The sequence below is a fragment of the Bactrocera oleae genome, chromosome 5 (genome assembly GCF_042242935.1).
Source record: "Bactrocera oleae isolate idBacOlea1 chromosome 5, idBacOlea1, whole genome shotgun sequence".
NCBI lineage: Eukaryota > Metazoa > Arthropoda > Insecta > Diptera > Tephritidae > Bactrocera > Bactrocera oleae.
Window position 1 is genome coordinate 23,446,438 of NC_091539.1, and position 144,179 is coordinate 23,590,616.

The window sequence follows — 144,179 nt, forward strand, 5'->3', positions numbered from 1 at the left end:
AGACTTACCTTAGCATCCCATCGAAAATGCGCTAAGGCGAAAAGTAAAAATTGTTTTTGAACCGACTCTAACTTGTCAGAATGGATTTGGAAGCTAGGGTTCCATACCACAGAGCCATATTCCAATATAGGTCTAACCAAAGTTGTATAAAGTGTTTTAGTAATATACGGATCTCTAAATTCTTTAGACCAACGTTTAACAAAACCGAGGACAGCTTTTGCTTTCAAGACCATGGTATCAATATGAAGACTGAAATTAAGCTTAGGGTCCATATTAACTCCCAAATCTACATAGTTTAAAACTTGCTCTAGAATATGGTGTTTTATTACATAAGAAGAGGGGTGCACAGATCTATGGGAAAAGCATGAGTGCGTTGTGTTCTATTATAACGATAGGAAGATAATAATAGAACTATTAAAGATATTCAAACAAATAATTAGAATTATTTAAAGAATAATCCCGTTAATAATTTTGAAAATTAGGATATATTGAAACAACCAATGAATTATTAAAATTAGAAAATATCAAATATATATATTATACATTAGCAAAACAGAATAAAGACATCAAAATTCATTCAATTTTTATTGTACATAATTTTAACTTTGGGATTGTTTTTATAATGTATATTATATTTAAATTTAAACAATCCCTAACCAAACAAATATATAAAAATGAAAGAAGTTACTTGAAACAATTAAATAAATTAGTTCAAAATAATAGTGAATCCCGATGTTCGGGTTTAAAATTTAATTTTTTCCCGTATTCGGGAAGTTCCTAAGCCAAATCCCGTATTTGGGATTACAAAAAAAATTTAGTTCAAATGTTAATTCAATTCTTTTTTAAATGCATTATTTGCAACCCTGAAGGTAATAGACTTTTTTAATGAAAATTTCGAAACAATTATTGGCCAAAATTATTTGCAACAGCTACAAGCCCGAATAGATAATGAACAACAATATGTAGAAGTGCTGGGGAATAGGATATTTTTTAATAAACTTATTTGTCGTACGCAATCGAAAATATAACCATTATCGAGCGAATTGTAGAGACAAATACTATTAAAATGTTTATCTTCAAGTCTTTAAATCAGAAGAAAAGATAGCTGCAACTAATATTATATTAGAATTTACAGAACTTTTTTATAAGGAAGGTGATAACCTTTCTCCTACAAACGTAGTCAAACAAAATATTTACACCACAGCTGATAAATCCCTATTCTCAGAAACGTATGGATATCCATATATTCACTAGAAGAAATTCAAGCCCAAAAAGGAGAAACGCTGAAAAAAAAATTATTCGGGAAAGTAACTCGAATACAACTTTAGTACACCTTTTAGCCATTATTAACCATTTCAAAGGTTAATGAATTCGGTTCATGGCAATTTTATAACTAATGGTTGTTTCGTTCACATAGATGACATCTTAGTTCAACTATAAATATGTAAAAGGTAAATAATATTCGGCCTTATTCCCGTTTACGCTATAATTTAATTGTCATTTCCAAGTTGTTGTCGTTGTTATCGTCGTTTTTTTTCTAAATTCGTATTTTTTAAATTCGTATTCTGAAGTTGTTATTTGTTGTTTTGCAGAAAATATTTGAACCATTTAGTGAATTTAAGTACAAAAAGACGACAATAATAATAACTCCTACTCGTCTCCGTCGCGACATGGAGGTGCAAATGAATTTTCGAAATGAGTTTTTTCGAAATATTACCTCACAAAATATCGAAATTCAATGGTTTTATCAACTTTCTTAACCCTTTGGCATACGCAGGAAATTTTTCCATTTCGCACACTAAAATTCACTTCAAGTAATCGCGTTCGTTTTTATTTGGCTCTCAATTACTACAACGACAAGGAACGAATGTTCCCATGTCGTTACCATATTCGTTTCAAAATGGGGAATTCAAAATTATTTTCGATAAATGTCGATAACGTCAATAGGAATGCCAAATAGTCATTCTTATTTCGTTTTAAAACAACAACAACAACAACGGGAATATGACCGATTGTTTCAAATAATGCAAAAGTAATGTTTTTTCACAAACAACATAATTGGTTAAAGAGTCCCTAAAAACCCGTCATAAATCCGCCAGCATGCAAGAAAAACGAATTTAAAAAATATCTTATTTTTCATTTTATTTATTAGTTTTGTTGAGTCATTTTGACAATTGTGTAAAAGCCTTTATCTAACTTGTTTATCGCTGTGTTTCCTAAAATATTCCAATGAAATATGATAGAATTGCTTTGTTCTCATGGTAAAGTGCTGGTATCTGGTGACACACATCTGGTATTCGTGCGTAGTAATGTATTGTTACTAAATATCTGTCACAGGTATAACAGAACATATTCAAAATATAAAATATATATTTAAACCTCTTAGGAAATCATAATTAAAACTACAAACTAACAAATGGGACTTTCTTTAGAACCGCAATTTTTAGGGCTTGTTCTGACCACAGATGGTGTTAAGCCTGATCCCAACAAAATTTCAATTCAGGGCTTAGGATACCTAGTTTCCAAAAACGAATCAAATCCTTTCTGGGCATTATTGACTTTTATAGGAAATTTAGATAATTTGTTTTAGAATGCGATCATCAACCATTCAACTGGCTACTAACTAAATATTCGGGAAGAGACAATAGTCCTAGACTCTTAAGATATTTAATTGGATTTAGGAGAGTACAATTTTAAAATTTAATTCATGAAAGGGAAATCTAATTTCAGACAAGTATACCTATTGCTGATTTTTTAAATAGAAGTATTCGGAAAACAAGTAAGAAAGTAATGAATTAGATTTTAATGAAAATAGGGAAATATCTACAGCAAGTGAATTGCGTTGCGAAGGACAATCGGTATTCTGTAACACATGCGCATTGTAACCAGTGAAACGAAGAAAAATTAAAACTAAATCAACAATACAAGTTTGACATTCGCTTACGCAATACAGAGGCCGACATTGCGAATTTCCAATGCGCTTATCGTCTTACATAACAGCATGGGTAAAAAGGTGGGGCACCCTCTACAGGAATGTTGCTAATACTTTATAAATTTTATTAACAAAGCGATTCAAATATTTTTGAAGTCTTCCTAATTTAGGAAAATTGATGATAAGTTATTTGGAGTAAAACGGGTCTCAAAATTTGTATCGTAAACGTGTCTGTAAAATTGCATAACCGAAATTACAAGAATTTATTGCAAATTAAGTAAAAAAAGTACATGCATGTCAGAAATTTTAAATACCAAATAAAGCAAATGTAACAAAATAAAAGAGAAAAAAAAACGATGGATTGATACTCTGTCTTGTCGACTTTCTTACACGTCTTTTACTGCATTGAGTGATGAAACCCGCATCCAATGGTGTTGCGGTATCTCTGCAACCGGACATGCCGTATTCTTTATGTATTGTAACTTTAGAATATACTGCTCCTGCACAAATATCGTTCTATCTCCACAAGGAAAAGCGTTAGTTGATCAGTTGATCACCAGCAACCACTCGGAACTTCTTTGAAATTTTCGCTTTGATTTGTAATAGTTCGGACTTACATGACTGGTAATAATAATAATAAACCCAACGATTACCCTCCTCCCGCCCAACCGTCGCGAGGGGCGCAATCCGCATACGTGCGGAATTAGCCGAATCAGAAACGGCAAGAGAGTTTTTTAAGTGTTGAGATCTAAAACTGCTCAGCTACAGAAACAAAAATTTCAACAGCTAAGATCTAAAGTTACAATATAATAAATTGTTACATTTTCATTTATTAAGAGAAAACAATAAAGTCTTTTTAATTTTGAAAAGTGAGTCAGATAATTCAAATGTGCTGGAATGAGAATTAAAATCATGATATATACGGCGGAATGGCTCGTTTAGTTCAAAATTTGATCTACAGGACTTTAGCAGTAAAGGTCTAAACTGCCTCGAAAGGCGAACCGGGATATTAAATTTAATTTCAGACAGGAGAAAAGAACTGCAAACAGTTCCATTCAAAAGTTTCACTAAGAATATTATGCCAAGCATTTCCCTACGACTAGAAAGTGTAGGTAGATTAATAAGTTTTAAACGACTAGTGTATGGAGGTAGACTTACCTTAGCATCCCATCGAAAATGCGCTAAGGCGAAAAGTAAAAATTGTTTTTGAACCGACTCTAACTTGTCAGAATGGATTTGGAAGCTAGGGTTCCATACCACAGAGCCATATTCCAATATAGGTCTAACCAAAGTTGTATAAAGTGTTTTAGTAATATACGGATCTCTAAATTCTTTAGACCAACGTTTAACAAAACCGAGGACAGCTTTTGCTTTCAAGACCATGGTATCAATATGAAGACTGAAATTAAGCTTAGGGTCCATATTAACTCCCAAATCTACATAGTTTAAAACTTGCTCTAGAATATGGTGTTTTATTACATAAGAAGAGGGGTGCACAGATCTATGGGAAAAGCATGAGTGCGTTGTGTTCTATTATAACGATAGGAAGATACCCATTGAAGGAATCTTGGCTGAAAGCCCAGCAGATCAAGTTTATGTATGAGAATCGAGATATTTACTTTATCGAAAGCTTTGCTAAAGTCTGTGTATATAACATCCGTATGCTTATGTTCCTTAAAACCCAATGATACATGGTTAACAAATTCAAGTAAGTTTGATATAGTCGAGTTCCCTTTACGAAATCCATGCTGAGATGAGGAAATTAACGCAGAAATCGAAAAGGTTATATGGTCAGTGATGATAGCTTCAAAAAGTTTAGGTATAACTGATAGTTTTGCGATACCTCTATAGTTTTCAATGTTGGATCTAAATCCACTTTTATGCAAAGGGATTATAAATGACTGTTTCCATATTGAAGGAAATATACCGTGTTTAAGAGAGGAATTAAATATCCTTGTCAAAGGCAAGTAAATATATTTGGCACTATTTTTTAGGAAGCATAAGGGTATCATGTCTGGGCCATAACTAAAAGATAGTTTTAACTTATTTAAATTAAAAAGGACGTCTTCTTCAGAAAAATTGGAGCGTTAATTAAAGTATTCGAACGTACCTAACTGCAGAAGAGAACGTTTCGTATTCATTGACACCAATACGTTGGATACACCCCTTAGCTACTAAACGGGACTTAAAACGTTGTACGCTGCCGTCTTTGTTACGCTTTACTTTCGGCGCATGTTTCACCCACAAAATCGGGTACTATTTTGCCGAATTTCGAACCTAATACTGTTTTTTTGATTGACATATATTTTCAACAATTGAAGTTAATGTGCCCAAAACGATTGTGCCATTTAATTGCATTATTTAAGGCATCTTTTGAAACTGTTGCGTTATTTCATTTATTTTGCACGCTTTTGTATAAAAATAAACCTTTATTGTTGAACGCTTTCAAATCCGGTACGTACAGTGCATTTTTTAGAGTAATCGCTGTACCTAAAATATTAACGTCACCACGCCGACCGCAGTTGAAGCACTTCAAATTCTTATTGAACTTGATATTGTTGTTACGCGAACCGTAAGTGGGGTCGCGCTGTTTTTGTCTACTCGTTGAGCGTTTGAATTTGCACATGATCGTGCTTACATTAACACTTCGATAGCACTTTCATGACTTTCTTCTACAGGGCGAAAGGCCTCTTCTAGTAATTTAATTTTTAAAATGGCGAGTGAACTTGTTTGGCAAACTCGACAGCAAAATAATAACTAAAAGCTCATTAGTTATTACAACTTCTACATCTGTGGGTTCTTCCACTAATTTAAGAAACTTACTTATGTGGCTAGCCGCACGTAAGTGCTTTTTCATTTTTATTGTCAAATGCCGTTTTTTGTTTTGGCGTCATCTCCTCCGATTTCACTTCCCGACCACATACACCTTCCCACAAGTCGGAGTGTATTAGCATGCTTTTCATTTGCACCGGCCATGACGCGTAATTGGACCCGCTCAATTTTGCTGTTCAAAATTAGTTTTTTTCTTTCCATTGATATCTGCACCGACATACAGCACACTGATAATTCTGCACCAACGCACCAAATTCAGAAACGATAATATTTTATGCGCACACCGACACGCAGTTTTTGCAACTAAGGAAAACGACAACCTATTGATTTTAAGCCGTCTTTATAAAAATTTTAAATCGGACTGAATAATAAAGTATAAAGACACAAATATGAGAGGTAACAAAACCAATCTCAATACTGAAAAAAAGTGTTTAACACAATTAGTAATTCATATTTCTGACAGTAATAAATAATAGAACTATTAAAAATATTCAAACAAATAATTGGAATTATTTAAAGAATAATCCCGTTAATAATTTTGAAATTTTAGAATATATTGAAACAACCAATGAATTATTAAAATTAGAAAATATCAAATATATTATATATATATTAGCAAAACAGAATAAAGACATCAAAATTCATTCAATTTTTATTGTACATAATTTTAACTTTGGGATTGTTTTTATAATGTATATTATATTTAAATTTAAACAATCCCTAACCAAACAAAAATATAAAAATTAAAGAAGTTACTTAAAACAATTAAATAAATTAGTTCAAAATAATAGTGAATCCCGATGTTGGGGTTAAAAATTTAATTTTTTCCCGTATTCGGGAAGTTCCTAAGCCAAATCCCGTATTTGGGATTACAAAAAAAATTTAGTTCAAATGTTAATTCAATTCTTTTTTAAATGCATTATTTGCAAGCCTGAAGGTAATAGACTTTTTTAATGAAAATTTCGAAACAATTATTGGCCAAAATTATTTGCAACAGCTACAAGCCCGAATAGATAATGAACAACAATATGTAGAAGTGCTGGGGAATAGGATATTTTTTAATAAACTTATTTGTCGTACGCAATCGAAAATATAACCATTATCGAGCGAATTGTAGAGACAAATACTATTAAAATGTTTATCTTCAAGTCTTTAAATCAGAAGAAAAGATAGCTGCAACTAATATTATATTAGAATTTAGAGAACTTTTTTATAAGGAAGGATAACCTTTCTCCTACAAACGTAGTCAAACAAAATATTAACACCACAGGTGATAAATCCCTATTCTCAGAAACGTATGGATATCCATATATTCACTAGAAGAAATTCAAGACCAAACAGGAGAAACGCTGAAAAAAAATTATTCGGGATAGTAACTCGAGTACAAGTTTAGTACACCTTTTAGCCATTATGAGTTTGTTCACATGCCTTTTGGGAGCTAAACCTTTCAAGAAGCTAAACATTTCAAAGGTTAATGAATTCGGTTCATGGCAATTTTATAACTAATGGTTGTTTCGTTCACATAGATGACATCTTAGTACAACTATATATAATATATGTAAAAGGTAAATAATATTCGGCCTTATTCCCGTTTACGCTATCATTTAATTGTCATTTCCAAGTTGTTGTCGTTGTTATCGTCGTTTCGATTCTAAATTCGTATTTTTTGAAGTTTTAAATTAAAATTAAGAAGGTATGATAACGCCATTGTATCTGAAGTTGTTATTTGTTGTTTTGCAGAAAATATTTGAACCATGTAGTGAATTTAAGTACAAAAAGACGACAATAATAATAACTCCTACTCGTCTCCGTCGCGACATGGAGGTGCAAATGAATTTTCGAAATGAGTTTTTTCGAAATATTACCTCACAAAGTATCGAAATTCAATGGTTTTATCACCTTTCTTAACCCTTTGGCATACGCAGGAAATTTTTTCATTTCGCACACTAAAATTCACGTCAAGTAATCGCGTTCGTTTTTATTTGGCTCTCAATTACTACAACGACAAGGAACGAATGTTCCCATGTCGTTACCATATTCGTTTCAAAATGGGGAATTCAAAATTATTTTCGATAAATGTCGATAAGTCAATAGGAATGCCAAATAGTCATTCTTATTTCGTTTTAAAACAACCACAACAACAACGGGAATATGACCGATTGTTTCAAATAATGCAAAAGTAATGTTTTTTCACAAACAACATAATTGGTTAAAGAGTCCCTAAAAACCGTCATAAAATAAGGCAGCACAGCATGCAAGAAAAACGAATTTAAAAAATATCTTATTTTTCATTTTATTTATTAGTTTTGTTGAGTCATTTTGACAATTGTGTAAAAGCCTTTATCTAACTTGTTTATCGCTGTGTTTCCTAAAATATTCCAATGAAATATGATAGAATTGCTTTGTTCTGATGGTAAAGTGCTGGTATCTGGTGACACACATCTGGTATTCGTGCGTAGTAATGTATTGTTACTAAATATCTGTCACAGGTATAACAGAACATATTCAAAATATAAAATATATATTTAAACCTCTTAGGAAATCATAATTAAAACTACAAACTAACAAATGCGACTTTCTTTAGAACCGCAATTTTTAGGGCTTGTTCTGACCACAGATGGTGTTAAGCCTGATCCCAACAAAATTTCAATTCAGGGCTTAGGATACCTAGTTTCCAAAAACGAATCAAATCCTTTCTGGGCATTATTGAATTTTATAGGAAATTTAGATAATTTGTTTTAGAATGCGATGATCAACCATTCAACTGGCTACTAACTTAATATTCGGGAAGAGACAATAGTCCTAGACTCTTAAGATATTTAATTGGATTTAGGAGAGTACAATTTTAAAATTTAATTCATGAAAGGGAAATCTAATTTCAGACAAGTATACCTATTGCTGATTTTTTAAATAGAAGTATTCGGAAAACAAGTAAGAAAGTAATGAATTAGATTTTAATGAAAATAGGGAAATATCTACAGCAAGTGAATTGCGTTGCGAAGGACAATCGGTATTCTGTAACACATGCGCATTGTAACCAGTGAAACGAAGAAAAATTAAAACTAAATCAACAATACAGAAGTGTAAATAATAAACGAACGTACATTATTCAAATTAGAAATTTGTTGCGTTAGCTACTTTGAATTAGTTAAAGGCACAAGTTTGACATTTGCTTACGCAATACAGAGGCCGACATTGCGAATTTCCAATGCGGTCACAGCATCACTTCAGGTCAACCGGTGCCTCCGATCAAAAACGCGCCATATATAGTTGATGAACTATCGATAAATCAATGATTATAAATATTTGTCAATTTTTATTAACTATTATATTATATTTTATAATTTTTTCCTAACCTATCCACTTTTTATTTAGTATTAATTTATTTAACAACACTTACCTGCCCATGAAATTGCAGAATTGTTAATGAAAATATAGGAATTATATTTGAATTTAAAACTTATTAATATTAATAACTTCTTACATGATAAAAAAAAATTTATTAAAAAATATCATTCAATACATTTATTTTTATTAAAAGTAAAAAAATGGAATAAAGGGTACAAAAACTACAATTTATAATTTTAATCATCTTCTTCCTCTTCATCGTCGTCTTCCGGCTGCTGGTAAATTTCAAACTGGTCTTCATTATCGTCTTCAACGACATTTGTTTCAAGTTCTTCCATGATTTCGGGGTCAAAAGTTCCATCTTTGTTAATGTCGCTCTGATATGGTAAAGCATTGAAACAAGCTTGCCCATTACATTGGCCACAAGCTAAAGAGCATTGCAAGCCCGCTTTCCTGCATCCGCATCGCAAACCACAACCACTCTTGCAGTTGCAGAAAATTGTATTTAGCAAATGTTCTGGAGCAGGTGGTAAAATTGTCATGATAGGCTCCAGAAAATCGTTTCGCATTGTCCAACCCCATACCTGGGGTTCCAAATCATGCCCTAACCAAGTTTGAACTTGATAATATACACGTTCGAAATGTTGATGAGCAGCTGCACTTGTTGGTGGAATATTTGAAAGCTGCACAGGTTTATTAAGTTTTGTAGCCTTGACGTAATGCATATAACGAAGATGATCGAGACTTTTCACAGATTTCGGAGCATTATAGACTGCCAATAAGGTTTGAGTTCCACTCTCTAATAATCTCTGGGCCGAACAATTTTCTTCCTCAAATGCTGCAGCTAGTTCATCCAAATTAGTCAGTTTCTCAAAAACTTTTAAAAATGTTTTTTTTTCTTTTTAAAAAGCGCAGAAGTTGTGTCACATCCACTTAATGCGTGGAGAAATAAAATATGTGTTTTGGAATGAGGATAATTATCAAAACTTTTAGTCGAGTATATCTCCGTTTTTACATTGCCTTTCCCAACTTTTTTAAAGAAAATTTCTTGTTCGTAAGACAGTGTACGCCCAATTAAAATGATGAGTAAATCAATATCCTTTTATTTACAAATTTACAGATTTTAAAGAAGATGCACTTAATTATTTTCTAATTAAAATGTCATTAGTGTTAATGGGAATATAATTATAGTAAGATTTAAGTTTTTCCCTTCATTATTTTTTAATTTTAGGAAACGGTGATCACTATTATTGAATAGATAAAAATTTAAGGCATGAAGAAAATGATAAAATATAATATAATAGTTAATAAAAATTGACAAATATTTATAATCATGGATTTATCGATAGTTCATCAACTATATATGGCGCGTTTTTGATCGGAGGCACCGGTTGACCCGAAGTGATGCTGTGACCGCGCGCTCTAAGCCCTCTATTTTGAAAACGGTTCACCGTATGAAAAAAATTTTTAAACAAAATTTTTAGAGAATTTTGTATTCTACAATATTGATAATAAATACCAATAGCAAAAAACCCATAGGAAATGAGATATTTACAAAAAAAGCGCAAAAAAACCGATTTTTGTGACCTTTGACCTTGAAATTTAACATTTGCGTACACCCTACCATATGTAGGTTTTGAGACAACTTTTAGGGTGTCAATATACAAGTATTTACAGACTAACAGCTGGGTATCTGAATTCCGAGATTCTTACCTAGTTTAAGCTTAAATGACTGGACTAAAAGGTGTTTTACACAATTAGTAATTCATATTTCTGACAGTAATAAATAATAGAACTATTAAAAATATTCAAACAAATAATTGGAATTATTTAAAGAATAATCCCGTTAATAATTTTGAAATTTTAGAATATATTGAAACAACCAATGAATTATTAAAATTAAAAAATATCAAATATATATATATTAGCAAAACAGAATAAAGACATCAAAATTCATTCAATTATTTTTGTACATAATTTTAACTTTGGGATTGTTTTTATAATGTATATTATATTTAAATTTAAACAATCCCTAACCAAACAAAAATATAAAAATGAAAGAAGTTACTTAAAACCATTAAATAAATTAATTCAAAATAATAGTGAAAGTGAGGTGCAAATGAGTTTTTTCGAAATATTACCTCACAAAGTATCGAAATTCAATGGTTTTATCACCTTTCTTAACCCTTTGGCATACGCAGGAAATTTTTCCATTTTGCACACTAAAATTCACTTCAAGTAATCGCGTTCGTTTTTATTTGGCACTCAATTACTACAACGACAAGGAACGAATGTTCCCATGTCGTTACCATATTCGTTTCAAAATGGGGAATTCAAAATTATTTTCGATAAATGTCGATAACGTCAATAGGAATGCCAAATAGTCATTCTTATTTCGTTTTAAAACAACAACAACAACAACGGGAATATGACCGATTGTTTCAAATAATGCAAAAGTAATGTTTTTTCACAAACAACATAATTGGTTAAAGAGTCCCTAAAAACCCGTCATAAATCCGCCAGCATGCAAATAAAACGAATTTAAAAAATATCTTATTTTTCATTTTATTTATTAGTTTTGTTGAGTCATTTTGACAATTGTCTAAAAGCCTTTATCTAACTTGTTTATCGCTGTGTTTCCTGAAATATTCCAATGAAATATGATAGAATTGCTTTGTTCTGATGGTAAAGTGCTGGTATCTGGTGACACACATCTGGTATTCGTGCGTAGTAATGTATTGTTACTAAATATCTGTCACAGGTATAACAGAACATATTCAAAATATAAAATATATATTTAAACCTCTTAGGAAATCATAATTAAAACTACAAACTAACAAATGCGACTTTCTTTAGAACCGCAATTTTTAGGGCTTGTTCTGACCACAGATGGTGTTAAGCCAGATCCCAACAAAATTTCAATTCAGGGCTTAGGATACCTAGTTTCCAAAAACGAATCAAATCCTTTCTGGGCATTATTGAATTTTATAGGAAATTTAGATAATTTGTTTTAGAATGCGATCATCAACCATTCAACTGGCTACTAACTAAATATTCGGGAAGAGACAATAGTCCTAGACTCTTAAGATATTTAATTGGATTTAGGAGAGTACAATTTTAAAATTTAATTCATGAAAGGGAAATCTAATTTCAGACAAGTATACCTATTGCTGATTTTTTAAATAGAAGTATTCGGAAAACAAGTAAGAAAGTAATGAATTAGATTTTAATGAAAATAGGGAAATATCTACAGCAAGTGAATTGCGTTGCGAAGGACAATCGGTATTCTGTAACACATGCGCATTGTAACCAGTGAAACGAAGAAAAATTAAAACTAAATCAACAATACAGAAGTGTTAATAATAAACGAACGTACATTATTAAAATTAGAAATTTGTTGCGTTTGCTACTTTGAATTAGTTAAACGCACAAGTTTGACATTTGCTTACGCAATACAGAGGCCGACATTGCGAATTTCCAATGCGCTTATCGTCTTACATAGCAGCATGGGTAAAAAGGTGGGGCACCCTCTACAGGAATGTTGCTAATACTTTATAAATTTTATTAACAAAGCGATTCAAATATTTTGGAAGTCTTCCTAATTTTGGAAAATTGATGATAAGTTATATGGAGTAAAACGGGTCTCAAAATTTGTATCGTAAACGTGTCTGTAAAATTGCAAAACCGAAATTACAAGAATTTATTGCAAATTAAGTAAAAAAAGTACATGCTTGTCAGAAATTTTAAATACCAAATAAAGCAAATGTAACAAAATAATAGAGAAAAAAAACGATGGATTGATACTATGTCTTGTCGACTTTCTTACACGTCTTTTACTGCATTGAGTGATGAAACCCGCATCCAATGGTGTTGCGGTATCTCTGCAACCGGACATGCCGTATTCTTTATGTATTGTAACTTTAGAAGTTGTTAGTTGATCAGTTGATCACCAGCAACCACTCGGAACTTCTTTGAAATTTTCGCTTTGATTTGTAATAGTTCGGACTTACATGACTGGTAATGGTGAAATCATTTACATATACTGCTATTATATTGCGTACCGTGCTATGAATATTGATGTAAAAGCACGGTTCACTAGGGCGTGGTGAAAAACCAATGTCTCGAAGAACTACGACTAGCTTTGAGTTCCATTCTCGACCACTTTGTTTTAATCCGTACAAGGATTTCTTCAGCTTTAAAACTCTATCCGGATAACTGCTGTCTACAAAACACTCTGGTTGCTTCATATAAACCTCATCACGTAACTCACTGTTGAGATATGCCGTTTATACGTCCATTTGATGTTTATGGAGACGATGCTCCACTGCCAATGCCATTACCATCCGAATAGTAGCGTACCTAACTGCAGAAGAGAACGTTTCGTATTCATTGACACCAATACGTAGGATACACCCCTTAGCTACTAAACGGGACTTAAAACGTTGTACGCTGCCGTCTTTGTTACGCTTTACTTTCGGCGCATGTTTCACCCACAAAATCGGGTACTATTTTGCCGAATTTCGAACCTAATACTGTTTTTTTGATTGACATATATTTTCAACAATTGAAGTTAACGTGCCCAAAACGATTGTGCCATTTAATTGCATTATTTAAGGCATCTTTTGAAACTGTTGCGTTATTGCATTTAGTTTGCACGCTTTTGTATAAAAATAAACCTTTATTGTTGGTTCAAATCCGGTACGTACAGTGCATTTTTTTGAAGTAATCGCTGTACCTAAAATATTAACGTCACCACGCCGACCGCAGTTGAAGCACTTCAAATTCTTATTGCACTTGATATTGTTGTTACGCGAACCGTAAGTGGGGTCGCGCTGTTTTTGTCTACTCGCTGAGCGTTTGAATTTGCACATGATCGTGCTTATATTAACACTTCGATAGCACTTTCATGACTTTCTTCTATAGGGTGAAAGGCCTCTTCTAGTAATTTAATTTTTAAAATGGCGAGTGAACTTTTTTGGCAAACTCGACAGCAAAATAATAACTAAAAGCTCATTAGTTATTACAACTTCTACATCTGTGGGTTCTTCCACTAATTTAAAAAACTTACTTATGTGGCTAGCAGTAGCCCGCTTGTTCATTTTGAGGTGTCAAATTTTCTTAAATAAGATAGATTGGCAACACTTCAAGCTCTTAAGCTGTAATTTTTTGGCTGTGTACATTTGTGTTTTTATTTTAAAAAATTCTTGAAGTTTAATTGATTTTGTTACCGTGTTAATAAAATTTTTAGTGATTAAACTCTCAGTTTCATGATAAGTATTAAATGTTCTTAAGTTTTGTGCGTATTAAAAACTTTTTCTTTCCAATTTTTGGTGCCGAGTCAGCTTTTTGTTTCATTTTGTTTTATTTTATTCTATTTTCTCTCTTTGTTTATCTTATTTACTTCTTTATTCACAGCTGTGTTGCGTTTAGCTTTTTATTTGTTACAGTGCTTCTAAAACTGCTCGCTATATTGCTTTTTCAAATTGTCTTGGTTTTAAACTTTCATAAAAAAAATTGTTCTTAATTGAATTTATTATTATTAATATTTTATTAACACACTAATTTATTATTTATCTATTAAATTTTGTTCTACTTACTCTTTTATTTGATCTTCATTCTTGTGGTTTATTATGTCTTGTAACTTCCCCAATTGTAACATTAAAGGCGAGTCAGATCGCTACGTTTCATGCTGGCTTTGTGATGAGCTTACCCATATTAAATGTGCTGGACTGACTGGTAGAATCTTAGATTCTATTCTCGACTGTAAGGGATTGCGTTGGTCCTGTTTAAATTGTAGATCTATTGAAATCGATCTATTTAAAGTTTATAGGAAGACACGCAATGGCTTTAACGAAATCGGTCGAGATCTTGTAACCCTCACTGGAAAATTTAGGCACTACGAAAAATTGTTCAAATCTTTTAAGTGTCTGAATGATTCTCACGAATCCTCTAAACCTGCTCCTAAGCGTAAACGTCCTTCCGATGAAGTAACACTTAGTTCTTCTGTTCAGAAAAGAACGTCTCCTCCCAATGACCTAATAAATCTCTCTTCTCCTTGCCCTCAAGGTGATAAGCCGTCAACTTCCAAAGAGCTCAATTCCCCAAAAGCTCTATCTAATAGTAATAAGTGTCTCATAATTCCAGAGGCTCCCCCTATTAACTTAGTAGCATCAGTTAATAATTTGATAGTTATTCCACCTAAAAAGTCTATATTTATTTCGAGACTTGCCAAAGATACCTTAATGGAGGACATTAAATCTTACATTTCGTCACGTTTAAAAATCGATGATATCAATATACGTAAATTTAACTTCAATTCTGATAGAAGTATATCATCGTTTAAAATAGACGTATCTCTTGAAACATTCAAAAAGGTCTTAGATAGTTCATTCTGGCCACCTGGGGCTTTTGTACGCGAATTTAAACCTGAACTTAGAAGTCAAACTGAGGAAAACATTGTTAAATTACCAAAAGCAACCACCGATATAAAAAACTGATTGGTAGAAATTCGCTAAGCATTTATTATCAAAATGTTAGAGGTCTTAATACAAAATTAATGACTTGTATTTGAACAGTTCCAATTTTAATTTATATATAATTGGATTTACAGAAACTTGGTTAAAACCTCACATTTTTGATAATGAGATTTTAAACAGCGAATTTCAAATTTTTAGATGTGATCGACTGAACAGAATCGGTGGAGGTGTTATATTTGCCGTGCATTCCTCTATCCCATCTGAAAATATTCTTGTTCCAGGGACCGACTCATTTGAATTTAAATGTATTAGAGTATACGTTAATAGTTGCTTTATTTATTTAACCCTATCTTATATACCACCCCATTCGGACTTATCTGTATACATGCAGCATGCTTATTTATTAAATAGTGCTACCTCGATGGCAAATAATGCAGATTTAATAATTGTATTAGGTGATTTCAATTTACCATGTGCTTCGTGGAAACCTTTCGATGACTATATCGTGCCGATTTGCAATCGGTCATGTTTTAATGAGTTTTTCGAAAAAATGTCCGAGTTGGGTCTGAACCAAATTAATTTGATTCCGAATAAATTTGGTAAATGCTTAGACTTAGTATACGTTGATACCTCTGCAAAGTGTTCCGTTATTCAGAGTAATCCTCTTGTTCTACCAGAGGACTCATATCATCCTGCTTTAGAAATATCTGTCGAAATCTCAGGCATTGTACGGGATAATAATCATCAAACTTCGTGCCTCTGTACTCGGTTTAACTTTGCAAAAGCCAATTTTAAAAAGTTAAATACAGAACTTTCTACAATAACATGGCCTAATTATAATGGTGACATTGAATTGAGTGTCTCTCATTTTAATAACATTATTATGAAATTATTTGAAAAGTATGTTCCAATAGTAATTGTTAATAAAAGCAAAAGTATAAGTCCGTGGTTTTCGAAAGAGTTATATAAATTAATAAACAGAAAAACTCAAGCCTTTAAACATTTAAAAAAAAACCGGTTCACTTGTCGACTATTCTAAATATTCTCTATTGCGTCGACAATATTGAGTTTTTCGCGATTTTCAGCAAGTTGGTGAGCTTTTTCGCAAAATTACCCCAGACCCAAATTGTAGATCATAAAATTCTCTACAAAAAACATATAAATAATTTTTTTCCGAAGAGCCACCATTTTGGAGATATAACGGATTAAAAGTTTAAATAATTCGTAGTCGTCATAATTTGCATAAGTATGTTACGTATATACATGTCAGAGTGCCTAATAAATGAAATAGATACCGTTAGTCTTGTGCGCAACTCCGTTGTGAAAACATGTGCTTATCCTAACCTATTTCGTGCTGTTTTGAGTTTTATAACAAAAATGTCAAATTATTGTTTTATTTGTACTCATCTTTTAACTGAAGGTCAAACTGTAACTGTTAATCGTGCTATGAAGACACTGATTAATGCGAGTATTGAAAGAGATGATGGATTTTCGAAATATCTTATAAAACAAAAAAGTGTAACAATGCATGAGGAGTGTCGTAAAAATTATACACGAAAGTGTTCTATTGCTGCACTCACCAAAAGAAAACACGAAGAACAAGAAGCCAGTACATTTACAAGGTCATCAGTAAGTCCTCCTCGTACTAGATCACGTTTAAGTGATTCCGCTTTTTCTTTTAAAAAACAATGCTTATTTTGCGGCAATGAATTGAATGAAAATTTTGAGAAAAAAAAATCCCTACATCGTCGCAGTAGAATTTATGAGGTAAGTACACTTCAATTCAAAAATTCAATTTTGGAAATTGCTTGGCCTCGTTCCGATGCTATATCAAAAGCTACTGTAGCTCGAATCGAATTTGAACATGATTTAGTTGTTGCTGAAGCTAAGTATCATCAAGATTATATACCTCCTTTTTAAAACCGACCACTGGGGGTAAAGTCGGACGTCCCAAAAATGAAAGTACGAATCTGGCAATGGAGGAAATATTCACATATATTGAAAGTAGCAATGACTGTCAGTTCACTTTAAATGAATTAAGTAATGTTTCCAAAATATCTCTTTCGATAAAGTAAATATCTCGATTCTCATACATAAACTTGATCTGCTGGGCTTTCAGCCAAGATTCCTTCAATGGGTATCTTCCTATCTTTATAATAGAACACAATGAGTGATATTTGAGGATACACCTTGAGATACAATTAATTTTTCTTCAGGTGTTCCGCAAGGTAGTCATCTTGGCCCGATTCTGTTCTTGTTGTTTATTAACGATATCTCTTCAGTAATAGAATTCTCAAAAATTTTATTATACGCTGACGATGTAAAGCTTTTTAAATCATACACTTCAACTGAGGAAAGGTGTCTGTTGCAAACAGACTTAAACAATCTCAATAAACGTAAGACGATGTGCTTTTCCCGTAGATCTGTGCACCCCTCTTCTTATGTAATAAAACACCATATTCTAGAGCAAGTTTTTAACTACGTTGATTTGGCAGTTAATATGGACCCTAAGCTTAATTTCAGTCTTCATATTGATACCATGGTCTTGAAAGCAAAAGCTGTCCTCAGTTTTGTTAAACGTATATTACTAAAACACTTTATACAACTTTGGTTAGACCTATATTGGAATATGGCTCTGTGGTATGGAACCCTAGCTACCAAATCCATTCTGACAAGTTAGAGTCGGTTCAAAAACAATTTTTACTTTTCGCCTTAGCGCATTTCCGATGGGATGCTAGGGTAAGTCTACCTCCATACACTAGTCGTTTAAAACTTATTAATCTACCTACACTTTCTAGTCGTAAGGAAATGATTGGCATAATATTCTTAGTGATACTTTTGAATGGAACTGTTTGCAGTTCTTTTCTCCTGTCTGAAATTAAATTTAATATCCCGGTTCGCCTTTCGAGGCAGGTTAGACCTTTACTGCTAAAATCTTGTAGATCAAATTTTGAACTAAACCAGCCATTCCGCCGTATATGTCATGATTTTAATTCTCATTCCAGCACATTTGACTTATCTGACTCACTTTTCAAAATTAAAAAGACTTTATTGTTTTCTCTTAATAAATGAAAATGTAAGAATTTATTATATTGTAACTTTAGATCTTAGCTGTTGAAATTTTTGTTTCTGTAGCTGAGCAGTTTTAGATCTCACTCTCTTGCCTTTTCTGACTCGGCTAATTCCGCACGTATGCGGATTGCGCCCCTCGCGTCGGTTGGGCGGGAGGAGGGTAATCGTTGGGTTATTATAAGAAAAATAACACTTTTCGCGCTGGTCTTTTTGGCTGATGTATTTCAAGCAATTTATTCCATGCAATAACAGCGCAATCATAATGCTTCACATTATTAATTTGTGAAGGCTTCACGGATAACATTATAAACGCGAGTGCTTTTTCATTTTTATTGTCAAACGCCGTTTTTTGTTTTGGCGTCATCTCCTCCGATTTCACTTCCCGACCACATACACCTTTCCACAAGTCGGAGTGTATTAGCATGCTTTTCATTTGCACCGGCCATGACGCGTAATTGGACCCGCTCAATTTTGCTGTTCAAAATTAGTTTTTTTTTCTTTCGATTGATATCTGCATCGACATACAGCACACTGATAATTCTGCACCAACGCACCAAATTCAGAAACGATAATATTTTATGCGCACACCGACACGCAGTTTTTGCAACTAAGGAAAACGACAACCTATTGGTTTTAAGCCGTCTTTATTGAAATTTGAAATCGGACTGAATAATAAAGTATAAAGACACAAAAGAGGAGAGGTAACAAAACCAATCTCAGTACTGAAAAAATAGTCCAGTCATTATAGTAAGTTCACCTCTGAATTCAGATACCCAGCTGTGAGTCTGTAAATACTTGTATATTGACACCCTAAAAGTTGTCTCAAAACCTACATATGGTAGGGTGTACGCAACTATTAAATTTCAAGGTCAAAGGTCACAAAAATAGGTTTTTTGCGCTTTTTTTGTAAATATCTCATTTCCTATGGGTTTTTTGCTATTGGTATTTATTATCAATATTGTAGAATACAAAATTCTCTACAAATTTTGTTAAAAAATTTTTTTCATACGGTGAACCGTTTTCGAGATAGAGAGCTTAGAGCGCGCGGTCACAGCATCACTTCAGGTCAACCGGTGCCTCCGATCAAAAACGCGCCATATATAGTTGATGAACTATCGATAAATCAATGATTATAAATATTTGTCAATTTTTATTAACTATTATATTATATTTTATAATTTTTTCCTAACCTATCCACTTTTTATTCAGTATTAATTTATTTAACATCACTTACCTGCCCATGAAATTGCAGAATTGTTAATAAAAATATAGGAATTATATTTGAATTTAAACCTTATTAATATTAATAACTTCTTACATGATAAAAAAAATTTATTAAAAAATATCATTCAATACATTTATTTTTATTAAAAGTAAAAAAATGGAATAAAGGGTACAAAAACTACAATTTATAATTTTAATCATCTTCTTCCTCTTCATCGTCGTCTTGAGACTTTTCACAGATTTCGGAGCATTATAGACTGCCAATAAGGTTTGAGTTCCACTCTCTAATAATCTCTGGGCCGAACAATTTTCTTCCTCAAATGCTGCAGCTAGTTAATCCAAATTGGTCAGTTTCTCAAAAACTTTTAAAAATGTTTTTTTTTCCTTTTTAAAAAGGAAAAATATTCCAATGAAATATGATAGAATTGCTTTGTTCTCATGGTAAAGTGCTGGTATCTGGTGACACACATCTGGTATTCGTGCGTAGTAATGTATTGTTACTAAATATCTGTCACAGGTATAACAGAACATATTCAAAATATAAAATATATATTTAAACCTCTTAGGAAATCATAATTAAAACTACAAACTAACATATGCGACTTTCTTTAGAACCGCAATTTTTAGGGCTTGTTCTGACCACAGATGGTGTTAAGCCTGATCCCAACAAAATTTCAATTCAGGGCTTAGGATACCTAGTTTCCAAAAACGAATCAAATCCTTTCTGGGCATTATTGAATTTTATAGGAAATTTAGATAATTTGTTTTAGAATGCGATCATCAACCATTCAACTGGCTACTAACTAAATATTCGGGAAGAGACAATAGTCCTAGACTCTTAAGATATTTAATTGGATTTAGGAGAGTACAATTTTAAAATTTACTTCATGAAAGGGAAATCTAATTTCAGACAAGTATACCGATTGCTGATTTTTTAAATAGAAGTATTCGGAAAACAAGTAAGAAAGTAATGAATTAGATTTTAATGAAAATAGGGAAATATCTACAGCAAGTGAATTGCGTTGCGAAGGACAATCGGTATTCTGTAACACATGCGCATTGTAACCAGTGAAACAAAGAAAAATTAAAACTAAATCTACAATACAGAAGTGTAAATAATAAACGAACGTACATTATTCAAATTAGAAATTTGTTGCGTTTGCTACTTTGAATTTGTTAAACGCACAAGTTTGACATTTGCTTACGCAATACAGAGGCCGACATTGCGAATTTCCAATGCGCTTATCGTCTTACATAGCAGCATGGGTAAAAAGGTGGGGCACCCTCTACAGGAATGTTGCTAATACTTTATAAATTTTATTAACAAAGCGATACAAATATTTTGGAAGTCTTCCTAATGTTGGAAAATTGATGGCATTCAATAAGTTGTATGGAGTAAAACGGGTCTCAAAATTTGTATCGTAAACGTGTCTGGGGAGAATAGCTTCATTGGACAACTTGTCAGATTGTCAACGGAATACTTTTTCGCAAAAGTTTTTGCAGCTGCGTTGAGTTCATCTTCATTCATATCATGAAACTGCCATAGAAATGAGAACGATTCGTATATGTCACTCTCTGCGGCGAATATTTGCTTCATTCCACAGATAACGCCGTCAAGTATGACGTAGAAAATGTTTCTTATGTATTTAATTTCTTCTTTACTGCAATTTTCATCAATTTCTTCATGTAGGTCGTTTCCGAGTTTTTTTTTCTGGCTGATGGTAACATCGGCTTGACATGCTTTAAATTCTGTGCAACAATTAAGAATTCATTATATATTGCTTTCCACTGATCGCGCATTCTATATTTCTAACTTCAGCGCCAATGCTAGCATTGATCTCTTTAAGAAACAATTTTCTTTCATTTATTGACTCAAGGATTTTAAACTATTTGAAGGCCATCAAAACGCACTCAAATTTGCTCATATATTTCAAAATTTCATCAGCGTTCCGGCGAGTTTATGCCGTAAGGTTGAGTTTTTGAAGTTCTTTCAATCTGGGAAGATTTTTCGCAAATGACTTGAAGTCATCGATTCTGGCAGACCACCTTGTATTAGAAAGACAGTGAAGTGAATTGGGTATTTTAGATTTTAAAATTTCTTAACGTTGAGTGCGACTTTAAAACATTTTTGAACGACACCAAAAAAAGTTATTGCTCGAGGATAGCATTCAGCTGAGTCGACTCCAGCACAATTTCCAATTCCAACTTTCCAATGCTTCGCAAAATAAAGTGGCAATAGCTTTGTCGCTTTTTTAGTGACAATCTACAAAAGTGAGAAAACGTTCTCCTATGTAGTAAACTTTTTTCAGCAGCGAGACGGATATAACGCAAAATAAATGTAGTTTGCTACGGGCTCCTTCGAGAACTCCAAATCTGGGTGAATCACCCCCTACCCTCTCGTCGGGCGAAAACGAGGAAAACTTAATAAACAGCTTTATTTTATAAAAATGAAAGTGGAGCTCTGGAATAAAGCTACCTATAAAGCCATAAAAAGTAGAGTATACAATCGTAATCTTAAAATTGTTATACATCAACTAATAAATAATTGTTAACATATCAACATATAACAGATATTAACGAAGTAACAACTATTCTTAACGATATAATGAAAAATATCGAAAATCTGGGTATACATAGTAAAGAAAGGCATTATTTAGTAATTATTCCAAAATTTAAATCAAAATTGAAGACTTTAATCGCAACTGAAAATAATAAAAAAATGGTTCCATTTTATATAGGATGCGACGTTTACAAATGGTTATTTCGCACAATGAATCCAGGCGATAGAATTGAAATATTGGACCATTTAGCGGTGACAGATGAAAATGTTCATAATGCTATTGACGGAATAAACAAACAAATAATTATTAGCAACTCATTCAACACACCATTAAAACAGTTAAGAACGGCTGAAAAAGATGACAAAAACTTTAGACAGCGTTTGCAGAAATTATAAAACAAAACAACGAATCAAATAGTAAGGTATTATTGTATCTAGACTTAGGTGACCATATTTGTCACGGCAAAATCCGGAACAGTTTTTTTAGTAACCAATTTTTTCCATATTATAATTCACTAAAAATCGCGACATATAATAGGTGAGAGAGCAATACAATTTAATTCAATTCATTAATTTTTTTTTTAATTTCTAACCCCGGGACGGCCGGGACGCTTAAGTCGGAGTCCGGACTGTCCCGGCCAAACCGGGACGAATAGTCAGCTAAATTTTAATAATTAGCCAAATAGAAAAATTTAGAATAGACCAAATACAAGATAATTAAGTATTTGCGAAACACAACATTATCCATCCTAGTATTTTATCTGCACAAGAAATAGAAGAATTTAGAATTGGTTTTATGAATTAGAAATGATTAAAGTTGGAATAATGCCATACAAAGAAAATTCAATTTTAATCACAGTAAAAATATCGAAAACTTTTTTTTTAAAATAGACCTTCAATTTATTGCTAAAGTATCAAATGATAAGTATTTAGAAATAAATGAGACCAACGAATATATAATCAGGGGTGTTGTAGAATCTGATAGTTGCCGGAATCAGAATTGAAACCGATAAAAAAATGTAGTAGGTGTCATGAATTCAGATATTATTGGTTTGACGTTCGAAACAGAAATTGTATCGGTTTTGGGAGTCACGGAAACCAATTTTATCGGTTTTGTTATCAGAAAAAAAGCAAGAGGATTTTTGCTGACAGATTTGAAATGTAAGTTAAGAAAATAATTTATATTATTGTTACGATTTAATTTATCGTTCTTTCTATAGGGGAAAACATAAGAATAAAACAAAAAATGTCATAATTATCGAGTTTATGGAAAAAATCAAAATATTTTAAGAGAATTTACAAAACGTAACAAACGTAATTTAACACCCAAATGCGTCTTTATTCAGTCGATAATGTGATATAAATCTGTAAAATAAGCATGTATACAAACATATAAATAAACTTCCTTCAGTACCGGTTGCTCATAAAAACATTGCTTCTTGCAAAGATTGAATACAGAAAACATAATTGAAATATATGTGGCGATTTTAAAGTCATTGCACTTTTGCTTGGACTACGGTTTGGTTACGCAAAATATAAAAAATACTCACTGTACAAAGAAAGTGTGGCCTAAGCGCAAATCACTCACTCCAGGCCACAAAAATGTTAAAAATGATACTTCATACCATTCGCATAATGTTCGGCCTGATCAAAATTTTTGTAAAAGCTATGCCAAGAGATGGAAGTTAATTTGTATATCTGAAAGAGAAATTCCCTAAATTCAGCAAGGCAAAAATTAAGGAGGCTTTGAAGAAAACGTGAATGATCAGGAAAAACTCGTATAGAAATGTTTTGTGAACGTTGTCCAAAATTTTCTAGGAAAACATAAATCGTAAAATTACAGACTTAATGAAACTCTCATCTGGATTTATTTCCGGCAAATTTGGGTACTGAGTGACGAATAAGGCGCGAGGTTCCATCAGGACATTTCCGGACATTTCATTAATGGAGAAGCGTTATCAAAGGAAATGGACCGCCGGAATGTTAGCAGATAATTGTTAGAGACTTAAAAAAGACCTTCCAGGAGCCAAATATTCACGCAAATCATAAGTATTTTTTCTATTAAGCAATAATTTTACAAAACGTAGCTAATTTTTGTACTTTTTAAAAAATACATGTTATTATGTCACAGGAAAACCTGACGTGGCAATTTTTTTTTATTCGCATATTATTGTTTAGTGGCCCTAATACTTTCAAAATTTGGTATAAGTTTTCATGTGACAAAAAAAGTTAAAATTTTGGTAACCAGTGTTATTTATATAAAAATTAGAGTCCTTATATTGGAAAATTAGGCCAAATAAGGTGAAAAACTTTTAAATAAAAAAGTACATTGTGTTTGGGACATACAAAATTAAGTTTACACCAAATTTCTAAAAAAAAAGGATACAATAATAAACCAAAAACTTGCTTAGTTAAATTTTTAAATAAGTTTTTCAAAATCAACCAACTCCTGCCCTTCCTCTTTCCGACCAACTGTCCGTAAATTATTTTTCCTTTCGTTTTCGTTGTTTTAATTCTTCCGCAACGGGTTTCAACTAAGTATTATTTTTTTAATTTTTTACCAATTTCAAAGGCTTTCTGCACTAGCAATTATCTTTACAATTCAGCTAAATTTCTTATAACATTGTCCCAGCGATTCTAGCACTGTTATCAATACGAAAGTGCCGGCAATTAGATAGTTTAGTTTATACAATTCATCCTGGCAATAAATAATGCAAGCTCCAGCACCCATATAAATGAGTAACGATGTTATCGTGTAGCCAACTTGGAAAGAAAAGCTGAAAACAATAAATTTACGTTATTTAAAATGTGCTCTATTATAGTTATTACTATTTGCCATATCAATAATAGAATTGTTTGCTTACATTTTTTTGGGTGCTTTTAATCGCCATAAAACGCTCAAGGAAGATATGACTATTACAGTGGGTAGTAGGGATGGGTCTGTTCCACGACTTACAATGCTATAAAAATACAAATTAATGGAAAATATTAATATATAATAAACCCAAAGAAAGTGGTTATCAAAAACAAATTAGGAAACAGAAAAAATGTATTGACATAGAAATAAGAAAAACCTAAATATACATTTTTGGCAACTTACGAACTAATGAACTTTAATTACTCCGGCAAAAAAATACCATTTACAAGTGGTCTTCCGATTCCTTTAAAATTTTGTAAAATTATAGTCTTATATAAGTTACATTTAACTCCAAAAGGATTTTGAATTTTTTTTAAACTGGTGGCCGCTACGCTATTATGTTGAATATGAGTGTTCGTAATATTGAATACTGAACAAAACTGTACTAATTGATTGCATTTTTTTCATATTTTTTAGATCACGGTTTTTGTAACGATAGTTTTTCTGAATGTTTCGTAATTATAATTTTTTTTTCGATTGTAATGAGTAATTTATTTTAATAAGGGCAAGCTTAATTTCAAAAATTATTAGCTGTGCTGAAATGCCGTGTGAACAAACATGACGAAAATCAAATGAATTGATACGAAGCTTTTTTTTATGATCCCTTATTATTTTAATAATTGAAATTTATGCATTTTTATGTGAAACTTTCACATTGTGTTTAAATTCGTGATTAGATTCCTCAATTCACAATAATTTATTATTACAACGCAGATATAGCATTCCTACCCCTCCTGATATATGTATAACGGTTATAAACACTTAAGATTAAATGTATCTACTAAACTGAAAATATTAATTGTTTGGTATATCACCTGCGATCCTTCGCCCAAGCAACGAAAGTCATACTGTTCAAACCAGTCATAATAGTGAGCAAGATGAGAACAGATAAGTGAAAAGAGAAATTATTCATTCCTTCACAACGTATTAAACTCATAAGACTAGTTGTATCGCTTGATATGTCTGTTGTTGTGTTTAGTCCATTTTGTTTATCATATAAGCTCCGAAATTTTGCATGCAACAACACTGCTGTTCTTAGTAACCAATTTTCTAAGTAGTCGCTGTAAGCGTTTGATATCTAAAACAAATAATAACATTTATATTTGACCATGTTTTGTTTTAAAAATATGCTTATAAATAATAAGTCAAATTAAAAACATCTATGTGAAAAGAAATTAAATAGTATCACTTTCACAAAATTTTTCTACGGTGGAGTTTTGGTGGAGGTTTGAATTTTTTTATATATTTTTTCGAAACAATTTATGTACCATATTTATGTATGTATGTTTTACACCATGCACTTCGTTCTAATTATATAACATTTTGAACAAACTTTAATACATAGGATTTAGAAAGAAACTATTATACTGTGCGTGCATACCAACAGTAAATATAAGGCACATGTTATGATAAGTGCCACTGCTCCACATGTCCTTATTGCCAGCGAAATCAGGAATGCGGCAATTAAAATTGGGAATGTGTCTGCTATGGGTAGAAGTACCGATCTAAGAAAAAACCTACAAAAATAATTTTTAAATACAAAAACTAAAGTTATATATATAGTATACCAATTTATTAGTTTTGAAAGTCCATATGCATTTAGAATGACTGCAGTCCAAACTGCAAAAACAAGTAGTATTGACAACACTATAGCAGTGCCGTGAATAATTACAGCTGGATAAATTGAAAGGCTCCGCCCACTTTCGTTATCATCATGGTGTGTTACAAATTTGCTCAATACACGACAACCTGAAAAATAGATTAAAGTAAAAGTATTAGTTTTTCGAAAATAGACAGATTATAACAAGCGAACATCATCATAATTTTATTGGTGTAAAAGTGAGATATTTCGTTCACTAGACTAGGTTTGTAGAAATAATAATTTATTAATTTGAGCTTACCGGTTATAAGATATAACGAATCGTATTGAAAATATCCATGATATGGTCGAACACCTTTCGTACTTGATTCCTCATGGAGTTTGCTTATTTGATTCTTCAGGATAACCAATATAACAGCTGTCAGATGAGACGGCAGCCAGTGAAAAAACTGTTGAGCTATCCTTGACATTGTGCCCACAATCGAAAATTTGTAACTGCAATATTATAGTAAAACATGAAATCAAATAAAAACCTTTTAAAGGTAAAGCACAAAGAACTCGATGGTAATAAGTATGTTTTGGTTGCCTTTATTATTTTGGCAAATTAAAATTATACAATTTGGAATGCCGAAAAGTACAATATTTAAAAAATGTATAACACAATTGAAGAAAAACGCTGATGCAGCGACGGATGCTTTGTTGCCGGTTCGCGATCCAAACGGTAAGAAGAGCCTCTGGTTCTCGGGCAGCCAGTTTTGATCGTTGGGTGGTGTGTAGCATCCTACGTTTATAAGTGTATGGAATATGCGTAGTGTGCGTTTGTTTCTTCGAGAGTGGATGTGGTGTAGTTTATTGGCATTCAGTGTTGTGCGTTGAGGGGGAGGGGCGTTGCTCATCTAGCCATCCACGCCCCCCACTAGGCGAATACTAACCTAACAACCGCTGTGGTTGCCGCAGCGTAACAACAACGCTCCCGAGGCCAGTGAAGTGGCGATATGACGCCGCGTTGATACTACATTTCGTCTCGGTCTGGATGGAGGAGGGTAAAGCATGTTATGATGCGGGATGTTGCACAGTTGGCACACCTGTGAAGCGCTTAACGTGGCCACACAGTTAAGCAGTGGGAGCAGTTGGAAAATTTTGCCATGTGGCAGCCGATGTGGGCGGCATAACGTCCGGTGTGTTTAACGTGGGTACCTGCTGACGACAGCCTTACTCCACAGCGATCAAAAGCACAGCGGATCAAATTAACAGCGCCCTGAAAACGCCAGGTATTTTTCAGTACCGATTGGTAGTATGGAATGGACACACTAACTCTCTTGGTAGGGTTCGAGGCCTATCTAAAACCTCTGCCGTACTTTGGATCCGGCACCCGGTTCCAATGCAACTCCACATTCAACTCACAAAAGATCAGTTCTTTCGGCATTCGGATATCAACCATAACCATCACGATACTCCCCGAAGGGCCAGTCCGCATGAGCAGGTTGGAGCGAACTCCAAGGGCCCCCGCTCCCCGTGGTACCAGAATTAGGTACACGGTCAGACCTCATAGCCGAAGCTACTACCAGTTGAGCTTCCATACTGCTCTAGACTGGTAACCAGAGGTTGAACCCCATAAGCACATTACACGCACACACCTTTCACACAAGAAGCTAACCCTAATTCATTCCGACTAATGGAGATCACACCGCTAACATCTAAATGTTCATCAGTCCAGATTATTACCATACGCCCGCGAACCCTTATGTCCGTAAACAACGGGCACTCCGCGATTAAGTGAACCCAGTCTTCATATCGCGCCCCACGCAAACACCCCGACCTATCAGAAAGGTGCCTCTGATGCAAAAATGCATTCAGAGGCCCATTCCCCTTAAGCAAAAAACCCAGACACATCCTTTCGCCCATGGTCAACCCCAGGTATCCACTCGCGTGACATACCTGATGCTGACCCCATTCACTCCAACAATCGGTGGACGAACTGACGACAATCTGCCCTTAAGCAGCATTGTCACCGTTTTATCCATCGATATGTTAAGCCCCAACTATTAACAATTTCTAAAAATTGTCCTCCTACCCGCTCTAAACCTTTAACCAGAATAAGAAAATCGTACGCATACGCACAACACTTACAGAGGGGTTCGAGCTGTCCAAATAGAGAGTCCATCATGAGGTTCCAAATATATGGACAGCAATGGATCCCTGCGGGCAGCCACGGACAACTCCGATCTCCACAATCTCATTCATTCCGACTAGAGAGGCCAAGCTGCTCCAGCCATTGCAACACTCGATCCCAGCATAGGCAATCAAATGCCCCCTTGAAATCAACAAATATGCCAAGGACATATTTTTTGACATTCTCCCTAGCAGCACCCTGAACGTAGAACCAAGCATCCTCTACACTGCGTCCTTTCATGAACCCATACTGCCTATCCGACCACATTAACTCATGAAGCCGTTCCACCATAACTCTTTCCAGCACTTTCCCAAGGAGACTGATGCCCCGATAAGACCGAGGATCACTTCTGATCTTATCAGGGGACGTCAGGAAAGGAATAACGCTAGCAATATACCACTCGCATGGAAAATAACCCTCCCACACGCCTCCAAGTAGTCCTCCAAGTATCTCCGTGCAAACCATCAAAACCTGGGGACCGTTTAGACCTCACCAGGCCAAAGGCGTACCCCAATTCCCCATCATCTAATGGAGGGACAGGTACCTCTTGTGCTTGGGATACCTGAACCTCGCCCCAGGAGGAACGTTCCTAACAATGCCCCCGCACACTCTCTCCACGTTGATAACATAGTGTCACCAACGCGAAGAGAGGTGATATCCTCCCTCTTACGATCTCAGCAGATCCTATAGACCTGACCCCACGGGTCGTTCCTATTTTCCGCACATAATTCCTTCACTCCTCTTCTTTAACTTTAACCAACAATTCTTTATATTCCCTAATCGCACATATAAATTCATACCTAAGCTGGGACCGCCTGTCAGAATTGCACCGTCGAGCGCGTTGAAACTTTCTACTCAATCGCCTGACAGTCCTCCTCTTCGAGGTTAACTCAAGCATTCACCACTTCATTTTCCTAACCATAAAACTTTCACACTTCCTAAGTACCCTATCACTCACCCCCCATACTACCTCATATAGCCCCATACTACCTCATATTTGGATCAAATTATGATCACGCAATCCCCACCCCCGCCTTATCTGCTTCATAAGCGTCACGTCAATGTCACTCACGCCACTCAGGCTTTTAGCCACCACCCATTCACTTAATACTTCGCCTCGATTGTGGCTTTGATATCCAGGCGTATGCCGGGATACCTTACTAAACCACATCGAAGACGAGGCATTCGCATCCAGCCCTGGGATATATGGGCTACTACTTGCAAGTAGTAGTAGATTATCTATGTAGTCCAGGTAGGGCTCTAGGGTCTCGCTAAAGGCCCGTGAAAACCTTGAAACTCCGAGGAAGACCACGAACCAATGATGGCTTAAGGCTCCTGAAGTAAGGCAATGCCGCATCTCCCTCAGTCACACATCCCCCCCAACTCACTCACTACGGCATACGACCCCAGCTGGTCTACCCTTAAATGCGCAGTTGCGGCAATAGGGTGCATTGACGCAATCTTCAGCTCCGTCTTGACCGCACCTCCAACAGACATCTGATTTGACGCGACACTCACCCACTTTGTGATCGAAACCCATACACCGGAGGCAGCCAGCAACGGGGCTATCCCCGTCGCACCCGGAAGGAGAACTACTTAATGTGGAACCTACCTGCCCCCAAGAGGGCGCACAACATTTTGTCCGCACTCTCTAGGACGACATTGGTGCTATCATCAGTGGGAAACTTTCCAGGGACGTCAGACCTCTGAGACGACGGGTTTAAGTCCTGAAGGTTCAACCGGAGTAGTTGTTCTATGAATTCTTCATAGGCGATCTCCGTATGATCCCCCTGGACAACAACCCGAAGACCCAACTTCCGGTTGACACTCAGGGCCAACCCCACCTCCCTGAAATTTGCGTTAGTCGCCACCTTTTAACACTCTAAAACAGAGGGAGTGCGGATAACCGCCCCACCACCCTTAATCGGCCTAACCTCGTGGATCCTCACACCGAGTGAAGGACCCACTTCCTTCACGACTTAATTGGTAACTTCCTTAGAGGAAGTTGCAGGCCCCTTACTCCTGACAAAGACTGACCAGGCCTCAACAGGCTTCGGCGTCACCGGTGCAATCGCGTCCAGTACAGGTGCTGGGGCCGCAGGCATTCGTGCCGATGGAGCCGGCATTGAGTTGATCGGCGGCGAGGAGTGTTGCCCACAGCTTCCTCTAAGGGCGTCAACCTGACCGCGAAGATGAACATTCTCGGTTACGACTGTCAACAGTAATGCCTCGTACTTCGAGGCAAGCTCTATCAGCCCCTTAGCGGTTCCCATCGCAAAGTTTTCAGCCCCAAAAACTATTCCGTTTAGCTCCCCAATAATTTTCTTTATGGCTGTAATGTGGCTTACCACGCGACCTCGGATAATAATAGCGCTCTCTTTAGCTGCGTCACCTCTGCCCCCACTGCCCTTGCTCGCGCTCGCCTTATTAGCGCCCTCACCATCGCGCACGAGATCCACTCACGTTCGCCCGATTTTGCGAGGTGCGCTTTTTCAGCGGTGTCATCTTTGCCGCTTTCAATAACGCTTCGGCTACCGCCCTCTTCACACCACATTTTTCCCGGTCACCCCAAACGTACCTTCCGCCGTGGCGGGACCTTACCGATGGCCCCGCCGCCTTGTCTCCCGCCTTTGTGTCCATCGTCACGGTCTATGGCCCAGACTCCTCACTGCCAGCGAGGGACTAAACCCTCCTCCTCCGTGATGGACACGTCTTCTCCTTCGAACGCCTTTCGGTAGGCTGATCCGCCGAGTGTACCACTGACTCACAATAGCTGCTCGCCACGTACGTGCAACTGAACGCGCTTAAGAAAGTGTCCCAAGCACATACCCGCTCTGTAGATACAGTCCACAGCTCCATCCAAAATGGTCTACGCAAAGGTCACTCATATGATGGCGGATGGATCAAAATCCCCGTAACGGCTGCGAGTTAATCGATGTACCGCTGAACTGATCTCCAACTCTGGGACAGCCACCGATACTTGTTGAGCAATCCTGCTCAGGACTTGCTGACACTAGTCGCCAGATGTCCAACACAGCACTCCAAATAAGCAGTCCAGATGGCAAAAAAAAAAACCGTCAGCACGGTACTAAACTGGGACTGTACAGGGAGTCGGCCAACAACAACGTGAACGACCACGCTGCGATATAACCTAAGGTAAGAAAAATATAAGTTAATAAAAAATATGCACTTACCGCTACTCAGCTCTATCACCTCTACCACGCCGAAAATGCACAAAAACGCGAAAAATTGTGTAATTGCCCGAAAAATACACTCGCGATTTCGTAACCGGACAACAGCAAACGAAACGAGTTGTTAGCGAATGCCCGCACAAAACAAAATTCCGCAAGAGTTTATGGCAACAAATATCTACGTCAGGCAACGGTGCTTATGCTAACGCGTAAACAAATATCGCTTAAAAGGAAATTGAAAAACATCACAACGATGCGTCCGCTCGTCTATTCGCGTCGGAATCCAAACCACGAATGATGGCCCAGTGGACATCAGCCGGGATGAGGTTCCGTTGTTGTAGCTGTAATAGTTACGTACCACTACAAGAAGCGGTTGCAAGGGCGGTCGCCGCCGTTATTCGTGGCGCTGAAGTTGCCCCAGGGCGTGGCACATTAATGGTCGACTTCACAGTTAGCGTTGATGCTGTTGGTATATCCCGTCCATATTTATCTGTATGAAGGGGGTATTTATTATGATTACACATTTGTGATTGTGCCACGTTATATGGAACGAATGGGTCGTTATGTTCTTTATATACTCTTCCTTCCATTGGCTGATGATTATCATGATGAAGAATTTTGATTATTTCCCATCAAATTAATAAGAATATAGAACCCCGCCTGACTCAGGTATGGCCAGAGAAAATGCCCTGGAGTTAGGGCTGTGAAGTCTGAGGGATCTTGCGAGAGTGTTGTGAATGATCGTGAATTGAGAACGGCTTCAATTCGAATTAGTAATATGGTGAACTGTTCATGATTAAATTTATAGTTTCCTGCTACTTTTTTGAAGTGGGATTTAAAGTTTTTTACAGCTGATTCCCATAAATCACCCATATGGGGAGCGCTGCCTATTAATGCCTTGGGAAGCCTATTTATGTACAATCTCACTCACTTTGATTTCCGCCAAGGGGTTTTGGGGACAATATGTGTTCGAATGTGCTTGAGCGTGTGCGTGTGTGTCTTGTAGCTTTCTGTTACAGTCCTTTGTTGTGCTTATTTGATGTGATTGTTGTTGTATGCTGTTTTTTTTTTTTGGTTGTTGTTTAATTCGCTCCCGTTCTTGTAGTTATGTATGCATTTTTATTATTTATTGTACAATATTATAGTTGTAAATGTTTTTACACTGTTTTTTGTTGTATGTTTTATGTACATGTATTTGTGTCACTACACATTGCACTCAAATAATTCCTTTTTTTGTTGAAATTTACTTTTTTTATTTTTATGCATATGTACGAGTTATGTATAATATGAAAAGTTATATACCTATAATATGTTTTGGGCTGCACTTTTTTAAGGATATTTGTATATAAATACATATGTATATAAAATTGTATTTGTTTTTACTTTTTTATTTTATTTTAAAAACCCATAGTGCACCGCGCACTTTACTTCGGAAGTAATTATTTTAAGGGGAAGGCACAAAGCACTCGGTAGTAATATGTTTTGTTGTCTTTATTATTTTGGCAAATTAAAATTATAAAATTTGGAATGCCGAAAAGTACAATATATAAAAAAAAATTATTACGCATTCTAAGAAAAACGGCGATGCTCCAAACGATATGAATGAACTCTGGTTCTCGGGCAGTCTGTTTTGATCGTTTAATGGTGTAGTTGTGGTGTGTAGATCCTGCGTATGTAGGTACGTGGGTGGGTATATTTGTGTGTATTAGCATGTGGTGTCTTCGAGAGTGGATCGTGTTGGTGTGGTGTATTGGCGTTTAGTTTTGTGCGTTGAGAGGCGGCGTAGCTCATGTCAATAATTGAATAATCATTTATTCATTTACCAAACACTACGGGCACAGAAGTTTCATTCTGGGGGCTTTAAAAATAATATATTATTCTATTGTAGTATCCTAATGACGAGCTCGAACCAATTCAAAGGTTTATACCATATAAGCATATCGTTTTTTAAACCGTCGTTTTTTTTTTTTTTTAATATTTTTACAAATAATACTTAACTCTAAACAGAACATTTTCAAAACATTTTAACATTTTCAAAACATTTTAACATTTTTTTCAAAACATTTATTACGTCATACCAGGGAAGTGTCATCCGCAAAAGTGGATGTCAATACATTATTTATTACCTGTGGGATTATCTGCTGTATATAAGATATGTAGAGTTCCTCAGATATGAAGTTAGCTACTTTAACAGTAAATTTCGAATTTTTTAAATGCTTTATGCAATTTAAAAAAGGATGTAGTTTCAATTTTATATAAAAGACCTTCATATCACACTTTATCGAATGCCTGGTCTATGTCAAGGAATGTTGGCTGAACAGTACTCTCTTTGCTCGAATACAGTTATTAAAACAGAATTTGAACGACATGAACTGTCGGATTTAGGACTTCTTTTACTACTATATTAAAACTATTTAAAGAAATCTACCGCAGCCGCAAATAAAAGCATAAAGAAGAATATAAGTTTTTTGTAGTAAAGTGACAAGCCAGTACTTTAATATATAAGTGGAGTAATTATTTATAATTGTTTATTTTCTTAATAAATAAAAATACAATATTTAATACTTTGTTTCTGAAGATTGTACCCAAGGTGAGGTTTCAATTATTTATTATAAATATTTCGTTGAATACAACAAATTACAGTATATCGCCACCGATGCTGGCTTGGAAAATATCAACCAAACTGTATACAATAGTACTAGTACGTACCTTATTTGATAGCGACAAAGTGGATCCAAAAATATTTCTAAAGAAATCGGATTCATTGATGAATTATAGCCAACCGGACTAGAAACAGGAACATTCATATAAAATACTTCTGTTGAAGGATCTCTGTTTAAAGTAACATTTTGATTAGAATACTAATTTATGTATAAATATATAGATTTAAGATACCGAATAATTTGATATTTGTTAAATCCTGGTGCCCAGGGTATACACATTTTAATGATAATTGAATTCAGATCGCCCATACAAGATAACGGTACAATTCTCAATTCAATAGTTGGAAACGTTTCTTCAACACCTAAACAATGAATGGTTTTTACATTTTAATTGAATGGTTGCAATACTAGTATACAATTAAAGTAATAATAAAAGAACACACACATATTTCTTATACAAGCGCATTAATTTATTTATTAATTTTAATATATTATATAAAGTTTTGGACTTTGAAATAACAGACCTATGAACTACAAATGAAATATATGTACATATGTATAATTGCGCAAAAAGGTAGTTCTGACCATGAAAACTTCTCGTCCGCCTTTTTTAAAATTAAAAAAAGTTAAAATGAATTGGAAAAACAAAGACCATACATCAAAATTAAAGATTTCAATGATTTACATATCTAAAATCAATAAATAGAGAAAACAAGCTTAGAATAATAGAAATCAGGGTAGCGTAGGAGACCCTTCAAAGATATATATATAAATGATTAGTGTGACGACCAGAGCGATATGTCGGAACCGCGGATATCGGATCGGATAATATAGCTGTCACACAAAATGTTTTTTTATTTACTATATGCTACATAAATGCATCTGTGGAGGCTTTTATAGCTACAGCCGAAGTTAACGATTTTTCTTGTTATAAATATACAATAGTCACGTGCAGCAGATATCAAAATTCAAAGCCTACATTAGGGAACCCATACACAATTACAATGAACAAATAACAAAATTATAAACGAAAAAATAGGAACACTAAATTAATTTAAATTAAAGAAAAATAACTGACAAAATGTATTATTTCAACTCTTCATTTGTTACAGTCTAAATGTTTCAATACTTACCTTGAACTAAGAGTTTATAGTAAAGTGTTCCCTGTGAGCTTTCATTTACCAGATTTGATTTTTGAAAAGTGGACCAGCGAGGAAATTTAAAGACCACATTTCTCTCCGCGGGATTAAATATATCAACGTTATACATTTTCTGCAAATATGTTGAATACAAATAGTTCATATCAACTAAAGTAATTGGATTACTGTACAACACTCGACTTAATAGTTATATAAAAATATTTGCCTTCGAAGTTAATTAAGCATATTCCAAACATCATTATTAATTATACTATGTATATCCTTAACTGTGAAAAAAAAATTTTACAAAAAATTATTTCAAAATTAGGTAAAATATGGTATACGTTTTGAAATTTTAAAATTTGATTATCCGTTTCCATAACAAATTCATTTAAAACTGCTCTACACATTCCAAGCATTCAGAAACTTGATCTTTTGAAAATACCGAACAGGTTTACTAATTTCGTTGCAAAAACAGAAACTTAGTTTTCTAAATCGTCACACATATATTTTTGAAAGTATATTATAGTGTGATCAATATGCATAGATATGTAGACACTAGAAGGTATATGTATATGTACATATGTACATATATTTACAAAAAGCTTTGTCCAAAAAAAAAAATTACAATACTAGAGGTCAAAAGTCAAAAGAATCGCGTTTTCAGCTATTTTCAGCGAAACCGTAAGTAATAAATAAATAAAATTTCCTTTCATAAAAGGTTGTAGATCATAAAATTATCTTTTAAATGTGTTATTTTAATTATGCTTTGAACATATTCACTCACTTTCAACTTGTAAAGTTTTTTGTAACTCCATAACACAGTTTCTAATCAATTTTTATATCAGTAAAACATTAAATTTAAAATTTTATATATTCACGAATCAAACTCGATAACATAGATCCGGCAGATAGAATCGATATTTAGCTCTTTAATTGTAAGTAGTTACTTATTATCCGCCCATTTGATATTCACAAATAGTTATTTCGTATGATATATTCACCTCAAAAATCTTTATGGTCTATGAAGAATTTATAGTAATATAAGGTCTAGTAAAACAAAATCAACTATTTTTTCAGCAGATGACCTTAGTAATCTGTATCTCGCGTTGTATACATACAACCGGGATATGCTATATGGCGTTCGAAAGAAAGGATTTAAAAAAAACGTTTCATATTTTTGTGATTTCTTTACTCCAAATTGTTGGAACACGTATCAAAAGGTGAAACCCCAAGCCAGGCGGCTGAAAACAAGAATATTGGTTATGATCCTGATACTGTAACAGCCAATCACGCGCAATTTTCTTTCGCGATTCCGGCTGGATACAGCTGGATACAAAAAGAAACTCGATGGTTGGTGCCACAGAAGTTAACGAAAAAAACTCATGAATCGAATTTCCACCTGCGAATCCATTTTGGAAGCGGATGATCGAATCGTGGTGACAAATGGTGACAAAGCCATGAATAACGGTCAGGAAGGTTTTGCTATGTCCTTGGTGTGATTGGCAAAGAATCATCTACAGACTGAGCTGCTCCCCTTCGGCCAAACTCATTATCATTATAAACAATTAAAGTAAGCAATCGACAACAAGCGGCCAGTTTAAGTCAATAGCAGTGAAATTTTGTTCCATCAGGACAACGCCATGCAACACACACCGGTAGTCTCGCCAACGCTTTCGCCTTAGCCTGATGTCAGAGTGTGAGAGAAAAATGCTATAAGATGGTGCTGCTTCTAGCTATAAATCGATGCATGTGTCTTCTTATGTAAATCGTTCAAAGTTGTCAGTGTGCGAGCGACTTCTAGAAGCCAAAGCAACATAGCAATATGTGCAGTGGTTTCTCGCTTGAACTCTCTCTACTATTATTAGTAATTAGAAATTTGTTTGCGCTCAATGTTGTAGGAAAAATAAGGTATCGAAATAAAAAAACTTTTCTTCTAAATCCATCGATCACACTGAAATCTTAAAAACTAATGCAGCAGCTTTCCTCGCTTGGCCGCTTTCACTCTGGCATAATCTTATAGTCCAGAATATTATGGCGAATAATTTTACTTGTGGTGCTCGCCGACAGACCCAGTTTTCCGCATATGAGCTTTCTATAAGCTGTTTTTACTACACCTTATATTTAGACAAAGACTTCTTTAATTATTAAATGGTCAATCAAGTAAAAAATTTAATATTTAAAAATCAAACATTAACTAGAGGAATGAGTCCTTACCGGTTTGCGAGAAGCACGAGCGAAAAAACCAACATGGGTCCAATTTACGTATGTATTCTTCAAGTTGTTTATATCTAGTATTGCCACTGAACGAATTTTATTTTTAATCGATGGCAATATTTGAAAATTATAAGAAAGTGAAACTTTGTTTTGGCTAAATAGAGAGATATCATTATCATAAAGTTCAATTTTATAGTATGCTACATTCTTACCAGAAGAAATCGTTATTTAATCTAGACTTTATAGTGCATCCAAATAAAAAGTCATCAGACTCCAATTGAGTAACATCAATGCATAATTTCTAAAAAATAACATACAGTTGTAGATTCATGCCTCCATTTCCCAAACTTTTCAACAGAAGTATTTCTTTTTTTCCAAACCTTAAATTCTATCGATTTTTACTTAAGGTTGAATCTAAAACTAAATGCTTACCGTGTGCTTTTTATGTTTCCGTATTGGAATTAATTGTATAAAATTACTTCTGGGTCCTTCTTTAAATCCTTTCGAAAAGACTCTTAAAGTGTCTTCTCGCCATACACTGTTATGTCTACCTTCCTGTTCAATGTTTATTTCTTTTGATTGCATTATATTTGATTTCTATGGAATAAAATATAGTTTATTGGGTTTTATATCAAAACTTAAATACAAACCACGAAGTTAGTAAGTGCAGCCTGCTCCCGACGTATTCTATCCTTAGTAAAGTAAACGAAATTTTGCTTGTCACTGACAGAGATATCAAACATATATCTATTAATAACCTGCACCAGCTGAAGACACCAGACTGCGGACAAATGATCACAGCTTAACCAAACTTTAGGTATTGACATTGTCTTCAAAATAATTATATATACCATTAAAACCAATAATAAAAAAAACAATAGATTGATGACACTACTAACCATTGCATGTATGTCACTATATTTTGAAATTGTAAAGCCAGCTGGAACCAGTACGTCACGATTACCACCACCAATTGTGATTATCAATACATTTTTCAAATTTTGATCTTCGTAATTTGTATGATTGTTTAACAGAAGACGACTACATGTAGCGCAACAAAAATTCGAATTTTTATTTAATTTTAAAGAGGACCGGCCCACAGATATATTTTTGTTTATACTTTTATAAAATGCATGTATTTTTTCATCAAGAATTAAAATAGGCTTATTTATAGGAGAAGATAAGGATAGTATGGTATTGATGGATTCAGAAAATTCTGGATCTCTTAAAACTGCTTGTGATACTACAGCTCCCATAGAATGACCAATTAAAATTACTTTTGCTGCTTGTTCAGTCTTTGTGTAAAGCTTCAGAACAATCTTTATACAAGTCTTTAAATATAATGTTTGCCGCTCCAAATAATCGCCATAAAGCGCTGAAAGCTCTTCGTTGTAGTCGACTGAAAATATATTAAAAAACGTTTTTACATTAAAGAAAGAATTTAAAATTCTACAATATATTATTTTGCTTCAAGCGTTTTAATTATTATCCGATATTAAATATTTACTAGTAAAATAATCCAAATGAATTCTAGTAGCACTCTCCCTGGATTTTCTCAATGCTACTGATGCCAAGGAACGTACCTAAAAACGTAAGTCAATTATAAAATAGTTAAAAATGTCAAATGACTAATACTATTATGCTTGGAACTACGCCCGAATATATTTACTTGCTTATAAGAACCTCCATTTCCTGGTACAAAAATAATGGGTGCTCCATTGAATTGATTTTTGTGCACTTCAATTGGTATACGGCCTTCATTGTAGTAATACAATCCGTAATGAGGAAATTTGACATTATCTTCAAAGTCTATTCTCTGAAAATGTTTAAATGTTTTTTTATACATATTATATAATGCAAGACAAATATGTATTAATATGTATATATAAATATACTATAATTATTTTGTTTATCAAATTATATATTAAACAAATAAAGAAGTTCTAAGTTCGGATGTTATATAATATTAAAACGTGTTGCATGTTATTGTTCGCCGAAATTCTGAATGTGTCACAATCATATTTGGCTTCAGATTAACTTATAATATAGGTCGTATACTCACTTCATTTCATTTCTGGTTTATGCTTCATCTCCCAGATATTTATATTAAAATCAATCTAACACAAATCTCTATATTTATCATATTGGTACTGTTGGCAATAGCCATAAGTTTTACTATGGAATGACATAAACAATTCGTGTTTAATCAAAGAAACGAAATTTTTTATTATAAATATATACCAGAAGGGCCGAGTATTTCATAATTTCGCCACAAGAACGATTGTTTAAACGTGCGTTAACATCATCGGCTAAGATAGAGCTTTTTCTCAGTAATGCAGCTATTTCGCCATTTTTTCAGGTTCCATGTCGCGTTTGATTTGTTAGGAATGTCTGTGTGTCGTTCATTTTTGTTGTGACTACCCCGGACAAACAACGTGACACGTAATATTTATATGGTATACATACTTAGTTGCCATAAGTTCTGTTACAAGTTCAGGCTGTTATAAAAATTAAACTACAATACATTTTATAATAAATTTATTTAATAATACATATATTACATGAGCGATGAACAAAATTGTATTCGAATTGGTCACCTTCTGCTTGCTTGTGTGAAGCCCTCAAACGCACAGATTTCTATTTGGACACTGGTCGAACCAAAGGTTTGTTCTTATTTTCCAACTCTGACCACAAACTGTAGTTCAATGGATTCAAATGTGGACTCCCAGGCGGCCAACCATCTGCAGCTATAAAATCAGAAATATTGCTTTTAAGCCACTAATGGGGATTTTTTGAGTTGTGTGTTGGAGCAGAATCTTGCAGGAAGTTCAAATGCTCTCCATCGAATAGTATTGTTTCACTACTTTACCATACCTTCTAAAACATCCTGCTGGTACACTTTTGTCTCAGCTTTAAATCCTTTTTCATAAAAGTGGATGATGACCACGTTGAACCCTTGGAGTAACATTTTTTGCATCTTTGGAAGTTTGTACGTAGATTTTGTCGTTTTGCTTAATAAAAACGTTTCCAACTGTAAAAAATTTATTATCTGTAAAAAGAATAATTTCATGGCCGTTGACCGCATGCCACTGAGAACGCCGCTTGAATCTGTTGAGCTTAATTTGCTTCAAGCGCGTTGTCAGAAGATGACCAGTTGCTCAGGGGCTTTCGTATAGAGATCATCTCGATTAAGTCTTAACATTGACTTGGTCGTTACATCTATTTCCCTTGACAAAATTTACTTTTATCTAAGGGGATTTCTAGGAATGCGTTCGCGAAAAGTTGTTATTGCTAAATTGCTTCGAACAACGCGAGGACGACCACTTTCATTTCTGTCATCAACTGCAGGCGTTTGAGAAAACCGATCGGTAAATAAACTTTCTGGAAATAATTAAGTTGTTTGAGTGAAATTTATGTCACTTGCGTTTTTTTCACACTTATACAATATAAGCAATCATTGCAATATGATTTTCGTAGCCCCCACTCCATTGTTAATAAGCGAAATCAAACTCTGAACTGATTATTATATCTGAGTGTACACAAGTAAGCAGGACTAAGTTCGAGAGTAACCGAACATTTCATGCTTTTGCATCTTGCAAGGATCAAATCCGGGAAATACCTTGAGGTGTTGGCAAAACTTCATATTAAAAAATGTTGCGAAAGAATTCAACATTCATTATTCGACGAAATCGTGAATGAATTACGATCAAATTTGGTATTTTATTAAGTTATATTATAGATCATAGACTCAATTAGTTTTATAACTATATTTTACTCGCGAAAATTATATTAAAATTATCCCCAAATGAGATATATCTGACCTAAACTTAACTGAAGACATCACATCATCAACCCGAAGATCGCAATTGATGATGTTAGGTATAGGAGATTAAAGCCACGTTCAGCGGTTTGTTAAAATAACGGAAATTATTATATGTAATATAATTTCACATATTTTCGGCGTTAAACTAATGTATATCCAATATCAAACGTTCAGTTAAGTTTGCTAAGATATCTTTAATTTTGACCGATATATACGGTGTAAGGCCAACCGGAAATTTGAACATCTGTTAACAGGTATATAAGAGATTGACACGATTTTAACTATTTTTGGCATTATTTCGTATAAGTAATAGAAACAGATGACCTATGAGTTTCATACCTCCTCCTGAGACCTCCCATAATGTCAACAATATATATGTAAGTAGTAAAGTCAACCAGATGTTTAAAAATTCTGATATTAGTTTAATGGGGGCTAGGGTCAAAAATCTTTCTATTAAGTATATGGGGGCTAAGGAAAATATTGACTCGATTCAACCAATTTTTGAAATACAGGCATATTATTATAAGGAAAAGATTCTCTCCTAATTTGAATAATATATCTTACAAATTAACCGATATTTTCGGTAGGAAGTCAGCCACTGCCTCTGGGGTCCACATTTCCGGTATCTGCTCCGGATTCACCGGATTTGGCATGTTTCGATGAAATGGAAATCGAGGTGGCATATTTGTATCGCTTCAGAAGGAGCATATTTTGAAGGCGACAAAATAAATATTGATGAAGATTAAAAATGTTTCGTTTTATTTACAATTTCCGGAAATTTCCTGGTCTTAATATAATACCCTTCACCAATGCAACAGATTCTTTACAAGAACTTGATTTTAATCGCTCAGTTTGTGTGGCAGCTATGTGCTATAGTGATCCGATTGCACCACTCTCTTTAACAATAATCCATGGCAAATTTCGTGAAGATATCTCCTTAAATATACTAATATATGCTATAACAATTCGATCTAAAGAATTTCTTCGGAGATCGCACCATTCTTTTGGGGGCATGACAACGATTTCGTTGGCGCCGCGATCTGATAGTGTGGACCGATAGAGGAGATCCTCAGGATTAAAAAAGTGTTTGCACATACACGTCTCATACTTATAGTTTTCGAGATATTTGTATTTAAAAATCACCGTTCGATTTTATCGTTTTTAAATTAATAACACGACTAAACTTTGTATTAAAATTAAAAAAAAAATTTGAATAAATTAACATTAATTTGAATTATAGTATAAGTTAAATTAAATTAAACAAATAAAAAATTATCAATTTTTCATCGCGTGTCAGTCTCTTAAATTTTCAACTAATTTTGTAAACCTCACTAACTTTCAAATGATTTAGTCTACAACTGAATGCTTTTAATTTTAAATATCTTTTATATAAAAATGAATCTGTCTAATGTACATAAGTGCAAATGTTCCCGCATAACTTCAGAACAAATTCGATAATTATTTTTTTATTGTGTTAGTTATTGCCAAGGCAAGGTTTGTATACAAAAATAAAAATTTTATTACGGAAGCATCAACACCTAAACCTATTAAAAAACCAGAAAAAGTTTTTTGATTGATTGATTGTTTTCATTTGTTTTAAAATCCAAAAAATATTGTTAAGAAGCCACCAATATCAAATATCGGCCGGCGTATGCTTAAAGAAAGTCGGGTGTACAGTTTTCGAAATAATGAGACGGAAGAAGAGCGATGTCAGCGTTTGGAGGCAAATAGGATGAGGATTTCTAAAGCAAGATTTACCATCAAGCGAGAGGCAACCAAACAGGCGATCAAATGTAACAATTACCTCTGAACGTTTGGCGCTTAGATATGATGCAACAGCCGATTATGCTGGTGATAAATCGGTTGATTTTGGAACAATAAATACTATTTGTCCATATTGCAATGCTTTGAGGTTTCGACAGAATTATGTTGCATGAACGGAACGGTCAAATTACCGAAACTTATGCAGCACCTGAACAACTCAATTCATTACTTTCAGGGAGTTAATATCGTTTACACGATATGAGTCAAAAGAAATATACTTTTGAGCTGCACCGAAATGTGTACTCTTTATTGAATTTCTTAAGACTAACTTGTTACATAGATCTTACTGCTATTTATACTAACTAGTATTACTTATTACTAGTTGATAGTTTCTTTACATATAACATATTGTTTGTTTAAATACATTTGCATTGTTCTTAGATAAGGTTGTTTTGTTTAATGTTGTTTTCATACATTCTGTGCATTCAGAGATAAGGTTGTTTTGATGTTTGTTTGTTTAGGATAAGTAAACGTTCCTTAACTAGGGCAAGATCCTATATCAAAGCATTTCTTGTAGAATATTAAAAGTTATAACAGTATGTTCCAAATGACATCATTTGGTGCAAATGATATTGAACAACGTGTTTTTAATCCAACTTTTAAGGTATTGATTATTCTTTAAAAAACATATTAATATACCAATCCGTGATGGTGGCAACCTTAAGCATATTAGTGAAATACATCGGTCCTATGATGCATTAGAATACCCTTTACTATTTTGCAGAGGAGAAGACGGATATCATTTTGTAATCAAGAAAATTAATCCAGTCAATGGTATGTGTGTAATCTAGACGAATATGTAAGTATGTTGTATTAAATTTATTTATTTTTCTTTTAAAGGTCAAAAAATTAACAAAAGGGTCAGCTCAATGAGTTTTTATGCATACCGTTTCATGATACGTATAACCAAGATAATCACATTTTGAAATGTGGCAGTTTATCTCAACAATTTAATGTTGATATGTATGTTAAGATTGAAACAGAACGTTTAAATTATATATGTTTCAACTAGAAAAAATTACGTTCAAAAGAATATATTCATTTGCGCGATGCCATGAGCACAGATGGAAATTGAAATAATGTGAACCGACTTACTATTTTAAAAGGAACGTGGGTGGGAAGCCCAAAACACATGCATGAATATGCTCAAGATGCTATGACCCTCTGTATCATCGGCGCTCTATACAAGATAACGGGAGAACAATAACTTTGCAAGTCAAAAATAAAGCTGTAGTAGTCAACAATATTCCATATTCGGTGTTACTTTCTAAACCATTCAAAGCCCATTGTAATGTTGAGTACTGTAATTCGATCGAATTAATTAAACATGTTTGCAGGTATGGTACTTAAGGGAACGACATGGCTGTATTTGGTATTGGAGCTTCGAAAGATAATGATGAGATTTCACAATATCAGACTGAAAGATATATTAGTACCTTATGTAATAAAAAACAATAGTTTTTACACTTTTTGATTTGGGAGTTACTATGGACACTGAGCTTAATTTTAGTCTTCATATTGATACCATGTTACCAATTTTTTAAACGTTTGGCTAAATAATTTATAGATCCGTATATTACTGAAACCTATATTGGAACATGGCTCTGTTGAATGACTAGCTATCAAATCCATTCTGACAAGTTAGAGTCTGTTCGAAAACAATTTTTACTTTTCACCTCAGGGCATTTCCGATGAGATTCTAGGTTAAGTTTACCTCCATACACTAGTCATTTAAAACTTAAAAATCCACCTACACTTACTAGTCGTAGAGAAATGCTTGGCATAATATTCTTAGTGAAAATCTTGAATGGAACAGTTGGCAGTTCTTTTTCCCTGTCTGAAATTAAATTTAATCTCCCAGTTCTCTTATTGAAGCAGTTTATACCCCCAAAATCTTGTAGATTAAATTTCAAACAAAACGAACCATTCCTCCGCTTCAAAAAAATAACCCTTATCAATCCAATACGTCATGTTCATAGTTTTTTCACGTCGAATTACTATCTGCACTGGCGGCTTCGGCCGCACTTGAAATATGTAACCCTCATCGGTCCAACACCAGATTTGCGTGCGGAATAATCTTTCTCTTTTTAGCAATTTTTTGTCGTTTGTAAAATATGTGTATGGTAACATTTATTATTTGTTTACATGCAACAATTTTGTAAATGTGTAAATCAGTCTAATTAACGAACAATTTAATTACGATTTAAAGCTATTTATGTACTGTTTATAATTAAAAAAATATATAAAATCTATTTAGTGATATTTTAGTGGATATAATATTGAATAATATAAGTGTAAGATTCATAATACATAAAAAAAAATTGTATACTTTAATTTGTTAGTTTTTGGATTTTAAATGCGAATATCTCGAAAACTATAAGTCACCTGTAGCTATAAGTATATATATTCTTAATCGGGAAAACATCCTCAATCCGCCCATACCTATTTTTTCCCCGAACTCGGGGGATGCTATACTAAATCCCAGGCAAAAAAATAACCTTGGTCGGTCGTTTACCGGGTGTGTTCAGTTCTTTCACGTACAACTCCTTTTGGGGTTAGCGGCCTTCGGCTGCGCTTCAAAAAATTAACCCTAGTCGGTGCACACCGGGGTGTACTCTGTTCTTTCGCGTATAATTCCTTTTGCACAGGCGTCCTTCGGCCGCGCTTCAAAATAAAAATAACCCACGTCGGTCCAACACAGAAAGAGTTCCGCTACTCATCACATGATTATGAATTTCATACAAGACGAAGGTAACCAATTCACTACTACTCTTGTGAAATTTCACCTCTTACTTAAGTATTTGAATTTTATGTTGTTTTTAAAGAATTTATTAAATATAATTGCATAGAGCTGAGAAAAAATCTCAATGCGCTGCGCGAGCTTGAAATTTAGTGGGATCAATTGTGTCGCTATCGTGAAGTGTTGCGTGCTATATTGCCCAATGGTAGTTCTAGCGTAAGTTGCCTCATTTTCTGCTTTAAGGTAGGAAAGACCAATAACTTTGACTCCTCTAGGTTGTATTGCCTTGCAATGTGCAGCGCATGATTGGGTATTATGCGAACGATTTTCCACATCAACATGCGCATGTCCACAGTCGCGCAGAATTTAAATGAACTTGACACACAAGTAAGCATGGCTGTGCAATGCTTAAATTAACTACTTATTATCTACTAAGTGTACTTTTTAAGTGTTTTTATATGGCACTCAACACTTTCCATTTTGCAGAGTCTAAAGGGAATCATTAATATCTTTCAGAAATCAAGAACTCTCTAACAGTATTTCTTACTGGTGGTGCACGGGACGCCGAAAAAGTTAAGAATGTACTGTGTCGTTTGGAGCTTACCACCTTGCAGAAGGTAACGGTCAACATTGCTATTTATACGCAGAGGACTCTCAACTTGGAGGATCAAGAATTCGTGAATGTCTACTATGAAATGAGGATCGAGATTTCGAAAATAGCTACTCTGAGCTGCCCGATTTCAACCCAACACACATTTCGCCCTGGTTGCTGCGTATCGAATTAAAATATTCCAAGTGTTGGGCATAGAGTTGTGCGTAAATCGGTTGAGACGGAAATGAATGCTCTGCCGAATTTCTACGGCTTGTACGTGAACTATCGTCCTTTGGCCTTATGTGAGGTAATGACAGCTTACTGAATACAAATAAGTAAATTTTCTAACTTTTCCAGATGTTATATATAATTGAGGCCATAGTTAATGCCATATATCGGCATTATAATAATATATAACTATAAATAATTTAATTATAACGGGACAATATTGTATATGCTTATATAATATATGTATAGCTTTATTAATTGGAATTTTTTATTAAAAACTTTTTCTTCTAGTTCATTTTTGCAAAAAATTAAAAGTAGATTTCTTCATCTTAACTTAAAATCGTTTTCTGGTTAGAAAATGCCATCAGCTGATACTTTAACATTTTGTTTGGTTACCTTATCATAGGTTAAATAAAATATCTGCATAGATAAAACACGAAGGCGAAATCAAACTCAAACAAATCCACAAATGATCAAACTGCTGATGAATATGATGACTGGAAAGTCAATTGGGATGATGACAATGAAACTTATTCGTAAGTAGGGCCTAGTGGTAGGACAAATACTAGTAATCACGCAGGACACGCTAACGCACTCACATTCCGCTAGCAATTACACAGAAACATTAAAAAAGTCTGGTATGTTCGGCAAAAGTTCGGATTCATAGGTATTTTATTATGCGTCAACTGCAATTTCAACATAATTCTATTGCAGACATCAAGACGATACAAGCATTTTGATTGGTTACACGAATATTGGCTCATTTCCATGCCACCGTTGCCAGATAAGAAATTTTCTGAACGTTAAGAAGAACAATTTGTGGAGCATCGACTGGTTCAATTGCAAGAATTTATAGATTATGACATGTGATTGTGTGTTCCGTCATCCGGTACTGTCACAATGGGAGGGTGGCACCATTTCTTGACCTGCAATGCAGTGATGACAAGATGTGGAAATCAAGCCAATGCAAAGCCGGAAAGGACAAATATGTGGGACTGTCTTACTGTTGGGACATATCACCGCCTGAAAAGACATTGTTGCATTCGCTTGTAAAGGATGTTTTTTAGAGGTATAAAAAAAATTGCAATAAAACAACATTTTAAATATGATTTCTGGCATATGACAGGCACGGGTGGCTCGGATGTAGTCCAATCTAGACGTCCAATTTTCGATGACTTTTTCCAACATTTGTGGCCGTATATCGGCAATAACACGGCGAATGTTGTCTTCCAAATGGTTAAGCGTTTGTGGCTTATACGCATAGACCAATAACTTTACATAACCCCACAGAAAGTAGTCTAGCGGTGTTAAATCACAAGATGCCAATTCACAGGTCCAAAGCGTGAAATTATGCGGTCACCAAACGTGTCTTTCAATAAATCGACTGTGGCACGTGCTGTGTGACATGTTGCGCTATCTTGTTGGAACCACAGCTCCTGGACATCATGGTTGTTCAATTCAAGAATAAAAAAGTTAGTAATCATGGCTCTATACCGATCACCCTTGACTGTAACGTTCTGGTCATCATCTTTTTGAAGAAGTACGGACCAATGAACACAGAACCATTCTTTTCGAAATAAAATTGCACTATTTGCAAGCGTTGTTCAGGCGTGAGTCTATTCATGATGAATTGCCAAACCAAACTGACAGCACTTGACAGCTGTTAAATCGGTCGCCATCTTGAACAGTAATGCCAACTTAAAGTTCTATACCTCGAAAAAACACCCGTTATATGCTCAAATGGAAAGTTGTTCACAGTTCACACATACAATGGATATTTTGGTACGAAATCTTTTAGCATTATCTAATGGCACGGCGGAACGTTATTAAACACAATGTAAAAAAGAGTTTCAACGTATTGGTGATGACATGTCAGACCTGGAAAAGGTCTTAAATATAGACGAGAGTCGACCCCCCTTAAAAACAACATCGCTATCAGAAAGTGTTGGGCGCGTCGCTGGTATTTTCATTGGTATTGGGCAACTATTTGGTGACCAGCGTAAATTGGACTGAATACAACTTTCGGAGATCTACAGGTAATACATATTTAGTTACATATACATAAGGAATTAAATGAAGAGACCTTGTACCTAGCTGGGAGATACTAAATCGCCAATGTTTTAGTACCTTCTGACTGGTATTAGAGTTATTACTCGACGGTTATCGTGTTTGTGTTTAAAATTAAAAGCAAAAGATGACCAATGCCATATAACTGATGTGAATCTTCGCACCGATGTTATTCCTATGCTGTAATAGCTCAAATGTCCCATTTTGCAAAACAACGTGATATACCTATAGAAATATGAAACAGGCGCTTAAATCATGTGTAGTCGAGTTTTTGGTATAAAAAACCGGTGAAGAACTAATGTAGTATGACATGGTGCATTATCGTAGTTAAGGGACCAAATCATATTTTTGATGCAAATACATTTATAATTGTAGTATAAGTAATGGTTTATAAGATTGTATTGTTAGACGTACTTTACTTGTTTAAGTATAAATCTTAAGTGTTTATATTTATATTTAAACTGCACATATCTAATATATATTGGATTATTCAGGGGTGTTGTGGAATCCAAGACATATTGGCGTAGTTGTTAGTATTGCAAGCCAAATCTGATTAAATTTTCGTATTTTCAAACATATGTATGTTAAACCAATATTCGAATCAGCCGTTTACTAATGTGACAAAACTAGCAATAAATTTTAAATACTGAATAAAGTCTACTAAAGTTTTCAATGAGTTTCGCTATTTTAGCTTTTATTTTATTGGAAGAAAAAAGCAATGAAAATATCAAAAGGAATATATATTAAAACATTTGGGTGTTAGATTACGTTTATTATGTTTTGTAAATTCTCGTTAAATATCTAGATTTTTTTCATAAACTCAATAATTATGACATTTTGTGTTTTCTCTATATATATAACAAAATATATAGATCGTAACAATAATATAAATTAATTTCTCAACTAACATTTCAAATCTGTCAGCGACTATATTGTAGCTTGGTTTCTGATAACAAAACCGATACAATTTCTGTTTCCAACGTCAAACCATTAATATCTGAATACATGACACCTACTACATTTATTTATCGGTTTCAATTCAGATTCCGACAACTATCAGATTCTACAACACCCCTGATTATATACTTTTACTACTATATATATATGTATTAATATAAATTAAATATATACATATATGGTATTAATTAATTAGTTTAAGTAAACACGTTGATGAAAATAAAGTAACAGCCATGCTTGTTACTGCTAACAAATGTGTAATAAATGCGTTAACATGTTTCTATGTTAGAGGTAAGAAACTGCTAACCAAAACAATAGCTCTTAGGGTAACTGATATTGATGTTATGAATAACAAACAGCGAACCCATTCGCTCACACATGTAAATAGCAGAGGTAACACATAGCTAACATTTTAGGTAACACATGCATTGTTGCAACTAACAGACTGTTAACAGATTCGGTATCCAATATACCGTACTGCTAACCAAAATAAAAAAAATAGGATACAAATAGAAGAGGTAGCATTGAAAGAGACAACCTATGAATTCCCACAACAGCCGGTTCTGCGATACCGGAATTGACCCGGATTTTATCCGGCCAAGGGCTGTTATTTCGACGATCTAACCCTGTTTAGATCGGTAAGTTTTAGATTAAGTTTGTCGTCACTGGAGCAACGCCTAGCAGCAGGGTTGCTCCGTATCCTCCTGACCCGTGCTGGCATCGAGTCCAACCCGGGCCCCGAGGTATTCTACTGCTGCGTATGCGCTAAAAGGCTCCATCCAAATTCCACCTCGGTTAGGTGCAATACATGCAATGGATGGAGCCATCTTAAGACCTGCTCGGGCCTTAAGACACACAGGGAGTGGACCACGAGTTACGTGGCCCCATGCTGTCAACGCAATAATGCGACATCTGCCTCAACGGCCGTGCAACCTGCACCATGTTCGCGCACTGCGCTGCCACTCCAGTCGAGTGGCCAAGATAGGACCTCCACGGTCCTAAGGAGCTCACATAGACAGCATAACTCCCAATCTGACCAACCGATAGCTGCGGTCCAAGAAACCAAGTTAAACAGCCGCTCAGATCTTCTGAGTTGTGCAGGTTTCAACGTTTTACGTAAGGATCGCGAGCGGGATAATGGTGGAGGCCTAGCCTTCATATTGCACAACACCGTGCAATATCGTCTAATCGATGTTGACATCGACCGCAGGGACACCACCCTAGAATGTCAGGGTATAGCTGTCCGGTCAGGCGATGTCGAGCTCGAAATATTTAATATATACATCCCCCCAGTTACATGTTGCCCAACAGGATATCACCCGAATATAGATGCGCTACTTCGTGGTGAAAACCGTCTGGTGCTAGGCGACTTTAACGCGCATCACGATCTTTGGCAGTCCTGCCTGTCAAACGATCGTAGGGGGATGGAGCTGGCGGAACAGATAGACGATTCGACATTCTGCACAATGAACGACGAAGCCCCCACCAGAATTATGGGCACCTGTAATAGCTCGCCAGATATTACCATCGCTAGCGGTGGTCTGATAAATAGTATAACCTGGCGACCTATGCTAACTCTTGCATCAGACCATCTGCCCATAATTATCTCGATCGAGAAACCTCCTGACTTTATTTCTGTGGATAACCGCACCTATGTTAACTTTAACAAAGCTAACTGGGTCGGCTTCACAGAATTTACTGAGAGCACCTTCAACGCACTATCCATTCCTACGGACGTCATCGTTGGCGAGCGTCAATTCCGCAAGGTGATCGCTGCTGCTACAGCTCGCTTCATACCGGCTGGAAGAATAGCGGAACTCCGCCCTAATTTCCCAGCCGAAGCAGCTGTATTAGCAAATGAGCGCGACACCTTACGCCATGCCGATCCCTGTGATCCCCGAATAAGGGATCTCAATTTGGAGATTCGGCAAATGGTAAACCACCATAAGCGGACAAAATGGATAGAGCACCTGAAGTCCTGCAACCTCTCCACCGGTGTGAGTAAGCTTTGGACTACTGTCAAGGCCCTGTCAAATCCGAGGAAACATGACGATCGGGTTGAAATCCAATTCGATGGCCATGCCTCCTCGGACCCGAAGTGCGCGAGCTACTTTAGCCGGCAGTTTATACTGCACCCTTCGACCGACAAGGCCAAACGATGTGTTACCCGACGGCTGCGCAAAATGCCAAAAGACTGCGCACCACTTACTTTCACCGTTGGGGAGGTTCAGAGTGTCAGCAAAAAGGCGAAATCGTCTAAATCCATCGGCCCTGACGGAATAAACATGCTGATGTTAAAACATCTAGGCCCAACGGGAGTAAACTACCTCACCAAGGTCCTCAACCTGTCGATATCCACTCTTCAAATACCCGATGTGTGGAAAGTCGGAAGAGTGGTCCCACTGCTGAAACCTGGGAAACCCGCCAACAAAGGGGAATCTTATCGCCCGATAACTCTCCTTTCCCCAGTAGTGAAGACACTTGAGGCCTTGTTACTCCCGTCATTCACCCACCACCTGAGCCTAGCAGACCATCAGCATGGTTTCCGTAAAGTGCACAGTACCACCACAGCACTTAGCGTCATAAACGCCCAGATAGTTCATGGCCTGAACCAGAAGCCACCCTGCGAGAGGACGATCCTCGTAGCGTTGGACTTGTCAAAAGCTTTTGACACAGTCAATCACGCAACGCTACTTGAGGACCTGGAACAATCAACGCTCCCTCCAGGGCTGAAGCGGTGGACCATGAACAACCTGAGCGGTCGACACTCATCCGTACTATTTCGAGGTCAAAACTCCAAACTCAGGAAAATTAAACAGGGGGTTCCGCAGGGCGGTGTCCTCTCCCCGCTACTGTTTAATTTCTACATTTCGAAACTCCCCCAGCCACCAGCGGGAATTTCAATGACCTCGTACGCAGATGACTGTACGATATTGACGTCGGGCAATGGAATCGATGGCATGTGTTCAAAAGTAAACGGCTACCTCTCCGATCTTTCTCGCTTCTTTTCTGCAAGGAACTTAACACTCTTCCCCACTAAATCCACAGCGACCATCTTCACCAATTGGACGAAGGAGTACAGACTGGACCTGAACATTTCAGTCGATGGCACAAAAATTCCGACAGTAAATAACCCTAAAATTTTAGGCGTCACTTTGGACAGTCTGTGCTCTTTCACTCCTCACACGACCGCGATAACTGCCAAAGTACAGAGCCGCAACAAAATCCTCAAGTCGCTTGCCGGCAGCTCATGGGGAAAGGACAAAGAAACGTTGTTGGCAACATACAAGGCAATCGGCCGGCCGGTCCTCAATTATGCAGCCGCAATATGGTCGCCTGGATGTAGTGACACGCAGAATAAGAAGCTTCAGACTTGTCAGAACACTGCACTCCGGACTATCACGGGGTGCCTCTTGATGTCCCCAATCGAACACCTACATAGCGAGGCCCGTATGCTTCCGGTTAAGGAACATAACGAGCTCCTCTCCAAGCAGTTTCTGCTGGGATGTTTTCGCAGAAACCACCCCTGCAGACGCCTGCTTGCAGCGGAGCAGCCTCCTAGGAACATCAAGAGGTCCTTCCTTGACTACGTCGACGACATCAGACAGCACGCCGACCAGACTTCGGACGCAACTAACTTCAGACAAGCACTGACCGCCATTCACAGTGGAGCCATTAACACCTTCACCGACTCCCTTTCAGTGAATGGCGTAATACGAGTCAAACCACCACCCATTGCAGACACAGAGCTCGAGTTGCCTCGCGAATCTAGAGTGACCCTCGCGCAACTTCGTTCTGGATACTGTAGCAGGTTAAACTCCTACCTATCCAGAATAGACCCTGACATACCAAACACATGTCCTGCATGCAATGAGTCTCCGCATGACACTAACCACCTCTTTGCATGCCCAACAAACCCCACTCATCTAACACCCCTTTCCCTATGGTCCGACCCCGTCGAAACAGCTCGTTTCCTGGGCCTTCCGTTAGATGACCTCGACGACAACGAATCTAGAATTTATCACCCAAACCGGGATTAGATAATCGTTATAACAACAACAACAACAACAACAACCTATGAATAAATAAATCATTGAATACAAATAAATGTGTAAAAACGAATTAGTGAAGTGTTAGGGATTACAAAAGTTAAAAATATAAGTGCAAAATTCATTATAAATCAAAGAAACGCGCACTTTAAATAGTTGAATTTTTAAACATTAAATGCAAATATCTCAAAAACCAGTCAGCTGAAACTATTCCGAGATTCCTATTCGAAGGCCCAGTCTATATTTTGGATATATTTCAATGTGTACAGTGTATTAAAAATATATTAATTGAAAAATGTGTGCAAAGTGTGTTAAACATAGTGAAAAAGCGCGCATTACTTTTACAATTTTTCAACTTTAAATACAAATAAGTCTAAAACTATAAGTCAGTATGCAGAAAAGAGTTCTACGTGAAAAGCTAATATTGTGGTGTTTGTTCCCGGCAATGTTTGCAAAATTCTTAGAGAGACAGTGGTAACACTGATTATTTGTTAGTACTCAACCCTATTGTTATTGGAAGATTTAATATAAACAAAAATTTAAATATTGAATTAGAATTATTTATATATGTATGTGTGTATAAATATATTATATTATATAATCCCGAATTCGGGGGAGGGTATTCTAAAATTTAACCAATAATAATAAAGACTTGATGATAAATGTTAAATGCGAGGATAAAATAGGTATGGGCGGATAGAGATGTATATGTATGTATAGATATATAATAGCCGCAGGAGACTTGGTGTCAGTTCACAGATGACTTCTTTCGTCACCCAAACCGGTTTATTGTGAGCGAGAAAACGACAAGGAGAGACGAAGGGTCTGTGCTGCTCGTGATCGGGTGCATGCTTTGTGTTCTTGTTTGCTCGCTGCTCGATTTCAAATTAATATTTATATACGATTCGTTCAGAAATTTGAATTTTGTTATCTATATTTTGCGTGTAATAATATTTTGGACATTGGTGGATAAGAATAAAAATAAGAAACTCAAAAATATTTTATTTAAATATTTAATAACATTTGGTAGTATTAAACGTAATTATATACCATATATAATATAAATGACTTTTAACAAACTTGGAGTTACTTTTACTTTTTTATATTTACCTACACAAAGGATTAAATTCGAAAATCATTTTATTTAAAACAAGAAATATATAAAAATGTTTCGTAATAAATAGAAAAAATATGGCTTAAAAAAGTACTTCCAGTCATAAAGTTGGCCTTGAAAATATTAATGGCGGGTATGTAATTTTTAGATTAGGGAATTCCCGTCATAAGTTTTTCTGGATCTAACCATTTCAGTCAATGGCGTTAAAATACCGACGGTCAACAACCCTAAAATTTTAGGTGTTACATTTGACAGCCTGTGCCCCTTCACTCCTTACAAGGCCGTGATAACTGAAAAAGTACAGAGCCGCAATAAAATTCTCAAATCGCTTGCCGGCAGCTCTTGGGGAAAAAACAAAGAAACGTTGCTGGCGACTTATAAAGCAATCGGCTGACCGGTTGTTGTTGTTGTTGTAACGGTTAACTAGTCCCCGTTTCTGTGATAAATTCTAGATTCGTTGTCGTCGAGGTCATCTAACGGAAGGCCCAGGAAACGACCTGTTTCGACGGGGTCGGACCATAGGGAAAGGGGTGTTAGATGAGTGGGGTTTGTAGGGCATGCAAAGAGGTGGTTAGTGTCATGCGGAGACTCATTGCATGCAGGACATGTGTTTGGTATGTCAGGGTCTATTCTGGATAGGTAGGAGTTTAACCTGCTACAGTATCCAGAACGAAGTTGCGCGAGGGTCACTCTAGATTCGCGAGGCAACTCGAGCTCTGTGTCTGCAATGGGTGGTGGTTTGACTCGTATTACGCCATTCACTGAAAGGGAGTTGGTGAAGGTGTTAATGGCTCCACTGTGAATGGCGGTCAGTGCTTGTCTGAAGTTAGTTGCGTCCGAAGTCTGGTCGGCGTGCTGTCTGATGTCGTCGACGTAGTCAAGGAAGGACCTCTTGATGTTCCTAGGAGGCTGCTCCGCTGCAAGCAGGCGTCTGCAGGGGTGGTTTCTGCGAAAACATCCCAGCAGAAACTGCTTGGAGAGGAGCTCGTTATGTTCCTTAACCGGAAGCATACGGGCCTCGCTATGTAGGTGTTCGATTGGGGACATCAAGAGGCACCCCGTGATAGTCCGGAGTGCAGTGTTCTGACAAGTCTGAAGCTTCTTATTCTGCGTGTCACTACATCCAGGCGACCATATTGCGGCTGCATAATTGAGGACCGGCCGGCCGATTGCCTTGTATGTTGCCAACAACGTTTCTTTGTCCTTTCCCCATGAGCTGCCGGCAAGCGACTTGAGGATTTTGTTGCGGCTCTGTACTTTGGCAGTTATCGCGGTCGTGTGAGGAGTGAAAGAGCACAGACTGTCCAAAGTGACGCCTAAAATTTTAGGGTTATTTACTGTCGGAATTTTTGTGCCATCGACTGAAATGTTCAGGTCCAGTCTGTACTCCTTCGTCCAATTGGTGAAGATGGTCGCTGTGGATTTAGTGGGGGAGAGTGTTAAGTTCCTTGCAGAAAAGAAGCGAGAAAGATCGGAGAGGTAGCCGTTTACTTTTGAACACATGCCATCGATTCCATTGCCCGACGTCAATATCGTACAGTCATCTGCGTACGAGGTCATTGAAATTCCCGCTGGTGGCTGGGGGAGTTTCGAAATGTAGAAATTAAACAGTAGCGGGGAGAGGACACCGCCCTGCGGAACCCCCTGTTTAATTTTCCTGAGTTTGGAGTTTTGACCTCGAAATAGTACGGATAAGTGTCGACCGCTCAGGTAGTTCATGGTCCAACGCTTCAGCCGTGGAGGGAGCGTTGATTGTTCCAGGTCCTCAAGTAGCGTTGCGTGATTGACTGTGTCAAAAGCTTTTGACAAGTCCAACGCTACGAGGATCGTCCTCTCGCAGGGTGGCTTCTGGTTCAGGCCATGAACTATCTGGGCGTTTATGACGCTAAGTGCTGTGGTGGTACTGTGCACTTTACGGAAACCATGCTGATGGTCTGCTAGGCTCAGGTGGTGGGTGAATGACGGGAGTAACAAGGCCTCAAGTGTCTTCACTACTGGGGAAAGGAGAGTTATCGGGCGATAGGACTCCCCTTTGTTGGCGGGTTTCCCAGGTTTCAGTAGTGGGACCACTCTTCCGGCTTTCCACACATCGGGTATTTGAAGAGTGGATATCGACAGGTTGAGGACCTTGGTGAGGTAGTTTACTCCCGTTGGGCCTAGATGTTTTAACATCAGCATGTTTATTCCGTCAGGGCCGATGGATTTAGACGATTTCGCCTTTTTGATGACATTCTGAACCTCCTCATCGGTGAAAGTAAGTGGTGCGCAGTCTTTTGGCATTTTGCGCAACCGTCGGGTAACACATCGTTTGGCCTTGTCGGTCGAAGGGTGCAGTATAAACTGCCGGCTAAAGTAGCTCGCGCACTTCTTCGGGTCCGAGGAGGCATGGCCATCGAATTGGATTTCAACCCGATCGTCATGTTTCCTCGGATTTGACAGGGCCTTGACAGTAGTCCAAAGCTTACTCACACCGGTGGAGAGGTTGCAGGACTTCAGGTGCTCTATCCATTTTGTCCGCTTATGATGGTTTACCATTTGCCGAATCTCCAAATTGAGATCCCTTATTCGGGGATCACAGGGATCGGCATGGCGTAAGGTGTCGCGCTCATTTGCTAATACAGCTGCTTCGGCTGGGAAATTAGGGCGGAGTTCCGCTATTCTTCCAGCCGGTATGAAGCGAGCTGTAGCAGCAGCGATCACCTTGCGGAATTGACGCTCGCCAACGATGACGTCCGTAGGAATGGATAGTGCGTTGAAGGTGCTCTCAGTAAATTCTGTGAAGCCGACCCAGTTAGCTTTGTTAAAGTTAACATAGGCGCGGTTATCCACAGAAATAAAGTCAGGAGGTTTCTCGATCGAGATAATTATGGGCAGATGGTCTGATGCAAGAGTTAGCATAGGTCGCCAGGTTATACTATTTATCAGACCACCGCTAGCGATGGTAATATCTGGCGAGCTATTACAGGTGCCCATAATTCTGGTGGGGGCTTCGTCATTCATTGTGCAGAATGTCGAATCGTCTATCTGTTCCGCCAGCTCCATCCCCCTACGATCGTTTGACAGGCAGGAATGCCAAAGATCGTGATGCGCGTTAAAGTCGCCTAGCACCAGACGGTTTTCACCACGAAGTAGCGCATCTATATTCGGGTGATATCCTGTTGGGCAACATGTAACTGGGGGGATGTATATATTAAATATTTCGAGCTCGACATCGCCTGACCGGACAGATATTCCCTGACATTCTAGGGGACCTGACCCTGCGGTCGATGTCAACATCGATTAGACGATATTGCACGGTGTTGTGCAATATGAAGGCTAGGCCTCCACCATTATCTCGCTCGCGATCCTTACGTAAAACGTTGAAACCTGCACAACTCAGAAGATCTGAGCGGCTGTTTAACTTGGTTTCTTGGACCGCAGCTATCGTTACGCGCTCCCGGCTCATAAATGCAACTATCTCCTCGATCTTGCTCTGGAGTCCGTTGCAGTTAAATTGTAAGAGTCGCGTTTGTCGCGGGTGTCCAGTCGTGATCCTGGGGGTGAGTAGGGTGCGTGTAGGTGGTGGTTGTTGCAGCTGTGCTATCCGCATGGGCGGTTGTCGCACTATGGTGTTGGTTGGCGACGCCACTGTTTGTGATTGCGGGGGCAGACTCCCACAGCATGGGGCAACATACGACGCACTCTACTCTCGTGTGGTGCGCAGGCCAGAACACGACAGAAAGTGACACCAGCCAGTACAAGAATTGCACTTGACTGATGTGACATTCCGGCGTATTATGGTCTGACACTCGGAACAGACTGTGCGAGGAACCAGGAGTTGCTGTGTGGTTCTCGCACGGGGATTGGAGCTGGATGAAGGTGGGGGGGGAGGTTGGTCAGATTGGGAGTTGTGCTGTCTTTGTGAGCTCCTTAGGACCGTGGAGGTCCTATTTTGGCCACTCGACTGGAGTGGCAGCGCAGTGCGCGAACATGGTGCAGGTTGCACGGCCGTTGAGGCAGATGTCGCATTATTGCGTTGACAGCATGGGGCCACGTAACTCGTGGTCCACTCCCTGTGTGTCTTAAGGCCCGAGCAGGTCTTAAGATGGCTCCATCCATTGCATGTATTGCACCTAACCGAGGTGGAATTTGGATGGAGCCTTTTTGCGCATACGCAGCAGTAGAATACCTCGGGGCCCGGGTTGGACTCGATGCCAACACGGGTCAGGAGGATACGGAGCAACCCTGCTGCTAGGCGTTGCTCCAGTGACGACAAACTTAATCTAAAACTTACCGATCCAAACAGGGTTAGATCGTCGAAATAACAGCCCTTGGCCGGATAAAATCCGGGTCAATTCCGGTATCGCAGAACCGGCTGTTGTGGGAATTGTGAGCTGCTACAGCTCGCTTCATACCGGCTGGAAGAATAGCGGAACTCCGCCTAATTTCCCAGCCGAAGCAGCTGTATTAGCAAATGAGCGCGACACCTTACGCCATGCCGATCCCTGTGATCCCCGAATAAGGGATCTCAATTTGGAGATTCGGCAAATGGTAAACCACCATAAGCGGACAAAATGGATAGAGCACCTGAAGTCCTGCAACCTCTCCACCGGTGTGAGTAAGCTTTGGACTACTGTCAAGGCCCTGTCAAATCCGAGAAAACATGACGATCGGGTTGAAATCCAATTCGATGGCCATGCCTCCTCGGACCCCAAGAAGTGCGCGAGCTACTTTAGCCGGCAGTTTATACTGAACCCTTCGACCGACAAGGCCAAACGATGTGTTACCCGACGGCTGCGCAAAATGCCAAAAGACTGCGCACCACTTACTTTCACCGTTGGGGAGGTTCAGAGTGTCAGCAAAAAGGCGAAATCGTCTAAATCCATCGGCCCTGATGGAATAAACATGCTGATGTTAAAACATCTAGGCCCAACGGGAGTAAACTACCTCACCAAGGTCCTCAACCTGTCGATATCCACTCTTCAAATACCCGATGTGTGGAAAGTCGGAAGAGTGGTCCCACTGCTGAAACCTGGGAAACCCGCCAACAAAGGGGAATCTTATCGCCCGATAACTCTCCTTTCCCCAGTAGTGAAGACACTTGAGGCCTTGTTACTCCCGTCATTCGCCCACCACCTGAGCCTAGCAGACCATCAGCATGGTTTCCGTAAAGTGCACAGTACCACCACAGCACTTAGCGTCATAAACGCCCAGATAGTTCATGGCCTGAACCAGAAGCCACCCTGCGAGAGGACGATCCTCGTAGCGTTGGACTTGTCAAAAGCTTTTGACACAGTCAATCACGCAACGCTACTTGAGGACCTGGAACAATCAACGCTCCCTCCACGGCTGAAGCGGTGGACCATGAACTACCTGAGCGGTCGACACTCATCCGTACTATTTCGAGGTCAAAACTCCAAACTCAGGAAAATTAAACAGGGGGTTCCGCAGGGCGGTGTCCTCTCCCCGCTACTGTTTAATTTCTATATTTCGAAACTCCCCCAGCCACTCGTACGCAGATGACTGTACGATATTGACGTCGGGCAATGGAATCGATGGCATGTGTTCAAAAGTAAACGGCTACCTCTCCGATCTTTCTCGCTTCTTTTCTGCAAGGAACTTAACACTCTCCCCCACTAAATCCACAGCGACCATCTTCACCAATTGGACGAAGGAGTACAGACTGGACCTGAACATTTCAGTCGATGGCACAAAAATTCCGACAGTAAATAACCCTAAAATTTTAGGCGTCACTTTGGACAGTCTGTGCTCTTTCACTCCTCACACGACCGCGATAACTGCCAAAGTACAGAGCCGCAACAAAATCCTCAAGTCGCTTGCCGGCAGCTCATGGGGAAAGGACAAAGAAACGTTGTTGGCAACATACAAGGCAATCGGCCGGCCGGTCCTCAATTATGCAGCCGCAATATGGTCGCCTGGATGTAGTGACACGCAGAATAAGAAGCTTCAGACTTGTCAGAACACTGCACTCCGGACTATCACGGGGTGCCTCTTGATGTCCCCAATCGAACACCTACATAGCGAGGCCCGTATGCTTCCGGTTAAGGAACATAGCGAGCTCCTCTCCAAGCAGTTTCTGCTGGGATGTTTTCGCAGAAACCACCCCTGCAGACGCCTGCTTGCAGCGGAGCAGCCTCCTAGGAACATCAAGAGGTCCTTCCTTGACTACGTCGACGACATCAGACAGCACGCCGACCAGACTTCGGACGCAACTAACTTCAGACAAGCACTGACCGCCATTCACAGTGGAGCCATTAACACCTTCACCGACTCCCTTTCAGTGAATGGCGTAATACGAGTCAAACCACCACCCATTGCAGACACAGAGCTCGAGTTGCCTCGCGAATCTAGAGTGACCCTCGCGCAACTTCGTTCTGGATACTGTAGCAGGTTAAACTCCTACCTATCCAGAATAGACCCTGACATACCAAACACATGTCCTGCATGCAATGAGTCTCCGCATGACACTAACCACCTCTTTGCATGCCCAACAAACCCCAATCATCTAACACCCCTCTCCCTATGGTCCGACCCCGTCGAAACAGCTCGTTTCCTGGGCCTTCCGTTAGATGACCTCGACGACAACGAATCTAGAATTTATCACCCAAACGGGGATTAGATAATCGTTATAACAACAACAACAACTAAAATCTTAATACAGTGGCGTCGCCAACCAACACCACGGTGCGACAACCGCCCATGCGGATAGCACAGCTGCAACAACCACCACCTACACGCACCCCTCTCACCCCTAGAATCACGACTGGACACCCGCGACAAACGCGACTCTTACAATTTAACTGCAACGGACTCCAGAGCAAGATCGAGGAGATAGTTGCATTTATGAGCCGGGAGCGCATAACGATAGCTGCGGTCCAAGAAACCAAGTTAAACAGCCGCTCAGATCTTCTGAGTTGTGCAGGTTTCAACGTTTTACGTAAGGATCGCGAGCGGGATAATGGTGGAGGCCTAGCCTTCATATTGCACAACACCGTGCAATATCGTCTAATCGACGATGAATAGATGCGCTACTTCGTGGTGAAAACCGTCTGGTGCTAGGCGACTTTAACGCGCATCACGATCTTTGGCATTCCTGCCTGTCAAACGATCGTAGGGGGATGGAGCTGGCGGAACAGATAGACGATTCGACATTCTGCACAATGAACGACGAAGCCCCCACCAGAATTATGGGCACCTGTAATAGTTCGCCAGATATTACCATCGCTAGCGGTGGTCTGATAAATAGTATAACCTGGCGACCTATGCTAACTCTTGCATCAGACCATCTGCCCATAATTATCTCGATCGAGAAACCTCCTGACTTTATTTCTGTGGATAACCGCACCTATGTTAACTTTAACAAAGCTAACTGGGTCGGCTTCACAGAATTTACTGAGAGCGCCTTCAACGCACTATCCATTCCTACGGACGTCATCGTTGGCGAGCGTCAATTCCGCAAGGTGATCGCTGCTGCTACAGCTCGCTTCATACCGGCTGGAAGAATAGCGGAACTCCGCCCTAATTTCCCAGCCGAAGCAGCTGTATTAGCAAATGAGCGCGACACCTTACGCCATGCCGATCCCTGTGATCCCCGAATAAGGGATCTCAATTTGGAGATTCGGCAAATGGTAAACCACCATAAGCGGACAAAATGGATAGAGCACCTGAAGTCCTGCAACCTCTCCACCGGTGTGAGTAAGCTTTGGACTACTGTCAAGGCCCTGTCAAATCCGAGGAAACATGACGATCGGGTTGAAATCCAATTCGATGGCCATGCCTCCTCGGACCCGAAGAAGTGCGCGAGCTACTTTAGCCGGCAGTTTATACTGCACCCTTCGACCGACAAGGCCAAACGATGTGTTACCCGACGGCTGCGCAAAATGCCAAAAGACTGCGCACCACTTACTTTCACCGTTGGGGAGGTTCAGAGTGTCATCAAAAAGGCGAAATCGTCTAAATCCATCGGCTCTGACGGAATAAACATGCTGATGTTAAAACATCTACGCCCAACGGGAGTAAACTACCTCACCAAGGTCCTCAACCTGTCGATATCCACTCTTCAAATACCCGATGTGTGGAAAGTCGGAAGAGTGGTCCCACTGCTGAAACCTGGGAAACCCGCCAACAAAGGGGAATCTTATCGCCCGATAACTCTCCTTTCCCCAGTAGTGAAGACACTTGAGGCCTTGTTACTCCCGTCATTCACCCACCACCTGAGCCTAGCAGACCATCAGCATGGTTTCCGTAAAGTGCACAGTACCACCACAGCACTTAGCGTCATAAACGCCCAGATAGTTCATGGCCTGAACCAGAAGCCACCCTGCGAGAGGACGATCCTCGTAGCGTTGGACTTGTCAAAAGCTTTTGACACAGTCAATCACGCAACGCTACTTGAGGACCTGGAACAATCAACGCTCCCTCCAGGGCTGAAGCGGTAGACCATGAACTACCTGAGCGGTCGACACTCATCCGTACTATTTCGAGGTCAAAACTCCAAACTCAGGAAAATTAAACAGGGGGTTCCGCAGGGCGGTGTCCTCTCCCCGCTACTGTTTAATTTCTATATTTCGAAACTCCCCCAGCCACCAGCGGGAATTTCAATGACCTCGTACGCAGATGACTGTACGATATTGACGTCGGGCAATGGAATCGATGGCATGTGTTCAAAAGTAAACGGCTACCTCTCCGATCTTTCTCGCTTATTTTCTGCAAGGAACTTAACACTCTCCCCCACTAAATCCACAGCGACCATCTTCACCAATTGGACGAAGGAGTACAGACTGGACCTGAACATTTCAGTCGATGGCACAAAAATTCCGACAGTAAATAACCCTAAAATTTTAGGCGTCACTTTGGACAGTCTGTGCTCTTTCACTCCTCACACGACCGCGATAACTGCCCAAGTACAGAGCCGCAACAAAATCCTCAAGTCGCTTGCCGGCAGCTCATGGGGAAAGGACAAAGAAACGTTGTTGGCAACATACAAGGCAATCGGCCGGCCGGTCCTCAATTATGCAGCCGCAATATGGTCGCCTGGATGTAGTGACACGCAGAATAAGAAGCTTCAGACTTGTCAGAACACTGCACTCCGGACTATCACGGGGTGCCTCTTGATGTCCCCAATCGAACACCTACATAGCGAGGCCCGTATGCTTCCGGTTAAGGAACATAACGAGCTCCTCTCCAAGCAGTTTCTGCTGGGATGTTTTCGCAGAAACCACCCCTGCAGACGCCTGCTTGCAGCGGAGCAGCCTCCTAGGAACATCAAGAGGTCCTTCCTTGACTACGTCGACGACATCAGACAGCACGCCGACCAGACTTCGGACGCAACTAACTTCAGACAAGCACTGACCGCCATTCACAGTGGAGCCATTAACACCTTCACCGACTCCCTTTCAGTGAATGGCGTAATACGAGTCAAACCACCACCCATTGCAGACACAGAGCTCGAGTTGCCTCGCGAATCTAGAGTGACCCTCGCGCAACTTCGTTCTGGATACTGTAGCAGGTTAAACTCCTACCTATCCAGAATAGACCCTGACATACCAAACACATGTCCTGCATGCAATGAGTCTCCGCATGACACTAACCACCTCTTTGCATGCCCAACAAACCCCAATCATCTAACACCCCTCTCCCTATGGTCCGACCCCGTCGAAACAGCTCGTTTCCTGGGCCTTCCGTTAGATGACCTCGACGACAACGAATCTAGAATTTATCACCCAAACGGGGATTAGATAATCGTTATAACAACAACAACAACTAAAATCTTAATACAGTGGCGTCGCCAACCAACACCACAGTGCGACAACCGCCCATGCGGATAGCACAGCTGCAACAACCACCACCTACACGCACCCCTCTCACCCCTAGAATCACGACTGGACACCCGCGACAAACGCGACTCTTACAATTTAACTGCAACGGACTCCAGAGTAAGATCGAGGAGATAGTTGCATTTATGAGCCGGGAGCGCATAACGATAGCTGCGGTCCAAGAAACCAAGTTAAACAGCCGCTCAGATCTTCTGAGTTGTGCAGGTTTCAACGTTTTACGTAAGGATCGCGAGCGGGATAATGGTGGAGGCCTAGCCTTCATATTGCACAACACCGTGCAATATCGTCTAATCGATGTTGACATCGACCGCAGGGACACCACCCTAGAATGTCAAAGTATAGCTGTCCGGTCAGGCGATGTCGAGCTCGAAATATTTAATATATACATCCCCCTAGTTACATGTTGCCCAACAGGATATCACCCGAATATAGATGCGCTACTTCGTGGTGAAAACCGTCTGGTGCTAGGCGACTTTAACGCGCATCACGATCTTTGGCATTCCTGCCTGTCAAACGATCGTAGGGGGATGGAGCTGGCGGAACAGATAGACGATTCGACATTCTGCACAATGAATGACGAAGCCCCCACCAGAATTATGGGCACCTGTAATAGCTCGCCAGATATTACCATCGCTAGCGGTGGTCTGATAAATAGTATAACCTGGCGACCTATGCTAACTCTTGCATCAGACCATCTGCCCATAATTATCTCGATCGAGAAACCTCCTGACTTTATTTCTGTGGATAACCGCGCCTATGTTAACTTTAACAAAGCTAACTGGGTCGGCTTCACAGAATTTACTGAGAGCACCTTCAACGCACTACCCATTCCTACGGACGTCACCGTTGGCGACCGTCAATTCCGTAAGGTGATCGCTGCTGCTACTGCTCGCTTCATACCGGCTGGAAGAATTGCGGAACTCCGCCCAAACTTCCCAGCCGAAGTAGCAGTATTAGCAAACGAGCGCGACACCTTACGCCATGCCGATCCCCGAATAAGGGATCTCAATTTGGAGATTCGGCAAATGGTAGATCATCATAAGCGGACAAAATGGATAGAGCACCTGAAGTCCTCCAACCTCTCCACCGGTGTGAGTAAGCTTTGGACTACTGTCAAGGCCCTGTCAAATCCGAGGAGACATGACGATCGGGTTGAAATTCAATTCGATGACCATGCCTCCTCGGACCCGAAGAAGTGCGCGAGCTACTTTAGCCGGCAGTTTATACTGCACCCTTCGACCGACAAGGCCAAACGATGTGTTACCCGACGGCTGCGCAAAATGCCAAAAGACTGCGCACCACTTACTTTCACCGATGGGGAGGTTCAAAGTGTCATCAAAAAGGCGAAATCGTCTAAATCCATCGGCCCTGTTGGAATAAGCATGCTGATATTAAAACACCTAGGCCCAACGGGAGTAAACTACCTCACCAAAGTGCACAGTACCACCACAGCACTTAGCGTCATAAACGCCCAGATATGGCGGTCATGGCCTGAACCAGAAGCCACCCTGCGAGAGGACGATCCTCGTAGCGTTGGACTTGTCAAAAGCTTTTGACACAGTCAATCACGCAACCCTACTTGAGGACCTGGAACAATCAACGCTCCCTCCAGGGCTGAAGCGGTGGACTATGAACTACCTGAGCGGTCGGCATTCATCCGTACTGTTTCGAGGTCAAAACTCAGGAAAATTAAACGGGGGGTTCCGCAGGGCGGTGTCCTCTCCCCGCTACTGTTTAGTTTCTATATTTCAAAACTATTCCCAGCCACCAGCGGGAATTTCAATGACCTCGTACGCTGATGACTGTACGATATTGACGTCGGGCAATGGAATCGATGGCATGTGTTCAAAAGTAAACGGCTACCTCTCCGATCTTTCTCGCTTCTTCTCTGCAAGGAACCTAACACTCGCCCCCACCAAATCCACAGCGACCATCTTCACAAATTGGACGAAGGAGTACAGACTGTACCTGAACATTTCAGTCGATGGCACAAAAATTCCGACAGTAAATAACCCTAAAATTTTAGGCGTCACTTTGGACAGTCTGTGCTCTTTCACTCCTCATACGACCGCGATAACTGCCAAAGTACAGAGCCGCAACAAAATCCTCAAGTCGCTTGCCGGCAGCTCATGGGGAAAGGACAAAGAAACGTTGTTGGCAACATAGAAGGCAATCGGCCGGCCGGTCCTTAATTATGCAGCCGCAATATGGTCGCCTGGATGCAGTGACACGTAGAAGAAGAAGCTTCAGACCTGCCAGAACACTGCACTCCGGACTATCACGGGATGCCTCTTGATGTCTCCAATCGAACACCTACATAGTGAGGCCCGTATGCTTCGGGTTAAGGAACATAACGAGCTCCTCTCCAAGCAGTTTCTGCTGGGATGTTTTCGTAGAAACCACCCCTGTAGTCGCCTGCTTGCAGCGGAGCCGCCTCCTAGGAACATCAAGAGGTCCTTCCTTGACTACGTCGACTACATTAGACAGTACGCCGACCAGACTTCGGACGCAACGAACTTCAGACAGGCACTGACCGCCATTCACAGTGGAGCCATTAACACCTTCACCGACTCCCTCTCAGTGAATGGCGTAATACGAGTCAAACCACCACCCATAGCAGACACAGAGCTCGAGTTGCCTCGCGAATCTAGAGTGACCCTCGCGCAACTTCGTTCTGGACACTGAAGCAGGCTAAACTCCTACTTATCCAGAATAGACCCCAACATGCAATGCATGTCTTGCGTGCAATGAGTCTCCGCATGACACTAACCACCTCTTTGCATGCCCAACAAACCCCACTCATCTAATACCCCTCTCCCTATTGTCCGACCCCGTCGAAACAGCTCGTTTCCTGGGCCTTCCGTTAGATGACCTCGACGACAACGAATCTAGAATTTATCACCCAAACGGGGATTAGGTAACCGTTACAACAACAACAACAACTGTACGCTTCGACCGACAAGGGCAAAGGATGTGTTACCCAACAGCTGCGCGAAATGCCAAAAGACTGCGCACCACTAACTTTCACCGATGGGGAGGTTCAGAGTGTCATCACATAGTCCAAATCGTCTACATCCATTGGGCCAATGACGGAATAAACATGCTGATGCTAAAACATCTAAGCTCAACGGGAGTAAATTATCTCACCAAGACCCTCAACCTGTCGATATCCACTCTTCAAATACCCGATGTGTGGAAAGTCGGAAGAGTGGTCCCACTACTGAAACCTGGGAAACCCGCCAACAAAGAGGAGTCTTATCGCCCGATAATTCTCCTTTCCCCAGTAGTGAAGACACTGGAGGTCTTGTTCCTCCCGTCATTCACTCACCACCTTAGTCTAGCAGACCATCAGCATGGCTTCCGAAAAGTGCACACCACCACCACAGCACTTAGCGTCATAAACGCCCAGATAGTTCATGGCCTGAACCAGAAGCCACCCTGCGAGAGGACGATCCTCGTAGCGTTGGACTTGTCAAAAGCTTTTGACACAGTCAATCACGCAACCCTACTTGAGGACCTGGAACAATCAACGCTCCCTCCAGGGCTGAAGCGGTGGACTATGAACTACCTGAGCGACCGGGATTCATCCGTACTATTTCGAGGTCAAAACTCCAAACTTAGAAAAATTAAACAGGGGGTTCCGCAGGGTGGTGTCCTCTCTCCACTACTGTTTAATTTCTATACAGTGACCTCGTACGCTGATGACTGCACGATATTGACGTCGGCCAATGGAATCGATGGCATGTGCTCAAAAGTAAACAGCTACCTCTCCGATCTTTCTCGCTTCTTCTGTGCAAGATGCGTAACACTCTTCCCCACTAAATCCACAGGGACCATCTTCACAAATTGGACGAAGGAGTACAGACTGGACCTGAACATTTCAGTCGATGGCACAAAAATTCTGACAGTTAATAACCCTAAAATTTTAGGCGTCACATTGGACAGTATGTGCTCCTTCACTTCCCACACGACCGCGATAACTGCCAAAGTACAGAGCCGCAACAAAATCCTCAAGTCGTTTGTCGGCAGTTCTTGTGGAAAAGACAAAGAAACGTGGTTGGCAACTTACAAGGCAATCGGCCGGCCGGTCCCAAACTACGCGTCACCAATTTGGTCGCCTGGATGTAGTGTAACACAGACGAGGAAGCTTCAGTTTTGTCAAAACACTGCACTCCGGACTATCACGGGGTGCCTCTTGATGTCCCCAATCGAACACCTACATAGTGAGGCCCTTATGCTTCCGGTTAAGGAACATAACGAGCTCCTCTCCAAGCAGTTACTGCTAAGGTGTTTCCGCATAAATCACCCCTGCAGTCGCCTGATTGAAACGGAACCGCCTCCTAGGAAAATCAAGAGGTCATTCCTTTATTACGTCGACGACATTAGACAGTACGCCGACAAGACTTCGGACGCAACGAGCTACAGACAAGCACTGACCGCCATTCACAGTGGAGCCATTAAGACCTTTATCGACTCCCTCTCAGTGAATGGCGTACTAGGAGTTAAACCACCACCTATAGCAGACATAGAGCTCGAGTTGCCCCTCGAAACCAGAGTGACCCTCGCTAAACTTCGTTCTGGATATTGTAGCAGGTTAAACTCCTACTTATCCAGAATAGACCCCGACATACTAAACATATGTGCTGCCTGCAATGAGGAACCGCATGATACTAACCACCTCTTTGCATGCCCAACAAACCCAACTCATCTAACACCCTTTTCCCTATGGTACGACCCCGTCGAAACAGCCCGTTTCTTGGGCCACCCGTTAGATGACCTCGACGACAATCAAACTATCACTTACCATCCAAGCGGGGACTAGATAACCGTTACAACACCAACAACAACAACATAGTTTATGTATTTGGCGTATAATCCTCTATTATTCATTTTAATTCGTTTGCAAAATATAAATATATATATATATAGAATAGATATGGCAACACTTATTATCTGTCAATATAGAACACATTTTTTATTGTGCATATAACAAAAATTGTGTTGAAATAAAATGTTTATTTAAAGCAAATATTAAAATAATTAATATGAAATAAATATGTAGAAACATTATAGTGAAGTATCTCGAATACTATAAGTTTTCGGCGGCTATAATTATATATATTCGTGATTTGGAGAATCTCCTATCCTATCCTCTATCCAATAATAACCCTCTTAACCTTGAAATCGTGGATGGTATACTAAAGCCGACCCTTTTATTTTTCTAGGTTTTGGATTCCTGTATTTGGGGTATTATCTGTTTTAATTTATTTTAGTTGATTTGCAAAAGATGTCGATACGGTAGGACTGGTTATTTCACATTTTGCAACCCTTTCGTTATTGTCAGAATTAATCAAATTTAACAATGATTTTTATATTGAATTGAACTATTTTTGAAATATATTATGTAAAAAAATGTGTAAAACCGAATTAGAGAAGTGTTAGTGGATATAATAGTGAAATATAAGTGTATATTTCATTTTAAATCGAAAAAATACGTACTTTAAATAGTTGAAATTTCCAACTTTAAACGTAAATACCTTGAAAACTATAAGTTTCCCACGGCTATATCTATATATGTATGTATATTCTTATCTCCTCTATCCGCCTATACCCATTTTATCCCCGAAAGCCTGAAACCGTATTCTAAAGTTTTCCTAAAACTAATAACGCGTTATTTATGTCCTGCTATTGGGTTATTATCTGTTTTCTTTATTCCTTAGTGAAGTTTTAGTATACACACAAATTAAAAATATTTGGGTAAAATCATTATAAATGAAAGAAACACTTAAAATTGTTGAATTTTTTAACTTTAAATGTATATATCTCAAAACACATACTTCAGCAAAAATAAGGGGAAAACTTTAGTGTGGGTATGGGCGGGAAGAGAAACCTAGAGAAATAAACTATTACAAAGCATTGATGTTAAGTATTATGTTATACCCTCTATGACAATATTACTTTTAACTTTTAGAACTTCTTTTTGCGTTGGCGGCCTTCGGCCGCACTTCAAAGAAAATAACCCTGGTCGGTCCAACACCGGGGTGTATCAAAATATTTTTCGCGCAGAACTTCTTTTTGCGTTGGCGGCCTTAGGCCGCGCTTCAAAAAAAATAACCCTGGTGAATCCAACACCGGGGTGTACCAAAGTTTTTACGCGCAGAAATTATTTTTGCGTTGTTTCCTGTATCTAGGGTACAATCTCTCTGTTTATTTTATTTTTCTTCGTTTACAAAATATATTAGTATGGCAACACTGATGTTTTGACATTCACAACCATTTTGTTATTGTCAAAATTAATAAAATTGCAGAATGATTTAAATATTGAAATAAAGCTATTTTTGCAGCATCTAATATAAAAAAAAATTATAAAAACGAATTATTCAAGTGTTAGTGGATATAAAAGTGAAAAATATAAGTGTATAAATCATTTTAAATCGCAAAAATACGTACTTTAAATAGTTGAAATTTTCAACTTTAAACGTAAATATCTCGAAAACTATAAGTTTCCCGCGACTATATATTCTTGATCTGGAGGATCTCCTCTATCCGCCCATACCCATTTTATCCACAAAAGCGTGGGACGTTATTCTAAAGCCGACCCAAAATAAGTATGCATATAGGTATATCCTTTATCTGGAGAACCACTCTATCCGTAGATACCCATTATATCCCCGAATTCGGAGAATGCTATTCTAAAATTTACAGAGTTTGCCTCATTGAACTTAAAAAAATGGCGACGGTTAATTGGCAAAGCATAAAAAGATTGGAGTTGTCCGATTCTGCTTGGCTTCCCGTCGAAAACTTTTTATGTGAACGTACTCATACAAAAGCGTACATCACTGTCAAAACAGTTCTATGTGAATTGACCATTAATCTCCTGCGGATATATTAATATATTCTTAAACTGGATAATATATCTATCCGCCCATACCCATTTTATACCCGAATTCGGGACGCTATACTAAAGCCGAGCTATTTCTTCAATTAGTACATACCGAGAACTGAGGTGGTGCAAACATGTACGTCATTTGACAAGCATTGGACTCAACTTCTACATTATAATTATATATCCCGTAAAGAAAACCACAAGCAGAAATAGCTATAATAACCACTAACAAATGTTTTAACATATCTTTTTATCTAACTCCACTGTATCATTTTAATTTGTTAGTTGATGTTACACTGGAACGATAAATATCAATTCAAGTTGTCGCCGATAAATTATTTTACTACGTTCCCTTGTCTTAAGCTGATCATGCACGCCAATAAAGAAAATTAGGGAAAACTTTAGAATACAATCCCAGGATTTCGAAAATAAAATGGATATGGGCGGATAGAGCAGATCCTCCAGATCAAGAATATATACATATATAGCCGCGGAAAACTTATAGATTTCGAGATATTTGCGTTTAGAGTTAAAAATTTCAAAACATCAACATCCCATACAGAATGTATTTGTTTGATTTAAAATTAATGTAACACTTTTATATTTCACTTTTATATCCCCTAACACTACTCTAATTCACCATCTTTAAAATAATTGTTCTGTAAAGGATATTATTATTGCTACTTTTACAAGAAACTACAAACAGTTTCGTTTTATTATATTGAAATAATTTCTTAATTAAATTTTTATGCGTAATATGTAACACTGGTTATTTGTCATTTTGCAACCCTTTTATTATTGCGTGAATATAATGTAAAATAAATGTGTAAAAACGAATTAGTGAGGTACTAGTGGATATAAAAGTGGTAAATTAATTTTAAATAGGAAAAAATACGTACTTTAAATAGTTGAACTTTTTAAATTTGAACTCAAATATCTGGAAAACTGTAGGCTTCCTGCGGCTATATCGCTATATATTCTTGATCCTCCTACGAAATTCTAGGACGGTACTCTAAAGCCGACCCAAAAATTATTGCAGTTACATATAAAAGTGTGACGAACACAAATGCCAGAACAAGCAAACCATCTATCGGCTAAGTTACTGGTTAAACACCAAAATCGCTACCAGATACATATATCTGTTAAAGTGTATATTACTTTTTAAGGCAAATTGACAATTCTAACCGAAACTATTGAGTGCCTGTAATCGTTCTCTTTCCTACGCAAAGGTCTTATGATGCGCAAACTTGTTTCAATATATTGAAGTTTCGGTTGCCGTGACTTGCTAGGAAAAAGAGAATCTCCCGACAGCGAAATTTGTAATTGGTAGTTTTGGTAACGATCTGTACTTTATAAGTGCTGCTGAAATGATAGCAGACATAGTTTTAGTTAAAGTGCTGACGAGTAAGGAATAAATGTTTGATTAGTAAAAAGTTGTAAGGTTGGATAACGAGTATTAAAGCGATAAGTTGTTTAGAAATAAAGATAATTGAAAAAGAAGAAAGAAAATTGAGGCTTCAATTTACAATCCGTTAAAATAGTAATATATTTCAGCTTAGGCTGTATATCAATGATTAAATTTCCTCTGTGTATTGAATAGGGATGAAAAAGTTACTATGATGACTCTGTGTTGAAAAAGGGTAAAAAAGTTACCTACAGTGTAAACAAATTTTACATATTAATATACCAAATGGAACATAAAACTTTGAGTCGTTTGAATATTTGTCTTGTGAAGGGTCCTGTTCTCTCCATGCCACTATTTAATTTCTATATTTCGAAACTCCCTCAACCACCAGAGGGAATAACCTTCATCGCACAAGCAGTTGATTGTACGATATTAACGTCAGGCAATGGAATTAATGACATGTGTTTGAAATTAAACAGCTATCTGACCAATATTTCTCGCTTCTTCTCTGCAAGAAGTCTGACACTTTCCCCACTAAATCCATAGCCACCACATTCTCGAACTGGATGAAGGATTATAAACTGACTCTTAATGTCATTTCGAATCGGTAGCAAACAGCTAATGAGGAAAAGACAAAGAAACGTTGCTGGAAACATACGAAGCAATCAGCCAAGCGGCTGTTGTTGTTGTTGTAACGGTTATCTAATCGCCGCATGAGTGGTAAGTTTCGGTTTGGTTGTCGTGAGGTCATCTAACGGGAGGCCCAGAAAACGAGTTGTTTCGACGGGGTCGGACCATAGGGAAATGGGTGTTAAATGAGTGGGGTTCGTTAGGCATGCAAAGAGGTTGTTAATTTCATGCGGAGACTCATTACGTGCAGGACTTATATTTGGTATGTCGGTGTCGATTCTGGATAAGTAGGAGTTTAACCTATTGCAGTATCCAAAATGAAGTTGCGCAAGGGTCACTCTAGATTCCCGAGACAATTCGAGGTCTTCCTCAATGTCTTCGACGCAATCATGGAAGGACCTGTTGATGTTCCTGGAAGGTGGTTCCGCTTCAAGCAGACGATTGTAGGTGTGGTCACTATTGTTGGATTGTGTTCGATTGGGGACATCAAAGGGCATCCCATGACAGTCCGGAGTGCAGTGTTTTGACATGTCTGCAGCTTCTTCGTCTGCGTTGCACTAAATGCAGGCGACCATATTGGTGTAGCGTAGTTTAAGACCGGTCTGCAGGCCGAAAAGTTTCTCGATCGAGATAATTCAATTGAGTCTAGAAGACCTGAGTGGACAGAATCTCTCTTGAAAATTTTTTGTTAATCTGCAGAACAAGGTTTCTATCATTGCCTTGTGCAAAAACTAATGTAAATGGCTATTCGCAATTGATTCACGATATATCTATACTGCTCACTCTCATGCCGTAATGAACGAATAGCTATCATAGCAGCAATTAGTCAGTTATGACTGTAAATATATCAGTGAAAAATTCTTTTGCGCAGAAGACATATAAATAATTTTTATTACTTTAAATACATTTGAAGGTTTTAATTAAAGAAGAATAGAATTAAACATAATTTATAAAAAACTTTCACTTGATTCCATGCTGGCTCCTCTCAATGCCTCTGCGTGCGACTTTCTTCAATTCATGGACTTTTCCAAATTTAAAAATTACTAAATAAAAATTATAATTTACTAATAATTCAGTTATATTCGAAACTTATTTAACTATCGTATATTATATATGTGTAAAATGTATATTTTTAACACAAAACTTAAAAGAGTTATTTCACAGAAGCGTCTAACACTTTTGGTTTATGGCAAGGAATAACCACTATGTATTTCACAACTTCTTTAAGGGGTTACATAAGTCTTAAAGGCCAAAAATAAGCTTATTTTCTCTAATTTTTAAAAAGATACTACATAGAGTATACAATTTATTTTGTTTACATATAAAAATGAAATATGTGGACAATATTTGATGAAAATTTGAATGAAAAATAGTATAAGTTAATTCGTTGGCAGTGTCGTGAAGTAGACCGTCCACAAGAAAGTGCTTTAGCGGTAGTCATGATAACTTTTTTAATTTTTATCTAAAATCAAAAATCCAATTTTTTTCTAAAAGAAGGTGAATTTTCCTTGTCCCTGAACGAAGAAAAATCAAAAAAATTAAAAATTGAATTTTTTGTAGCGTTTTTTACAATAACCGTAATTTTTTGCATAAAATTAGGCCACATATTGGCTTGTAAAATGAGTTGAAATCAAAGATAAAATAAATCCTTCGTTCAGGGACTACAAAAACATGCTTAAAATAAGTGTGGAAAATTTGAACTCGATCGCTTCAATAGTCGTTGAGAAATTTTGACTACCGATTTCGATAAAGTGGTTTTAAGAAAAACGCGTTTAAAGTTTTTTTTTTTCGGTCAAGCCATGACAAAGACGGCGGGTTATAAACTCTCTAATTTCTACAGTTTCGTCTCGATCGACTTGGAACTTGGGAAAAATATTCCTGACACTTTGTACTATTATAATAAATTTTATCAAAAAAATTAATTTTTTGAAGTTTCAAGACCTATGTAACCCCTTAAATCCTGTTCTGTCTCTTTTTGGCGTATACAAAATTTACTTACGAAAAACCTGTAAACATTGACAGTCAATTTACTGTCATTAGTTTACAAGTAAACTGAACGTCACAACTGACATAAAGAATGTGAGTGTGTGAATATTGAATAAGCAAATGAGTAATTATGAACATATTGTAACGGATTTCTCGACAAATCGTCTCTTTTGCAACTCATTCTTGAATTCGATTACTGGATTGTTTAATTAAATTCCCAATTTAATGCTATGCACTTATCTTGATTTCTAATTCCAACAACTTAACACTTTTTGCTCGTTATTCGAGTTTAGAACTTATTGCTTATAGCTCTTTACACGGCAACACTCAAATTAGAACTGCGTTTGCTGCACAATCCGGCAGCCCTTAAATAGTAAATGTTTAACAAAAGTTCGCTACTAGAACATTCTGGCAACAACGAGTTCGCTGTCTAGTTGCTTTTGGCAGATTATCGTCAATTCCAAATTGTTCTGGTATTCGTGTTTGCCACAATATATTATAACATACGGGCTCATGGTATGTATGCAGCGGTTCTCTTAAACTCGCTTGATCGGGAATGCATATACGTATTCACTTATATAAGTCGGCTCTTGAGCTGGTAAAATTCTGACATTCATATTCACCAGGAAAAATGTCACATTTTCACTTTCATCAGTCAGAATTTTAATTTTTCTACCGTTTGGCACACGGCCGATGTGAACAAATTTTAAATTTTGCTATGCCATATGGAATGTAAAATTATGACTTTCCAATTTCAAAGCAAACGCAATTACGACGATTCGTAAAACGAGTAAAATTTAAGCCTCTGCGAATTACCATATTAATGACACTATTAAAGGTGCATTAATTTTAAAATTTGTTATTCCTTGAGGATTTTAGGGGTGGCATGTTAAAAAAAATTGTGCAAGTTTCATCTTTTCTGCGAAGTGAAATTTTAAACTTTTAAGATATGACATCGTACCAATGAATGTAAGAACTAATGAGGGATATACGTTTATGTTTAAATATTTTCTTTATAACCAGACGTACATATAGCTCTTCCATTACTCACACCATATCCAATCCTTTGTAAATTGAATTGGGTTAAATGGGCTAAGACTCAGTAAATAACCACACCACTCTAATCGTTAAAAACTGGCGCACCCTAGTAAAGCCCACCATATACTCACCAATATACCACACCAGATGACCACACAGGACAATACAACACACCACTACACCGCGCGTAGACATCACCAGCTAACAAAAGGGATGGTCAGCACAGCTTTTTCACCTCATTCAATACGAACGCGATTCAACGCGTTTGCCCTTTTTTCGCTACGTTATCTAGATGCGGTGACATAATCTTTTTTTCGGTGTACACTTAATCGGCACCTCCACAAGTGATTTTCGATACATACTTGGATCCTCGCCGCCTTACTTGTCAACTTTACATTTGTTATTTTAATTACAATACTAATGTATTGTACATACATACTATATATCGTAATATAGTGCACTAATAAACAGAAAATATAAACATTTCATTTAAACACTAATTGCAAGTTTTGGTGCATTATAAATATTTTATTTACGGTGTTGAGTGTATTTCTTATTAAACTGGGTTTCTTAATATTCACGGTCCTTCGAGCTTAAATGAAAAGCATAATAATTTTACGACCTAGCAAAAATGAAAACAAAGGTGTTAAAAAAAAAGCATAAAAAACAAAAAAAAAACCAAAATGTAGCCAAAATATAAATTTCAAATAAAATTAACAAAGAGAAAATACAAAAATAACACAAAACCTACCATTATATGTTAAAAACAATACCTCCATAAACGTCCCTTGAGGATAAACAAAATGAGCGTAGCCGTTCCTTTTTTCTTAACTTATTAAAATCTATGCACAGATGTATGTGAAAAAGAAATTTTAATATACTGTAAAATACGTAATTCGAAATTCGTTTTACCCACAGCAAACATAAAGCGGCAGTTTACTGGTGGACAGAAAATATTGCCCAACTCAGACGCACATGCCTTCGCCTTCGTAGATCGTATACGAGATCCAGGCGAAGAGGAGCCACATCTCAAGAAGCCGAGAAATATCAAGCGGCGAAAATGGAGCTGAAGCACGCCATCGATGATAGCAAAAAGAGAAAATGGAGGGAACTACGCGAGGACGTTAACAAAAACCCCTGGGGACTCAGGTACAAAATAGAAATGAAGAAACTCGGAGTTCGAGCAAAACCATCTGACTTAACCGCTGCCAAAATGGATCATATCGTAAGCGCACTCTTCCCCACGCACGAAAATAGGATAAGTAAGTAAGTAAGAATAGATAACAGGACTTCTGCAAATCCCCCAGTTCACCCTCGAAGAGCTGCAACTGGCCACTGGCAAGCTCAAAACTAATAAATCACCCGGCCCGGACGGGATCCCAGCAGAAATCCTTAAAAAAATCGCCGCAGAGCGACCGGCATTAATTCTGAATATGTACAACGCCTGCCTCGAAGCCGGAATATTCCCTGAACCTTGGAAAAAACAACGGCTGGTGCTAATCATTAAGGGAAAAGGTGATCTCAACTTACCATCAGCATACCCTCCACTATGTATGCTTGACACAACGGGAAAACTTTATGAAAGTCTATTTAAACCCAGACTTGAAGCGGCCATCGGCGAAGCCGGAGGACTCTCCCCTAGACAACAAGGCTTTAGACCCAGCAAGTTAACTTTAGGAGCTATTAGATGCATCATTGAAAGCGTAGAAGCCGCACAGCGCACCATCCCTTTGCTAGGCTTAACCCCTTTTGCCTCTTGCCATTATGACAATGTCGTCGGCGTACCCCTGGCACCGAATTCTATTGTTCGTCAGCATCTCACCGAGTTCATCTACTACGAGGCTCCATAAAAGCGGGACAATACCCCGCTCTGAGGGTACCAAGACGTATCTTGCTCTCACCCCATGCAATCCTGGGATGCAATATAGCCTTTATCATATCGGAGCTTCTACGTTCCTTTTCTCCTGTGCTCTGATTACGCTTGCGCGGGACGCATCAAAAGCACCTTCAATTTCTAGAAAAGCACGTATCGCAACCTCATTATTCTTCAGCGAGTTTTGGTTTTTAACCGTTATTTGGTACAGAGCAGTGTTAGTAGACGTGCCTGCTCTGTACGCTTGCTGATTTGCGTGTAAGGGTGCGACTTTTAGCACTTTTGATCTTATGTGGTTGTCTATAATCTTTTTCATACCTTTTAGCATGAAGGAGGTAAGACTAATAGGCCTGATGGATTTGGAAAGTGAATAGTCCTTCCTTCCTACCTTACGTATGAAGATTACCCTTGCTTTTCTCCACGGTGATGGGATGGACGACAACGCAAGGCTATCTCTCATCGGCCCACCAAGGTACGGCAATACAGCTTCCCTCCATACTGCAGAAGTGCTGGGAAGATAGCGTCAGCCCCTGGTGACTTATATTTCGAGAAGGAAGCCAGTGTCCACTTTATTGAGTCCACATTGCATAAGTACTTTGTTGCTGTCCAATCTGAGCTATTTGACTTATGTGCGACCACTGGTGGAATTTGGTCGTCCCAAATAGTCTTCAGGAAGTGCGCAAGCAAGAGTGCCATTGCCCTTTCATCTGCTTATGTCATATTAGATAGATAGAGTAGAGGTATGCACCGCGACCTATGTTCTATTGTGCCCTCCCCTAAGTCACATCGACTCATCTAGCCGCAGCATATTGATAAATCCAATATTCTGGTAGGTGCTAGTAAGGCGATACAATCCCTGTTTGGAAACATGGATCCCAGGGCCTTGATTCTGCGTCTGCAGACTGCTCTGCAGTTCATGAGCAGATGTTCTGGGGTTTCCGGCTCTATGTCGCAGAACCGGTAGTTTGCAGATGAGGCTAAGCCCATGCAGAAGAGATGCTTCTTAAGCCTGCAATGGCCGGTGTGGAATGCGGCTAGCAGCCGGAGTTTGATCCTAGGGAGATTAATTACGGCTTTAAACCGTTTGAGGTCGTAACCCCCCATTAGCAACCTGGCATGGTGCATGCCGTGAATTTGTTGCCAATGTCTCTCCCTGCCTGCTCTTTCCTCCCTACGGAGCAGCTCTTTAATGATATGTGGACCAACCACTACGCATGGTTCTAGTCCTGCCATTTTTGTGTAGGCTGCGGGCCAAATCGTCAGCCGGTTTATTCCCGGCTATACCCCTATGACGAGGCACCCAAATAAGGTGCACTCGGTTGTGGTTTGATAGGCTGTTCAGCCGTTCTATGCCTTCTGCACTATTAGCGATCTGACCTCATAAGCAGATATCGCTTTTAGTGCCGCCTGACTATCGCTGAGTATTTCAATACTTTTATTGCGATAGTTGCGTTGGAGGTTTATCCCTGCCACCGACTTATAGCGAAAACCTCGGCTTGGAAGATGCTCGGAAAACTTCCCATGGGAATGGAGAGTTTGGTGCTTGGCCCAGGACCCCTGCACCAATCCCCTCCGTCGTTTTCGACCCGTCGGTGTACCACTTGATAGTGCTTTCCCTTAGCAGCAGGTCCAGTGATGAATCATTCCATTCCGCCTTACTGCCAAGGGTAACTTTGAACTTCTTAGTGAAGCATACTGTTTTGGTAATACTGTCCCTTGGGAGAAGGGCCAGTGGCATTTCCTAACTTAGCGCCTTCATCTGCTGGGATGAGACTACCTTCCCTTTGCCAACTCACTCTGCTGTCATTCGGAGTTGAGTCTGTTTGGCTGTCTGTTCGATTACCATATGTAGCGGTGTCAGTTCTAGCATGACTCCAGTGCTGCGGTCGGACACGTACGCATCGCGCCCGACGTGCAGATGCAGGCAAGTCTTTGCAGCTTCGACAGTTTAAGTCCTACCGAAGTCTGCGATGCTTTAGAAACCCAGGATACCGCACCATACGTGGTCTTACGATCATGGTGTACATCCATCTGATAGTCCTTGGGGAGCACCCCCAGGATTTCCCAGCAAGTCGGTTGCACACCATGAGTGCTTTGGTAGCCTTGGTTAGGGTCAGGTCCACATGCTGCTTCCATCTTAGAGTGGAATCCAACGTGAGGCCCAGGTACTTAACCGTGCTGGCCATCTCCACCACTCTACCGTCAAGGGATAGACTTCTGAGGCCAGGCAGTGACCTCCGTCTAGTGAAGGAAATTACTGTAGTTTTAGAGGGGTTGTTGTTCAAGCCAACCACACTACACCATCCCTTTGTCGCCCCAGTCTCCTCTGTACGATATCGCAGAGTGTGTCTACGAATTTACCCCTAGCTAAGATAACAATGTCATCCGCATATCCCTGTCAGCTATCTATATCTATACTTACTTTAACATAAGTATTATATAATAACATATAATATAATATAAACATAATTGCGCAAGTACCCGCAAACTTTTCGTTTCGCGCTCTCTTTCTATATTCTATATAATCATACGGCTTAGAATCTGCCTGTCCAGGGCATAAGTACATACGCATATTCACATATTTCCAAAGTCCACATTGGCACATATCCTGCAATACCCCTTGGAACAAACTAGCAGGATTGCGTGCACAAAAAAAAACAAAAGTATATTGATATCTTCAACAAGCTCTCAATTGCATTAGAAAATAAACAATCAGTGCATACTTATGTGCAAAGTGTATTGATCTCTTCAACTAGCTCTCAATTTCACGAGCACACAAATATATACATACAAGTCCGTGTATTAGGGTGTACCTAAATGCATGAACATAAGGTCATAAAACGTATTGTTAAATTAAAAGTGCGATTCTTAATAACTAAATTAAGAAAATTAAATTACACTTACAACAACATATTTAAAATAAAAAACAAATTAAAAAAATTTATTTCACAAGTAAATAATTATCTAATCCGAAAAAAACTCTTATATACGTAGAATAGTATTCGGTATTAATTATCATTTATCGCTGCGTTTAAATCAAGTTTACTCTGAGAATATTTTAATCAACTTTGACACATATAGTAATGAATAACATAACAAAAATGGTTAATGACAACAAAAACTACACCTTTAAGACAACTCTGAATCGTTATTAGAAATAAAAAGCAAAGTCCTAACAATTTTTGGACTCGTCTCCAAGCGGCTCATGACGCCATAGTAGAAATTGAGTCATCAGATCTACCACATAATTTTAAAACCTCGGCTTTCGTCAAGTATGAAAACTGATTAGACCAGTACCAAGCTAATAAAGCTATGATCTCCGATCAGTTAAAGCTAATAAAAGCTCTTGCAACTACTCCACATTCGAGAGTAGAGCTGTTACAAATTCAAAGTCAAGAGGCAAGTTCAGGCATCCATCTCGAGGTGCCCGCATGTGACACAGAAACATTTTATGGAGGTAATGAAGAATGGCCGTCCTTCCGCGACATGTTTACAGCCGTATACATCAACCATCCAAAATTATCAAAAGCACAAAAATTATATCACCTCCGATACAAAATAAAAGGTCAAGCAGGCGTAATAGTTAAACAGTTCGCACTAAATGCCGATAATCTCAGTTGGCTTGGGAAGCTCTTAAATCTAGATATGAAAATGAGAGAATATTGGTCGATAAGAAAGTAACGATATTAATGAACTTGCCAAAAATTTAAATGGAATAAGTGAGGAATTTATCAAACTTCAATCCACTGTTTCAAACTGTTTGTCGGTTTTATCGACACAGAATATTCCCACAGACAGCTGGGACCCTATACTGGTAAACATATGCACCGCCGTATTACCAGAAAAATCATTACTTCTATGCAAATCCACTTAAAAAAAGTAGCCGTAAATCACAGATCTCACTCTCGCAAGATCTCTCTTCAAAGAGAGGCGTGGAGTCGCTATCCTATAAGCCGTTTATAAAGAAATAATAAATAACCGCTAATAAAATAAATAAACAAAAATAGATCATCTAATAATACGTCGTCACAACCTTTGTGTCAAACGTTAACTGTTTTCTGTGTGTTGAAATGGGGTGAAAAATTATATTATAGAGGAAAGGAAAATTTTGACAATTGAGATTCAAAACGTTTGAACTTTTCGTGTATTACTTAAATTATGAAATATATTCGTAAAATAAATACAATTTATAGAAAATACCTCTCTGTGCTAATTAAAATTGTAATTAAACTAGACCAAGTACGGAACGGCTCAGTTCGGGAGTGACCAAACATTTCTTACTTTTTCAACTATAATATAATTATTAATTGATCACATATTTTCGGGATTAACATTACTACATATTATTAACAGATACATATGATCTCTTAATTTAATTAAGGTACCTTTCGTACCATCAACAATATACCGTAAACAGAGCAAAGAAATGCTGGAACGCTTATTTTTCGCACTCAAAGTATACTTGCTTTAAAATTGGTGGTAAGCGCCACTCACACTCAAACACATGTATTTTGGTGCGAATATATATTCAAAGAAATATGAGCGAGAGAAACGACTGACCACTTCCCGTATTTGCTATTGCATCGCATTGGTGTTTCTTTTGTTTTTCACACTCTTTGTTTTTTATTTTTACAGACCTATGGCGGTCTTGTTTATCAAAAAATGTATAAGTAAAACTAAAACTCATGCCCATGTGCAATTGTAATCGATTGCCTAAATGTATATACGTTTGTATTGTTAATTGTTATTTGTGTGGGTGTGTGTTTTATTTTTAAATTTTTTTTATACTCGTAGTAGAGGGAAGCATCGAAAGCCGAAGTGCGGAACTTTAATCCGCTAAACCTAACCTACTCCCAACTCAAATCTCTCCCACGGAACCACTGGACAAAGTATTACTTCGTGGGAGAGAAGAAGACATTTAAGTCTAATCTACGGTACGGACTGACTGACTCCTAATTTGTTGTAAGTGTGTCAATCTTGTCATTTAATAGAGGACTCACACATAAGTGCTGTCAAATTTTCCACTGAGAAATTACCGTCAAGTGTAGTTTTCAGATTTTCTCTTATACTTGAGCGCCGAGGGCAATGATAAAAAACATGTTCAGAGTCTTCTATACACTCTGTACACGTCAGTCAGTACGGACTATAGTCATGACGAAATTCGTAAGGGTAGATTCTAAAGCACTCATGTACCACTTAGTATTTGGATCAGGTGGAAATCCAAGTCCTCATGTTGTCTATTTATCCATGGTATGATGTCTGGTGTCAGTCTATAAGTCCACCGTCCTTTGGATGAGGTTTGCCACCGTTACTGCCACAGTGTAATGCTCTTGGTTCTTTCCTCTCTTATTGTTGCTGAAGAGGGTTCAGATAGCTGGTATAAGCGCGTAAATTCATTTTCCTGGATGTCAATGGGCACCATACTGGCTAATATTTCAGCAGCGTCGCTTGATACGGTTCGGAAAGCACTTACCACGTGTATTGCAGAAAGCCTATGCACTGTGATTATTGGTCTAATATATGATTTTGTGTCTAGCGACTGGATCCATATTGAAGCCGCATACAGTATAACTGATCTGAAAATCGTCGGCTGGAACGCACACAGCCTCTATTTGCGATCATTCTAGATAAAGAATTATAGAATTTATTTGCTTTGCCCGGAGTGTTTTCCAAGTGCTCTTTAAATTGTAGCCTTGAGTCCAGTATTACACCAAGATACTTCAGCTGTGGCTGTGAAGTTTGTGAGAACTAAATATCTATACGGAATTTAGCCCACACAACGCATGAAGGCGCACCCTGTTAAACAAATACAACATAGCAAGGGTATAAAAAAAAAGGAAAACGAAACATAGCAAGGGCTTATACACGATACGGTAAAATCACGTTACGTAAACAACACAACAAGTATTGAGCTGCAACGGGAAAACTACACCACTTCTAGCAACACACGCCACCCCAAAGCAACATGTTGCGAACGCGCGAACAAGCAACACACGGCTTGGCGGAAATCAATCAGGTGCATCAGCAGTCAGTCAGCACAGGACTGTAACAGCAATCACACGCATGACACTAGACTCAGCAGGGAATCGATCCTCTGGCTAGTCTTAGTGTCTTAAGTTGTGAACGCCGTTCGTTAAGGGTGAGCTCGGTAGTGAGTTGATCCTCTGACCGACTCAACCCTTAATTTTTGGTCGCCAACACAGTCTCCTGTGGTCCGGGATTATTTTTAAACGGCTATACACGAGCGTCGAGAAAAATCCGAGCGTCGTCGTCGTAGCACCCAGGAGCCTCAACGCATGCAGCAGGACATCGTCATCTAAGCCTACACGAGCGCCGGCAGAAACATCCCAGCATCGTCGTTGCCCTAGCACACACGAGCGTCAACTCACGCAGCGGTAGAATCACCGTCGAAGCCATCATCACCACAGGACGAAAAAGTAAGTCATCCTCAGCCGCTTAGCACCCCCAGAGCGCGGCAGAGTAGAATACGCTATCGTGTAATAGTTATTCAACGGGAGCGTGGAGAGGCGGATGACGCTACAGCGGTGAGGAGTGAATGCCTTGCAGTGAGTCGATCCTCTGGCAGACATTTCACTCTTAACCGTACGAAGGCTGAAAGACACGCGTGAAGTGGGTAGTGAGTTGATCCTCTGACCTGCTCCACGCTTGGCATTTCGGCCGCTGCCACTGCCCGCCGTAATTCTGCGTGATAGTGACGCGCTAATGGGCCACGCAAACCGCTACTCTGCCATAGCGCTATCCTCGGGTGACGCCACTACAACGCGGAAGACGCCATTTTGTACAGTCAAGTAAAAGAGAAATTGTGATTGCAAGGTAAATTTTTAATAAAATACGATTTGTAAAAGGCCCCATCGTTTACAAATTTATTGTAACGAACCCTGGACACGGCGAGTATACCTCAGCAAATCACAAGAAGCAGGGGCAGCAAAAAGCTTCGTTACAAGTTATCTGACATTCTCCTATGGTAAGCGATATTTTTTCTTAAATTTTTCTTGGGGCTAATGAGCAAGACTTCTGTTTTCTGCCCAGCCAACTCTAGACTAATGTTTGCGAACCACCGTCGTATACCATTTATGCAACAATTGCATTTGACCCGGAGGTCATCTAGATGTTTCGCTACTGCTACCACTATGAGGTCATTCGCATAGGCGATTAGTTTCACGGATTGTTGTTGATGTATTCTTAGCACCCCGTCGTACATCAGGTTACAAAGAAGGAGGCCTAAAACCAAACCTTGCGGTACTCCACTCGAAATAGAGTAGCTCTTGATACCCTCCTCTGTGTCGAATAACAGCCTTCTGTTTTTAAAATAACTCATAATAATATTTATGAGGTATTGGGGAGCGATTTCGTACAGAGCCTTGATGATATTTGCCCATTCCACAGAATTGAATGCATTCTTCACATCCAGGGTAATTAGCGCGCAGTATTCTTTGGTGCCACCTTTCCATCTTCCATGAGTGTGTGTGTGTAGAATCGTTAGAAGTCGTCAAATGAGTCGTTAAGCTGGAAAGTTGTCGAAAGTCAAAAGGGTCAAGTCGGAAAGCAGCGGTCGAGACAAGAGGTCTTAATTTCAGTTGTTCTCCGTCAAGTCGTCAAATCACCAATTCGGTTTAAGTTGTCTGAGCAGATATATTTTTGAAATCACACTAATTTGTTCACTCTTATAATTAACATTTAATAAACATGTATACTTAACCAACAATTCGCATTGTTACATGGGGGCTCAACCTATCACGCCATAAAGGCAATGTATTGTAGTATTATGCATAATATGCGATTAAGATCTTTAAAAGGAGTAAGTACAGTGGAAATTGCTATAGAAGAATCAACACCAACTTAAAGTGAAGAAACAACCAAAGAAAAAATTGAACAAAGCCTGAAAAGCGAAATGGCATATTAACAGAAAAACTGTACAACGATTCAAGAAATACGGTTTCAATCTAAAGCTTTTCTTGTTGTTTTGTTGTTCCTGTGTTCCTGATTGTGACGGAATAAGCATACCTATTAGACAGTGGTTACAGAATTTCGATGACAATGAGTTGAGCGAAAAGCAAACGTACAACGAAATGTACAGCGAAACTGTTCCTAGAGATGGTCACCATATCAAATTACAATACGTTAAGCGAGGCACTTATAACAGAATTCGACAAAGTACTCAGTAGCGCCAAAGTACACCAACAACTAAGTGTCAAAAAAAGAAAGAGTCAGAAAGCATACATGAGTACATTTTAAATATGTGAAAATTAGCAGCTATGGGTGAAATAGAAGAAACATCAGTTATCCGATACATCGTCGAATGGTTAAAAGTTCGAAATGAGTTGAAAACTCTCATCATGGAAAGCGGCGCAACAGTGGCAACTGCACGGCGAGCAAATGAGTGAACGTAAGCAGCATTGCTACAACTGTGGGTCAACGAGACATTTGAAATCGGAATGTAGAGAAGAAACAAAATGTTTCAAATGCAATGGCAGCGGCCACATTGCTAAAAACTCCTCGAATCAAAACCTCAATTTCGTTTCTAAAAGATTAAAACAAATATTTGTAGGTGGGAACAGTAGATTGCCTTGTGGATACAGGTGCGGACGTCTTGCTCATGAGTTTCAGCATTTACAAAAGACTCTTCCAGCAATATCCTCTAAAACGCAGTACCATAAAGTTATATGGCGTAGGGAAAAAAACACAGAAGTTGGAGCTACATTTTCCGCTACAATTGAAATTGATGGATTGAAAACGGAGCACACCTGACCTCATTGTAAAATTCACGTTGACATTAAGTACGAAAACTATACGCAAGGCAAATCCAAAGAAAAATCTTCCATCCAGTTGAAAATAATTTCAAAAGAGACAAAATGTAGTTTAAAGGAACCCCTTAGTCGATTGTCGGCGATAGAAAACGAAGTGGTCAAGAATCAAGTCGCTGACTCGTTACAGGAGGGTGTCATTCGTGAATCTATTTTAGATGTTGCAAGCAAAGTGGTACTTGCAAGGAAAAAAGATAACACATTAAGAGTGTGTATTGACTTACGTAAGTTGAATTGTCTCGTTTTAAAAGATCGTTTTCCGGTGCCCATTGTTGCACATGTTTTAGTAAAACTGCAAAGTGTCCAATTTTTTACGGTTCTGGACCTTAAGAACGTCTTTTTGCCATGTGCCGGTTGAGGACAAAGTAAAAAATACACTTCATAACGAAAGAGCTTTTATTCGAATTTAATAAGGCGCTTTTTGAGTTTTGCAATTCACCGCCCGTTTTTGTGCGCTTTCTTAAATTAATTGTTCAAAAATTGCGAAATGATGGTATAGGGGAATCGTGCCTAACAAATATTCAAAAAGTGTTAGAGCGTGCGCAGTCGTACGGGTTGGAAATAAAGTGATCCAAATGACAATTTTGGAAAAAACGCATACATTTTCTTGGTCATACCATACAAGATGACAAAGTCTGCCTGGGTCCGAATTGGAGACAGTTAAAAACTATCCAGTACCTATAAGTAAGAAGTGTACAAGCTTTCCTAGGGCTGACAGGTCATTAGTAGAAGAGCCGGTATTAAAGATTTTCAAACAAACAGCAAAAACTCAACTTTACGTTTTTTTGGTCACGTCTGAGATCCGAGCGAGGCTAATAAAAGCGCAGCAAACCGATGACCATGTGAAAGCAGTCGCTGAAATCCTTAATAAAGAAGATAATGAAAATTTTGTTGTTCAAGATAGACTGATATACAAACAAATAAGCGGTTATGATGTGTTGGCGATACCGAAAAAAATTTAGAAGGGAATTATAGAAATAGCGCATAACGTCGGTCATATAGGGGTACAGAAAACGATGCACGAAATTCAACAAGATTTCTTCATGCCGCATTTAGAACGTAAGGTCAGGCCACACATTGCAAATTGTATAGAGTGCATACTACACAATCGCAAAATGGGCAAACAATACGATTTTTTTCATGTCGTTAACAAATACGATGCTCCACTGTGCACCATCCACATTGACCATCTAGGTTCATTAGACGCAACAAGTATATTTTCGCCATAGTCGAATGTTTCACCAAGTTCACTTGAATATATGCAACAAAGTCAACAGATGCAGCAGATGTAGTGAAAAATTTGACAACCTGGGCCGATATCTTTGACAACCCACAAAGGGTTATAAGCGACAAGAGATCAGCATTTACTTCGAACATTTTTAAAGAATTTTGCAGTACACGACCACGGGGGTTCCAAGAAGCAATTGTCAGATGGAAAGAGTGAACCGCGTTATCTTATCAGTTTGGTCGAAGCTGACAGCATCAGAACCAAGCAAGCGGTACACGTTTATGGGACAGGTGCAAAAAGCAATTAATGCACAGGTTCACTCGTCAACTAAGTTTACACCGTTCGAAGTATTTTTTGGAATAAAATTGCGAAATGACTGAATGAATACTACCTGCAGTGGTAAGAGCTATAGAAGAAGAAATTTTGACGATATTTTCAGATGAACGGCGAAATATAAGAATTGAAGCAAAAGAAGTCATTCAAAAAGCACAAACAGAGAATAAGAAGAATTACAATAAGAGGCGCAAATCGCATGCTGAGTATCAAATGTTTGATTTGGTTGCGATTAAACAGGCGCAATTCGTAGCAGGCAAAAAATTAAGCAACAAATATATTGGACCATATAAAATTGTAAAAGTAAAACGGAATGGCCGATATGATGTTGAAAAGGCGGCAGATTTTGAGGGGCCACGGCAAACATCCACAAGTGTCGACAACATTAAACTATGGAAGTGTAGAAGAATATTAGAGTTTATCATCTGGTTCAGATGCTGATCAGGATGACCGAGTGTAAAAGGGTGGCACACCATCAGCCGTAGAATCGTTAGAAGTCGTCAAAAGAGTCGTTAGCTGAAAAGTAGTCAAGTTATCGAAAGTTAAATAAAAGGGTCAAGTCGGAAAGCAGCGGTCGAGACAAGAGGTCGTCATTTCAGTTGTTAAGTCGTTGAGCCGTCAAGTCGTTAAACCCCCAATTCGGTTTAAGTTGTCTGAGCAGATATATTTTTGAAATCACACTAATTTGTTCACTCTTATAATTAACATTTAATAAATATTTATTTATACTTGACCAACAATTCACCTTGTTGCATGTAGGTAGCACATTGTTTATACTGCATAGTATGGGATTGCTTTTAAGTGCACATGTGCACTTGTAATAAATTGCCTAAATGTATATCTTAGGTCAACAAGTTCTGTTATGAATGCATATACTTATATGTTAGTGTGTTTATTTATGTATGCATGTGGGCCTGTTAAATAAATTTGAACATACATATTTAAGATTAGTGGATTGTATTTGTTCTTACATGTTTCTATCTTATCTTATATTCTTAGTATGTAGAATAATAAAAACTAAATTTATTGCTGCACATCGTCTAAGTGGGGCCCTTTTGGTTCCAACACACATGTTCATTTTTGAACAATATAAGACCAACATTTGTAGTATTACTAAGTGTAATATTAAATAAATAAATCTGTTTATTGTTGTTCAACCATTTTTTTTTCAAATTCACTTTGTTTACAGCACATATATAAATACCTCTTGTGTTCTTCTGGATGTAAAATTAAATTTCTCTGACGCATTTTGTTATTGATTGTGTTTAACAAAACCGGTATATGGGAAGTGGGCGTGCTTATCATCCGATTTCAACTATTTTCACGCTGTCGCAAAAGGTGTCAAAGCAATTTATCTTGTGGAAATTTGAGTGATATAGCTAAAATAGTTTGGAAAATATATACATTAAACCTATTAGAGGGTGTGGCCACGCTCAATTTTTAAAAGTTTTCAAACCACGGTCCTCGTTATTGCGGTTCGTTGTACCAAATTAAAGTTTTGTATTTTAATTTGAGGCTTAGTTATGGTAATGTATAGGTTTTCGATTAATGGCGTTTCGTGGGCGTGGCAGTGGCTCCATTACGCCCATCTACGATCGCATCCTCACGATTCGACTAAGACAAAGAAAAAGACAGACGGACATTTATATATATATATATGTATACCATATCTATTTAGATTAGTTTTATACCCTGTGGCTAACATGTTGCAAGAATATAAAAATAAATTTAGTTGAAAAAAACTACAAACACGTTTATTATTACTTTTTACTTTTTAGTTTAAAGTGCTTTAAAATCGTGTTTTTCAGTTTATTTAAACTATATTAATTTTTCAAGTTTTAGCTTAACGCACTATTGCACTTTTAACATGCTTTTATTGAGTAAATTTGTTATACAAATTACAGGATCGATAGTTATAAACAAATTAGTTTTTCTTCAATTTGGAACTATTGTTATTCAGTTATTTTTATTGAAAAATGTTTTCAGACTCTTAAGTGATGACTGTATAAATTTGAGAATGAGTCTTTAAAAACTCCGTCCGCCATAAATGTTTAATCTTTAACCTCCGCACTCCGAGTGGTCGCTTGTTCTTTCTCGGTCGATGCGAAGCATGTTTGAGCTTGTAGCGTCGCGATGAATCCCCCCTGCCGCTACTTCTCGCGCTACATGATAAACACAGAGACAAAGTTCAAAAATTTGTCACAATCACAATTTTGTACGACCAACTCCGAAGTTTATAAATTAATAACTGATGGGTCTTATCTACATTGCTCAAGAAAAATAATTTAATTAATAGTTCCAAATTGAAAGCAAAATTATTTGTTTATAAAAATAGATCTATGAATTATCAAAAATAGGTCGAATAAATTAAATGTATTTCGTATTTCCCACAAGGTAATTAAGTTTACCACAGAGTCTGTTTCACCCAGAAGAAAACGCCGGAGACTATAACAAATATATATAAATGATCGGCATGACGAACTGATTCGATTTCGACATACCCCTCTGTGTGTATATACGGGAACTAGTTTCTTAGTTTATGAGATATCAGTCTGGAATTTTGAACTCGTTCTTTTCTTCCAAAGAAATTATGATGGAACCGCCGATATCGAACCACTATAGCTTACAGCTGCCATACAAACTGAACGATCAAAATCTTGTCTTTGCATGGAAAATATCCTAACGAAATTTGGCAAGGTGTATTGTTGAAGGCAACAGTAATTGCCGAATAGATTGTTCAGCATATAGCTGTCATACAAATTTACAGATCGAGATCAAGTTTATGTATGGAATCTTTTGTATTTGTGAAGAGTATTATATCTTCGATGCAACCGAAGTTAACATTTTTATTCTCTGGCAGCATGTTTCTACAGAGTATAATAGTTTTATCACCAAACAGTTGTTTGTACCACCTAAAACTATTCGAGATAGATATGGAGTTATATACAAGTAAACATGTGGACTGAAAATTAAAAAAAATTAACGTGGCCTCACCCTTTAATAGGTTAAATGTATATATCTCCCAAACCATTCAAAATATTTCACCCAAATTCGCACAGTACAAATCCTTTCAACATTTCTTACGATAGTGTAAAAATATGTGATATCAGATGATAATCTCGTCCACTCGCCATATAACGGTTTTGTTTAAAACTACTTAATGACCGATAAATCAATAACAAAATGCATAAGAGACATTAAATATATCATAGAGAATGGTACAAGGAGACTTTATAGGAGCAGGATGCAAAATTGGACAATGGGCGTGGCACCTCAATCATCCCATCCATTTCTCTGTTCCCAATATAGCCTGTATAATAATTTCCAACTTTCCACTTGACAAAATGTGTGACACTTTAATAAAATGAAATGAACAAGTTTTCCTAAAAATTGTGTTGGAATATGAATGAAATTGGTGTAAACTTTGGTCCAAACCTTATATCATTACATTACATTTAACTTCTTTAGTCCTATATATCTCATTTGAAGATGATTTAAATATAATTTTAGCTGACGCGAAGTAAAATGTAGTAATAAAACTAAGTGAATATGTGACCTATAACATAACTTAATAGAATGTCAAATTTGATTGTAATCCATTTACTCTCCTAACGGTTGTTTGTATCACCTAAAACTAATCGAGTTAGATATAGAGGTATATACCTATATAAAAATGATCAGGATGAAGAGACGAGTTGAAATCCGGGTGACTGTCTGTCCGTCCATCCGTCCGTCCGTGCAAGCTGTAACTTGAGTAAAAATTGAGATATCTTTACGAAACTTGGTAATCAAACCACTGCCACGCCCACAAAATGCCATTAATCAAAAACAAATAAATTGCCATAACTAAGCTCTGCAATAAGATACAAGACTGTTATTTGGTATACAGGATCACATTAAGGAGGGGCATCTGTAGTTAAAATTTTTTTTTAAGTGGGCGTGGTCCCGCCTCTCATGGGTTTAATGTGCATATCTCCTATACCACTGAAGCTATAATAAAATTCACTGGAAGCAAATGTTTTTAGCACCTCTATCTACAGTGTGAAAACGGGTGAAATCGGGTGACACCCCCCGCCACTCCCCATATAACGGTACTGTTAAAAAATACTAAAAGCGCGATAAACCAAGCACTAAACAAGTCAGAGACATTAAATTTTATCTCTAGGATGGTATGATATGACTTTATAGGAACCGCGTTCAAAAGTAGTCAGTGGGCGTGGCACCACTCACTTTTAGGTGAAAACCCATATCTTGGGATCCGCTTAACCGATTTTAGCCAAATTCGGTACATAACATTCTTTTTATATTTCTATGTTATAGTGCGAAAGTGGGCGAAATCGGACTACAACCGCGCCTATTTCCCATATAACACCATTTAAAATTCCATTTCCCTTTCCAGTATGCAAATCAAGCAACAATGATTGTATCAGGGTAAAACTTTGCGTGAATAATGCGTTTAAAGTATGCCACCTTGTGACCAAAAATTCTCTAAACTGTTCAAGCCCCTAGGTACTGAATATGTGGACCCCAGTGCTTATAGTTAACTTTTTACCGAAAATATCGGTCAATGTATAAGATATATAATTGAAATTCTCGAGAATGGTATGTTTTTGTGTCAAAAATGGGTTGAATCGGATTAATACTTCCTATAGCCCTCATATACCAAATATACAGATTTTTGAACTTCCGGGTGACTTTATATCGCGTATATCGCCCAGTATGTGAGTTATCCCAATGAAAATTAGAGAGCGTGTTTTGCTCATAACAAGGTATAGGTATATGTGTCTAAAATGGATGAAATCGGGTGAAATTTTACCTAGCCCCCATGTAACTAATATTAGGATTTTCGAACATCTGTCTGACTTTACTCCATATGATTAGTGATGGTATGTGAGGTGCCTTAATGAAACAGTGGGAGCATTTTTTTAATCTGTGGCATGTTAGTAGTATGTGGTAGTGACAAAAATTGATAAAATCGGGTTAATACTACCCTCAACTTCCATATACTACTTATAATGCTTTTAGTTATTCTAACCAGTTTTATGCTGAATATGTCGGTCAGTGAGTATTAAAATTTTTTTTTTTTATATATAAAATTGCTTCAAAATATGTTCTCGAGTATAGCTGAGCAATGTCAAAATTAATATCTTTCTCTATTCCCAATATACTTTTATATATGATTTCCGTCTTTCCACCTGACTTTAAACCGTTCCGGTTGATCAAAATGTGATATTGTAACGAAATTAAGTGGATAAGATTTCGTAAAAGTTATGTGGTTTGACGCTGAATTAGAATGAAATTAGTACAAGGTGCGTTCCAAAGTAAACAGTAAAAAAGTATCAAAGTAAACTCTAGTGCGTTAGAATCTGCTATCCTTTATAAACTTCTAGTAAAAATTTCATGACATTTCATCTATTGGAAGTAAAGTTATTGCGTTTTAAGTGTCAGTATGTTTTTGTCGGAACGAAAATGAGCTTCGAACAAAGAGCCAACATTAAATTTTATTTTAAAAATTGGTAAAACTTTTACCGAAACGTTTCAATTGATGAAACAAGTTTATGGCGTGATTGCCTATCCCGTAGCAGAGTGCACAAGTGGTTTCAACGTTTTCAAAGTGGTCGTGAGGACATAAATGAGGACACAATGCTGATTTTTATGATTCCAAGGGCATTGTCCACCCGGCCAAAACGTGAATGCGATATTCTACCGTATTCGGCCCGAATATCGCGAAGATGGAAGTTGGCGTTTGTTGCACGATAATGCGCCGTCTCATCGATCGCCGCTTGTGGCCGATTATTTGACCAAAAATCACATTTTAACAATCAACCACTCCCCGTATTCACCTGATATGGCACCGTGCGACTTCTACCTTTTCGAAAAAATGCATTTGCCGATTAAAGGAAAGCGTTATACAGACGTGGAGGCCATTCAAAAGGCTTGCACCGGCATACTGGCGGCCATACCGGACAACGAGCTAAAACACTCATTCGATATGCTTTTGGACCGTACAAAAAGCTGTATTAAAGCAGAAGGAGACTATTTTAAATAAAATTAATTGATTTTGCCGATAAAACCATTTGTTCTGTCTTTTTTTTTTAAAGTCCTGTTTACTTTGGAAAAATTAAATTTTTGAATCGTTTTGCTTTTCCAGTCATTTGTGTTTTATCCACTGTGCACAAATACGATGTTCATAATATTTTAAACAACCATAGATATCGTAGTCGGCGCCAGCCCAAAGTTAAAATCCTTTAAGCAGCATTTTATATACTTACATATGGAACTGCCGTCAACAATGAAATGGTGAGTTTGTGGTAATGTTCCTTCGACTATTTAGCAAGAATTAAAATATTTCCTTATTTAAACAAAAATAGCTTATGAATAAATTATTTTAAAAGCCCTTTAATTGTCAATCAAACTTTGGCTAACTTGGTGTTAGCAAGTTCCAATGGATTTCCGTAATAACCAAGGCCTTTTTGAATGTGCGCAACATCAGTTTTGGTCCCAGCATTTTTGTCATCGTAATGTAAATTAAAACTAATGTCCATTTTAATATTTATTCACATTTTCGTGAACAATAACTGAATTTAATTGTTTTGATTTTTCGTTTCAAACTATTCAGCTGTTTAATAAGCTGCAAAATCCAAATTTTTTAGGTTGGTTGGTCAAACCGTCTTATCTCTCATACCAGAAATACTACCCTAGAATCCTCGTATCGGTAAACTCACCGGTGAATTACCCAACAGCGCTACCAGAGATTTCTGTTAATGTTTATCCGAGTTTCTTAAGGCCCAATTCCAATCGAAGCTATTGTGTATGTGTGATCGTTCATCCTTTTCTTACGCAAAGGCCTTATGAGTTGAACAATGTGTATATGTGTGTTAGTTTCAGCGCTAAAGCTTTCAATGAATTGAAATTTCGGTAGCCGTTACATGCTGTGCGACCTTTAAAGAGAAAATTGTAATCGAAAATCTGTTTTTCTCTGGAGTGTATTTAAATTGATGGTAATGTTGTATGCCAAACGATAGAAAAATGAAAATTCTGACTGATGAAAGTGAAATTTTGACAATTTGCGCATGATTGGCTGTTACAGTATCAGGACCATAAACGCTATTCACATTTTCAGCCACCCGGCTTGCGTTTTCGTCCTTATCGAAGAAAAACTGTAAAATTTAGCCATTTTCTCTTTGATACTGTCCATCTTTGACGCGCGCTCAAACAAACCTGAATTAGAAAATCTTTTTTAGTACGAAATGTCATCTTTCTGCTTTTTTTACATTTGGCATGTTATTATTTAAATTTTTAAAATGAATGCTTAGGAACCCAAAAACGGTTTTTATAGAGCACCGGTACCATACTTGCACTCCGTCATTTCCGCCTAAAGGGAATTCAGACGGGATTTTGGCGCAAGAAGTGTATTGTCGGGCCATACTTTTTTGGAGAAAACGGTGTAATAGTAACTGTCAATGGGCGCCGTTATTTAAAGATGTTGAATGAGGTTTTTTATCCAGAGCTGCGCCGAATACGAATTCCTTTCATTTGAATTTTTAAACGTTTAAAATAGTTTATCTCGATTTCCTATAGAAAAAAGTTATATGACACTGTTGTAGGTAATGAAAAGATCTATAACTGTTGAATATATTTACATAACCTCAAATTTAAATTTATTAAATTAAATTTAAAACGCTTAATCCAATTATCCTCCAATAATTTTATGCCATCCCTATAATGACTTTAAGGAAGCTCTGTAAAATACCCGTCTACGGCTGTAATAGCTTCTTCATTCGACGAAAAACACTTTCCACGAAGGAATTGTTTCAGGTTTCTTAAGAGGTAGTAGTCGCTGGGAGCCTAATCTGGTGAATACGGTGGATGCTCAAGCAATTTGTACTTTAATTCGTTGTATTTTGTCATTGTTAAAACATCTTTGTGAGCAGGTGCATTGTCTTAATGAGTCTTTTCTCACGAATTTTTTCATCCAGCTGATCCAGAAGGCTGCAATAAAATTCAGAGTTGATTGTTTAACCTTTCTGCAGATAATCAATCAACAAAATTCCTTTTGCATCCCAAAAAACTGATTGGAATCTATAATAAGTATTTCTTCGATAAAGTGAACATACAGTTTGGTTGAAGAGTTTCTTCTCTCACCAAGAAATACCATCACTAGCTCCAATTTTTTTTCTTAAGTGGGTACGTTTGTCGTGCGATCACATGCAAAGTTACAAGTCATTCTGTCAATTAATTATTTGTTTACAAGCCATCGAAGTTGACGTGTCAGAGTATTTTTTATGGAAAAATTTTATTGCGCGCAGTGATTAGATTCTTTGTTTTGAAAGGTTTAAAAGCAAAGGAAGTTTATGAACAGGTGTTACAAGTGTAAAAGGAGTCCTCACCTTCAAAACTCACCGTTGAATTTAGGGCTGGTGAATTTAAACGTGGTCGTACTAGGCTTGAAGACGAACCACGCAAAGGACGACGAAAAACCTCAACCACACCAAAAATCATTGAACAAGTTCATAATATTGTTAGTGAAGATCCAAGTTTGACTAAGCTAATGCTAAAGGCATCTCAGACGAACGAGTACTTCATATTTTACATGGAGAATTACATATGAAAAAGCTGTTTGGAAAGCTAATGCCGCACACGTTAACAATTCAACAAAAACTGGATCGAAAACAAATTTCTCAGCATAATTTGGAGCGTTTTAAGCAGAACAAAACCGATTTTTTGCGTCGTTTTATAACTATGGATGAAACTTGGATGTACCACCATGATCCTAAATTGAACCAAGAATGTTTGCAGTGGACTAAAGCTGGTTGTTCAGCTCCAAAGCAGGTGAAGTCACAACGATCAGCAAAGATCGATCAAACAGTTTTTTGGGATGCAAAAGGAATTTTGTTGATTGATTATCTGCAGAAAGGTTAAACAATCAACTCTGAATTTTATTGCAGCCTTCTGGATCAGCTGGATGAAAAAATTCGTGAGAAAAGACTCATCAAGACAATGCACCTGCTCACAAAGATGTTTTAACAATGACAAAATACAACGAATTAAAGTACAAATTGCTTGAGCATCCACCGTATTCACCAGATTTGGCTCCCAGCGACTACTACCTCTTAAGAAACCTGAAACAATTCCTTCGTGGAAAGTGTTTTTCGTCGAATGAAGAAGCTATTACAGCCGTAGACGGGTATTTTACAGAGCTTCCTTAAAGTCATTATAGGGATGGCATAAAATTATTGGAGGATAATTTGATTAAGTGTTTTGAATTTAATTTAATAAAGCCTAGTACGACCACGTTTAAATTCACCAGCCCTAAATTCAACGGTGAGTTTTGAAGGTGAGGACTCCTTTTACACTTCTAACACCTGTTCATAAACTTCCTTTGCTTTTAAACCTTTCAAAACAAAGAATCTAATCACTGCGCGCAATAAAATTTTTCCATAAAAAATACTCTGACACGTCAACTTCGATGGCTTGTAAACAAAGAATTATTTGACAGAATGACTTGTAACTTTGCATGTGATCGCACGACAAATGTACCCATTAAAAAAAAAAATTGGAGCTAGTTGTGCTATTTCTTGGTGAGAGAAGAAACTCTTCAACCAAACTGTATGTTCACTTTATCGAAGAAATACTTATTATAGATATTATGCACAGTGCATTATCCTGCTACGTAATCGAAACCAGTGCGCCACTCACGTCGCTCGCATCGATTCTCTATAAATTAGTATTTATTCGTTATTTATTATCATATCCGAAAATGTGAAGAAATATTACAGCATAACATATGGCATTATACCGTATATTTCGGTCAATATGTAAAATACTTTAGCAAAATTAGGTGAACGCATAATATTGGATATAGTTACTATAATTTAACACCAAAAATGTGTAAAATCGCCCTTTCTTATGTCAACGTTAGATGGCAATACGGCAGAGGATGAACGGTGTGGCAAGGCAGACAACGAGTAGTCAGTCGAAACGAGGCAACGAGACAGGACAGGCAACGTAGCGCGAGTTGCGAGGATTATTCAGTTAAATAAAATTTATACTTTGAATAAACAAAATTTAAATAAACAAACTTTGAATAAACAGACTTAAATAAACAAAAGTAATATTTATTTTGGTCATTTACATCTCAGAAGTGGGATTAGCGTATCAATAGTCTACAAAGGAGAAAAATAAAACGTAGCAGTGGTGTAACGGCGTAAAAGAGAGGAACAAGTGTTTTTCAGCGATCCAAGGGTTGAGCAGCGCAAAACGACACGAATTGCAAAACGGCGCAACGGTAAAGTTCCTTGTTTTGCAGAATTTCATTCTGCGAAAGACACCACAGCGAAATATCAACGTCTTACGAAATAAGACAAACGAAGTATGTGCAACGCGTGCAAATCAACAAACAGCTTATCTGCTTTTAAAATATCAACTGCGCTGCTACGAAGTTGTGAACCGAAGCGACGAAACGACGCCAATTCAACGTCACTACATCAGCGAGTTAACGGATAAAATTTTAAGAGAAATACACACACAACGTAATAGCGGGTGCAAGCATCTGGTAAGAAGAGAGAGCCAGGTACTGAAGAGTACAAGTGATCTACAAGTGCAACTCAACAGTTTAAAAGAAGCAATCGCAGGTTTAACGTCAGCTATGGCAGCGATCACCCAAAATTCAACAGCGGTACCGAATAGGGAGGAAATTCAACAAGCGGCAAACAACAACAACTTAGAGTCACCAGGGTCAAGTGTATCAACTTGGGAATCAGCTCATGATTTAAGAAGACCAATACAGCGAGAGATGTCGATTCAGGACACTATAGGGATTATGCCTGAAATCGACCCAATAAAAGGTTCAACGTCAGCAACACCATTTATAACGCGAACTGAACAATTGCAACAATGCTACGGCTGGAAGGAAAACAGAGTTTTGATCGCAGTGCAACACAAAATGAAAAGCATGGCTAAACGTTGGCTGGATGCACAATCAGTTTTTCAGACCTGGTCAGAATTTGTGCACGAGTTAATATCGCTTACACGATATGAGTCGAAAGAAATATACTTTTGAGCTGCACCGAAATGTGTACTCTTTATTGATATTCTTAAGACTAACTTGTTACATAGATCTTACTGCTATTTATACTAACTAGTGTTACTTATTACTAGTTGATAGTTTCTTTACATATAACATATATTAAACACATTTGCATTGTTCTGAGATAAGGTTGTTTTGTTTAATGTTGTTTTCATTGTTCATTCGAAGATAAGGTTGTTTTGATGTTTGTTTGTTTAGGATAAGTAAACGTTCCTTAACTCACGCATTTAAAGCGGATTTTCCAACAACGCACAATGCAGCGGAGATTCATAAATTGCTTATGAAACGCAAATGTAAAAACGGCGAAGACTATGTAGAGTATTTTTACTCTATGCTAACCATAGGTAGGCAAGGTAGGGTTAATGACGTATCTATCAACATGCACATCATCAGCGGTCTCAATGATAGCGCAGTAACTAAGCCATTAGCAACGATGAATTTTACAACGTGTAGTGAACTATTGGTTGCATTAAAGAATTTATCAGCAATCAGTAGTGCATCGGTAACATCAATACCACCAAACCAGCCAACGAAGACCGAAATTAAATACAATGGGAAGTACACACAAATAAAGTGCTTCAATTGCAACGAGTTGGGACACATGGCAGCCAAGTGCCCGTAACCACAACGGAAACTATGATGCTCGATATGTTCAAAAATGGGTCATGAAGCTAAAACATGCAGTAAAAAGGCATCAGTTGCAAAGATTACCAATCACCAGGAAGACGACGGGGCTCCCCCAGTTGTGAAAATAGTGGAGCTTAATGGGAATAAATTTGAAGCTCGTTGATACGGGAAACGGCAGCCAACGGGAAGCAGACTCAGGAAGCTAACAGATGCTTCATGGGTTTCGGCGGGTCCACAGTAAAGGTGGCACGTCAGGTCAACGTAGTTGCAACAATCGACAACGTCAAACATGAAGTGACACTATACCTAGTTCAGGACGAGTTATTACCCTACGATATTTTAGTGGGTCGAGACGTTCTACAAAGTAACGGTTATCAAATGGTAAATGGAAAGGGGGTGCTACATCTGCAAGAAGCTAAAAGGGTAGACCTTAACGTATCCATCGATTTATCAGAGCAGGCACGAGGCAAGGCAATGAATATTTTGTTGACTTATAAACATTTTTTTGCAGAAAGTATCAACCAAATCGGTAAATGTAACAACGCGCATATGACGATAGAAGATACTGTACCAGGGCCTATTCTGGGCAAACGTTATCAAGTTCCGTTTTCACAGCGACCAATTTTATCAAAGGTTTTAAAGGAACTGCTAGACAACGACATCATCCGTCCGAGTAATTCACCACACGCAGCATCAGTTCTCTTAGTGAAGAAGTCCAACGGCGAAAGTCGAATGTGTATTGACTACCGAGCACTCAATGAAGTCACTGTTAAGAAAAACTATGTAATGCCGATAGTCGAAGAGCAACTTTCACGGTTATCGGGAAATAAGTTCTTTTCAACACTGGACATGACATCCGGTTACTATCAAGTACCAATGAACGAAGAATCAAAGAAATTCACAGCATTTTTAACACCTGACGGATTGGTCGAGCATAACGTTATGCCTTTTGGGTTGGTAAACGCTCCCATGGTTTTCCAGGAAATTATTGTCAATTTAATCAAGACACTTAAGCATCGGGACAAAGTGGTCAACTATGTAGATGAGGTCATCATAGCCACAAAAACAGTCGACGAAGGTATCGAGGTACTTAAAGAATTTCTTGAAGCCGTAAAAGCGTCAGGTCTTACGCTTAGACCATCCAAATGTACATTTTTAGCGCAGCATGTACGTTTCCTGGGGCATGATATAGACAGTAAAGGCTTACGACCAGGGGAAATCAAAACCGAAGTAATTGAAGAATTTCCGAAACCAACAACAACAAAAGCCGTACCACAATTTCTGGGTATAATTGGTTACTTCCGTAAGTTTGTTAAAGGGTACAGCATTTTGGCACAACCATTGACATTGTTACTAAAGAAGAACGCAGAGTTTGTTTGGAATGAAGAACAAAACGACGCATTTGAAAAGCTTAAAAGTCTAATAACAACCAAGCCAGTCTTAACTATATACGACGCAACAAAAGCCCACGAGGTGCACAAGGATGCCAGTTCCGCAGGGTTATCCGGAGTGCTAATGCAGAACGACGAGGGGTCCGAGTGGAAACCTGTATTCTATTTCAGCAGACAGTGTAATGACGCAGAACGCAACTACGCTAGCCACGAATTGGAAGTTCTGGCGATAGTTGAAACACTGCAACGTTACCGAATGTATTTGATTGGACATAGGTTTAAGGTAATCACAGACTGCAACGCCGTGGCGGTCACTAAAGCGACAACACCACTGCTACCGCGAGTGGCTAGGTGGTGACTCAAATTACAGGAGTTTGACTTTCAATGCGTTCACCGCGCAGGTACAAAGAATACGTTAGCTGATGGGTTAAGCAGATGTCCAACGCTTCCACCAGTAGAACCAACAACGATCGCCGAATCAATTTATCCCGTGGTGAAAATTGACAACGATTGGGTATGGACGATGCAAAGACAAGATGAGACATTAAAAGAAATCATCGAAGTTTTAAACGGCAAAGAAACATTTAACGCACAGCAACTGAAAGATGACTATATATGGCAAGGTCAGCGGTTATATCGCAAAGTACAGGAAAACAAGAGGCTAGTGGTCCCGAGAGGCGTAAAATGGCGTTTAGTGAGAGCATGTCACGATGAGGCGGGACATTTTGGACTGGATAAGACATGCGAACGATTATCCAAAGACTTTTGGTTTGCTCGTATGCGACCGTATGTGAAATCCTATATTGCATCGTGTCCAGAATGTTGCATTAACAAAGCATCGGGTGGCAAGAAGGAAGCACAGCTCCATGTTAGTGAAGTGGTGCCAATACCATTTATGTGCATACATATTGACCATCTAGGGCCTTTTATACGAAGTAAACATGTATACATCTTGGTCATTGTGTGTGCTTTCACGAAATATGTTATACTAAAAGCATTACGTAATACGAAAACAACTCCCGTTGTCAGCACACTACGAGATTACATTACAATCTATGGGTGCCCGAGGCACATAGTTTCCGACAGGGGCACAGCTTTCACATCAAAGGAGTTTCAGAGCTTCACCGACCCCGTGCCAACGGTCAAGCCGAGCGTGTCAATAAGACAGTTTTGGCATCACTCAAATGCAGCATTAAAGCCGATAAAGAATGGGACGAAGCACTACCACAACTTCAATGGAGCATAAACTCCCAAAGCAACGCAACTACGAAACAAAGCCCCAATAGCTTAGTTTTCAATTATAAGCCACGCGACGTCACAACGAATCGATTGATCCAAGCTATCACAGATGACGACAACGACGGAAAAACTCAACATGAAGACTTCCGACTGAAATCAGCGGCCGAACGAATTAACATAGAAAGGGCTAAATGGAAAAAACGTTTCGACATCAAACATCATAACGGACAGGCAACGTAGCGCGAGTTGCGAGGATTATTCAGTTAAATAAAATTTATACTTTGAATAAACAAAATTTAAATAAACAAACGTTGAATAAACAAACTTTGAATAAACAGACTTAAATAAACAAAAGCACTACTTATTTAATATAAAGCACTTGAAAATTTTTCCACGCCCTTGATACTTACAAACTTCGTTTAAAAAATGTTCAGCTGCACCCAACTTAAATCTAAATAGCTTAAGAAACTTTTTAGTTAACTTACTATGCAAGCATTTCAGAAACTTATGTTGAATGTTAATAACAGTTAATTACCTGATCAATTTCATTAAATAAATAAAAAGGCTCTGGATTTTAGTATCAAGTAACCTGCTCCTTGTGGTACCAATTTCTTAAATACTTTAGTAAAATTTTGGGCAACTTGCTTAAAGGTAAACTGAATGACTTCAACTTTTTGCATTTCAAGCGTCTTCATTAGTTCACGGATCTTTTTTGAAAAACTTAGAAATTGATTCAAGGCTTTGATGCTGGTTTGCCTTTTGAAGATTCTTTAACAGATATTTTAATGACATTTTGTTATAAACACGATCAACTTGAGATAAAGCACCTAAACTTGCAATTTACTATATGCTGGGTTCCAGGCCACACAGGTGGTCCAAAATAGCTGATGAGATTGCCAAAGGTGCCATCTGCTTGACTACCGAACCAGTTCAAGACATACGCAAATCGTTAAAAACTATACTAAACGAAATTTTCGAAATAGCTAGCAATTGGATTAGGGCGAGATGAAATGAACAGAAAGAAAACACGCAAACTTTCTACTCGTACGCTCCCGAAAAGACTGCAGGTTGTTGGCCTAGTCACAGGACACAACTTACTGGCATCATATCCGAGCCGTATGGGCATTATTAACGATGACACAAATAGAAACTGCAGGGAAGTAGGTATGACATAGACGCTGAAACATCTATTCTGTATATCTCCGGCCTTATCTAGAACACGACTTAGATATCTAGAGGCTTCGCAGTTAAAGGGACTGGATGGAGTATAATATTAGATGTCAGGTCTCTATTAAAATTTTGCAAAAAGCCTTGACGTCCTGCACTACGTAAACTTCAGCTCTTCGTATTAATAAACCTCTATCTGGCACTACAAAGGACTATGTAGGGCATTACAGCCAGCCGGTTTAACCTTACCTAATCCAAATAACATTAAATTATACTTAAAAAATTCCTTTTTATTGATAAAACGAGTGGTTCACAAAATCTATGCATGTGTGTTATCATCCTCGACAAAATCTTTTGCTTGTTCCTTGGTGACGCAATCTATCAGGCTAACCTTGTTTCTAAATCGAACTCCATAAAACTTATAAGCATTTTCAAGTAGCTCAGGTCTAAATGTAGTAGTTATAAATTGAGCCTGGTCACTTAATTCGTGTATCATATCAGCCACGGCTTTCCTATGTTGAACATCAAGCGCCTAAAAACAAGAGAAGAAAACAATATAGTAGCGTATATTTATAAAAACTTTAAAATGTTTAATAAATCATATTATTTAAGTATATTTTAAATTAAACCAAGCATTGTCGTGAGCGAAAATATGAAGATGTCAAACAACCAAGCAAGTAGAAGATCTTATGTAAATATTTCATAATCAGTTGCTAGTTCTTTATTAATTAATGAGTTTGTGTTATAAAATATCAGTTTATGTGTGTATAATATTATGTATATGAAAGATGGAAGAAAGTACCCAGGAAGTCACGGCTACCGAAACACCAATGCAATCACAGAATTAGCGCAGAAACTAATATATACACAAAGTGCAACTCATAAGGCACGGTGGAGTAGCCTAAGACGTGGCATAAATACTGTAAGCGTTGAAAACGGCTTTGGTTTAAAAACTTATTTGGTATGTATTTAGGTGTGCTACCGGTAAGCAATTTTATTGATTTGTAGGAGTAGTCATGTTGATCTACTCTCTACTTGAATTTGTTGTTGATTTTACAACTCATGGTATTTGCTCTTTTTTTGTTTTACATTTTACGGAATTATTAGTAAGGACCCAATCTCCAAGGTTTGGCGTTCTTTGGCCTCTTGTTTAGGTCCTTTAAATATTATTTTTTCCATAAGCATCATTAAGGATAGCGATTCCACGCCTGGCTCATGTGTGGCCAGGATGGATGCTCCTTTGAAACCTTTGAAGAGGTCTTGCGAGAGTAACATTTGTGATTTTCGCTCACTTTTTTGAAGTAAGATTTACAACTTTTACTAGTGTTTCTCATAGACTATCAGTATGATTTGCGCTTAGATAGTTGCGATTAGTGCGACTTTTGCTTTTTTTTAAGGCTGGGTGCATCAGAGTATAACATCGGAAGTATGGTGATCCCTTAACTTTATTTTTTAATTATTATATACATAATTATGTAAAAGGGAGGTGTCGTTTTTATGTTAAATGCGTATGCACTAATTTGGCAAGTAGTAGCGCGCCATATAGTTCAAGATTTTTGATGTGGGGTTTTTATATCATTATTGGCAAGAGTCATCCTGCGGGATCGATAAGTTACATATTTGTGTATCTAAACTTCTGTGTCAGAAGGGACTTTGACTTTATTATTTCTGCCAATCCGTGGAGTGTTGGAACATTGTGAATTTAGTGGTAGTCGTACGACGTACCGACCATTATCTGATCGAGTAGTTGTGGCTTTGTAGAAGTCTTCACAATATTGATCTTCTTGGATTGTAACTGATAAGGGGAAAAGTTCTTTAAACTCCCAACATTTACGGAATTGTGGGTTAACGTATTCTTTACAGTTTTCGTCAACTTGAATTGTTGATGTGGAAACTGGGTATGTAACTAGTCCACTTAGAATCCAACTAAATATTATATCTGAATTCATGACACCTACTACATTTTTTTATCGGTGTCAATTCTGATTTTAACAACTATCAGATTCTACAACACCCCTGTATATCAATAAAACATACGTTGTCTATTTAGAAAATATTTGGATTTTTAGCACATCTTTAAATGAACATATTAAACCCGTAACAGATATTTTCAAAGTCCTTGAAAATCCAAATTTTAAAATTAAAAAATAGATAAATGTAATTTTATGAAAGGGGAGACAGAATTTTTAGGGCATATTATAACAAAAGAAGGAATGAAGGCTAATCCAAACAAAATTAAGGTAATAAACAATCTGGAGTTACCACGAACAGAGGAACAAATCAAAAGTTTCTTCGGCGCTACAGGGTACTATAGAAAGTTTATGAAAGATTATGCGAAGATAGACTAACCACATACAAAATATCTAAAATAAGGTGCTAAAATCAATATAAAAGACCCCACGAATATCGAAGCATTCTAAAAATTAAAAACATTAATAAGTACACATCCGATTTTGCGTTATCCAGATTTTGAGAACAAATTTACTTTAAAAACAGATGCATTGAATTATGCAATTGGGGCAGTCTTATCACAAGAGGGACACCCCTGTGTTATGCTTCTAGAGCTTTAAATAAAGACTCTATTTCAGAAAAAGTGGAAAATGAAAATACAGATATGTTAAAAAAATGTCTTTCTGTTAATAATGGAGAAGACGACGTCACAATGGCAACAATACATTCAACAGACGAAAGTCTAGGAGACCATTTTTAAATTAAAGAAAAGATGGTGAATAAGTACAAAACTCAAATAATTTTAACAAATAACAAAATCGAAGAGTTTAAGACAATACATGGAACAAGGATTATTTTTATCAGAGAAAATGATTTTGATATAATGGCAGAAATTTTTGGAGATAAATTTCGAAAGGAAATGTAGGCATATTCTCGGAAATATCCGAACACAGTTATACTATAGTACAAAAAAGTTGATAGAAATGTATTCAAACGATAACCAAGTAAAATTTACTAAATGCACAATGCGAGCGTAAGATATCGACACCGAAATTGAAGCAGTCAAACAAAGTTCATTTTATCACATTAGGGAAAGTGTACACTCAGGCATACAGGAATCATATAATCAATTAAAAATATAAAATCTATTATCCGAAATAAATGGAGCTGATTCAAATAGTTGTTAATCAATGCGAAATTTGACAAGACATAGGAACCCAGTTAAAACTAAAATTCACTGAAACACCCACAGATAAAAACCAAATCATACATATTGATACGTTTGTCGTAAAGAATTTTTATTTTTTAACTATTATTGATAAATTTTCAAAATATGGCGCCGCTTATCCATTAAACGATAGATATCATATAACTATAATTGAAAATTTAGAAGATCATTTTTCGAAGTTAGAAAAACCAAAAAATATAATTGCAGACAACCAATTTAAAGCTGTTATAATAAAACAATATTTAGATAATGAAAATAGAATATTACATTTAACGAAACGCAATTTACATACTGGTTATTCAGATATAGAGAGATTTCACTATACTACAATATATTAGAAAAATTCAGGGTACTGTACAAATTTAAGAAAAAATATGTCAATTAAACAATTAATACAAAAATCTATTCGTATTTACAATGGGAGGTTTCATTCGACAATAAAATTTAACCCTATAGATGTACACAATAATAAAGTCAATAATAAGGTAGCAAGCAAAAGCAAAAAAATAATAACGTAGTAACAAAGTTAAATAGAAATAGAGAAGATTATGAGGAAAAAAGAGCAGAGGGATTTATAAAGAATTATAAAGCTGTACGACACAAGGTGGAGCCGAAGTATAGGAAAGATTTATTAAAGCGTATTCATCATAATAGTTTTACTAACAATAATATGGACACATCTGACTAAAGGAACAATAGTGGTGACTCAACTAACGAAACAAGGAGGACACACGGACGTACAAATAAGAAGAGAAGAAATAGTGAAGGATTCAGATATATTGTAGTATCACATATAATAGATATAAACGAAATTAAGGATATTTTGCAACAAATAACAGCATATATAAATTCAATAAAAATTAATCATAAAGAAATACTAAATTCATTGTTAGACGCTAAAAACAAATTATTGACATTATTACGCAAGGAAGGTAGAAAAAGACAAGGTTTAATAAATGAAATAGGTAGCTTGACAAAATGGTTATTTGGGAATATGGACGACGACGATAGACAAGAAATACAGAGACGTTTAGTGAATACTGATAACATAATAGATACAACAAATTAACAAGTGCAGATTAACTCCTATTTTAATGATACAATAAGAAATATTAAAAACATTATTCAAAATAATAAAAAAAGAAATAAATAAAATAAGTAAACTTTTAAACCATACTAATAAAAAGGGATAATAAATCAATTAATACAAAGTATATGTAATTTGAGACCGTTTCCTACCACTTGAAATTATTATAAATAAATTGAACAAAACAAAATTATATTCTGTACCAATTCTTTGAATTGATCAAAATTGTGAAGTTCAATAACCCAATCACTTAATAAGCATTCTTTCTAAATTTATTTAACATTGAGTAAACTATGAACTTTCGGTATAAGAAATATTATTTAATAAAATCAGTCTGATTTCCACATTATCCAGCGATAGTTCGCTGTAAATAAATAACTCGTCTCATTATTTAAAAAAAAAACCGTTTTCCGGCGTGCTAAACTTAATTCACGTCAACTTCAAATGCCTTGTAAACAAAGAATGACTTATAGCTTGCACTAACTCACGACAGATGTACCAACTTGTAATAATTCATTTTAGATGAATTGTAAGAAATCGAAATTACCTTTCACCCCAATTGCAAAGGGCTAGTGGAGCATAGTTGCCGTTACGCATGCGCTGGACTATAACAGGACTTTTTTTTCTAAAGTCTACTAAAGCCAGTCTACTTGATAACACAAATAACAATCCTGAGTTTAAATTTTTGGGAAGCACTGTTCAAAGTATTTGCTAAAGTTTTTGACAGAAATCGTAAAATGAAACAAAGAAATGAGAGCGAGGGAAATAATCATACTTAGTAAATTTAATTTTTTGTAGAGCCCGAAAGCAATCATTGAGAAAAGGCTTATTTCACGAAGGAGGATGACATCACTGCTTATTACAAATCCGAAATATAAAATATATTAACAAAGGTTACATAATATTGTTGAATCACGAGTTTTTTTATGTGTTCTCCGAGCCGGCACCTGTATTTGATGACACATTAGAGGATGTATATAAAGTTTTTGAGCCAATAACGCTTTGGATGATTTCACCAGTCTCAGAAAACTTCAAAACTAATGAGATGAAGAAAACATCTCTGAAGACATCCTACAGGTTAGAGATTTTTGACGAACTTAGAATAGAAGTTAAGCTGCATAAAGAGTGTTTGCAGCACTAACCTCAATATAATGTGCAGCAGAATAAAAGGTTTTAGTGTCAAGATAAGGTGAGAATATCAACAATCAGAGCTTTATTTATTTTAAATTAAAGTATTAATGTCGAGCCGGGTAATACAATTTCCGTCAGTTTAGGACTCCGATGTCTAATAAATATAATTGGTCCAAGCGATGCTGCTTCTTGCCTTTATGCCATAATATTATATTATATCAATATGCCACCTATTCGTTAGTATAATACTGGTACAATAACTTTCGTAACATAAAAAAAGGGTTTGCCACTTACATGACTTTTAATTAAAATATACAATTACTATTATAATATCAATAAAATTGGGTTAAAAGATATTTAAAAAACAAGTAAGGAAGGGCTAAATTCGGATGTAACCGAACATTTTATACTCTCGCAAAGTCAAATGGTATACTCGTTTGAGATTTCTTTGTGGATTGGCTGATATTTTCGGTAGAAGGTCAACTATAGGCACTGGGGTCCACATATTTAGTACTTAGGGGCTTGAACAGTTTTGGTCCGATTTAGACAATTGGTCACAAGGTGGCATACTTTAAACGTATTATTCACGCAAAGTTTTACCTCGATATAATCATTGTTGCTTGATATGCATAGTGGAAAGTGAAAGAATCAGATGGAATTGAAAATGGTGTTATATGGGAAATAGGCGTGGTTGTAGTCCGATTTCGCCCATTTCGCACTATGACATAGAAATATGAAAAGAACGTTATGCACCAAATTTGGTTGAAATCGGTTAAGCAGATCCCAAGATATGGAGTTTCACCTAAAAGTGGGCGGTGCCACGCCCACTGTCTAATTTTGAACGCGGTTCCTATAAAGTCATCTCATATCATCCCAGAGATAAAATTTAATGTCTCTGGCGTGTTTAGTGGATTTCAACTCGTCTCTTCATCCAGATCATTTATATATATATAACCCTATATCTAACTCGATTAGTTTTAGGTAATACAAACAACTGTTAGGTGAACAAAACTATTATACTCTGTAGCAACAGATTGCGAGAGTATAAAAAAGAGAAACCTACCGACAAACCAGCAGCCAAATAAATATTGAGTTGATGTGGAAAACGTCAACCAGAGGATCGGAGTTCAATGTATTAGGAATTAGAGGTCTAAACCAAGGTCTAGACCAATTTCGTTCTAATTCAGCGCCAAACCACATAATTTTTAAGAAAACTTGTCCATTTATTTTCATTAAAATATCACACGTTTTGACCAACCTAAATGGTTTCAAGTCAGGCAGACAGTCGGGAATATTATATAGAATATATTGGAGGCAGAGAAAGGGACGGGTTGATTGCATTAATCTGGACATTGCTCAGGTGTACTTGAGAACATCAACTTTTTTAAATACATAACTTACACAATGAACATGTTTGCCATAAAACTTGTTAGAAAAACGAAAATCATAATATATAATATATGGGAGTTGAGAGTAGTATTGACCCGATTTTATCTATTTTTGCCATTACCACTTACTAATAAAATGCTCCCTGGGCTTCATTAAGGTAGTAGTCTGATAACTTGCATTTTTTTATGCTTTTTTGGGAATATTTTATTTGAAAAAAAACAGAATTCAATTAGTTTGATTTTGTAATATAATATATTATTAATAGTATCTCAGAGTGTACAAAAAAGTTCTTTATGCCTTTTTTTTTAAATTTGTTGTTTCGTAGCACAGAAGTGAGCGTCTAAAAAAAAGTTGGCTGGTCCCGGTGATTTGGTCGCTTGAGGACATCTAAAATAAAAAATAAAAATTTTTATTGTTCTGTGAGCTTATCATTCTGGTTGGAAATAGGATTAAACAATTTCGTTGCAAAATAAAAGAATGGTTGGCTTCGAAAAAAGTGAATTTTTTTAAAGTAGAAATCGATCTGTAAAATAGTAAGTTAGCGTAAAAAAAGAACATAGTTTCTGCGAGAGCTATTGATAAGTAGAATTAACATTATCAAATTTCAATTTGAATCATCCGGGCCGGGCCTAAAAACGTTGTTTCGAGGCAAACGCGTTTAAAGTTTGACCCCATTAAAAATGTTTCTATTTATATGCGTACTACTACCAGACGCTCACGTATATATAGGTGCTATAACTTCGTCACTATTTCGATTTTCGTTCTAAAATTTTTACACTGTACTTTTCATATACAACATTTAACTAGTATTTTCGAAAAAAAATTCGATATTTCCAAGTTACCAGACTACTATCTTAAGGTATCATCACAAATCTTTATGAAGTAGTCAGCCAGATGTTCGAAAATTCTGATATATATTAGTTATATAGGTGCTAGATCAAGTTTTCACACAATTTTATTCAATTTAGATACACTGTTATTAGAAAAACACGCTGTTTCAATTTCATTGAGATAACTCACATATTGGCCGATATATGCGATATAAAGTCACTATTAAGTTCGAAAAGCATTACATTAGGTATATGGGGGCTATGGGAAGTATTTACCCGATTCCTCCCATTTTTGACATTCAGACGTACTATAGAGTGATCCATTTCAAAAGCCCCTACTTTAAAAAAAACCACTAAAACTTCCTTACCGGCATCATTTTTGAAGAAATATGGACCGATGATTCCACCAGCCCACAAACTACACCAAACCGTTGTTTTTCTGGATGAAATGGCAGCTCTTGAACGTCTTCAGGTTGCTCTTCGTCCCAAATGCGGCAATTTTGCTTGTTACATATTAATTAAACATACAAAATTTGGCTTGAAAACATCGGATCTTCTTGGAACTTTTCAAGAGCCCATAGGGCGAATCGATGTCGCTTGGGAAGGTCGAGCGGCTTCAATTCTTGCTCAAGTTGTATTTTGTACGATTTCAATTTAAGATCTCGTCGTAAAATGCGCCAAGTCGTTCCATAAGTCAGTCCGAGTTGCTGCGAACGTCGCCGAATCGACTCTCCACAGTCTTCGTGTACACTCTCAGTTACGGTCGCTATATTTTCTTCACTGCGTGCTGGACATGGTCTATTCGGTCGAATAGTATCCAATAATGAATGTTGGGCCTCATGATGGGTGATGATGCTGCGAATAGTACGCTCAGTAGGCCGTATATATTGACCATAAGTTCAGCGAAGCGCGCGAAACACATTCTATACAGAAGGTGAATTTCGTAATTGAAATAATATGACAGCTTTATACGACTCACGCGTGATTTGTCAAAAAAAGGGTATTGAAAAAGGTACCTCTACTTGGATCACCCGTTATAAGAATTTCAAGCTTCCTCTTGATTTAAGATATCTTAACAAAATTAAGTGAAAGTATAATATACAGTATATCCTATAGTTTAATGCTGAAAATGTGCGATATCGATCCACAAATTAACCAAACTCTGATATACTACATAGATATAATGATTTTCATTAGTCCAGGATGAAATTGGGATTTCCTATTATTTGATTGATGTTATATATCTTATATATTAAATTTGATTGTGTTAATATCACATAACATATATGTATTGTATTTCATTTGAGTTAATTGTGTTAATATGTTTCTCAAGATTTTGAATATAAAGTAGTAATAGTAGTGAATGTATTTCACCGGCTTTGATCCTTGCAAGTTGCAAGAGTAAAAATTTTCGGGTACACCTAAACTTAGCCCTTACTTATTTGTCAGAGTTGAATTTTTCGAAGACCTAAGAGATTAATAATTGGTTAAAGTGTGCCTAAAACTCCGCCATAAAAAAAGGCAGTATGTGCATTTCAAGAAAAATATGTGTGAAAAATATTTTATTTGTCATTTTATTAATGAATTTTTAAAGCCGTTTTGACAGAATATTTTATTGAAGTTCGTTACTTTTTTTGCTGTGTTTCTTACACTAAACATTGTTAGTACAATGAAAAATTATAGTATTATAAGGTTTGTTCGCACAGGAGAATGATCAGAAGATAAATGAGTACATGTATCAGCAGTTACAAGCGATATTTCCCTATTTTAGGTGAAATATGTTTATTTACATTACATTGGCAACAAAATATTTGTTTAGTCTATTTCTAGCAACATATGGTGGTATTATATATCCAGGGCTTTTTATTGGTTCCTTACTGTAAGACTTTATTGACGTTAAGCGGAAAAATTTTTGGCAAATGTTTGTTCATCATATGGTCACACTGCTACTTATGGCATTGAGCTGGGTTTGTAATTTACACCGCGTCGGTTCCTTAGTTCTTGTCGGACATGACTGTGCCGACATATTTTTAGAGGTAAGTTAGAATTTCTCTCATCATTTTTAGATTATCTCAATCTCACCATAGTCAAAAGTTATTATATTAATATTCTATAGGCTGATAGACTACTATCGAATCGACTAAAATTGGATACAAAATTTAGAACATGCTTAACTTAAACGCAAAAAAAAATATTGTGAATGTGGCGTCTGTCCAGCATTTTATAGTAGTCAGATTTTAGTGATAAATTATAACCTTAAATATGTAAATTTATAATCAAAGTTAAAGTTGCATGTTTGACAGTTGAATAGAGCCGACTTATTATATTCAACACAGCCGAATTCGTCGAAACTACCAACACAAATATTAGTCCAGTCATTTAAGCTTAAATTAGGTAAGAATCTCGGAATTCAGATACCCAGCTGTAAGTATGTAAATACTTGTATATTGACACCCTAAAAGTTGTCTCAAAACCTACATATGGTAGGGTGTACGCAACTATTAAATTTCAAGGTCAAAGGTCACAAAAATCGGTTTTTTGCGTTTTTTTTGTAAATATCTCATTTCCTATGGGTTTTTTGCTATTGGTATTTATTATCAATATTGTAGAATACAAAATTCTCTACAAATTTTGTTTAAAAATTTTTTTCATACGGTGAACCGTTTTCGAGATAGAGGGCTTAGAGCGCGCGGTCACAGCATCACTTCAGGTCAACCGGTGCCTCCGATCAAAAACGCGCCATATATAGTTGATACTACCGATAAATCAATGATTATAAATATTTGTCAATTTTTATTAACTATTATATTATATTTTATCATTTTTTCCTAACCTAGGCCAGCGGCCTACTATTGGATACTCACTTCCCGGGCAGTTCTTAAAATCATACAGTGGAGTACGCACAATACAGTGCAGTAGAGGTATATTCCATACCTGTAAATATAGTTTCCGTGGGAAATGTATATTGGACGATAAGCAGTTTCCAGCACTTCAAATCGCCGAGACCTGACGGTATATTACCGTCTCAATTACAGCGGTTCCAGAGCTACATAAAAGTCTGGTTAGCAACCATTCTTAAAGGGGCGTTGCAGTTATACTATATTTCCTCGTTATGAAGAAAGTTAAAGTAATATATTTACCAAAGGCGGGTAAAAGCTCTCATACAAGTCCAAAGGTATTCAGGCCAATTAGTCTTTCTCATTCATTCTTTAAACATTGGGAACCTTAATATATATACACCTAAGGAACAAATTAACCCCAGAAAAACCCCAGTTTGGTAACATGCGTATTCTTAAGGAAAATCCACAGAGACAGTACCATGTAGCTGATATTAAAAAATCTTTGGAGGTAAAAGAATCATACGCCCTCCTAGCGTTCCTTGACATAGTTAGAAAGCGCTTTTACTAACATCCAGCCTAAGGCCATACCGGGTGAGCTTGATTGAACATTTGCTCTTAGGCAGATCAATAATTTGAACGCTGGAAGTTTCAACGATATGCAGATCTGTTCAAAGAGGTACACCTCAAGTATGCGTGTTATCTCCACTTCTCTGGATAATAAGGGGCATTCTATGGTTCTTAGCAAGTTTCCCTTTCTACCCAATACTACGGATTTATGAAATTCTATAGAATTAAACTTGAATTCGGTCCCCAATATTGACTTCCCTTTCATAGAAGAGTTGGAAAGGGGCGAGGTGGACAGGGACACAGGGATAAGCATCTATACGGATGGGTCTAAACTAGATTATCGAGTGGGAGGTCTTTTCAGCAGAATTAGATACCACGAGCGCCCACTACAGTGTCTTCCGATTCGGAAAAATGTATACAACTTAGGTGGTACAGCAAAATCGAAACTGTTTCTGGAATAGCGTTAAAGTAAGATATAAGATGCTAGGATTCGAGCCAATGAACGACAGATTACTTAAACTGCGCTGCAAAGAGCCTTTTTCCAACCTAACGTTAATATCAGCATAGGCGCCTACCGATGATGCTAGTGAAGTTGAGAAGGACTTATTCTTCACGAAACTGGAAGACGTGACTATAGCTAATGGAACTTTTGATTCACTTCAAACCTTTTTTGACATACGGACATACTATTATCAGAAAGAATTTTTAACGAATTTCAATAATATACTTCACCGATTTACCTATGGTTTCAGAAAAAAGTTTGAAATAGTAACAAATAGGAAGGGTCCACATATCCGGTAGGTGGGAGCTTGAATAATTTTAGTCCGATATTAACACTTTTTGGTAATACTGTGGCTTAAAGGCTCTATTCGTGAAAAGTTTTATCCCGGTACATACATCTGTGCTTTATTCGTATACTCGAAAGTGAAAAAAACAAAAGCAATTAGAAATTGTGTTATATTGTATATGGGACGAGGCGTGGTTGTTGTCCGATTTCTTCCATTTACGCTCTGTGACATAGAAATGTACATACATATATACCTATCTGGATTAGTTTAAGGTGAAACAGGTACAAATTTTTCGTTCTCAAGAAATATACTCGCGAATGCCTGCTAGCTGGTGATTTCACTACAGATTTTAATAAATTGGAATCTGCTCCACTTCTTTGGGAAGTTTTTAACCTTGAAATTAAAAATTAAAGAAATATACCATCTACAAAATATAGTAGTACGATTGATACAGTTTTTACTAGCTACATTAAAAATTCGAAATTGGTGTACCTTATTTATTGAATGAAAAAATCAATAACTTAGAATCGAATAGAAAAAACCTTAACTATAGTTGCCCCGAAGCAATAATATATATAGGTATAATAATAACTTGAATCCGATCGCTCAATTTGCATGTCAGCTATATGATATAGAGATCTGATCTAAATTTCTGATTTCTTCGGAAAATACATTGTTGCCTTAGAAAATAACTCATGCCTAATTTCGTGAAGATACCTCGTCAAATAAAAAAGTTTCCCATACAAGCACTCGATTCCGATTGTTTGTATTACAGCTATATGATATAGGTCTCTGATCTGATTTTCTGATTTCTTCGGAGAATACATTGTTGGCTTAAATAATAACTCATGCCAAATTTCGTAAGCTGCAGTGCTGCGAAAAAATTTTAATTATGATTTGGGATGAGATGACAGAACAGTGCAGGATATTTATCGGCATCGATAAACTTTTCGGACCACAGTCTGGGGATTTCCGGCAGACCTTGTCGGTCATTTCTTGCCTACTTTTTATGGCATTCTTCAATTGATCATAAATATTCGCTTTATGATTGTGTCAAGTCACTTTAATACAAGTACAACAGTGATGATAATGACGACAACCTGTAAAAAAACTCATTTCAAATCGAAAACATGTGTACTTTAATTAGTTAAAATTTTCAACTTACAACGTAAATATCTCGAAAACTATAAGCTTCCCGAGTCTATATCTATATCCATTCTTGATCTGCTCTATCCACACATACCCATTTTATTCCCGAAAGCATGGGACCGTATACTAAAGTTTTCCCAAATTTTACATTTTGCTGTGACAAATGGAAAGTAAAATCTTAATAAAACTAGAAAAAATGCATTGATTTGAAGATTGGTTAATCATTGAGAATTTTAAGTAACGTGCTAGGCTTCTACATGTTTTTTAAAGACTTCTTCTTTCGGTTGAGCTAACCAAAACTTAACTGACAGATGGTTGCTAACAAGAAATTGAGAAAACTGCCTTTACCGGTATAACCGGATTCGACCATTCGGTTAACCGGTTAACCCACAACAGCAGGTTCTACGTTACCGTAATTGGCCCGGAATTTATCCGGCCAAGGTCTGTTATTTCGGCGATCTAACCCTGTTTGGATCGGTAAGTGTTAGTTTAAGTTTGTCGGCATTAGAGCAACGCCCAGCAGCAAGGTTGCTCCGTATTCTCTTGACCCGGGCTGGCATTGAGTCCAACCCGGGCCCCGACAAATTCTTCTGCTGCATTTGCTCTAAAAGGCTCCATCCAAAATCCGACTCGGTTAGGTGCAACACATGCAAGGGATGGAGCAATATTAAGATCTGCTCAGGCCCTAAGACCCATAGGGAGTGGACCACGAGTTACGTGGCCGCATGCTGCCAACGCACTACTTTGACAACTGCCTCAATGGCTATGCGACCTGCCGCGCACTGCGCCGCCACTCCAGTCGAGTGGCCAAGTAAGGACCTCCACGTCCCTAAGGAGCTCACATAGGCAGCATGACTCCCAGTCTGACCAACCCCCAATGAGCCCGGAACGCGCATCGATAGCTGCGTTCCGCAGAGACACTACCCTTGAATGTCAGGGTATAGCTGTCCGGTCAGGCGATGTGGAGCTCGAGATATTTAATATAGTCATTCAAGTTATATGTTGCCCAACAGGATATCACGCGAACATAGGTGCGCTACTTCGTGGTGAAAACCGTTTGATGCTAGGTGACTTTAACGCGCACCACGTTCTTTGGCACTCCTGCCTTTCAACCGATCGTAAGATGACGAAGCCCCAACCAGGATTATGGGCACCTGTAATACAATAGCTTGCTAGATATTACCATCGCTGGCGAACTCATGTTATGTATATATGTTTGTGTCACTTTACTTCACAGCACTTCTATCTTATGTATATATACATATATATATATATAACTTTTATACTCTCGCAACCTGTTGCTACAGAGTATAATAGTTTTGTTCATCTAACGGTTGTTTGTATCACCTAAAACTAATCGAGTCAGATATAGGGTTATATATATATATAAATGATCAGGATAAAGAGACGAGTTAAAATCCGGGTGACTGTCTGTCCGTCCGTCCGTCTGTCCGTCCGTGCAAGCTGTAACTTGAGTAAAAATTGAGATATCTTTACATGTTTCTTGGTACCGTGAGACGGTTAATATTGCAGATGGGCGTAATCGGACCACTGCCACGCCCACAAAACGCCATTAATCAAAAACAAATAAATTGCCATAACTAAGCTCCGCTATAAGATATAAGACTGTTATGTGGTACACAGGATTACATTGCGAAGAGGCATCTGCAGTTAAAATTCTTTTTTAAAAAGTGGGCGTGGTCCCGCCTTTAATAGGTTTAATGTGCATATCTCCTAAACCGCTAATGCTATAATAACAAAATTCACTGGAAGCAAATTTTTTTAGAACCTCTACGAACAGTGTGAAAATAGTTGAAATCGGGTGGCAACTCCGCCCACTCCCCATATAACGGTACTGTTAAAAACTACTAAAAGCGCGATAAATCAAGCACTAAACACGCCAGATACATTAAATTTTATCTCTGGGATGGTATGAGATGACTTTATAGGAGCCGCGTTCAAAATTAGTCAGTGGGCGTGGTACCGCCCAATTTTAGGTGAAAACCCATATCTTTAGATCTGCTGCTTCAATATCAACAAAACTCGGTACATAACGTTATTTTCATATTTCTAAGGGTTAGTGCGAAAATGGGCGAAATCAGACTACAACCAGGCCTATTTCCCATCTAACACCATTTTCAATTCCATATGATTCTTTCACTTTCCACTATGCATATCAAGCAACAATGATTATATCGGGGTAAAACTTTGCGTGAATAATACGTTTAAAGTATGCCACCTTGTGACCAAAAATTGTCTAAATCGAACCAAAACTGTTCAAACCCCTAAGTACTAAATATGTGGACCCCAGTGCCTATAGTTGACCTTCTGCCGAAAATATCAGCCATTCCACAAAAAAATCTCAAACGAGTATACCATTTGACTTTGCGAGAGTATAAAATGTTCGGTTACATCCTTTTATTTGACATGGTTGGTAAATTGCACCTTAAATGTTTCTGTGGTGAATATTTATTAGTTTACGATGGACGGAAGTAATTATATGCAACCAAAGTTAACCTTTTTATGCTCTTTCAACATGATACTACAGAGTATAATAGATTTTTTCTCTTGACAGTGGTTTGTATCACCTATCGAGATAGATATGGAGTTATATAAATATGTGGACTAAAAATTAAAAGAATGGTCCTACAACCTAATAGGTTTAATGTATATATTTCCCAAACCATTCAAGCTATTTCACAGGACAAATCCTTCCAACAGTCTTTACGATAGTGTGAAAATGGGTGAAATCAGATGATAATTCCGTCCACTTCCCATATAACGGTTTTGTTAAAAACGACTTAAAAAGCGATAAATCAGTAACTAAATGCGTCAGAGACAGTAAATTTAACATACAGGATGATACCAGAAGGCTTTATAGGAGCCGATGTCAACATTGGACGATTGACGTGGCACCGGACCTATCTGACCAATTTCAAACGAATTCGGTGGTTGACATTACCTTGACAATCCAGTTATACGGTGCGAATATAAACGAAATCGGATTATGCCACGTCCCTTTCCCATGTAACACAAATTTACATTCCTTTCGATTCTTTCAGTTACCAGTGTTTATAGTATTGTAAATCTACAAGTAAGAAATATATTGGGATAAAATATACACAAATAATGCCATCTTCAGTCTAAAATTTTCAGAATCGGACCATAACCGAAAATGTGAAACACAGTGCCTATGGCTACCTTTTATCGAAAATATCGGTGAATTTGTGAAATATATAATTGAAATTCAGAGAGAATCTTTCCTATTAACAGTATGGTGGAATCGTCATAATTCGTCCCTTAGCCCCCATATACCTAATAGAAAGATTTTATAGATAATATAGGATCAATACTACGCTATTTCCATATACCTTATATAAGATTTTCAAACTTCCTTTTTGCTTTATATTGTATATATCGGTAAATATGTAAAATATCTCTGTAAAATTAACTGAGTGTATAATATTGGATATATTATAGTATAGTGCTGAAAAAATATGAAATTTTAATATATAATATTATACTACATATAATGATTTTCGTTATTCTACCAAATCATATGTCGAATATTTCGTTCAGTGTGCGATTTATTTGTTTATAGAATTGGTTGAAAATACATATATATATATACCCAGTGTAGAGATTTGCGACCCTTATATATATATCCAGTGTAGTGATTTTCGACCTTCCTTCCACCTGACTTAAAGCCGTTTAGGTTGGTTAAAATGTGTGATGTTTTAATGAAAATAAATAAACAATGTTTCTTAAAAATTATGAAATTATATTAAAGATTTACCATTGAATATTAATGGAGTTGGTCTTAATCTCATATCCCTAATAAAATTAATTCCGATACTCTAGGTGAAGTTTTCAATATAATAAATTTAGCCTCTTCGGTTGAGTTTATATCACATATGTCACATTTGAAAATCTTTTCAATATAATTTTAGCTAGCCCAAATTCAAATATAGTTAAAAATTAACTGAGTCTATGACCTATAATGTAGCTTAACAAAATACCAAATTTGATTGTAAGCCATTTACGATATCGTCTAATAATGACTGTCGAATTCTTTCACAACAATTTTGAATATAATATAAAGTTTTGCCAACACCTGAAGATGTTTCCCCCTTTGATCCTTGCAAGGTGCGAGAGTATAAAATGTTCGGTTAGATTCGAAATTAGCTCTTCCATACTTGTTTTTAATTGTTTTAGATTTGTTTTTAAATATTTGCATTTATATATGTACATACAAACTAAATTTTTCTTCGTACATATATTTTTGTGACTAACATTTATATATGTATACATATGTACTTGTAAAGTACAAAATATACATTATCATTATTTTATTGTTGAAAAACATACATATATTACATAGATAGTTAAAATTAATTATTATACTTTTTATAACTTAAAATTTTACATAAGTTCTATCAATTACTTTTGTTGTGTTTATTTAAGTACATGTACTTATTTGTTATGTATAACAAATTTAATTTCCGTTATTTCAAATAATAATGTTAAATATTAAATCGCAGTGTGTCACAATAATATGTACATACATATGTATGCAAATTAAACAAAGATATTCTAAATTAATTAATTTTACTACTTAACACTAACTGGTAATTTAAATATTGATAATTTAAAAACGAAAATGGTGAACTTGAAATCCTAAAGTGAATAAAAATTAATTAAAAATTATTTTTGCTTGTATTTGTTAATAAACTATATTATAATTTTAAATAAATCCATCGCTAGTTTGTGGGCAATTTTTATAAAATTTTGAAGACTACTTAACATGCTACTCAAGATTATTCCATTACAATTCACTACTACAATACATTCGTAAAGTTTCTTGTCTTAAACCACTACATATCCAAAGCTAACTTTGCTTGAAAACTTCATTTATCAAATGGTTTCCTGAAATATTAAGATCACAAATGATTAGAAGTTGGTCCAGTTGTAATGGTTACAACCTTTTGTTTCCATTTTGCACGACATATAAGCGTTGATAAGTACTCATGAATTCATATTTTCCAAAACCGATCTTTTAAAGTTTGTGATATGCGCCACTATTTTCGTGTACATACATTTCCATCATCGAGGCATTGTGTATGAGTAAAATTCAGACAATCAAGTAAAAATGATTTAGTGTTAGTGGTTCTTCATCGTGTTGCGCAGAGATAAGGAGATGCCCAACTCGTCTCTCACTGGAAATGAGAGCGCAATTGATAAACGTCAAAACCTACTGAACTCAAGCAACTGTCAAAGTTCAGTAGGTCTGACGTTTAGCAATTGGAAAAAGAGGGACGGCCAGATTAAAATCCTACAGAAAAATATGTAAACAGAGAGATTTGTGCTGCTGTTGAAGATCACTAACAAAAATTAGAAAACAATGAAAATGAAAGAAAACGCGAAATTGAAATGTATGTGATGATATCTTTTGTGATGTCATGCTAAGTGGTATTGATTTTCAATTGAAAATTTTTAAAAACATTTATTAATTGAGAGCTAATACATTTATTCTTTTGATTACGTATTGAAAGTTCAAAGATCAATTGCTTAATAAATCACAAAATCACAAAAAAAAGAGTATAAAAAGTTTCTGCATATGTTTAACGGATACATGTATAATAATATTTAATCTTAATAAATGATAGGTATTTTAATTTAAATTCCCAAAAATTATTGTTTTGTACCATCTGGCTACAATGGAAAATGTTATAAAAAACGCTAATTTTGAGGCGCTCTCACACTGGAAAGAGTTGGGCATCCCATTATCCCTGGTGTTGCGAGACCAGCATGTCTGAGAGTCGACGGCTGCTTCTGATATTCTCAGCTTTAATCAGGGTTCTTCTAAATGATTTTAGGCGTGGAGTCTCCCGGGTTTTGTTGTCGGGCATGTGCAAGTTAGAACATCACGTGCGACCTTATGAAACTTTATGTGAAATTCAAAACTCACTTCAATAAAAGTATTTCAACACATACCCAGTACTTTCTTGATAGTTGGTTTCCGTTTCATGTCTATAACACTCGCCGTGGCCAACTTCTTTATTCAACTCATTCTAAAGAACTTTGTGATTTTATACAAATTTAGGTATAATAAACCCTGTAGGAGAATTCATGGCAACTGCTCCTTTGACAACAAAAATTATCGACGATAGTTACTCATTTGCTTTTATTCTTTCAGAAATTCAATTTCACTTATATATAATATAATATTATATTTTGAATTTTTTAATGTTAAATACACTTTATCCCGATTAGATATAGAATCCCACTTTTATACACTATAACACTATAAATTGTTCAATGTTAAATAATCTTGAGTGACTATCTGCCAAGCAAGTCATACAGTGTCCGTGGGCTCTGGCGATCTGTTGGCGTTGAGCGGGCTTCATGCTCTTGAAGATGGTACACCTCTTCAGGACGTGAGGTCGACGGCATAGACTGCATCGTGGAGACAGATGCTCATCAAACTGCTCCTCGTTTGCATCTCTGACTGCTGCTGCAGATGATTGGCTGTGCGGAGCCGTGGCGCTTTGCATCCTTGGTGCTGCGATGGGTGGACCAGATGCTCTAGGCGCAGCAATTACGGACCTCACAGTCTTGGGAGCGCTGTGGATATCTTATACGTCCATTTCTATTGGAATAGGAATATATTAAAATATGGTTTGGCTCATAATTTTGGATTATGATATTTGTTGCTTGGTTTGAAAAATAGATATATATATATATATACATATGTATATGTAACTATATATGTTGTGGTTAATTTTTAATCGCGTTTGTTAGTGTTAGATTTGCATGTACGGACTATAAAACGGTAGTATTTCGAGTTAAACGAATTAATTGTCGGTTTTGATTTCATTTATGCGTTTGTCTTGGCGGAGTTTGTGTAATCGGTTCTTCGGTGTTTGGAAGAAAACACAATTTTACTAATGGTCGAGTTAGTATACCAGTTTGTGTTCGTACGTCTACTATTCTTATGTGACCATCTCGTCCTTGATGGAACTTTTCAATGCGGCCTAGTCGCCATTCGGTTGGAGGAAGGCATTAATCATGTATGATGACGCATTCGCCCGTATTTGGTCCCTTCTGGATCGTTTTCCACCGATGTCTCTTATGGAGATCTTTAAGGTAATCTTCCTTCCATCTATGCCTGAATTCATGATGAAGTATCTTAATATTTTCCCATCGGTCTATTAAATTGAGTGAGTCTCCTTCTGCCTCAGGTATGGCGAGAAGTGGAGCTCCTCTGAGGAAATGTCCAGGTGTAAGAGCTGTGAAATCGGAGGGATCTTGCGAGAGTGGTGAGATGGGTCTTGAATTTAATACGGCTTCTATACGAGCGAGTAGTGTGGTAAATTCCTCATAATTGAATTTATGATTACCTGCCGTTTTCTTTAAATGGGACTTAAAGATTTTTACAGCTGATTCCCAGAGTCCGCCCATGTGGGGAGAACAAGGGGGTATAAACTGCCAATCGATTCCTCCTGGTGCATATTTTTTAACAATTTTTGGGAAGACTTCTTTAGTAAATTTTACAAACTCTTTCTCTGTGGCTCTTTGACCTCCGATTAAGTTTTTCCCATTTCCAGAAAAGCCGCAGTAGACAGATCTCGAGGTGTACTGCCTTTGTCGTGAAACATACAAAGACAGCCTCATACCCTTTTCTGGATGAGGAAGACCTTAACATAGAGGCCTTTATCTGGAAAGGTCCAACAAAATCGACCCCAGTAATGGTAAAGGGAAGAGCAAAATTGCAGCGTTCAGGTGGCAAAGCTGCCATGATCTGCGTGCGTATTTTGTGCTTGTACAATGTGCATTGTTTACACATAAAAATCGTTCTTTTAATTTGTAGCTTAGGCGCGGTATATAAAATTCTAGTCGGACCATTTGTTGCATCAAACGATGCTCACCATGTAATGTAGGTTGGTGAAGATATATTAAAAATAAATAAGTAAAACGGGATTTCTCGAAATGATGGTAATTGATGGTTACAAGATCGCTGACGAAACAAATTGTAGCGCACTTGATCGTTGTCGTATCGATGTGTTAAAACGAATTAAATGAATTGACGATCCAATCCCTTTTTTATTGTTGATTCTGTGGTAACATCCTGTGTAGTGTGGTCGTGAGTGTGAGTTGTGTTCCAAGGTGTGGTATGTTGTATTAGGGTGTGCCATTATTTACCCGGATGGAGCGATGTACTTGGAGGAGGGAGTTTATAGTCATTTAAACATCTTGGGCCCTTTAGGCGAATATTTTGCTTAGTAGTACATATATGCTGTAAATGGGCATGGTATGCCTGATAATCCCGTAGTGGTATATCCATATTTATCTGTCGGTATAACATAAGAGGCAATTTTGGTTTTATATCAAAATTTGTATGTTTATGTTGGTACTAGTGCTTAGATAAGATAAATAACTTTATGGTACGTGAGGGGGTCATATTGATATACTCTTAATATGAAATTTCTGACGTGACGACTTATTATTATGTGATAGTTGTATATACGTTATTTTTTATTGGCGGTTATTTATTATTTATTTATTATCGGCTTATAGGAAAGCGACTTCACGCCTGGCTCAGATATGGCCAGAATGGGTGCTCCTTTCAAATCCTTAAAGAGGGCTCTTGCAGTACAGTGATTAGCCGTGAATTAAGAATGGCTTTTTTTAGAGTTAGTAACGTGGTAAATTCGATATATTTATGTTTGAAATATCTATCTACTTTTTTAAAGTAGGATTTGAAGCTTTTATAGCTGATTCCCATAAACCACCCATATCATCAGCGCTTAGATAGATGCGATAAGTGCGACCTTTGCCTTCCGTAAGTCTAGGTGCGTCACTCTATCACATTGGGAGTCCCTTAACCTTATTTTTGAATTATTTTACAATATAATTATGAAATTTGAGGTAACTAGAAGCCACTATATGTAGTAAGATAGGTGTCGATTTTTCGGCTTTCTAGGATAATTATGCTGCGAACGATATTATGTATGGACGTCCGCGATTGTGATCAATAAGCGAGAGATTCGGATATCGCTTAGATTAGAACTGTGACCATTTTTTTAAGTGAAGCAGAATCAGTTCAGGATCTTCGCTTGTATTATAATTGGCGAAAACCATCCTGCGGGGTCAAAATTGTTATTGCGGATAATACGGTAGAAAATCAGTAGAAAATGAAAATTGATATCGCATTCCACTGGATCCCCTGTGTTTTCGACTTTAAGGAAATTAGTGCCCAACAAATTTTCTTTTGGTATATTTTTTACTATTTTTGGGTGATTTGCAGTAATTTTTAATGAAACCCTGCGGTCTACATACGTTTCTGTTTTTAACACCTGGGTTAGCAGAAGAAATTCTGACTTGGTGTTTTCTGCCAATTCGTGCAGTTTTCGAATGGCTTAATATGAATCACAGTAGACGCCAAAGGTAACTGTTTGTAATTTATAGTCGCGTAGTGAACTATTGGGAGAGGAGGAAAATAATTCGCTGAAAATCTTGGTCGTCTTTATGTACGACTATTTGTCGATACATTTTCTCAACGTCCCCATTGAATACGTATTTAAATGTAGGCCAATTTAATATGAGGAGCATTAAATCTGATTGGAGTGTGGGTCCCTTAAATAGAATACCATTTAGGGAATTTCCTGAGCTAGTGGGTCTTGAGGCATTGAAGACGACTCTGACTTTTGTTGTTTTTTTATCAGGCTTTACTGCACTTACTTCCTCCATGTGATCTAAATGGAGGTATTCTTCTAACACGCCATCGTATTCTGGTTTAAACTCACCTTTTTTAAGTAAGTTTTTTTCCATACTTATAAACTGCTGTATTGCAGAGGTGCGATAGTGACGTAAAAGTGTTAGAAAATTGTTGTCTTAGTATGGTGGTTGGCAGAAATCTTCCGCTGAACCCTCCATGAGGGTGCCGACTGGGAATAGATACCACAGTTTCACGACGTAGGCGAGGACGAGCTGGCAGCAGGTCGCCTGTTGCAGTAGTGAGGTATCTAGCTAAGGTCAGGATTCTTATCTGGGTGTTCGGTACTCTTCAATAGTGCAGCATCCATATAGGAGGTCTTACTATGGTAGGAAGTGCGTAAAGGGATGGATCAAGGTGTCATGCGGTCCGTGCGAAGATCAACCTAGCTGGGGGCCCTTAAATAGCCCAGTCTCGCACGGAGCTTACGGATACCTGGCGCCTTACGTAATAAGATAGCCTTACTTGCGTAGCGGGGGCTATGCGCAAGCGGACATACTTTCCCCTAAACTCCTGGGTCCAAAATATGAACCAGTCCAAATTTAATAAAAACTTAAACATAAAGGAGTTCGGGCCTCCTTTAAAAAGGCCAGAGGGAGCGAGTAGTTCCCAGAGGAGCGCGGCGTTTTGCACGAGCTCGACAACAGCCAAGGAGAGGACAGGAGCGAAGCTTGGTCCTGGAGCAAAGGCAAACACTAAAGGTGCAGAAGCCAAGACTGGCGCCAGGAAAGCAACAGCACCGGAGGCAGCCCATACCAACCCCTGCAGCCAAGGCTTGGCTGTTAAGCAGTTGAAGGCGGGAGATACCAAAAGTGATCCTGCCGGTAGTGGGTCAGCCAGAGAACGGCCTACCTTTAAGATCGACGACCCTGCGAAGGCAAGGTACGCAGAGAGGTATGGAAGGTGGAGCTGCAACCGCCAAATAATGAGGAACTCACAAAAGAACTCCAGGCATCCATTGATTGCGCGAGAGCTGTCTTACCTAACTTCATGCTGGAAGCGCCGGTAGTGACAGCTAAGAGACAAAGGTCAGCTGAAGAGGCTAAACCAACAGCTAAGAGACCGAAGACAAGATGTGGCCCGGAACCGCATTATCATTGGGGTTCTGGATGAATGTGCTCCCGAAGGAAAAATCCCCAGAGCCCAATGGAAGTGGGTGCAAGCCGCACTGACGAATGTGGCGTTGGAAGTGTACTAAGCAATTCAAGTCAACCCCCGTCATGTACGGATGCCGGATGGTCTCAGGGTCAGATAAAGATGATAGCGTCTGACAACAAGAGATCGGTCCAGCTATATAAGGCCGCAATAGCTAAGGTACCAGACTAGTAGCGGTAAACAAAAAATATATCCCATCCCGACCGAGGGCAAGGGTATGGATCAGCCGGACCAGATAATACAGCTCATAAGGGAGTAAGCTTTTGTTATGCAGCAATGGTAATACGCCAACATTTATAACCAGAAACCGACAGAAAGTATAAGATATTACACTTGTATCGGAAGAACAGGCGGATAAAATAACACATTGTAGAGTACTGGAGGAACATTCCTTCTCAGATCACCACTACATTATGTGTATAATTGAAGAGAATGTAGTTAGGGAAGAGAAATTTAACTGGCAGCTGCACCTACAGGAGCTAAAAAAAAGAGGACCTATACACCCTCGTTAAACAGTTCTCAAATTCTTGTCAACATGCACTGGAGGTGGCTGGCAGATGCATCTACAGGACCTAAAAAAGCGTATTCCTATGATTCCACCATTTCAACCAGAGAACAAAGAGGACTTAGACATCCTCGTTAAACAGTTCACAGATTCTTGTCGTCAAGCACTAGAGGTGGCTTGTCCATTAACCAACAGTAGGGGAAGAATTAGGCCCCCTTGGTGGTCTTCCATACTTAAGAAGATGCAGAAAGATTGTAGGAAGCAATTCAATTTTGCCAAATTATCCCACAGAGAAGAAGAGTAGGATAACTATTACAACCTCCTACGGTCATATAAAAAGGAAGGCAAAAAGAAATTTGTGGAAATCTTTTTGTAATGACATCGAGAATACGGCAGAAGCGTCTCGACTCAGAAAAATAATGACACAGTCGAAACATAGCATCGGATACCTTCAGAAGCCAAACCACAGCTGGACGGTATCCAGTGAAGAGACTCTAGGCCTACTAATGGATACTCACATGGATGATGTGGCAGTTTCAATGCAATTCAACAGATAATATTAAACGATATTAATCGATGGGCCGTATCATGCGGACTGAATTTAAATGCTAGCAAGACAGAACTAGTATTGTTCACTAAGAAACATAATACTCCAGAAATCATGCCGCCATCTTTAAATGGCACCAGACTAACGATAGGAGATAAAGCAAACTACTTGGGACTAATTTTGGACAGGAAGCTTTCTTGAAAACAAAACTTGGAAGCGAAGGTAAAGAAAGCAGCTACAGCGCTTTACACGTGTAAAAGTATGGTGGGGCCCAGATAGGGACTGACGCCTCGGGTAGCCTACTGGCTCTACACAGCAATTGTAAGGCCGATCATGACTTACGGTATATTACTATGGTGGCCAATTACAGGAAAGAAATATGCGATTAGAAGCATGGAAAGTATGGTATGATGGCCAATAATGGATAAGAAATACGCGGTGAGGCGTATGGAAAGTATACAAAGAGCAGCCAGTATTTGCATCGGTGGAGCTCTCAGACAGGCACTCAACGTAATTTTACACTTACTGCCAACAGATCTGTTTTGCAAGCAAATGGCAGCGAAGTCAGCTCTGAAACTGAGGGAATCCTCCCTAATAGTCGCTAGTAACAAGGGACATTCTATGATACTTAGGAACTTCCCGTTTTTTCCCTTAACCACAGATTTTCCCAATCCTCCAGAGCTGAATCTAAATCCGGTCCCCAAGATTGCCTTCCCCTCCAGAGAGGAGTGGGAAAGGGGCGTAGTGGGAAGGAAGCAGGGATAATCTTCTATACAGATGGTTCCAAACTAGATAACCGAGTAGGCGGCGGGGTCTTCTCAGCTAAACTAGATGCCAAAATCGCCTTCCGGTTATCAGACCACTGCAGTGTCTTCCAAGAGGAGGTCACCGCAATTAAAGAAAGCCTTCTTGTATTGACAAGAAGTGTGCTCACAACAAGGAATATATCTATATATACAGACATCCAGGCGGCTTTGAAATCTCTGATGTCTCATAGGATTTTGTCGAAAACAGTGAAATAATGCTATGATCTTCTAGCGGATCTGACATCCTATTTCACGGTAAACCTGCAATGGTTCCCGGGACTCAGTGACATCCCCGGGAGATGAACTAGCCAGAACAGGCACCACCCTACAACTAGATCCTGGTAAAGAGGACATAAATATGCCTCTGGCTACTTGTAGATACTTAATCGACAAACATGTCATTAACATAGCAGAGCGTCAGTGGAATCAGTCCCTGACTTGCTCAACAAGCAGGCAAACGTAGCATGAATGGAATATGAGCCGCACATGCCGACTGTTAAAATTCAGTCAGGAAATAGAAAAGGAGGAGACCATGAAACATCTTCTATGCGACTGCGCAGCACTATATAGGAAAAGAATCGCAGCCATCGGTCGTGGGTTTCTTGACGACGTCTCGGAGGTTGAACGGATAAAACTTGTCTCACCGATGAAGTTCATCAGAAGTATGGGGTGGTTCAGAGAAGAGCCAATAGAGTGAGGGAACCACAGTCCCGGTGGTATCACAATGGGCCTCCTAAAGGCCTAGGTGGGTCGAAAGACAGCCACTTTACCTATCTAGTGGTAGTCGTACGACATACCGACCATTATCTGATCTAGTAGTTGTGGCTTTGTAAAAATCTTCACAATACTGATCTTCAGGAGTTGTGATTGATATGGGGGGAGCTCTTCTAACTCCCAAATTAGAGATTTTCTCAACTTGAGTGGTCATGGTCCACTTAGGTTCCAACGCAAAATAGTATTTTGTGCCAATTGTGTGTTTGAAATTTTCTCAATGTCTTCGAGTAGTATCTGTGGTATGAGATCGCTGCCTAATAGAAAATCTATTTGAACGGGAGTGTTGCAGTTGGGATCTGCTAGCTTTACGTATGAAACCCTTTGCCAATGCTAGCTATTTATGCGATAGCTTGGAAGCATGTTTGTTGGTTGCGTTATCCGCTTTGGGGGAAGTTAGGGTAATGGGGCAGATTTTGTTTGAGTTTTAAACTAGTCTTCCGCCCATTTCCGTGATTTCAAAATTGGCTAGTTTTGTGGCAGTTGTAGCCTATTTTGTGCCCTGGACGCTATAAATGATCGTTGTTATCCTTAAGGCCCTAAGATTAAACACTTCTTCTCGGTGTTCGATGGAGACGACTGCTGTACCCTACTTTGGTTTTCGATGTGTAGCGTTTTAAATGCCTTTGAGCAGCAAGGTGCTTCTTGGCGATTTCAGGATTTGCTATTGCAATTAATCCCGCAGCCCTTTTAACATTATTTTGTGGTGAGCTGGAAAAATGTGTGATATGTAACATTGAATGATGTCTTTTGTGGCAATATACGCAATTGAATTTGCTTTCACACTCTTTTGGAGTATGCGCACGTGACAAACAGTTTGTGCAACGTTTTTTTTGTTGTTTTCACTATTATTATTCCTATCGACAAAATTTAATTTTTTGAATTTGACGTTTGTTTATACTGTTGACCTTTTGTTTTGTATCGGAGGTAATACAATTTTTGAGAATTTGAGAGTTTTGGGTGGTTTATGTAAACGGCTGTAAACATGTCCCGGAAGGACGGCCATTGTTCATTACCACCATGAAAAGTTTCTGTGTCACATGCATGCACCTTGAGATGGATGCCTGAACTTGCCTCTTGATTTTGTATGGGTGGCCTCTACTCTCGGATGTGGAGTAGATGCAATTGTCTTAATAAATTTTAATTGATCCGAAATCATAGCTTTTGTTTCTTCGTACTGGTCTAAGCAGTTTTCGTACTTGGCGTAAGCCGAGGATTTAAAATTGTCAGGTAGATCTGTTCATTTTTTTAATAAACGTATTTAAACAGTGAGTGCAAGTGAAAACATTATTCATGGTGTGAGAGAACAGTGTGAAAAAAGTTATAATACGCAGGTATTTTAGCGACTGGTAATATATTCGGATATAAGTATATATGTAATTATATAAATGAATGTTTAGTTATAAGATATATTGGAAAATGCAATTCGCATATTGTTTGCTAATTGAATGTATATATGTATATGTATGTTTGTATAATATTTTGTCTTTTTGCTGTAGGTTCTAGCTTTACTTGTTATTGTGCCTTGTATATACCTATATCCACAAATGTAAGCGCAGATGTCAAGGCAAGCAATAATTTGGTAATATAATATAATATATATACATATATATGTAAATATAAGAATTATATAAGTATACATATGTGTATGTATATAAGTATATTCATCCGATTTTCTTTTAAATATCGGTTTTTTGGAATTTGCTATTAACGTTTGGAAAAATATAAGTATATATTATTGTACTTAAATTTTGAGTTCCTTTGTTTTTTTGCTTTATATTTTCCGTTAACGTTTCCTGTACCCGTTTTTTCAACTTGTTAAAACGGATTTTCCTAGTTTTAACAAAATACAGGATGAACAAACATCCATATTTAATTAATAAAAAATGAAAGCTATGCACTTACTTTGTCTCGCCTCAAGGGGTTTTTGGGAAGAATATATGTATGTTTTTTTTTATATATTTTTGGGTTTCGCGCCCGTTTTGGTCTTTTTGTTTTTTGGTTTCGCGCCCGTTTGTTTTTGTAGCACATATAATATGTTTGGCCGTTTCTTTTTTTATATTATATGTATATGTACGAATGTATATGTACGAATACATTTATACATGTATACATACATATACTACTTATTGCACTTCGCTTATGTTCACATTTGATTTTTTTTTTTAAATAAATGTCACCGCACCTTTTTGGTTATTTTGTTTTTGTTCAAATTGTTTTGTTTAGTTTTTGTTTTTCTTTTTTTGTTTTCGTTTTGGCACCGCACTTTATTATTTTAATAGTTTTTTTTTTTTTTGTTAATAGCCCATAATGCCGTTCACTGGGGCACGAATGACGATGATTAAATAGGTAAGCGCATACCACTGTAATGTTTTGATGTGGCAGTTACACTCGCGGTTAATGTTATAAACGAAAAGTAGATCTCTTTGTGATATGAAATAATTGGTAATATATTTGTTTTTACAAAACATTTTAATTTTAACACTTATTATATATATATATCATATATATCAGTATTTAATAAAGATTGCCGTGTAGAATTGATGTCGAAGAAATTATGGTAGTTGACGGTTACAGGATCGCTGACGAAACGAATTGTAGCGCACTTGATCGTTGTCGTATCGATGTGTTAAAACGAATGAAATGAATTGGAGATCCAATCCCTTTTTTATTGTTGATTATGTGGTGACATCCTGTGTAGTGTGGCCGTGAGTGTGAGTTGTGTTCCAAGGCATGGTGTGTTGTATTAGGGAGTGTAATTATTTAACCGGTTGGAGCGGTGTATTTGGAGGGGGGAGTCATTTAAGCAATAAGGTTGCCATCTAATCTTAAGATTTAATGTTCCGTAAGCGACCCAGTGGCAGTGGCAATTCCCAAAAAACTATTATCTAGGCCATGTAAAATTACTGGTTGGCGTTCGTCAGCTAGTTATCGACAATGACAGCAAATTACTAAACACAAAACTCCGCAGAGCTACCCTTAATAATTACTGATCTAACATTTTTCTTTACTTTGGCCTTCGCCATACCATTGTAATGTTAGTGGATTATTTGATCTTCTTAGACCTAACATGGCGGCTTTACTTTCACGTCCACCCTAACATCGCTGATGCTATCACGCCGCTGCTGCCATCACTCTTATGCTGCCATCACGTCGCTGCTGCTATCACATTCGCTGCTGTTTAAACCGTCGTGGGGATGAGCTGCCGCTGCATCATGTGCCAAAGGGACGTACACGCCGGCAAACAGCCGACGCACCAGGTAACGAATGCGAATTATTGAAAGTTGGTCAAAAAAAAAAGTAATAATAATAAAAGTAAAACAAATTAAACGCACGCTTTCAGTTTTTGGCAGGCCTTTTTTCACATAAAATTCCTGTTTAAATAATATATTTCTATATACATATTATATATCATATATGTATATACTGTATTGAAGAGAATGTGAAGGGATTCTGGGATTGCGGTAGCATTTTCATTTACTATATAATAATTTAAAATTTTTAAATCGGTCAGTTTTTCGCAGATTATGTCGGTTTTTCGCAAATTTAATTCATGAATAAAATTCTTTCGCTTTAAATTTTTACAATTGTGCTGTTGCTCATTTTGAGTTTATTTCTTTCGTTTGGCTATTCAGGTAATTGCGAATTGATATCTTTTTTTCTCTCTCACAACTTGAGACTCCCAAAAATGAATTTGCCGAAATTCAAGGTAGAATATTGGGAATTTAAAAATTTCATGAGTTTGTTTGAGAGTTTGGTTCATTATGATCTAAATATCCTAGATATTGAAAAATTTAACCGTTTGGTTAATTGTTTGTCTGGAGAGGCTCTGGGAACAGTAAAAGCATTTGAAATGTCGGATGAATATTATCCGAAGGCATTGGCAAGTCTCAAAAAGGTTTACGATAATAAATGTTTGATAGCCTAGTGCTACAAATACTAAGCAGCCAACGAGCCAACAGTGCCAGTCGAAGGAGCACCATTTAACTGCCTGCCCCACTTTCAAGGCGCTTGCGGTACTACAGAGTTTCGAGTTTTTGAAATCGGTGCCTAAGGGCAGAGCGGATCGATGTCGTGTATTTAATCAGTCCCATCACACGTTGTTGCCGGTTTCCTTCCCCGCTGCAGCTCATCCGCAACCATCCTATACTATGCATACAGCGAGTATGCCGGATCTGGTAGTGTTGGCGACAGCAGTTATTCAAGTGAGGACCAGTTATGGAGAATACAGGCTCCCAAGTTAACTTTATGACGGAGTATTTAGCCCAAAATTGCGTATTCGACGTCTAAACAGGACGTTTCATATTATAGGAATTGGAAATTCCACACGAAAGTCGGGAAAATAATAAGTCCCCGGTAAATAGTTTCGAATTTTCGACGAAATTCTGGATGATGCGATGTTTCTCGGCAAATCATCCAGAGCATAACATCAATGTTAATGGCTGGAAAACTATGCACAATATTAAATTGACAGTTCCAGTGTAAGTCCTCCTCCCGAAGTAAATAGCACATTATGCCAAGCTGAAGAAGACTTAACGTCAATTAATTCGGTAGTTCAAAATTTTTGGGCTCTAAAAGAATTACCTTCAGAAACAAATGGCATCAAATTCACACCAGATCAAATAGAGTGTGAAAATTTTTTCGTTAATACTATAGATCCAGATCTTTGCAAAATGTATCCGAACTGCATGAATGAAAACAGAGCACAGGGTCATATGAGCCTAATGAGCAATAAGATCCCGAGCGAGCCACACTACATCAATGCGTTTTAAGGCCCGAGAGCACATCAACCAAAGAAGAATTGTACTCAACTCTTCTTCGTTTTCGCTTACATAAGTACGCTTTAACGGCAGACATCACTAAGATGTACCGCCAATGAATATGCATAAAGAAGACAGAAACTGTCAGCTTATTGTGTGGAGAGAGCATCTCTCAGAGCAAATTCAAAATTTTCGACTTACAGCACTGCGCCTGCACTATTTCTCACCACACAGTGTTTACAAATGCTCAGCGATGCTAATACAACTAAGTATCCACTCGGTTCATTGGCCATTAGAAGACACTTTTATGTTGATGATTTATTAACAGGATCAGAAAATTTTGAGTCTCTAGATCTTATAATAAATATTTAAAATTAAATATTAAACTCGGCTAGATTCACCTTAACAAAGTGGTATTTGAACAACCCTAAATCTTTCGACCATGGATAAAATGATCCGAAACTCTTTGATTTTAGAGAGCGCTGTCAAAGTCCACATTTTTTATAACATTTGACAATTGGCACCACTAGTGAAAGAAATACGTTTTGAGATTTTTAAATGTATTTTTTGGGTATCTTTCGGTTTCCATTTTACAGAAAAATATACATAATTAAAATTAGTTTAACCAGCTAGATATCCTATATGACTTCTAAATATATGCACGTGTATATTTTAATCACAAAAGATTTTCTAAATTAACTTTTAAAACTAATTTAAACAAAATATTTTAATATTTCAAAACACTTTCAAGTTTTAAAAAGCTAAACATGAACATTACTTAATTTTTATATACTGAATAAACAAATATCTTTCGATAATTTATTCGGAAGTCAAAGTTTACATAACATTTGCTGGGAATTCTAGCCAAAATATGTATATACGTTGAAAATTGGTACTGCTAAGCAAAACAATACTCTGCGACAAAATACACACTCTTTCTTAAAATCAAAGCTATATTAAAACACTTTAAATAAAGATTAGAAATATGCTTAAAAGTCACCAAAAAAGCTGATCTCACAAATAACCCACTGATTTCGCATTTTATTTCTGCAGGATTTTAGTGGTAGTTCATTGTTTTGCTTGTCATCTGTTCAGTAGCTCATGAACTCGTGGTTTTCTTTGGCAGCACTGAAAGTTCATGTGCTCTCTCAGAAAGCAAATAGAGGAGTTTCGGATAATTTTATCTATGCTTTCGACAGTGACTGCACTGAAAAGTCTTTAAGCTTCAATGACAAAAACTCAACTAAAACACTAGGAATCCATTGGTTGCGAAAGAGGATTTGTTTCGATTTGTTTTGGATGCCAATTTTAATGATCTGCGAGCCACTAAACGAAACATATTGTCAGTCTCCGCTCGCCTCTTCGATCCTCTTAGATTATTATGCCTTCTAGCCACCAAAGCAAAAATCGTTTTGCAAGAGTTTTGGATCCAAAAACTAGATTGGGATGAGTCGATTCCATTGCGCCTTGAGACTAGCTGACAGAATTTTAAAGCCAACCTATTGTAGCGCTCATCTATTAGCTTTCCTCGGTACGTAAACCTAGAGTCGAGTGCTATCTGCCAAATACATGGCTTTTCCGATGCTTCAATAAGACCGTACGGATGTTGCATATATGTACATACGAAGCCAATCTGCTAGTGGTGTCAAATGTCTACTGCATACTGGCTCCGCTAAAGGCCAAGTCTCCTCCGTCTCGAGCTCTTGGCAGCACATCTTCTTGCCAAATTATGATGGCGAATAGCCCCAATTTTGGTTCGACGATTCGAGAAAATTACATTTTGGACAGACTCTGAAATCGTGTTGTATTGGATTATAACACATCTATTCACATTGCAAATTTTTGTAGCAAATAGAGTGTCCGAAATTAAAGAACTGACTGACAATGTACATTGCGAATCAAGTTTCTCGGAGTTGCAACGTGGATAAATTGCATAATTCGATATTGTTTGGAGGGTCCACAGTTTCGCTTAGAAGACCCCGCTTTGTGGCCAATTAAGACTCACTTCCAGCTCTCTTCAGAAGAGGAAGCTTTAGAGAAGAAGAAAAATACTTTCACGCTAACTGAAAATGTGAAAGAAAATGCAACAATGGACGTTATCGAAAAAACTCTCCTCATAAAAAATTGGTTCGTGTTGTCGCATACTTATTACGGTGGATTAGACGACCAAAAATGCCTACACTAAGTACACTTAAGTTTTTTGAAAATTGTTCAGGTGGATCAACATGGAATGAGATCCAAAACCACGCCACCCGCGAACTTGGAAACTTAACCCGTTCTTGCATGAGTACTCGGACATATCGCTTTCATTTAAATTAATCCGAGTAGAAGGTCGCCTATTATATGCACCTCTCCCATACGATGCCAAATTTCCATTATTACCTAATAAAAGTTCACATTTCGTTATCACTTATTTACGGTTCCACGTTGGGGCAAAAGCGTTGGTTACACTTCTTCGAGAACGCATATGGCTGATTAATGCCAGAGAAGGATGAAGTAGAGCCGTAAAAAACTGTATACACTGCTTTCATTTCAAGCCGCAGTTGCAAACCCAAATAATGGGAAGTCGAAATACTTCGAGCGCTATATACAACTTTAAAAATACGCGGTCGACCACCCGTTAAAACATATATAGCAGTTTTCGTTTGCTTCACTTCAAAAGCAGTACATTTAGAATTAGTTTCGGACTTATCTACTAATTCTTTTATTTTCGCCCTAAAAAAGTTCATTTGTCGCCGAGGGGTGCCACAGATACTTAGCGACAATGTAAACAACTTCGGCGGCGCCGTCCGTAAGCTGCGCGAGCTGAAGTGGAGGCCATTTTGAATTCGCGTCCCCTAGCAGCATTGAGGCAGGACCCAAACGACTGAGAAGCACTAACTCGAGCATACCTCCTAATCCTACCCCTGCGGGCAGGGGATAGAATATGCCCGCGGCAAGGCATGCCTGTCGTAAAAGGCGACTAAAAGCCAATATGCACTATGACTGTTATTATATTCTTTGCACAGTAATATCAGCATAGTATGTGGAGTGATAGTGCTATAATACTCAGCTTGAACTGATATTAGAAACACTTTAAATGAAAAAAGCGAATAAAAAGACATTTGAAGTTCAAGTGACAAATGTCACCAGTCATTTGAGTAATGGGGAGCTCAACTGGCAGTAGTTTAGGCTACGCAGTCTGACCGGAGACTTTCCGGTACCACGGGGAGCAGAAAGCCCTTGGACTTCTGTTCAATCTGCTCATTGGGTTCGGCCCTTTGGGGAGTATCGTGGTGGCTGTGGTTTAAACCTAAATGCTGGAAGAACTGAATTTTCAGTTCGAAAAAAGAAGTTACACAAGTAACTGGGTGCCGTACCCGAAAACGGAAGAGGTTTTAGGTCGGCCTCGAATCACACCAAGATGGTAGTGTGGACCCAGACACACTGCCACTGGTATCCAAATAAATACTTGCAAAAAGCTCATATTGTTTGGGGCGCTGATCAACGCATTGTATTGATACGTTGTGTTTTTGAACACCGTGAGGTAAGGCCGTCGCCGGCAGGTACTCACGTAAATCTACAACGAAAGTTATACCTCCTAATCGGTTGTTCTCTGCGAACACTGCCACCAGCACAAGTCCCAATGGACCCAATTCGTTGCTCTTGTTTGCTGTCTCAAGCAACAGTTTTGGGAGCAGAGGTCCAAAACATACCTGACGAGCCTTCATTAGAGCAACAAATAGCAGCACCCGAAACGCAATCTATATCGCGACGATCTCGTCCTCGTTCGCGAAGACAACGTACCACCGTCAAGGTGGCCGGTGTTGCGTCAAGCGATTTCACGAATACTAAAACTAACTTAAATATTAAATTTATTTAAAATATAAAATGAATTATTAGAATATTGTAATTGAATTATAAAGTTTCTTGTTTATATAAAAATACTTACCTTAACAACCCTATGTAAAATACTCACCTTAATCCACTACAATAATTACCGAGAGTTCGAAATGTAATCATATGATACTTACCCCATTTTTTACATATTTATTTATTTATCTTGAGAATTTTCAGATATTTATTTGGGTACAAAGTTGTATGATAATCGGTTACGTAGTTTCGACATGAAAGCGTAACTAACATACTGTGGCGAGCACGAATGCCAGAACAAATTAGAATGGTTGATAAACTGCTAGAATCAACTAGATAACGAAATTCGTAGTTGCCATAATGTTCGAGTAGCGTAGTTTTGTTAACAATCTACTATATAAGAGCTGCCGGATTGTGCAGCACACACAGTTCTAATTAGAGTGTTGCCGTGTAAAGACCAATTGAGCTATAAACAAAGTGTTAAGTTGTTAAATTAGAAATAAAGATAAGTGTATAGCCACTAAATTGGGACCTTTATTTAACAATCCAGTAATCGAACTCTAGAGTGAGTTACAAAGTAGACGATTTATCGAATAATCCCTTACAATCGGTGTCAGAAGTGGGATTGTCAAATTAATTCGCAAGGAGAGAATTATTTGAAAATGGCTATGAGTTACAATCACGGATGCAAGAAGCAATAGAGGCGAAACACATTAATGTTCATGAATATGTCTTTTATTTAAAATTAGAGGAAGAGACAACAAAGATAGAAGAAAAGGAAGATACTAAACATGATTTTGGCTGCATTGTCCCAGATGTCAACGCAAATATCGACACAGTTTAAAGAGCAGGATGCACGTATGACCCTACAAATTTCGCAGTTAGTAACTGGGTTGACAACGCAGTTGGAAGAGCTCGTATATCAGCACAGGTGTCCTCACAGTTGAAAGAGCAGGATGCACGGATATCGCAGATGACCCCAAAAATAGCAGAAGTTTCTCTCAGATTTCGGAATAGCGGGAGAAAATTAAAAATGAAGTAGATGACTTGAAAGTTCGGCTCCGCGAGCTACAATTAAATCGGCCAATTATGTCGTCAGCTTCTGCTAAGGTTCTCCATCCTTTGATGGCATTGTTCTATTCCATGTTTTTAAGCTTCAATTCGGTAAGACAACATCTTTAAATAATTGGAAAACTGTAGATAAAGTAGCTGCATTGTTCATTGCATTTAAAGGCTCTGCAGCGAAGATATTACAGACAATTACAAACTGCGAGGCAAGTAGTTATGAAACCTTGATGGGTGCATTAGATAGTCGGTATGGTAGTGAGCATAGGAAGCATATCTTCCAAATAAAGTCCGAAATCGCCGCCAGAAAGCCAATGAGTCTTTGCAGGAGGTTTCTACAGAGATTGAGAGGTTAGCTCACTTAGCTTATGCATATAAATCCGTGGAATACATCGAGGACACGAAAGTTCGGACCTTCGTCAATGGAATACGAGTTAACACTATACGCTTCGTTGCAGGAAACTCGATATCTGCTTAGCAATTGAACATTTAAAGCTCGTAAAATAGATATAGAAGAACACATTTGGGTGAAGCAATTACTTGAAAACATTGGCAACATGCAGAAAGCACTGGAAAAATCTACAGGAGCGTGTAAGAAAAATGATGGTGTGGTTAAATGCTTCAACTACGGAAAAAGTGGACATATTGCACGTGGACTGTTGTACCAATCCAACAATCCAGTTGGACGTAAACGCAAAGCTCAGGAAGATCAAGCAAACGTCAAATCCAAGCAATCGTTAAACTAAAGCGACCCAGCTGAAAAGGGCACGGGCTGGCTCCCGCAAGCAAATACTCTGTAATCTACATTTGACAAATAAGCAGTAATACGAGGAATGTTACCGTTAGTGGATGTGTAGATGGCAAAAATTTCATAGTGATTATGGCTACGGGCGCATCACATTCCATAGAAGATATCCAAGTTCTCGGAAAAGTAACGTGCGAGATCGTAATTGAAAAGGCAGCCTTTCTAGCGGATTAAGGAATTAAAATTGACATGGAAAACAGGATTACGACTTATACAAATATGGTAGTGCCATTTATGTTCGGTTACGATAATAAGGTTAAGGTTAAGGTTAGACGAGTGATAACAACAGAGAGCCAGCAGATTCCATCAAAATCAGCAGAATTTGGGCAGAAATAGATGAAGACTATAGGCAACAAACGAACATACAGCAAACTAACTTATAATCAAAACCCTAACAAGATAAGATAAACCAGTAAGAGTACTTAACGAGTGCAAGTTGCAAGCCAATCAAACTCTCGAAAGGAGCTATATTAGGGCAGTCTCAAGAGATTGAAGCCGTGATAAATTGCGAAATAGGTCTTGAGGAAGATTCCATGGACGAAAACGACATATCGAGCGAAATAAATGCATGGACCGAGGATCTAAAGGCCAACCATTAAAATATGGCTAAACAACTTCTTCTAAAATACTCAATACGTGAAATGAGAAAAAGCGGCGTAATCGAACCATCAGCTAGTCCATGGAGTTCATATGTAGTACTGGTGAAGAAGAAGGATGGAAAAAAGAGATTCTTTGTGGACTATAGAAAGTTGAATGATGTTACGAAGAAAGACAGTTACCCACTACCTAGAATCGACCACACTCTGGACTCGTTATAAGGTACAAAATGGTTCTCAATATTTGATTTGAAAAGTGGATACTGCAAGTGGAAGCAAACAAAGAAGACAAAAAAAATACAGTTTTCAACGTTGGAGATGGTCTATGGCAATTTACCGTAATGCCCTTTGAATTATGTAACACTCCTGCTACTTTTGAGAGACTAATGGACCAGTTACTAAAAGGATTACACTGGAAGACCACATCATCATGTTGGGTAAAAGCTTCGATGAAAACCTTAAGAATTTGGAAGAGGCTTTCCTAAATCTGAACCCAAGAAAGTGTTTCCTTTTCAAAAAGGAAGTAAGCTACTTAGGACACACAGTAACAACGGAAAGCACAGCTAAAGAAAAGATAGAGGCAATAAAAGACTAAAAAGACAAAAAGGAACAGCGCCATTGTTAGCATACCCGATATTTTGTATACGGATATTTGTGGGTTTGCAGTAGGAGGCATTCTATCACAAGTTATTGATGGGCATGAGAAAGTGTTTGCGTATCACAGCCAGACAATAAGCAAGCCAGAGAGAAATTATTGTGTAACTCGAAGCGAATTACTGGCGTTGGTGAAGTACATCAAACATTGTCATAAGTACCTTAATGGCCAGCGATTTCCGATGAGAACAGATCATGCAGCACTAAAAGGGCTTCTACAATTCAGGAACCCAAGAGGGCAGTTGGCAGATTGAGAGACTCCAAAGTTACGACTTCTCTATCTAACATCGCAAAGGTAGTAGTCATAAAAATTCTGATGTCATGTCCCGCCGTCCCTGTAATTTTGAATGCTGACATTGCTCGAAAGCTGAGGCCAAAAAAGACATTATAGTTGACCAACTAATGACAGTAACATCAGACTGGGACCGGAAGAACTGTGTAAATGTCAGCAAGAAGATTCAGATATGAAATGTGTAATACATGGATTGGAGATGAATAAACGTCCAACGCGAGAAGAAATAGTAGCAGAAAGCCCAGTCGCAAAGGATTATTGGGCACAATGGAATAATTTAAAGTTTGTGTCTAGTAAAGGCAGGAACAGTAGCGGATGTATTCATCAACAATTGGGTATGGAGATA

At 37.6% G+C, this 144,179-nt stretch overlaps 1 protein-coding gene, 1 long non-coding RNA gene and 1 pseudogene across 2 annotated transcripts; 2 read left to right on the forward strand and 1 right to left on the reverse strand.

The window, feature by feature from the left end:
* Positions 1 to 23,195: 23,195 nt before the first annotated feature.
* Positions 23,196 to 24,580, forward strand: LOC138857555 (uncharacterized). Its single transcript, XR_011396674.1, has 2 exons — positions 23,196 to 23,605; positions 23,665 to 24,580. It is a non-coding gene; the product is annotated as an uncharacterized lncRNA (long non-coding RNA).
* LOC106624525 (GPI inositol-deacylase) lies at positions 24,562 to 72,779 on the reverse strand. Its single transcript, XM_036372072.2, has 17 exons — positions 72,570 to 72,779; positions 40,014 to 40,160; positions 39,852 to 39,927; positions 39,244 to 39,743; positions 38,995 to 39,174; positions 38,777 to 38,941; positions 38,557 to 38,645; positions 38,345 to 38,498; positions 36,122 to 36,260; positions 35,221 to 35,350; positions 35,035 to 35,157; positions 27,263 to 27,456; positions 26,930 to 27,110; positions 26,743 to 26,878; positions 26,177 to 26,439; positions 25,309 to 25,404; positions 24,562 to 25,221 (listed from the first exon to the last, which is right to left on the reverse strand). The coding sequence occupies exons 1-17, from the start codon at positions 72,702 to 72,704 to the stop codon at positions 25,047 to 25,049; spliced, it is 2,883 nt and encodes a 960-aa protein (XP_036227965.2). The 5' UTR covers positions 72,705 to 72,779; the 3' UTR covers positions 24,562 to 25,046.
* Positions 47,846 to 52,526, forward strand: LOC106624524 (uncharacterized; annotated as a pseudogene).
* Positions 72,780 to 144,179: the final 71,400 nt, after the last annotated feature.

Excerpts from the sequence above, each read along its gene's own strand:
- LOC106624525 (XM_036372072.2), bottom strand. The coding sequence starts at position 72,704 with ATGTTAAAACATTTGTTAGTGGTTATTATAGCTATTTCTGCTTGTGGT. Across the intron at positions 38,499-38,556 it reads TTAAATAACGATTTCTTCTG|CCAAAACAAAGTTTCACTTT; the intron begins GTAAGAATGTAG and ends CTCTCTATTTAG. Across the intron at positions 25,405-26,176 it reads GCTTGGGCGAAGGATCGCAG|CATTGTAAGTCGTGGAACAG; the intron begins GTGATATACCAA and ends GTATTTTTATAG.